The sequence below is a fragment of the Metopolophium dirhodum genome, chromosome 4 (genome assembly GCF_019925205.1).
Source record: "Metopolophium dirhodum isolate CAU chromosome 4, ASM1992520v1, whole genome shotgun sequence".
Classification (NCBI taxonomy): Eukaryota; Metazoa; Arthropoda; class Insecta; order Hemiptera; family Aphididae; genus Metopolophium; species Metopolophium dirhodum.
Window position 1 is genome coordinate 1711903 of NC_083563.1, and position 144179 is coordinate 1856081.

Consider the following 144179-nt stretch of genomic DNA (forward strand, 5'->3'; position numbering starts at 1 on the left):
AGTATATTAAAAGGACATTTTATTTTTATGTGACAAATTATATTACGTAGGTAATGATAGATATGTATTTTATTCGATCTACATAATAGCAATTTATCTAGTTGGTAACTATCAGATTTTTTTCTCTTTATACATTCCTTATAACAATTAATAACTATACCTATTAATTATTATAAGTCAGATCTCTACAGTTTGTATATTATAGTATTTTACTATTGTAGTAGGTATTGTATACGTATTAAAATATTATGTTAAAGTTCTGAATAATCAAATCTAAACATTTTACTGTGCTTAATTTATTAAATTGTTGAACATTCGCATTCTTAAAAAAAAGAAAAAACTATTTCGAAAATTGTATGCTTACATGAATAGGTAAACCGACGTTTAAGAACATTACGCAATAAAAAAAAAACCAAAATAAATATAAATAAAAATGTTTGTCTCTTGAGTATCATTGCTAAGTTACAAAGCAATCGATTTTGTTAAAAACGAATGTGCAGTAAATTTAACATTTTTAGTTTTGTAGTTTTTCAACTGGGTTTTAAAACTACTGGTAAAATAAAAAAAAACCTGTTTTACGTACAATCTGTTTTCTATTTCCAATGTATGCGTATATGTATATATATATACATAATATGGCCACTATATTGGACAGGAAAAACATGAAACTTTCAGAGCATTTTTACTGCCCTATAAAGGATTTTCCCTCCAAAAAAAATAAAAATAAACCACATCATTATTTTACTACCAAGACCATCAATACATCGGAATAGCTCAGACCCTCTTGATCCGCCCGGAATCTAAAATGTCGGTATTACCTAAATATTTATCAATTATATACTTATACATCAAACAGTATTTATATATGTATATGTAAATATGTTTCTAAAATATTGTCATGGTGAATTCACAAACGCCTGCAGCTAAGAAAAATGTTGATTTACAATTCGGGTGTGGATCCTAAAACAACTATATTATGTACAGTACACACGCATAGAAACAGAAGACCACCCTGTACAACCAACGTCATAATATCGTATAAACAGCAATTATGAATTCACCAAAACACCGCTTTATGAAATTGTAATTCCAGGAACATTTGAATAGTCAAATGAATGGCTTACACTAACGCTAGTGTGTTACCTATATAGGTAGGTTGAGTGAATAAAATATTGCCTCGAATGAATCATACATTTATACTCTATTTAACTAATTTACAAATTACCTCCACCAAGACAATTTGACAACAATTTCATATCGGATATATTATTTACCAGGTGATTCTTCTATCATTGGAGGACACTCATAATTGCAAAAAGTATAAATCAGGGGTGCCATTAGGGGTATCGCAGGATATACATTGGCGGCCCTATTTTTCACCGTATCATATTGGCCTGCTTTAATTTAATGCTGGCGCCGATGCCCGATGTATCAGTTGAATTTAATTAATTGAAATAATTGATATAAGATAAAAATATTTTATAAATAAAGGGATATACATAGATATACTTCGATATTAAAGACATAGAAAGAAAATGTATATTAATGAATAATGATATTATACTTTTATTAGTGTTATCCCTTAAGATATTAATTATTTTTCGTCCCTAGTAGTAATAGGTTAGAAATAACTCCAACATGGCTACATTTCAATTTTCATTGTTATAACTGTGGCCCGGTAAAAATTTTGGCAGCCCTATTTAAAACTGAAATGGCGCCCCTGGTATAAATGTTTTGAAAAAATATCATATAACAATTATATATATTTTAATATTTTGTATCCATAATTTTATTTAAGTTTTTATTTTTTTTTAATTTCATGTTTCAAATCAGAATTTTTTTTAAATATTTCTGTACATACAAACTAAATTTGTGACGAGTAGCTTATGACTTTATGAGTTATAAATATTTAAAGTTTTGAATTTTGATGAGCGGAGTGGGGTGGTATGCCATTCCCCTTTCGAAATGTCGGTCCACTACAGACTTCACTCAACTAAACTTTAAATACTTATAACTCATAAACTACTCATCCTGAATTCGATTTTTATGTATCAAAATACGCTGTTTTCAAAGATGAAATTAAAACTATGTTGTACCTATGTTGTAATTCAAAAAAGTAAAACTTAAAAAATTATTAGAATAAAAAAAAAATAAAAATATAATTTATTTAATAAAAACGTTGTTTTGTAACGACTTAAAACCATGTAAAAAAAATATTTTCAAAAACATTAATACTTTTTGAATAATGAGTGCCCTTAATTGAATCACTCGGTGAATATAAATAATAATATATACATACGTCATATCAAGATGAAATTACAACTAATTCGATGTAGGTGTAAAATAAAAATATTACCTACAACACAAGCAATCGATCATTAATTAATGGTAGATTAAATTCGTAAGTTGTTATGATGATTGACATAATATAAACTTAGATTTTTTCATCTAAATGCGATGAAATTGTGAAAACTAAAAAGACGATTTTAAGAGGCTAAACGTAAAACCATAATAAAATATTTACCCCTGCGTTTGAAACGATTTCGTACTGGTTTAAGTCCACCGTATAGTTTATCCTTTAAAACTATCAACGAATAAATAAGTACAAAAAAATACACGTTTTACGCGTGACTTGTTTTTCATTCGTGCGTATAAGAAGTATTTAGAAGCTTAGAACATCAACAATTCTTCAATATAAATAAAAGACAATCTTCAAAATATAAATGTAAGTTTGTTGGTATAGGGACTGTGTACATGGTATATCTTATAAAGTATTATAACAATATAATTGTGATTAGATGAAATATATATAATAATAATAATAATAATAATACACAATGAAAATTCACCCAATAGGTATAAATAATTATATTATATAGGTACATATAGATTATTAATTATGTTTGAATTTCTGAATTTTGGTTCGGATTACAATCTTTAACCCGTTTTTGTTTTGAATACACAACCCTTTTACCTTTGTAGAATTGCCATTTTCCTTAGTAGATATATCTACGATATCTACCTACCTAAGATTAATTAGGTACCTATTTCAATAACAACAACTATACATCCAACTGCAGTATTATCTTAAATGAATATACATTAAAAGCTTCATTATTACTATTGTTGATGAGTTTTTCAAACTTACAATAAACAAAAGCCGACCCAAGTGCAAAATGTAAATCAATAGGTAACGTATATACTACATTCACAATAAACTATATATGAAACCTGCTCTATCGAGAAATCGCTATTGAGTAAATATTCCAATGGTAAATATTCTAAATATTACATACGTGCACCAATCTGCATGTTAACTGAAACAATTTGTTGAATATTGTCCTACTTATTTTTTCTCAAATAGTTACAAACTAATTTTATACAAATAACTTTATTCATTCATTTCGAGTTCGAGGTTTGTTAAAAAACAGTACCTACCTTTGTCCACTAACAACTTATAATATTATGTCCTGTCAACCATAGGGTTCTATAGAGTACTGATACAATAAAGTAACGAATAGGTAGTCGACTAGTAGTTATACTTAACGAATACGACTAACGAATACTACTTGTGGTTACCTTTTTGTCTTTGGCGTCGGGAAAAAGAAAAAACCTCGAGAAGCTCTTATTATATAGGTAGCTACTTGTTTTCAATATGTGATTAATATAATGTATTAAATAACGTAATATCAAATATATCCGGGCTTAGTTTTTTTGTATATAATCAAATTAATTATGAAAAAAATCTATTGTAATGGTTGGTATTTGATAGAGGGGAATTGTAAAGGAACGGTTTGAAAAAATAATTTATACATTTCATAGTATACCCTTTTTCTTTTTATTTCAGTGGTATTGTCAGCCATGTCAGGGCTCAGAAACATCTGAAAATAATTCGCCTCGACCCTAAAATCTTTTATTTAACAACAAATCAATACATACATCAGAATAAAAAATGTTTAATGACAAAAAGAGGTGGCCCCTACTCGACCATTTGGTGCTTGGCCCGTAGAAGTGTATTTCAACTATCACGATCTTAGTTTTTTAGCTTCGTTGTGCTTCTCATTCACAATCCGCTTCCTCCTTAATGATATAACCGTGAACACATTATAGTTTCAGACAGCTCTCCATTGCAGAGGCACTTGTAATTCATACTTGTACTTTACAGCATCATCGTCACCTGGACACTCAGGGTAGGCTCCAGGCCGCAGCCCCACAAGCTGTATTTTTAAACAATTGTATATTGTTAAAAACAAAATTATAAACAATAATCATATTATAATATCGAAATTTTCTGAAAATTATGACTGCCTCCCCCAACCATGTCTCTGGAGCCACCCCTGAGGACACCCGGTTTCTGCTGGTTGGTGTTGAGCCTTACCGCCTGAATATTTTTTTGACTTTCTCCAGCCTACGCCCCGCAATGAAACTGAGTGTGTTCTGCATCATCGATTTAAATTACGCCATGATGGCCTGCCCCAGTTCTCCTTTCCCTATTTGATGCAGATACGTCTTGCCAAAATATCAACTATGACCCGTCATAAGTCGGATGAGATATAATCAGATATAATCATGTGCTCGGCCAGCGTCTTAGGCTGAAAATCTAGAAACATTTCGCCCTCTGCTGACCACAAGTATCGATAATTGAATACATTATACAATAAATAGATACTTTCATTTGGACACCTGCGCGTAGGTACTATATTAATTGTATATAATAAATAATAATAATAATATTATGAACATCGATGGTTTCAAGTCTGACCGTACAAAATGCTTCATGTATTATATTGTAACAAACAATATGGAAATCTGAAAAAATCGTAACCACTGAAATGACGTTGATCCACTGACAAAAATAATCTTTTATAGACCAGCTAAGGTTAGGCAGACGCCTATGCCCTAATCCCTGTAGTGTTCGATTCGATTGTGCCACTTGTGCATAGGAGTTATCCTGGCCTCTACCAGGTCTTCATCAACTTGGTACAGTGGTAGGTACAGAAATTCGTGTAATTGTGTGTCAGTAAAAGATAAATGCCTCGGTCCGATTTTAGTCTTCCATGTCTTCCCGATCGTATAAGTCATTCGGGATCAAACATCTTAGCATAATCCGACGAAGTGTTTTTATAAATTGTAGATACAGAAGGAAATATACTTGTCAGCCTAGTGCCTACCAAGACATGTGAAGAAATCAATGAGTATATTGTCAAGGAACAGGAAAAAATTGAGTCTTTAAAACACTACCTACCGATATGGCTATATATAATTATATATAATAATAAATTTATATATTAGATTTAAAATGTACAAAAGTTAAGAAGTGTTTTAATAAGCTTAAATTGTTTTTCTTCTTAAAAGTACGTGCACTATTTTTTTTAAATAACCAAAGTTTTTTTGCGTATAAAATATAATAAACTTAAGTTTATTACATGCGTTAGGTTAAATCACTTTCATGTTTAAAAACAAAGGATGTTATTAAAACTCAGCCGGGAGATCTGTACAAAAAATAATAATGGTCCCAGTGACAGTTTTTCAAAGTTGCCACCTCAATTATAATACTTTTCCACTAATCTACTACCCGGTGCCTATTTAGGGAAGGTTGATATAAAGTGTATTATATCGAAAAAAATAACTTTACGGGAATCACTCTCAAGCTTTGTAGAATTATCGGATTTTGATGACTATCTTTTTATCTGAAAGAAGAAGACTTCCTACAGCCCGCATCGATCTCTGATTTTGTATTTTATTTCAAATAATTGTATTAAAAAATGTGTAAAAAAATGCTTTTTATCTTGTACTTTTTAGACATATCATAAAGTTTGAGAATAAAATATTGAAAAACAAAGATCGATGCGGACTGTAGAATATTTCCCTTTAGCAATTAAAAAAAAATTATGAAATTTGGTTGATTCCACAAGGCGGTTTCGTTGTTCCCGCAGAGTGTATTTTTGAGGACAAAATGGTATCGGCACCGGGCGCCTTAACAGATCTTACTCCACTTAATTTATCATTTCACTAGGTATCTATCAAATTATTCAATAATAATAACATAATATAGTAAGTTGATGAGTGGTATTTTGAAAGACAGTTCTTGCTTCGTTTAGAATCGAAACTGTGTCCATAAATATCCCTATACTGAAATCTTGAAGGGACATGCAAAGTTTTCTTCAAGTTATCAATATAGCTGCTCAATATACCAATTGCATTACGGCAATTTTGTGTGAAGGAACTGAAGGAAGTACGCCTATTATAATTCCGACAGTTAAAAACTTTCCGTTACATATATCATTAAAACGAAGTTGGAGCATAGCATTGCTATATAATTTATAGCCATGTGAAATGCACAGTCTACGTAATATAATATTGATTATTGTTTCATATTTAGGACGGATGAGAAATAACGTATTGTGCCCCTCGTCATAATCAAATGAAAAATACAAAGTCGAATTGAATTTATTTAGGTAACTATTAATATTTTATGGATGTAGTGTTTACCTTCTACACCTAGCTATGACCTACCTATACGTCAAACAAAATATTAAGTAGGTACCTACCTAATAACTGACAAATGGGAAATCTTCATGGAATTTCATAGGTTTGATTTCCCTCGTGAATACATTTTAGGGTTCAAACGAAGACTCCAATATTTCGTGTAAAGATATAAGCACAACCGCATAAGTATGTAGACATGTATAGTAATAAGATGTTATACTCCTTTTTTTTTTTAGGTAGGTACCATTTTTTTTTATGTATTATCACCATCACTGAGGCGGGAACCACGATATACAGGTAGTAATAATTATTATTCCGCCTCAGTTGCATTGTTTATTATACGATATTTTTTAAATATAAATAAACACTGTTATTGAGTGTAGGTATATAGGTAAAATTCATTATTCGTATACAGATTACTGATGCTATAAGAAATCAATAACGACCAGTGACGATTGACGGGTAAAGCAACTATAACTTTTAGATTCTGAGCGGCGCAGAACTAAGAATGTAGGTAAAGGTCTTACGATAATGTGTGTTATTTTATTTGTGTGTGTCTCTCGTCACATTTTGGAACGGAACATAATATTGTAATTCAAATTTCAGTAGTCCAATCTTCAATTTCAAAGATGATGTACGGTTTGATTTTTGTTTCTATTAACTTAAAACTGAAACTACAGTCACAATTTGCTTTTTCAAGTGTTTGAACTTAGAAGTTTGTAATTATTGCACTAACCTAAATGACTTGGTGGTCGTTTTGTGTCATAGGCGCAATTTGGGCTGAATTTATGGGGGTGCTAGATTTATGTGGACCAAAGAAACCCGTGTGGGGCTTCGCCCCCCACACCCCCCTCATAACACCATTCATGCATTCATAATAATACCTGATTAATCAATAATTATTAATATTTGAAAAATAAATATATAATACAGGTAAATACGTTTTTTATTTTCATTAAATATTATACTAAAGATATACGCCTTTGAGACATAGCAAAATTATTTATTATTTTATCTTTATCAATTTTATTGCTTAGATCTCTCTCAATATTAATAACTGACAAATCTGTAAATTTTGACTGTTCCATGCTTGTCCTAAGCCAATTCTTTATTCGGCGCATAGATGAAAAAGACCTTTCACAAGTAGCTGAGCTTATAGGAATAGCTAATCCTACTTGAATAAGTTTAAACAAGTTTGGAAAAACATCTTCAGTCACCACTTTCTTTATTCCAAGTATATCAAAATCCAAATTTCTATTATGTAAACAATTTTTTGTCAGCAACATTTCTGCTTTCAATGATGTTAAATCAATATCCACAACATCCTGAAATTATATTATCCTCACATGATTATTTTATTTACAAAATTAACCTACATTACATTAATCACAACAATATATTATATACATGGTTGTTAGGTACCTATTTATAATTATTATGAATTCAATTAATGAGTTATTATTATTTAGTTTATATATAATTTACTAGTTACGAACCTTGTAATGATTGATGAAATATGAACCTTTTTCAAAATCCATTTTCATAAACTGGTCTAATGAGTTAGCTAAAACTAAACTTTCATCCGAAAAACGGTATTTTAAATTTACAATAACAGCATCAATTATTTGAAAATAAATGATTTTCCAATGCTCTTCAACAGTTCTACATTCTGTCTCACTTTGTGTTCCAGTTAATGTCTCGAGATTATAACTCTGCAAGTGACGTGGCTCTTGGCGTTTGCGTTTAGATTTTGCTCCTAGGTAGATAAAAGTAAAACCATTAGTACTTAGGTATTAAAAATAAATATTAAATATACATTATTTCTTGACACATTTTTAAATTATTAATTCTTACTAGAGTTTGATAATTCCAATGTTATTTGGTTTAATTGTGCAAATTCCTTAATCTGTTCCCAGAGCTTAAAAAAACCATCTTCATTCCTCTGATTTTCAAAAGTAGAAATCACACTTTGTATCACACTACTCGATTTGCCCAAGGTGGCAGATTTAGATTGAAGTTGATTGCTTAAAACATTTATAATGCTTAACACTTCATTCAATATGTGAAGAACTATTATAAATTCTAATTTATTAATAGAACTTAAAATACCTACAATTTACAAATCAAAAAATTGAACATTAATATTATTATTTTATTTAGTTTTATAAATGAACCTATATAATATGTAAATAACTATTTTAAATGAAAGTCCTATAATAATACCTAATGCACGTGCTACATCTTTATCAATTTGTTCCTCAATTTCATCGTTAAGAATATTAAGAATGCTGGAATAATTTTTCAACATTGCAACACAATTTTTATATCTGCACACCCATCTTGTGTCACATATTCTTAATAAATTTCCTTTATTTAATCCTAGATTGCTTTGCATTTCACATAACTTTTTATTTTTTGATGGTTGTGAAAAATGTACATATATTGCTTCAAGCACATTAAAAACATGTTTTGCACTCTGAAAAATATAATAACACATATGAAATGAATATCTACAAATCTATAAATTTGATCTGTTTTTATATTACCTTTATTGTCTTACATGTATCTACAACTACTAAATTAAGGCGGTGTGCCATACAGTGAGTGTATACAGCGTATGGATAGTGTTCTTTAATTCTTGATTGAACACTGCGTAAGTGTCCGGACATAACACTAGCACCATCATATGATTGTGCGATTATTTTGATTTTGGACATAGTCAGTTTTTGTTTTTCAAAACATTCAAACAGTGCAGTAACGATATTGTTGGAAGTTTGTCCTTTTGAAACATCAACAAAGCATAAGAATCTTTCATATACATCCAAGTCAATGGTATATCTTACACAAATTGACAATTGCTCTTCTCTATAACATCTACAATAATACAATTGTATAAACGTTTATAAATTAGAATGCATTAAAAAATAGGAGTTTTATAAAAAAAAATGCATAAAACAAACCTAGCTTCGTCACACATTAAAGCAAAAAAACCAATCTTATCAATTTCTTTGACAATAGTTTCTCTTATATCTTCTGCACACAATTTAATTAATTGATCTTGAATAGACCAGCTCGTATAATTTGTTGCTTCATCAAATTTGTTTTTGAAATCTGGCTGATAATTTGATAAAAGTCCACATAATTCCTTAAAATTGCCTGAAAATTGTTATGTATATAGAAATACTCTTGAAAAAATTAACTTAATTAAATATGAATGCAGTATAAAATAAGTTTAATAAGTAACCTTGATTTAGAGAATCTGCATCTTCTCTGTGGCCTCGGTAAGCAATACCTTGTTTTCCCAAAAATAATATTATGTCAATAAGCGTACCAATGTAGGCACGGTTTTTGGCCACTTGTTCCTTATAGCCGCTACACTGCTTCACCATAACAGAACCAGATTTCTTACAAGCTAAGTAGCCATTCATCTTAGATAGACAAACTAAATGTCGCTTTGTTTTGGTATGTTTTTTCAGTTTTTCATTAAGCTAAATAAAAAAAAATTAAATGCATGTCTTATGAAATATAAAGTTTTAATAAATACCTATCCTTTAAAGTTTGATATATTTTCTTAGTAATATTGTCAAAAATAGTTAAAAATATACACTTACTTTTTGCCAGTTCGAAAATCCTTTATTTGTCCAAACTTCGTCAATAAGTTCATCAGCAAACATTCTACATACATAGCAAAATGCTGCATTGCTTTTTATACTATACTCCAACCAAGTATATTGTTTATACCATTCGCTACTAAACGATCTGTTTTGCGAACCAAATCTAGTTTGTTTATACACCTACATGATAATATGATTATTATACTACAATATACACAAATATAAGTACCTAAATTAAATAGGTAGGTATTAAAATTACCTTACCAGCAACTATAAATACCTAATAAATATAATATCAATAACTGAAAATTACCTAATATTTTTATTAAATGAGGTATATTTATTATTAGTACCTATACTAGGTTTTACCTAGTGTTAAGTTAACTTACATTTAAAACAGGACGGTAAGGTCCAGTTGCAAGATTTCCTCAATCAGAATGTTGGAGTTCATTTTTGTTGTGTTGAAATGGAAATGTTTCGACAAGATTAGCATCAGTTTGATTCACTATAACATTTTTTTCTATAATTTCAATATCAGGGTCATCAACGACCTCAGAATTCAACTAAATAAATTTAAAAATATAAAAAGAATCAAAATCAAAATTAACATTATGATGATTATAAAGATGGTTTTTCTTCATTTAATAAATATCAAAACTTACTTCTTGGTGTTTATCATTATCATTTTTTGACTTTTTTTCAAAATTGAAAATACTAAAAATCTTTTTAGTATTTTCCATAATAAAATTTAAAAACAATAACAACTTGAGTAGGTAATTAAAATAAAATTAAATATAATTTAAATTAAATTAAATATAGGAAGTTAATGAGGATAAACAATAAAACACGTTACACGTACGTCGCACACTCGCACAGACTTAACGATTCGAAAAATACGAGTATATGATTATGGTCTGATGGTGCGGCCTGTGTGTTTTCACAGAAAAAATACAATCAGAATGGTCACATCGAATCGACAATAATTGATTATGAGCGTTCTATTTTTAGACGGTTATTTCTATTTACCAGATTAGCGAAAGACATTGATAAGCTGTTACTGGCTACGACCACACTACGACCTACGGATACGGGCTAGTATAGAGATATCTATCTTTATTATCTATGTGTGTATCAGGATCATATTTGATATTTTATTTTATACAATATATTATACCTAGGTATTATTACTATAATTATATAATATATACTACCTATATAGGTAAGTAGGTAACATAATTTATATTATTATTTATTATTATTATTATTATTATATAAGTCAAATCTTAGACATTAATTTATCCTGTTGTCTATGACATAATACGTGTATAACCAATAACAATTAAATGATGCTGTTGAAAATAATTTGGGGGTGCTAATATGAATTTTGGGGGTGCTAAGCACCCCCAAGCACCCCCCAAATTGCGCCTATGTTTTGTGTGTACCTGTTATAATTATAATACTATAGATCCTATAATAACCGATTACACCGTTAAGGTTGTATAATTAATAATTATTTTCTAAATTTAATATTGTACCTACGATTAAGTGTAAACTCGTAAAACGCATAATGATAAATTATGGTGGATGAGTGCCGGCTGGTAAATGTCTAGGTTTGCCCCCTGTAAAAATAAAATGATTTGCGCCACTAGTGGTCGCTGTGCAGACCACGACGATCGTTACGACAATAATTTTGTTTAAACGACGTAGCATGTTCGGTACAACGTTGGGACGTATTGAGAAAGATAGGTAGCAAATAAGTCGATCACTTTACGCTTTTAACAAAATAAGAATATAATATTTTCACTGTCGCATATTTTTTAACTTCAAAATTATTAAATGCACAATCATAAGTTCAGTATTAGGCCTTCGACTAGTGCTGACAATTATCTAAATAATGCTTATTGGTACTCTACTCGTATTAACGGGACAGGTCCTAGCTGGCATGACGGACTATAATTCTATATTACTTCCAGACAGTTCCAGTCATAGGCGGAAATGGGACTTGGGCTTGAGAGGACTAAGCCCCCCCAGAAGTTCAAAGTACAGGTCTTAGCTCCCCTGGCCCACAAAATTTTAAAATGACTAAAATATATACAGTAATTGTTATAATTGTAAAATTCATATTTAATAACTGAATTAAAAAATATTCTGTGATAAAAATTAATTTTAATTCCTAAGATTTTACTAACTTATTATCATAACTTGGAACGATCGTAATTATGTACCTAGTATTAATATTTAATAATAAGTAATAATACCCGCCATAGGTAGGTTGTTTATCAGCAATCGTCCCCGTCGCGTAGCGCGTCGTCCCAGTTTCGATGGAATTACGTATTAACCATACACTGCATGATTTTTTTGAAAATAATATATTTCTTTATTAGAAATTGGAAAAAATGACTAAAAAATCTATTTTAATTGTGTTATACCTTTTACCCCTATTAAGGGTTTGTAGCCAATTGATCGGCATAATCGACATAGTTTAAGCATTTTTGTTTTTCACCGTATATCGCATTGTATTTGAGTGCTTTACAATTTATTTTACAAGCGATACACTATATTTTTTTAATAAATTAATTATTATGCCTAAGAAATTATTTGATATTTTTAATGTTATAGCATTATAATGAATAACTTTATAGCTTCACGTTTTTTTTTTATATTTTAAAATGGTTTTTTGTCAAACTAAATTTTAATTATTATCTACATTTTACACAGACACACAGTAGATACCTACACAGTAAACTTATTCTAATTAGATATTTAGATGATTTGTTACTATAAAATTAATATTCGTTGGTCATCATTTCTCTCAGGCGAAGCGAGTGGTTTAGTAAAATGGGGGTAAATAATATGTTGCTTAGGTACCTATACATTTTGTACGATGCACCTCTTATGGATTTGCCGACGTTTTTTTAACTCTTAAATCTGCCATTGGTTATAATTCTAAATTAAAAATGAATGACTTAATAATTTCTGTTTAGAATACTTCTAAAATGTTAAAGATGAGGCACATCATTTTTTTTAAACTTAATTATGGTCAAATAATTGTTTAGTATGTCGAACTTTGTACATTGTCTTGTTGAAATAAATATTTGCGTGCGGCTTTAGTACAGTGGTACTTATATAGGTGTAATGAGCATACAATGCTCAGCCCCCGCCCCCAGTAATTTAACCAAATTTCCGCTTATGGTTCCAGTTCTTGCCGATTCGCATTATTATACGAATCGGTAAAAATAACATGTTTTTTCGTCCTTAAGCTTCCTGATAGTTCGATTATTTCCTACTCGCACAGTTGCACGTATACCATGTACCTATAAATTACAATATGTATAATTTGTTTGCCATACTATTTTAAAATCATGAAATAACTACCCTAGGTCTTGGATTTACTGCAAAGTGAGGAATACAGAAAAATTCATTAATATCACGAGAAATATTTTGTATTTTAAAAATTCATATAATTTGTAATTTTTTTTTATTAACTCGTGGTAATTTAGGCCGCATCGGGTGGTTTTTAACTGTGGGGTAGGGTACAGAAGGTTTTTGTAAACACGTGTTTTACTGTTTTAGTTTGGCAAAATTTCAAATTGGGTACCCGTAGGTTTCTGCCATGTGCGGTCAGGGGAAGGCGGCCTCTTTCTCAATACAGATGTCTGAGAAGTAACCGACGACTTAGTCCGCTCGGCCACTTCATCCCCCAATTTGTAATTGTAATACTAATATAGTAATACTAAATCCTGAACATTTTAACGATTCGACAAATTTCATCAAAATTTGAACTTATAATACAAAATTGTGATTCTGTCTTCAATATTTTTGAATTGTTATGAGAACAACTTATCAAGAACCGAGCAGCATTGCAAATTACAATAAGTGGGTTAATTCAATTTATAATCGAAATTTTAATAAATTATGAGCTGTAAGTACAATAATTTGCAAATTTTCGAGATTTCAAAAAAAATTTTGAAACATTTAAACTAATTTTAGGCTATTTAAAGGAATTTTAAATTTTTAGTTTATTTTTAGTGGTACATTATGCTCCATCAAAAAGCTTGGAATTGAATACAATCCCTCGTCAGTTAATCGTATAGCAGTTCAAGACATTTTTGGTTGCTAGTTGAAAATTCCAAAAAATTTTCAATTTTAACAACTAGCAATTAATAATTTAATGGAAAGTTTCTCCCACATAAGTTATTCTAACAAAAACATAATAATAATATTAAAAATACATTATTGTTTTTATAGACATTTGAACATATAAAATTCAAACAAAACAGGATAGGTATTTCAACAAAAAATAATGATTTTAGTTTGTTTAGTAATAAAAATATATTATTTGAAGGGATTTAAACTTTTCACCACTATGTATATTATTATTTATAAAGTAAACACAAACTCAATGAAATTTGAAAGTTTTATATGATTTTAAGGTATTTATATTTTATACCACAAACATAAGTAATATTATAATTAAATTTTCAATTTCAATTTTGTTGAAAATTAGTTAAAACTTCCATATTATTTATAGAAAAGTAAATTACTTATATCAATATAAATATATAATAACATATAAGCTGGTACGGAATCATTTTTCTTCTTGCAAAGATTTTTATGTGCTTAATCTATGTATATTTATTCAATGATGGTAATAAGGTTTTATTTTTCTTTGTGACATCGCTAGAAAGGGGCCGAATTACTTTATAGACTATAGTATAGAGATTAGAGGTACCTAATAGCAATGCACCTTAAGGGGATTGAAGGCGGTGATTTAATAAGGGGTCGCGTAAAGGCAATTTGATGTCTTATACGTAAAAACAAATAAGTGACATGCGATCCCCTTAACAATTGCATATGAGAGTGGTAATAAAATAATATAGTCAATATTTTAATTTTAATTTATTATTCAGACAATTTTTAATTTTTTAATCAAAGTGGGAATTACATATCATAGAATCTTGATTTATACCAATGTAATTAATAACTAATTTCTTTTGTGATCATGAAAATTTAGTAGTTAATTTTCTTTTAAATTATCCTGACTATAATTTTTATTTATAACTTAGTTTTGTGTAAATATTAGTGTACATTCTACAGATCAGTTCAATTGTACAATTTATTGTTCAATAAAGAAAATGATAAATTAATCAACATAATATATTACGTACAAGAATAATAATTATTATCATATCAATATAAGCTAATCACATAGGCTCAGGCATTTCTATATCTCTACATGTGGAGCTTTCTAATTCACGGCGAATGTCTGGTGTAATAGTATGATGTGATTTTGTTCTGAGTAACTTTAACAATGCTTTTTTCTGTTCAGAACTTATATCTGTCTTATAACGTTGAGCAAATGTTAAAAACGATTGATGCCACAAAACTGGTAATTCTCTGTCATCATGTTCAAATCTAATGCATAAAATAGTTATTGTATTAATTATAAAAAATTAAAAAACTTTTCACATTATCATACCCAAGAAAATGGAAAACAACTGCATCTACAACCCTATATGGAAGAGCATATTTTTTATCAAAAAGTATTCTGAGAAATATTGATGTAGCTCCATTATATTCCATCTCAGCTAATTTCAATATAGCTGCTGCTGAATGTAACATTGGGATAGAATTTTTGCCTATAACTGATCCAATAATAATCGCCTCTCGTAAAGTACAAGTACCGCTCTAAAAGAAAATAATATATATTTATTAATAAAAGGACAAGTTTGAAGTGTTACCATAAAATACCTACTTCACACAAGGGAATAAGTATTCCTTTCATGAAAGCTCCAGGTTTGAACAAAGCTTTTTTCAATGCTTGATAAAGATGAAAATTTAATTTTTTATACTCATCTATATCATCTCTAACTCTAGGTAGCAAAACAAGATTGTAGAATCTTTGAGCCATATTTTCTTTTAAATTAGATGCGAATATACGAATACCTTGATACATTGCTGCAGCACTCCATGTAGAAGGCTCTAAATAAAAAAAAAGAAAAATTAATAAATGTCTAAATGTTAAACAACTCAAGCGTAACTAACCAGTTATGTACAAAATTTGCTCCCAATTTCGCAGTTTTGGAATCAATTTGAATGCTTTAGGCAATTTTCCACTTCGATATGTGGTTAGCACTTGTTTAACACCTTTATACATCTGTATTACACGTGGATCTACATCTTGTAATTGGACACCTACAAATTATATTCAATAATACAAAATATTAATTATTATACCTATTTTTAATCAGAAACTAATATCATAGGTACCAGCTGCTATTTAGTAGTATTTTATTTATTTATTTTTTAATCATCAAGGGCATTTTAAAAAAGTTTGAAAACCTACTTTCAGCATCTGTAAATTGAGTTTGTATTTCAGTTTGTTTTTCAGTAATTTTTTCCATGATCATATCAGCTAAAGTTAATCGAGCTTCAGGTTTTTTAGACATAAACTTTTCTAGAGCTTTTTCATCATCTGCATTGATTTCCTGTAAAAAAAAAAGACAATAGACATACAATATATGAGAATTTTACTTTTATTTTCATTATATTTACCAGTTGTTCATAATAATCTTCATCTTCTCCTTCGCCAAACATTGGTTTTTCTTCTTCATCTTCCTCTGAATCAGATCCTGAGCCTAGTGATGTGAGTAGATTTTTGTTTGTTCCCTCTAAAATAATAGAACAACACATATATAATTAATGTTAACATTAAACCCATATAGTTAATTCAAATATTGTCATTCAACTTACCGCTTTCAGTTATTTCTTGCTTTTGTTCTCTTACTTGATCCAATATACGTCTGGACAGTTGTGAACCAATAACCTAAGTTATAAAATTATCCATTAATAAATTAAAACTTATACATTTATACAGCTATACTGTATACATTTCTCGAGTCAATACCTCTTCGCTTTCATCCTGGCGTAACCGTATCTTTGGTTCTTTCTTTTTTGACGCTACCCGATCACTAACAATCTGATCGGCCAAATTAGGATAAGGCTTGTCTACTCCACTCCTCATATTCTTTTTTTTTGTCTTCCCCATTTTGTTTAAATTTTAATATAACTAAGAAAAATACAATTCTAAAAAAGTCACGTGTGAAAAATTAATAAAATACTAAACTTGACACTTGTATCTTTTATCAATTATAATTTATAAATGATAATAATAACAATAAAAATTGAAAATAATAACATAACGTTATCACATTATGATTGGATGTTATCGTCACACTTTTCGAAGATTATCTTTTAAGGCTGAGGTTATCATTATAATTAACTCAAAACGGGATGATTAATCGACGCTTGGGATGAAAACTGTTCAAATTTAATCACCAATATACTCGTTAAAGTGTTAAGCAAACGTTTTCTATTAAACTTAAAATTTATTTTTTATTGTGTAAGGTTTTAAAAAATGTGCTTTTACATTGTTGAACGATAAAAATCAAATAAAGTTCAATAATTTATCAAATTGTTTACAATATATGTTATTTGGTCACACTGTTTCTGTGTGCAATAATACTTTTTTTTTTTATAGGGGTCGTCCATATTGTTTTTGTTGTGAAAAAATCACTAAAAATTCTTGTTATTAATGCTATTATCGCAAAATTCGCATATTTGTTTGTAATTAATGTGCGTTTTCTTTCGACTTAACATTTTAACGTGCGTTAATACGTCTCATGTAGCGTATGATGCAGACTCAGCTGAGCGTTTGTATTCGACGACGTGCAACAAGATCGTCAATACTCCATCGTATGTAATCTCGGTGAGTAACAATATAATATCCCAACACCAAAGCTCCATCTGAGCAAAACGATACTAAATTTACTAAAATTATATGCTAGTCAATCATGCACAAGACATTTCCGAAGACTACTATTAAGTTCTCGCAACGATGAATCGTAGTGCTGCACTATTGTTTTGTAGATCCGTTGTTTGAGTTCGTTCGTTTGAAGTTAACAATCAAATATTGCATGCACATTATGATATCATCGAAATACATTCTTCCTATAAATCTGTGTATTTTCCATTAATGTCTATCGACAGAATAACAATGATATTGTATGATTTAAAGTTCATACTTCATGTAGGTATAAAACTTACATATTAGGATTAGGTAGGTACTATAGTTTATCTTATCAATGCTTTAAACAGAACTTAAATTTTAATTGTGTATCAGAAGTCTTTTATAAATCAAATATGAATTAACGTGCAATTAATTTGATCAATTTTAATTTTATACGCAACTTGTAACCAAATTCTTTGAATTACAATCATACATCCAGTACTCCCCAAAATATCAAATTCAATAATTAAATATTTTGCTTATAGTTGTTGATTTAACCTAAAAATATTGTTTAGTTAATTACAGTCAATCAATAACTATTTCATAAGACTGTTAATTTATTAAGTTTATAACAGAAAGTGACAACCGTTATACTGTTTTATGTACACAAATTGATATATTGTACAGTTGCAAAGTACATTAATTATTGCGACTTATTGTTAATTGTTTTCAACAATAGGTACATCAAAAACAATTTAAATAGCAATTAAGTACTTATCTTCAGTCTTAGTACTTTAAGCTTTATTAAACTAGGTTATCTTTATTTTTATAAATATATTTGTAAAGTAATAATTCCTCGAATAATTCATATCAGAAATGTATTCTTGTTCTAAAACGACAAAAACAAAATATGACTAAGGTCTATTTAAATACAAAAGAGCATGCAAAAAAATAAAAATAATAATAACCATTATGAATTAAGTAAAACTGGATTACCGTGGTTTATAAATGATTCAGTTAATTTCATATCACCTAATCTTTACCTATAAGTCATTACTTTATTAGACTAATGAAGAATGGTAGGTAACTGATAAAGAATTTTACATTTTAAAATAACAAATTGAGTAATTGGAATGATTACGTTTTAAGCAACAGGGGATAAGCTGATATATGTTTGTCAGCTTGGCCTTACAAAAGGTCATATTAAAAAGTAATATAATTTTATAAAAACAAAATTTAAAAATACCTATTTACAATATGATAATAATGGTTAGATATATATAATCATATTTAATATATTTACCTTCGTGTTGATTCAAAAACGTCAAAGGTATAAGTTCAGAATCTGATTTTACACAAGTCTGTACTAATCAGTATTATTGCCAGTTTTTATTTATAATATTATTACTTATATACCTATATTGCTATATTATTCTTTAATTATATTTTGAATAGAAGTGTTTAAGAAACAACAATTTTAGCCAAATAATTTTCTAGTAAAGACTTTCCTTCCATCATTCAGGTAGTATTAAAAGAAAATTCCGGTTATTGAATTCAAGTGATTCGGCTTAATTAACTTTGCTGATTACGGTTAAATGTAAATTTATTCTGGTTGTTTTGGGTGTTAAAAAAAATCCATGAGATTGTCAATGCAAACGCCAAACTGATAAATCAGATTTTATTTTTACAGTAAACAATGAAAAATAAAATCATGTTAAATTAATACTTACCATTAATCAGTTCTTTTTCTACTGAAGAAAGATCTTGTTCATTACTTATTTTGACAAAACATATTTTTATTGTGGTTATTTTCGATTAAGAAGGTACAATTATTCTGATACATATTACATTGGAAAATATATCTACTTTTGTATACTTGCCTAAGATAAATCTAAAATCGTGGATACATAGATTATTTTAAATCTATTTTAATTTCTAGATTTTTATATTGAAACATTATATATAAATAAAATTAATTAATTCACAATAAAAATAATACAACAATAAAATAAATCATCTAATATTCATGTAATAATAATAAATAAAAATCAGTTAAAAATTTGAAAAGTCAGACCAGGCTTTAAACAGATCTAGGATCTACCTAGCCAGGTTCTATCTCATGATATTAGGAAAAAAAATCCCCTCGTAAATTAATTTAAAAAATAAAAAAAAATATCTTATAATAATAGTATTAAAAAAATATATAAAAATGAATTTATTCAGATAATATGTTGTTTACCCATCGTAAAATAATTCAATAATAAAAAAAATATCTTATAAAAATATTAGTGTTTAAAAAAATCACATTTATTATTTTTTTTTTTTTTATAAATACGCCTCAACTACCGGGGTTATTGGCTATTTATTATTTTATTTAGATATAAAAGATCTCTTTCTTATATTTTGACCTATTTGCTTTAAAAAATAGGAATATCTGCAGATTCATCTTCATCAAAACGTTGACATAAAATGTTTAATCAAATTTCAATTTTTTTTTTTTACTAGCTTTTGTCTTTTTTTTTATTAATTTCTCCTATTTCAGCCAATGCCATTCTTGCCTTGTCCGTTCCTTGACACATTATTGTTATCAGTTTCCAAATACTTGGGTGTTTAATGCCAACGAGATGTGAAAACCTATTGTTCCAGCCTTCACAAGCATTATTTGTTCTGTGTGGATTTGTTGATAGAGTTGTTGAATTAACATTCCATGATTCTGGTACAATGGTAGTATTCTTCTTAAAATTATATTGTTGGTTTTTCTGACTTTCCTGAACGTACCTCCAACATAATTTTCATCGAAATACTGTAGTAGGTCTTCTGCTCCAGTTGGACAATTTTGTTTTAAATAATTCATCCCCTCACATACTTTATCAACAGGGAGAAAAGCCAATCCATCCATCATCGCACAATATAAATTGAAGTTTTGGTCTTCCTTATATTGTTTACTCAATACCAGATTTTGTATTTTTCTGTAAGTGCTTTGGGATAAATGATAAAAGCACCCTCAAATTAAAATGTGTTTACCAAAAACTATGTTGGCAGCTTTGTGAACTGTGATTTCAAAATCAACATTAAAGTATAATGGATCTGGGTATAGTTCGCGATTGTTACACTCATTCAAAATTATTTTGAACATTTCTTCATAGGTGTTTTGGGTTTTACTTAAACTGGAAAATACATCATAAAATCATAGCAAAAAAAAGAAAAGGGGAGGGATTGATCTACCAAATTCCCTTCCCCCCTGTAAATACACCGCTGCTGCAACGGGAGACTTTTTTGCCGTGTGACTTTGTTACTGGGGACTTTTTTCCCGTTTACCCTATCTCATCATAAAACATCAAGTATTATTTAGAAATTTAAAAATGTATATTTTTCTATCTGTACCTACCTATACATTTAGCTTATTAAACAATTTATCAGTCAAAGAGACAAGTTCTAGAATTAAACTTTTCAACAAATGATCACCCTAGGGTTTCACAAAATAACATAACAATTATTATTATTGAACATTCTAAAATAAAATAAAACAATGATCTTTAGCTTCATTAATTTGTAATTATAAAATATACATAACTATAACCAGTGTAGCAAAGTTGACATTACTTATTACAAGTACTTAACACTTAAGCTATTAACTTCAGTGCCGCAATAACCGGGTGTGTCAAACATACAGGCCCAGGGCCCCAGCTTATAATAGGGCCTAACGATAAAAATTTAAAAATATCTGGAATGAAATAAATCAAAATCTTTTTTTATAATAATGAATAATGGAGATTGAACAATTGATCGATTTTGTTTTGTACACATTACTGTACATAAACGTTTCTTTTGTGGCCTGTATAACTGAAATTAAAAATAGTTAGGTTGCAATTGATTAACCGGCCTGTGTAATGCTTCTCAATTCTTGGTGTCTATTTTTGTCTGATTTAGCTGATACTATTGTCAAGTAAGAGTTGACTTCTATATTTCCTGATGTATTTATCGGTATTATAATTTATAATTATATACTAGTAACATCTGCTTCAGCTGAGTGATCATTTTCAAATGTTAAACTTTTAATATTTTTGTAACTCAAACAGACAAGATAGACTTTCAAGTATAGCTTTTCTTAATATTGAAATTTAAAAGACAATAAACTAATGCTATTGACATGGAAAATATAATAGTCAATTTTGCACACAAAAAGACGAGATAAATGAATTTCTTGAAACGAGTACATATTAGCTTATTACTGATCTATTTTTTTTTCCAAGTTCCTATAGTTCACTATTAATGTATTATAGTGTGTACATTTTTATTTGATAATAAAATTTTTTTTTAAAAAGTACAAATTATTACATTTATTATTTGGTAAATACATAGGTATGTGTCTTAATTATGCTAACATTATTTTGTATGAGTAAAAACTTGAAATTATAATGTATGTTTCAAAATTTAAAAAAACTTAATTTTTAACATTTTTTTAGAAAACTTTTAGTTACAGTTCATTAAATAAAAATAATTTAGTAATATAAGTAAATAGGTAGGTTTGATTTGAACAGATAATACTAAAATTTTTCTATTTTCTAGATGGGTTCCACATTAATTTAACTACACGCAGGGTTCACTTTTTTTTCATAATTTTGCCAAGTGTTGCCAATGTAATTATATTCATTCTAAGTACTTTGTAATTTTGATTCAACCCATGTAGCTTAATTACAATATAAGTAACATAATTTTGAATGAATACCTATATTTTTTTATATTGAAACAATCTCTAGGATTATTTTTAATACATTAAATTCTAAGCTTTGATAATTATATATCCACATTAATGCATTGTTCAATGTTCAATTTTCATATGAGAATTGAGAATACAAATTTGATATATTATATAATATATATATATATATATATATATATATATAAATATAGTTTATTATTTCACAGCTTTAATAGTTTTATTAATTCGGATTTGAAGGGAACGAATCCCATCAATATGATAAATCAGTTTTAAAATATAAGTTTTGGATAAGTAAAACCCCGGGTAAAACTATTTTACCATAAAAAATAACTTAGCTATAAATATCTATCTACTTAGTTTGTTTACAAATTTTTTAAAGATTTTTTTTTAAGTATGTCGTCTCGGATGACCTGATAAGCGAGACTACTACATATATTATATATAAAGTCTATGTAGCAAGTTAAATATTATTACTGTTCAAATTTATGTTGATTTTAAATTAAAAATTAGATTTTCAGTGTATTTAATTTTTTAATTATATGTTTTCAGACTATGGAGATAACAGTTTTTAAATAAAAATAAACTGTAAAACAGTAAAAAAAATAAAGTGGAGAAAAAAAATGGAACAACAATTATGGATATGGATGTGGTGTAGTATTGTATTACTTCTAACAACTTGCAGTTGTGCTAGCCACAAAAAATACGAAGAAACCAAATGCCACTATTACAACCAAACTTCTTGTGACAAACATAAAAATGAAAAAGATTGTACTAGTGCTATTCAAAACTGTAAATCTGGAGAAAATGATAAACCATCATATTGTTATGTTGTTTGGACGAACAATACTAAGACAAATAAACTAGAAATTAATCTTAAGGTAATCTAACATAATTTTTATAGAATTGTGTTTAATTTGATCATGTTTTTATTTTAATTACTATTTATAGGGTTGTTTTTTGAACAATGTTGAATGCCAAGGCCAAAAACAATGCAAAGACAAAAAAGAAGAAATGAAACCTAATGGCTTAATGTTTTGTTGTTGCGAAGGTGATTTTTGTAATTCGGAATTTATGTGGGATCCTATACCTACAACTCCTCGAATAGAGACTACATGTAAATAATATACATATAATATAATTTATACAATCAATTTAACAATAAATACATTTTTCTATCTTAGCTGCAAAACCATTACGTGATGAGAATGAATTAATACATACTATAGTGTTTTCTACCATACCTCTGGTAGCTGTTGCAAGTATGTTTCTATTTGTCTATTGGGTATACAAACGAAGAAAAATACCTCAATTTTCTCATGTAAGTACATTAAATATTCTGTTTCTTTGGTAGTAATTACTTTTTGTTAGATAAAATATTTTTTGTCGTGCCTGCACCAAAAGTTTAGTTTTTGGTTGAAGCGCTGGAAAGCGACCTTTTTCCATCCAGCTGGTGGTAAAGTGGGAATTCCCAAAAGTGCCAGATTTTAAATTGGAAATCCCCAAAAGTGTTATTTGTATCCCCTGCACAACCAGCCACTGATCGATTAACGCAGACACGTGATAAAAAAATTGTATGTATGGCTCGTGCAGGATGGAAATTTCAGTCTTGGGTGAAATGCAACCCTCGCACTGACATAGCTCACTTTCCGCCCCCACCACACAATATACTATTTTAATTATTTAATAATTATTTAAATAATTAAATAATTATTTCTTAATAAATATGTTTAATACAACTGCTCTAATAATTGTAATTTTAATTATTATCACGTTCACTGTGTATCGAAATGTTGTATACCCCTGTGCTAGTCAATATGACGTGTTATTGTAGGCCTAAACATAAGCGTGCGCACGGGGCAGTCATGGTAGGCACTTGACTACTCTGCGAACTCCCCCTCCCCCCCCCCCCCCCCATCAATATACAATATTATTATTATGATAATTGATAGTCAATCATAAAATACTTTTTTACTATGGTAAATGTAGTTAAAAGAGGTTACCCCAGTCAAATTAGTTTTATAACTTAGGTATGAATATGAATATATACATAATATTGTGTGTGTGTAAATGTGTTATGTACTTATGTATGACTACTCTACCAGAAATTCTGCACACGCTTATGGGCTTAAAAATAATAAATTTGAGATACTCATTTCACATGCATATTCAGTAATAAACACTGAACAAAGCTGTTGACTAAAAAGAGATTAAAACCTAACTGTGGCCAAAATAAAACTTATAAAAAAAAATTTAAAAATTATGCCTTAAAACTATTATCATTTTGTGGTATTAATATATAAGATATTAATATTTGTATTGTATTTTAGATTAAAAAACAAATACAAATTGTAAATTAACCCACACATTTTTTAAGAATTATAGTAAGGTCTGTAATGTGTATGAATAACAATTTGCACACAACTTTCTATTTTAAGCATATTCTGTATTTAAATAATTTCAAAATCCAGAAAACTTTGTTTACCAATTTTTTTCTTGGATTTCAGTATCTTCTTAATTTAAATTATTCCATACTCTATGATTCAATTCAATTAAAATTATTATTATTTTTATAAATCTATGATCTACTAAAAATAATTTAGCTTAATATTAAAAACTCGAAAAAAAAATTCTTTAGTATCATCATTGTACTAATTATTCAATAATCAATTCATTACCTTTTGTATAGTCATTCCTAATCTACAATTCATGCATAATTAAAAAAAATGTATTGTAATTTACAATTGGTTTTTTTTTTTTTAACATTACTTACTTTGGAATTTAAATCTTTAGTGGGTAAGTTAAGTTAATGATGTACATCACACAAACTGTTTGCTTTAATTTTGTTTAATTTTGATACCAAATTATTTTCTGTGTATTTAGGTTCCGTCGTCTGATAGCTCCCACTTAGGAAATTGTTCTCCAATACTTAGCAATCGTCCAATACAACTCGTAGAAGTGAAGGCAAGGGGTCGCTATGGTGCTGTTTGGAAAGCTCTTCACAAGAAAGATACAGTAGCTGTTAAAATATTCCCTCCTCAGGTAACAATTTTAATATTATTATAATTATTTTTTTTTACTAGTGTATATTATTATTTTGATTTAAGGATAAAAACTCATGGTTAGTTGAACAAGACATTTATCAACTACCACACATGCAACACGATAATATGCTATCCTTCATTGGAGCTGAAAAACATGCTAGTGTTATTGAAGGTGCCAAAAATGAATATTGGTTGATTACCGCTTATCATGACTATGGATCATTATGCGACTACTTGAAATCTAATATATTAACTTGGGATCAGCTTTGTCATATTGCCCAGTCTATGGCTAGGTAAAATATTATATACAGTTTGTTTAACATGGTTTTTAATCACTATTTTGTTCAGGGGTTTGATGCATTTGCATGAAGAGATTCCATCGGAACGTGCAGATCACTATAAGCCAGCCATTGCTCATAGAGATTTTAAGAGCAACAATGTTTTATTAAAACATGATTTAACTGCCTGTATTGCTGATTTTGGTCTCGCTTTGGTTTTTCAGCCTGGCAAGTCGTGTGGTGATACACATGGGCAGGTAATTACCCATTATTACCTTCAACAATAAAGGATAAAATTAATTTTTATTAATTATCTAGGTTGGTACGAGAAGATACATGGCACCAGAAGTACTAGAAGGAGCGATAAATTTTTCCAGGGATGCATTTTTAAGAATAGACATGTATGCATGTGGATTAGTACTATGGGAATTAGCAACCAGATGTACAGCACAACAAGGTGCTATACCAGATTATAGGTTACCTTTTGAAGAAGAAGTTGGGCAACATCCATCATTGGAAGACATGCAAGAATGTGTAGTACATAAAAAACTAAGACCTGCTTTTAAAGATAGCTGGAAATCACATCCAGTAAGAAATTATTAAAAAATTATCTTAAAATATTGCATCTATTAATATATGACACTGTTAAAATTATTTTTAGGGTTTAATAGCTCTGTGTGATACAATGGAAGAGTGTTGGGATCATGATGCCGAAGCTAGGCTGTCGGCATCATGTGTAATGGAACGCATTACATGGCAATGCCGTCAATATAATGGAACAGCTGTAACATCGTTAGCACCTTAAAATATTTTACTTGTATAATAGCATAATATACATGCAACCTAGCTTCTGCAGAAGAAGACATTGGTGTTTCCTTATATGTAAGTTAACTATCTAAGTAACTTTGTAAACTCCTTAATAAGTAATTTGATTGTTGATGTACAAAAGTAGTAAGTGAATACCTCCAGACCACCCACCGCTTCCCTCATCAAATGTTTTCTTTTTAACTTAATCAATATTATAGATTATGTTTTCCATGTTCGGTGACAATGTCTTGCGTATTATTATTCATGTAACCCTTCCATAAACAATATTTTCTATAATTATAGAAAAAACCCTCGTTTAAGTTATGGTAATGTATAATCATATACAAAACAAAATAGGGAGAGATTCTCCAAAAGAACAATCACTTACTACTTAAATATATTTAGGTATATATCAGTTTTTTTCATTAATTGTCTTAAACAATCCAGAGATCATACTAAAGGAGGATCTGAAATAATTGTATTCTGAATATTGGAAAAAAATCAATTTTGTTGGGATTTAGTTTAAATGATTTAAACAATATTATTAAATACATTTTGACTAATACAATTTAATTACCAGTAATTTGATATATTTGTCATACTGTTGTTAATTCAGTCTAAAGACAACATATAAAATAACTTTACTTTTTTAGTTGTCAATATTTTTCTCATGAATTTTCTTATTTGTGTCACACATGATGTATGTATAACGTATACAAAATATTTTACTAAAATTGATTTTCTCTATTTGTATGTGTATCTTAAATTAATACCATTATAGTTAATAATTATTATATTCTTCTACCTCAAGTTATCCACCCTTATATATATTAAAAAAAAAAAAATGTGCCAATAATTTTAAGGTGGTATTTACTGAGTGTAATATGTATATTGTATATAATATTAGTCAAAAATAAGTTTTTAATTGTATTTATTAAACGAGTTTATAGGAATATTTGTTAATTGTAACAAATCTAAATGTTTAAGCTAAAAATAATTACTTAACAACAATACTTTCACGTCCTAATTTACTTTATTATTCATAGTTTTTGCAAGTTTAATTTTTAGTTACTACGAGTAACTATGTTAGCATAACGCTTAGTTTTATTGTTATAACAATTATTGTTAATGTATAAAGGGTGCCTCGAGTAACTAACAGAAATAATAAAATGTAAATTACCTGTAATTTCTTATGTATAGTTAAAATAAACCTAATAATATATTGTTACCTATGCCAATATTAGTTTCATAAACAAATTGTACAATATTTTTCATTTGAACTACCTAAATTAATTGCAATTTATATGACATGTTAAAGTAATAAAATATATTAATTAACAGAATAAAGAAAATCTATTTTATCGAGCACCCCTTATTTTTGTGTGACGGGGGGAGGGGGTAATTATTTTTAGCATAAACTCAATGTGGTTTTCTATAACAAATTACTGGATATTTTAAATATTTTTAAATTTGATAACTTAAATAATTCTCAAATTGTATTTTTTATTTTAAAAATACCAACAGGCTAGTGAACACACGACAAAACAAATTTTAAATTACAATGAAAATGTAATAATAAGAATACCTACTGTTTCCTCATGTTCTGAATTATACATTATTTAAACTTGTAAATTGTAGCTAAGTAACTATTTCACATCATTTTCATTTTCCCTCCCTTGGACTCGTTTCATTATTGTTGCCATGTTATATTTAATCTTAATTTAATTTAATCTGTAAATGTGCTGTATTTTATTTAAAAGAATATATTAATATAATAATTATGTTTAAGGTTCTAAAATGTCTATATAAGCCTAAAACGAAGTTAATGACACAGGTATTGAAATATTATAGCTATAGGTATTATAGCTAAGATATTATTGTATAATGTGTAGATATTATATAAACAGGGCCGGCCAGCAGAAGCTATGGGTGATGCGAGGAATTGCCCAGGGGGTCACCCACAAAAAGGCTCAGAATTCAAAAAAAAATAATATTTTTATTTTATTTTAAGATTTATTAAAATACAATTTTACATTTTAATTCATTTTTTTAATTACCTTTTGTAATTATGAGTTATTTACTGAAATATTGTAAATGATAAGTGTAATATGCATAATCTAAGTTATAACACTAATAATAATATTTTACAGATATCATATATCAAGCTATTATTTATGATAGTTGATAGATACTTTGAACTTATTGATCTTGATGGTAACATTATAATATAGGTACCTATCAATTACCTTAAACTATTTCTAATAAAATTAATGTTAATTATTTTTGGAACAAATAAAGTTTAGTTTCAAGTGGCTTACATTTTGTATTTGTTTGTAGCCTGATTCCTAATGTGTATTTAGCCCCAAAAATGATGAAACATCCAAACAGCCCAACAGTCTAAATAAATTAAATATAAATAATACTGGACTAAATTGAATTGTTCTTGTTAGTGGATACTTACACGAATAAAAACGTATCATGTTAGAAAATTGGAGCGGCCCTGTATATGAAATATTATAAATTCATATTTAATTAGCTTGTTTATATTTGAGATTACATTATGAAAATTACTTAAAATGAAATTAGTGTAACAATTTTAGATTTTTATCTGTCATTGTTGTTAATTTTTGTTGTTTGTATTTGGCTATGTATAATTGTTTAATCAACTACATCTAGGTACTAATATTGTATAAAATAGTTCCTTTATTATAAATAAATCTCTCTCCTTTTTTATTTGTATTTTATAATTTAAATTATTATAATTTTTTTTTTGTTCCTTACAAAATATTTTATATAAGTTAGTACAATTACAAGCAAACTCCAAGACTGCTGCTTCATACACAATAGTTGTTTACATTCAAAAATAAATCTGCACATATTTTTTTTTACATGATTAACTACATAAATAATGTACATAGAAAAACAGAAAAAATTGTAAAGTATTTACATTTATATTTTAAACATTGTTAAAGAGTGTTTAATTTTTTTATTTTTCAAATAATGCAGACTTTATTTTATTACAACTATTACATTTATATGACGTGTAATACCGATATGTTTATATATGTGTGTACCAGTGAGTGTGTGTACGTGCATTTATGTTTATGTGTTTAATATAATGTAAAGCTTATAATAATTTTTGTTCTCCTTTTTTCACGGTACAGGGTGTGGATATTTTGAAGGTTTTGTTTTAATGGATGATTTGTTGCCAATTAAATTAAAAAACTAAATACAAATTTGTGAAAGAGGGCAAAAATATTATTTTAATCAAATAATTTTTATTTTTTAAATTTTTTGTGAGTTACCTTTTTAATGACTCACTAACGTCCTTGTAGCATTTAAAAAGACATGCAAATTTGGATAATTATATTCCTTGATTGGTCCAAAACAATATTTGTATACAAATGTAATGTCATATTTTCATTAAAAAACTAAAGTAATTAGTATATTTATTTCATAAATTAGTTATTAAGTTTTTAAATAGTTGAAATGGAAAAATATTTACCGATTTATTTGTTTAATCGAATTGTAAATAAATTAATTGTGTGTGTAATATAATTAGATTTAAATACCTAATTTGTTATTTTTTCAAATCAGATCATTGTCACTTTCCGACAAACTAGACTTACTGCTGCTGGAATCTGTACTATCTGATTCCTCATCCACTAAAAATGACAATCAAATATTCAAATGTGTTATCTTAGAGTGGTTACAACTTACAACAGTAAATTGCATTGTCTATAATTTAATTGCCTGAGCACATATGCATATATAGTATGGTAAAAAAAAACCTAGACTTATAAACTAATGGACAGCGCATTCCACCTCAATGCTATGTGATCATATAACCATATAACTTGGAGAGTAAGAATATAAAGTAGTTAAGAAGAAGCCTACATAAGAAACTGTATACTTTTTACTACTTTGTTTCTTTTCTCGCTCACTCTATATCGTACCCCTGACTTCTCTCTCCATGCGCTGTCCATTAGTTTATATGTAAAAAACCCAATTGAATTTTGATTATATGGTTAAAACCTTAGTATCAACATTTATTTTTGTTCTTGTAAAAATGACTGAAAAGAACAAATGAGTGTTTACACACAAACTTTGTTTTGATGAACAGACTTTTAAGAAAGTTAGTTATTAACTGTTAAAAACTTTCTTAAAAATTAAAAATAGCTTTGTGTCAGCAAGCATAAATAATAAATATTATTTTTATAATAAATTATGATTGCACTTTGCACATTTGTCCCTCAATTCCAACTGTGTATTTTATAATTTATATCTATTCATTGTTTTGGGGCGATTGGATTTAATTGTATGTGTGTTGGATGGCAATTTACTGTTGCATGATATCAATATTTATCAATATTTTTAACAGATATAATGCAGTGTACTCACTCGTGTCAATTTTTTTTGTAAGTAGTTCGCGAAATGTCATCATTGTCTCATTTGTCTGTTCAAAGCTCAAAACTATAAATTATAATAATGTATAACGACATCCAAATATGTACATTTATGCAGTTTAGTATTTTACTTGTGTTGCAGAAATCCAACGCAGTACTATAATTTTTAGCCACCAATGCACTATGCATCTATAATATTATTAAAATATAATGTTCTACTAGTATTTTGTTTTAATTTGATAGTGTCTTAATTAAGATTAGTATTACTTTTATGAAGAAATCCACCGGTGCTCTTTTGGGTTCAGACATTTTGTTTACAGTACATTTTTAGTTTGTGTATTGTTTATGCGTACATAGTTATGTGGTTTCTATAGAAACAAATTACCTCATAAAGTCATGAAGTTAGTTACGCTCTTTTATCTCCCTAATTATGGTTATGTACAAGTGTAATATTATAATTATTATTACTATAATACTTATAATTATTATTTATGTATGTACATTGTGCATTTTTTAGTTTTTACTGACATACATTTTAGGGTATCTACCTTAACCTTTAGAATATCTCGGGATATCATGAGAAAAATGTCCATCTGCCTGTTGGTTTACCTGTTCCCCTGTGCTAATATACTGCCAATAATATTATCATCATTGGTTTTATGAAAAACATTACTTCACAATATTTTTGTCCTACCAGCGGTAGATCCAGGGCTTAATTTGGAGGGGGGGAGTACAAAAATTGACTAAACATAGTGTAAAACTAAGGGAAACCACGGCGATTCGGGGAGAGGGTGTATTGTTTGTATTTGAATGTTCCAATTTTCTGACGACGCTATTTAACATTTTTCCAATTTTTTTTTCACAAGGTTATACCGAATACACCTACGAGTGATCTATTATTCACAATTTAATTTTATTCGTCATTACAGACCAGTTATAATCGTTTACGCACTCCGTCGTAAATAAACACTTGCCGAAATTACAAACTACAAATTAATATAATAGTTTTAATATTATAAGAGTTGTATGGAAAACACCGATCAACTTATCTTTATATAAATTGCGTTATCGAAAAATGACTCAAACTTGTTACGATCCGCCCGACGCCGAACGGGTTTTAATGGTTTTCCGCACACAGTATTTTATCTATTTTTATGTTCTGTATTTGGAGATTACAAATATAAAATATATTATTATTTACAATATAAAAATATATCTATCGTTAATACTGCTAGGAACATTTCAATACGTTTTCATTAACCATTTTTTATATTTACTTGCCGATCGCATTAAACGGTACAATTTGAATAACATATCATCGTCCGAAGGCGAAATAAACAACTAATCACGGGCGAAGCTGTGACAGGACGGCTCGCGGCTAGTTAAAATATAAAATAATATATAATTTTTATAAAATGATTGCAAATATAATTTTGAAAACTATTAAAAGTACCTACCTATAACTGCTATAAGTTAGAATTTGTCAATAAATTATGTAAATTGTAATAATTATTATATTTTACAAATTGTATGCAACTTATACTTTAAATAATTTTCAAAATTATGTTTGCAATCATTTTAAAAATATTATTTTATTATTTAAATTTTTTTTTATTGATCTTAAAAACAACTCGGCAGCAAAGGCCATTAGTTCACAATTCTTAATAATAATTTAGATAATATACATAGGGTTCATAGATACAATTATATTTTGTTAATTAAATTAGTTAGTTTAAGAAATTTAAGCGTTTTTTTTGTTCTGATCAGGTTGTGGTCCGAGAGTTGAGTCGAGGGTTTCGGTCAAGTTGAGGTCCATTCGCTCCTGGTCGTAAACATGACATTCAGTCAAGATGTGTTTGACGGTGAGATGTTGGCCGCAGGCTTCACAGAAGGGGGGTTCGTCATTGGACATGAGATATCCGTGGGTAAGTCTAGTATGTCCTATAATAATATTATTTAAATTATTATTATTTATTTGTATAATTTTTTTATACATATATTTAATAATTGTCTATAAGTATAACATACAGACTTAAAGTATATAATATTAATAATTATTAAATTTTATGTTTTGTTCGAAAAGGGCAGGGTACGCGTACGTTTTTAGGCAAATCCTTACTTTGGAGGTATAGTAGGTATTTGATCGTATTTGATAAAAAAGAAATCTTTATTTGACGAATACCAGCTTGTTCTCTTCAGCGCCTATCATAGGCGGATATTTGGTCACATCCGTGGGGGGCTCAACATTTTTGTCTTATCTATTAGCGTAAACATACATTTTAAACGCTTTAACCTACTAACTAGTGGCTACTCAGTACTCCTACTTTATTCTAGCAAAGGCACCAAGTATATACAGGTATATTAAAATACACAATTTATTTTGACATCTAGTGTGGTTTTGTTACATTCAGGGGGGCTTAAGCCCCCCCCAAGTCCCTCCCAATATCCGCCTATCGAACATATTTTTTTTCGCCTTCAGGATTTATAAATAGGTAATCCCACCAGGACCAAATTGTCGCATTTTATTTTCGATGAATTATTATTTTTAAAAGGAAACAAATAACAAGCCATATTCAAAATAAAGTAAATGAATAATCCTTATTATTATTATTATTATTATACATTAGCATTGAACATTTAAACATACCAAAATAACCATAAATCGATACTTAGTACTTTAGTAGTTACCTACTATAATTATAGTAATAAGCTATTGACTGTTGTTTATGCTGACTATTTAAAATAATATATACATAATTATTAATTATTAATTGCCTTGTAGAATATTATTATTTCTAATGAGTTCATACAAAATATATAATGTGAATAAATGTAAGTTAAAAAAAAAAAACGTGACTATTTTTTTAAAATTATATGTATCAAAAATCTAAATACTAAAAATATAAGTTTCATGATAGGTACTCCAATTTCCAAAGACAAATAGTATCAAGTATCTTGTATCTGGTATCTTGATACTGATTTTTAATTGTTCATTATCTATAGATAAGTAACTATAGTGTGGCAATTATTCCCATTTCTTGATAACAATATTGTACCCGTTCACAATATAAATTCTCGACTATTTTGTGGGTTGACCTATTTTTTTCGCGTCTTCAATGATTTATCATTGCTAGTTACATTTAAAGACACCCCTCCGGCCCTCCGCCCTCCCAACAGCTTAGCGCTGATCCATAACAATATACCTCTATACCTACCGCTGAAACGGTATAGACTATCGAAAATTCGTTTTTTTCCATCCAACTAACCCAAAGGCCAAAAACCATAGATTACCAATAATAACATTGGTATAGGTAAGTATACATATATATACCTACTTTTCTGTTATAGTTTAATACTTAGTTTATTATTAGAGCCTTATATTATACAATATATAGCTACGTTAATAAGGTATAAAATCAACGCAAAATATTATATTCGGTTGTCTATTATTTTGCTTTCAGAATTTTGTACCTCCTAATATTTACTATTTAGGTATATAGAATAAAGGGTATTAAATAAAACACCACTGCAGTCTACGATAGCCACCTCCTTCCCACCAGGACTTGGGACTTTTTCATACTTACGATTTATTTGTATTCAGTTAGATATTTGGTCCAAAGGAATCTGTACCATTACCAGTTATGTAGCCATGTTAGTATAGGTGTATACAGGGTGTTAACAGAAAGACCAGACAAAAAAAAATTGTGTTACTTGAATGTATGACAAAAATTATGAAAATTATATGGTTAGTAAATAATTTAAGAAATATACTCAGGAAATTGCCAAAAATAATATTTTGAAAAAAGTTATTTTACGTTCTAAATTAATTTAGGAGGCACCTATACTCAAAAAAATATCGATAGGTATTTAAAAAAATTCTAAAAAATAAACTACTTGACTTGGATATATGTTTTTACCATAACATTTTTTCTTGTTATCAGATTTACAAATTGTCTATTTTGATATTTACCAAAAAATTTAAATCAAATTTTTATTTTCAGTGTTCAAAAATGTAAATAATTTTTTTTATGTCATACGTGTAGCGCAAGTGACTATAAATTATACATACAACATTTTTTTTAAATATTGATTAGATCAAAAGTTATTTAATCTATCAGGTCCTTTTGTTACACCCTGTATAGTAGGAATTTTAATACCTACCTACACATTATACCTATACGTGGTAAATGATGATTCAGACGTAAATAATTTTTAGGCCAAGTACACTTTCTAAACGACTTTTATTACCCCGACCTAAAATTTTGCTTACATGCAGTTACCTATAATGAAAACAATATTCACTTATTCGTGTTTATAATACACCTATATAATATACCTATATATTTACCAAAAAAAAAATAGAAAGTGATTTTGTTTCAAAGAATTCATTTAGCTCCTATAGTCTAGTCGCTGTCTGGTAGAAACTGTCGTTTAAATATTAAAACATGAATTATTGACTGAAGTCATTCCTATCTTTATCTTTTTAGAATTTTATTAAACAAACCTCTTACCAAAGATCTATAAGTATAAGACCGTTGATAAAATATACACTATACGTACAGTACCTACATGGCTATACATAACAGGTTTGCAAACGCACATAAAACTTATAATTTATACGTCTTGACCTGTTATTATTAGATAGGTACTGTGTCTTAACGAAATTATATTATAATTTATTATAATACTTTAATTACTGAATGCCATTTTGTTCTTTATAAATTTATAATGGTTATTAAATATTTATATAATCATAAAAGCGCGTCACACTCGAATGTTTTGTCTCTGTCTCAGAGACGTATGTACAACAAATTCGGGTTCAGCAACACCGATTCTGTGTTGTTAGATTAAATATTATTGACTAAATTAACCTTTAAATATTGCGAACTTTATGGTAAGGACGTTATCTGTGTTTGTGTTTTTTTTTATGATATTCCAATTTTTAAACGAGTTGTGAGTGAAACATCATTGTTAACCAGAGTGCGTTAAATAATCCTTAACGTGAGTTGTACGTAGGTACAAATGTAGAATATTGCAATTTAACTGGACATAACTCGCTTAGTAATTAAAATATTTTTAAAATATAACGTACAAACGCAGATAACATTCTAATCTTTAAGTTTGATGATTTAAATCAGCTCGCTTTTATATTAAATTTGATCACACAAAATTGGTTCCGCCGAACGGAAATTTGCGATGTTGCAGGTACTGTTGAAAGTGAACAGGAGACGACACGCCATGCTGATTTGAGTCCTAACCTCATCGATATATGCCTAAATTGTATAACATTATATAATTGTATTATTTAGCCCATATAATTTACTGTATTATATTATTATTATTTGTCACTCGAGTTTGTCCCCGTGTATATTATTTTCTATTTCATTTTTTTGTAATTTTCAAACATTTTTGGAAATTATTTACTCATAATTGTTTAAGTTTATTTTTTATGGTACCTATAGTACTTACTAGAAGTAGTATGGGCAAATATGTATCTTAATAATTATTAAAATAAACACATTGTGTTCGAATGATTTTTTAGCACATTTAACATGCTACCCGTGTCACACAAAAGGATAATTATTCATGCCCCATGTTCACACAAACCAATCATGCACATCCCTTTATTTCTTCAATATTGCATTCTAAGTCTAATTTTTGGAATTTTGAAATATACCTATATAATAAGGATTAAGGATTATAAGGACTATGTTTTAAAATTCTTGAGATTTTTTAAATTACTTTACTTGGGACTTGTTGTGACCTGTAGACACAAACTTTTGTTTTTAAAACCACTTTTCTATTGTTAATTATTTTGCGGATCATTTTTCTGAAAAATTTGAAGTAGGTACCTACCTAGGTATCAAAATTAAAATTCGAACGAGTAGTTTTTTATTTACTCAACTTTGTGTACTAAAGGTCTAGGGATATAAAAGTTCCATGGTGATGGGTTTCAGAGATATGGGGGCTATGGTAATCTGAACATTTTAATAATTAATATTAATCTATTAACATTTATAATTTGTAAAAATGGTCAAGTATAATAAATACTTGATCCAATATTGGATTTAATTTATATTTTTGTAAACTTATTATCCTTAATACAAACATTTTAATAACTCAAAAACAGACTCAAAAACTACTAGTTTCGTATTAATTGCATCAAAATGTTCAACAAAAAAAATGATCAACTAAATAATTTAAAGTAAAAAGGGGATCCATTTGAAAAACAGAAGTTTTTATCGCTACAAGATACCCTTAAGTAGAAGAAAAAATCTTAATACTTTGATAATAATATGGTCTTCACTCTTTAAGTATATTTAAAAATTACAAAAATTAGAATTTGAATACATTTATTACTAAAGGGGGGTGAGCATGCTTGATGAACCGTCTGTACCTATATGGAAATAAAATTGTTCGTTAAAAATGTGTATAAGTTAGGTCGGTGACAAGGCCAGGATTTTTATTTGGGGAGGGGGGGGCTGATAATCTGCTTACACAGGTTGACTTCACTAGGATCTCCCATAAGTTTAACGTACTGATGCTGATGTTTTGTTTTAGGTTTTGGTTCCTGTACGGCTTTTTTAATTTTGAGCGAGGGGCGTTTTGAGATACCGTTTTCTTCGTTCGTGGAGTTGGCCTATACCCACATTAACTTATTCGACTTAAAATATTTATTGCCTCCACCAATAATTTGCAAGTCTGTAATAAAATGTTTAATGTATAGGTACCCTGCACAACACCATTTCCAAAAACTGTACTAAGAATTAAATGTTGGTGAATGTTTTCGTGAAATTAATCCCAACTACTTGTTCAACTGTTTGCAACATGTATTTTGTAAAATATTTGCACGGGTTCGTAGTGGATGGGACAATAGAGGACGAAAAAAACAACTTTCGAAAACACCACTTAAAAAGCGGCTGAGTGGGTATCGCTCTGCTGTACAGTAGGTTACAAGTAGGTTACTGTAATGGATGATGTTAAATTTGAATTCAATGAAATAATATCATTGTATAAGAAAAACGATTCTGAGTGGAAACGGTTTGTCAGCCTATGATATTTTATATTATATTAATTATATTGTTATTATATTAATACTGGTTCCGATAAGTTGAATTAATATTATTTGCATATTATCATAAATAAATATTTGAATAAATTAATAATATACTCGAGCAATTTCATCTACCCACGAATAATATTTTTAAATTACAAAAAAATAACTAATATCGTTATTATTTGTTATTTAATATATAATTCCGTGGTCCAAATTTAAACTATTAAATTTAAACTATAAAATAACTATAAAAAAAAACGATATTTATATATTTTTTTAGATTTTTTGGTTACACAATTAACCACCTACGTTGACCCTTGTTTTAAATTTTTTATCTTTAGCTATAAAAGTTAAACATTTTATACCTTTTTAACTATGATAAAATATAATTTGTAAATTCTCAATTTGATAAATTTCGTCAACATTTTAACTTTAAATATGCTTATAAAAAAAACGTGCATAATATGTGTTTTTAATACTTTTAAACTTCTGTTGTAATAATATATCAGGAGCCTTGTATTTAATTTTCAAGCTTTTTGACCCAACGAATAAAATTTTATTGATATACATAAAAAAAAAATCACTAAAAAAATTAAAAATTTAAAATGTCCGTAAACCGTGAACTTATTTTTTCATGAGTTAAGGAATGAGTGGTAGATATTGCAAGTCAATGCGAAAAGAATTAACTTGAGTAAGTTAAGCTAAGACAACGACCTAACGTCAAGATTTTAAGAATGTCAAGTTATATAAGTTAATAGTTAAAAAAAACAATCTATACCAGCTATTTCTAAATGTTTAAAGTTAATATGGAGTAAATGTAAATTATTTACTTAACTCTGTTGAAATTAAGTTGATTATTTTTTTTAAACTATTATCTGGATCATTGCACATATTATATTGTGATTGTACAACTTCAAATTTTTTTGAAATAATAACCAAACAATAAACACCTTATTAAAATTATATTCTATATACTATCTGTTCCTTCTTATTTACACTATAGCTGAAGTGGCTATAATTATACTTTTGTGTCAACTGAATTAAATCGTCGCGAGAAATATCTACATATTTGTTAATCGCTTAATATTAAAATCATATTGTAACAAATACCTTCAGCGTGAAAACAAATTAAAATTAATTGATTTGTCTTAAATCTTAATAGTTACGGGTATAGACACGATTTTAAATAATGAGAGGTAAACATTGGGTGTCGGGTGAATTAGACCAGACCTCAACCTTTTCATATCCACGAACCACCTATTCGGTTTGAACATTTTCATGTACCACTTGACCAAATAACGTTTACTTTTTTGCTTATAAAAAATGAATACGTTGTTTTACATGCATGGAAATTTATTTTATTAGCAACTACAAAATTATGATCATTTAAGCATTTAATGCATAAAAAGAAAATGAAATGTGTACAGTTGTTATTTATATCACAATTAATATCAAATAAACCAAATAATATTTATTGTGATAGTAATGATCCATTCCATTTTTTTTTTATAAAGGGATATTTTCTCAGCGTACCACCTACGGGCTTGCTGCGTACCTCAGGTTGAGAAACGACGAATTAGACGATTGTGACGAACTTGGACGCATCACCTAATCAATAGCCAGTGAAGTCGTTTGTCGATGCATAACTTTTTTCAAAGTTTTAAACCTGGATGATGTTTTGGCGGATCGATAAATCCTTTCTGAAATATAAACTATAAGCAGTCTTGTTAAGAATACTATTCAAATGTATTCAGAATATATCATATACACAGTGGCGTACGCAGGGGCAAGGTTCTAGGGTTCTGACCCCCCTGAAATTTCTTTTTTCTACAAAAAAATCTTATTTACCACCAATTTGATACACACAGATCAATTGTTGGTCATTTTTTATAGATATAAAAAAAAATTGTTGAATATAAAGTTTTTTTTTAGCTGATTTAGAACATTGCTAAACGTCTGCCATAATTGATGGTGTATTATCGTTCATCGGTTATTATCACGTTTATTATGGCCCGAGGTGGCTCTATAGATGACCAAATTTGAGACTAACTATAATTTGTTATATAAAAACAGTTTAGAAAAAAATAATGTTTATTATTTACTCAGGTAAGACCCTAACCGAACTAAAATCCTGCGTACGCTACTGATCATATACCGGTGAATACACTTGGTGTCATTTGTATTTGAAATACTATTCGAATACTGTCTTTCAAAAGTATTAGAATATGAATACGAATACATTTTAAAATTATTAAAAAACTTTACTTTTTTTTTGTGTACAAAAATATTAGTCGACACGTTCATCACAAATATATACTAAAAATTATTAATAAATATTTTAATAAAATAATCTAATTGGTTTGAGAATTGTTTCAGATGTCAAATACCTATTCTATTGTCAAGCAAGATAGATATGAATTTTAGGTAGGTACCTCTTTTACGTACCTATTGTGTCATCTGCGTGACTGCGTATTTAATGAAATCTTAAAAATTCTTAGAAGCATTATAAAATAATATTTCAACATTAGGCAGTTTTTAAAATTAACTGTAATATACGAAACAAAAATATTGTCTATTAAAATACGATGGCAAAAAGGAAAAAAGTATTTAGTATTTTGGAACAAAATACAAAGAAAAAGTATTTTAAAAGTATTTAAAATAGGTACACTTCTCAAAAAATATTTGATAAGTATTTGAATAGTAAATACGAGTATTCGAATACTTAACAAAACTGGCTGTAAAGCCGTAAATGTAACCGATGTAATTATACGTTTATAAACATTTGTTTATTATATAAAAGAAAAATTCTTAAATTTAAATATTGTAAATATAGAAATCATTGTGAAATCAATAACTATACATAAATGTAGTTACAATATTTACAACGATACAAATATACAACTAATATTTATGCGTGCAGTAATTAATTAAAGTACACACCTACTAAGTCGGGGGCGTATCCAAGGGGGGGGTCGAGTCTGCACCCCCCACCATTTATTGACATAATTTAAAATTCTTAAAGTGCAAAAACCACTGATTGTATACTTTTTACATGTTAAAAAAATTTGGACCCCCTTTGAAAAATTCCTGGGTACGCCCCTGTACTAAGTTGATCAATTACCCTCTCGGTTTTACTTACAACTGAACTCTATAGTCTATCATTTATTATACTTCATAGGTACGGCTCTTTTTGCTGCTGCAGGGGTGATATTTTTTGAAAAATGAAATCAGACAGAAAAATTTGTATCTTTAACAATGTGTAAAAAATCACACCGTGGACCGATGTCACCACATTGGTCATAAAATATAATTACCATAGCTGATTGGTCACTGCTTGGACTGAGTGTGCCTTTGTGAAGCGCTAATGCGGCTAGTTGTGACGGATTTCACTAGGATCGCTAGGAATTGTCTGCAGTGGATCAGTTTGAACTATAGTTCACGTCGGAAAATTTCAACTGATCTCTCTGATGCTTTTAGTTTAAAAACCTGTAATATAAAACGAATCTATTAAAAAATTCTGTCTTATTCGTTTGATATTAAATCAGACGTTCGTATTGTTAGTGAACTCCTATGGCGATCACGAGACGAGGAAAAAGTATGATGGTGATTTTCCAAATGATAATAAGACTTGCGGAATTTCGTAGGAAACATCTTTGGTGTCAGAACCGACCCCTTCTTGCTGGATAATGTGTAAAGTGAGATGCATTATTTTGAGTAGAACCACCCAATGGCGTTGTAAAAGATCAGATAACCAATTGTGGGAGAATTGCCACTGCTGTAACGGTGAGTTTCAAAAACTACACATACCTTTAACGATAACTGGTATAAGACAAAATTAAATGAATATATTTTTATTTTCATTCACAATAGATGATATACGTCATATTTTTTTCAAGGCGGAGACATACAATTTTAAATATACATTCAGGATACATAATATATTTTATTCATATTATCATATTCATATGTTGTATTGTGTACAAAATTTGGTCTCCGAGGGGGGATATGACCATGTCTACATAACTACACCAACTAAAATACTAAACAATATAATTTTAAACATTTGTCGATCTCATTTTTATACTTAAATATATTTAAGTTTATATTTTATTTTATATTAACCCAAATACTGTTATTGCCGATTGTCGTTTATTCTAATAAATAAAATAAAAAATTACTATTGTATTTCGTGTAACAAATTGTGTACGGAATTAAAAACATATTATCTAACTATATTATTACTTATTATTTTAATACAGACAACCCATACTCGTATGGTCAATGGTCATATTAATTGTTAATAATAACAGTGTAGTATTTACTTAATAGCCTATATAGCATACCATTCTTATCATTGTTATGAGTAACATTCAGTTTTAATCATGTACCAATATGTCAACCAATTTGTTTGTTTTATTACAAAATACTGCAGCTCGTCCATTGTATAGTTGAATTGTAAAGTTTTAATAAAAAAAAAAATGTTTCGACGATAATACGTTATGTTCGTTACAAATATAAACAGGAAAATTCGTTCTACTATTATATAATATATTATAGTATTATCATTTATCATCATCACACATCACTGTAGTCTGCAGTATCACAGAAAAGTAAAATTACATTTCATCTATCTGCCCATTCTATGGTAGTATACATTAGGTGTCGAGTGTGTTCCTTGTCAGTGAATAAGTCACTGCAACGAATAATGTGTTAAATTTGAAGTCAAAGATCGATCATTATTGTATACGAAAAAACGATTCTGGGAGGTATGTCAGTCTCTGTATATTTCTAACTGGATATTTTATTTATATTGCTATTAGTAATTTATTATTATATTAGTAACATGATAGATCGAACTAATTATTGCTCAAAACTAATTACATTTATCATAGTATTACGATATAATTATTTTCATATTATTTCCATATAATTAAACTATCATAATATTATATAGATTACAGCTGCCGTTAACTTATATCATCTTTATAAGTCCGCAGTGTACCTACAGTAAAATGGTGTAAATATGTTTATAAATTATAGGTGGCTTAAAATTCATCTAAATTTTTTAAAAATATAATTGGTATAACAATAATATACCATATATATACGTAATGATGAAAGTTTCAAGACCCTACAAACAGTACAAACATCGTTTAATATCAAAATTTGTCAAAATTTGAACATGAAATGTGCACAAAAAAGATGTTGCAAATGTATTTTTAGCGGTTCCTGCAGCCTGCAAGAACTTATTTATTTTATGTTTATAAACTTACACCAATAATTGGCTTTTACAAAGATAGAAACATGTAATAAAATTATAAAACAAAATAGTACCAAAGATAAGTATTAAAATAAAAATAATATAAGAACGATATAACAGTGAATAGTGATAACTGTTAGATAAATATAGCTAGGTATACATATAGGTACGAATATGTCAAAAACTTATAAAGTATACAGATCGTCTATAGGGGGAGGGGTGCGTTAGCGGCAAAGTTAGATGAACTTGTTGATATGTAAAAAGTGCCCGGAAATCGAGCGTTGCTGAAACCGCGAATGCCGCCGAGTCTCTATAATAAACGAGGTGCGTCTAATTGTCCATTTAATAATGAACAATAACTATAAGGGTCTGACGTCTATAGATGATAGTGATTCAAGGCAGAGAACTCAATTTATAGGAATTATTTACCTATATTTTTTTTCAATGTTTTAATTTTGAAGCGAGTTATATTATATAAGTGTGTAAAATATTACAGTTTAAAAATACCTACTCGTTATTTATGCCCACTGCAGACTATATTTTCGATATTTTTAAATCGATACAATAAATTACGTCTCATACTGATATCTTATTATTAATATTAGTTTAATAACTTAATATGAGGAATTGTATAGGTAGGTATATTAAATTGTCGAGGTTTTTTTAGCTTTACAATTTTATTATGCCTACATAAATCGAAAATTGTAAATGTCTATAAATACTAAATGTCATCTAAAACGCCGAAATATTTTGAAAATTATATCATATCTAGAAAATGTTAATCGTTAATTATTTAAATATTTGGTGAAACGCGCTTAAGTCTACAGTTAATCATTTTTTAACCTAATCGATTTTGACGAAATTCAGTTATGCGTAAGGAACAAACTTGATATAATTTTCTACCAGAAACCTGTACCGTCAAGGTTTTTAAGGCAGACACAAAAAAAAATACGATTGCATTAACCAACATTCTTGCTCCAGACATAATCCAAAAAACAGATAGGTATCGAATTCCCGAGCACTCACTCGTCTTAATTCACCGTATCCACATATTATTATATTTATATAATTAAATACAAATTTAAAACCATATTATGTATACTGCATATAGCCTATAACTATATAATATGCCTATATATAGGCCTGGTAATATTGGTAATAAATAATATTATATCAACTATAATAATATAACCCTAATTACTATAGTTGGTAGTTTGGTCTTTGGTAATTGCTAATTAGTATATAAATAAGTAGAGGTCGTGTAGGCACAGAATACCTATGTAAAATATAACCCGTAGGGCGTAGGCTGTAGTGTAAGCAAGGCCGTAATAATAGGGACATATTATAACAGGTAAGTACCAAATACCTAATCATATATTAACATATTATAGTACGGTAACTATGCACGCTTAATGTTAATTTATAAAATTTATTAATTGATAAAAAAAAAATAGATAATATTTTTAAATCTTCAATCATTATATTTACCGATTTGTGTCGCATTAAACATAATCTTGTTTGTTCATCTTGTTGTAGATATTTTTAAAATAAACAATTCTTTAGACAGTTATTCATTCCTATTTTTGCATCAGTCACATTTTTAGTCATATATAGTGTACTTAAATATTTTTAATTAGTTAATTAAGCGAAAACATTCCACAGATGACCGGTTGGTCTGCCAAAAATACATGCACATTTTACATATTATAATAACAACATAAATACAATCTAAAAATCGTAGGTATTCTTAGATCTTTACTTTGGAGTAGGTTCATAAAATTTTAGATTATAATACAATATAATATCGTACATTTTTTGAAGACGGTGAAACAATTAATAATATACACTACCAAATACCAATATACTAATCATTATTATAACGAATTGTTGCATTATCATATTTTGTCATAAAAAAAAAATAATTTTTAACTATTATAAATTATTATAAGATGTCCATGTGGAAATCAACACAAATAATGTTCGACAATTTTAAGTGAAATAATATGTTTTCTACTATATTAATTTTAAAATAATAACGAGAAAATGTGTTAGATAATAATGTGATACATTTATCTGCATTCTGCAGACATACACAGCTATCAGGTATGATTATTAAATAGTTTTAACTTTTAAATAGTTTTACATTTTGAGTAGAGTATGTACGATATACCTAATACCTTATACCTACGACTATACCTAATGGTTTTACAATGTTTTTTGTTTATACACGATGATTCACCAAGCATCATGATCACCCTTATTTTCTCCTAAATGAAATTTATTCAAATTATTATTTTTGGAATTTTTAAATATACTCATAGATTCGTAAACCATATTTTCAAATTATTGAATTTGTTTGTAGGTACTACTTAAGTTGTGTCCTGTGGTGATACAAACTTCTGTTTTTTTTTTCAAATGAGAAGCCCCCTTTTTGTTGTAAATTATTTAGTGGAACATTTTTTTGAAAATTTTGATGTACCTAATTAAAAATTCGAATGAGTACTTTCTTAGTTATTACAATGTTTGTATTGAGGATAATAGTCCTTAAAAATGGTTCTTAAACACAGTACACAAGTATAAAATAGACGTACAACTGGGTCTAGTATTTACTATACCTACTTGAGCTATTTTTACAAATTATGAATATTGATAAATTAATATTAACGACTACAATTTTCAAATCACCATAGCTATAATATCTTATAAACCGATTAACATAATAACATGGACCTTTTATCCTTGGAACATAAAGTTGAATAACTCAAAAACTACCCGCACGAGTTTTGATACGTCTGATACGTCAACAATTTCAGAAAAATCATCCTACGGATAATTTACAGTTGAAAAAGGGTGTTCTCAATTGAAAAACAGAAGTTTGTATCTCCGCACGACACTTATCCTTAAGTAGTACACAAAAATCTTGTCTTATAGATATTTAAAAATTCCGAAAATCAGATTTTGAAAAACTGCATTACTGAAGAAAAAAAGGGGGTGATTTTACTTGGTGAATCACTCTGTATAACGAAATTTTTTGAAACAGTAAAAATAATTAAGTTTTTAACTTTTAGGATAGTTTCAGGTAGAATATCATTTAAACTAGTATAGGTACCTACTTCAAGCATAAGTTAGAAAGTACTAAAACTTTTTTTAATAATGAGGAAAACTAATTAAAAAGCAGCAGAAGACATTAACATTTAACTAACACCAGCAGTTTTATTTTTTTATTTCGTAATCCATAATAGGAATAAGTAATAAGTAAAATAACCGTTTGGCCGAGTAGCCATATTTAATTCAACCCATAATGTGTTTACTCATATTGTAAATTGTTGCTCACTTAAATTGTTTTAAATCATTTCTCAGAGTTACAGTAATAATAATCAGCTATTTTTATTAATTGCGTGTGTTCGTTTATATAAAATAATAATATAATTTAATGGTTTCATAACAACATAAAAACTATAATAGTTTAAAATGTGATTTAGTAGGTACCTATATACGCATATTATTTATTAATATTTACTAGGCATAATATCATGCTTATATATATAATGTTTTGTGCGCAGGAATGTTTAATCTATTTAATTTCAAGATAAACCTTATCTTTATATCTAATATCTAATATTTTTTATATAGACCTATTATGTTAACGTTATGTTTTTACCGTTTTACATCATTTTTCATATTTATCTCGTGATTTCTGATTGTACAAATATGGTATACAATATACATATAATTGAAATAAATAAAAAATGCCATCCGAGAAATGTACAAAATGTATCAAATGGTTTTATTTACACAAATTAAAACGCGATTAGATTATGTTAATATGTTATATTATATTATGTATACCTATCTTATTTTCTGTGTAATACTGCAGAATATTACTGTTATACTAATTATTTGTCTGACTGAAAAAGTGAACAATGTTAACAAAATATATACGTATAAATATCTATATTATTATGTTTAAATTTATTATGCTGCTTGAAACTTGTCACCGTTTCGGTATAACTTACAGTGGCTTAGCCATGGGGGGAGGGGGGTTAGTGGGCCATGTCCCCTCCATTGGTCGTATCAAAACATTGAAAAAACATAAAAATAAATTATTATTGTTGATTGTTGAGTATTTTTTTTAAATATAGAGTTTTGGCTATGGCCCCCTCCCCCATTTTAAAACGGTACGATTGAGAACGTTATTTTGGTAACACCATTGAGAACGCTCGATATTTAATTTATTTTCCAACGTTGCCAAATTTAATCGAACAATAGTTTGAGCACCATATTTAATGATTATTATCCTTGGTATGAGCATTTTATGAACTCAGAAACTACTTGTTAGAATTTCGATATAGATACATCCCCTAAATAAGAGGATTTTCATTTGAAAAATTAAAGTTTGTATCACCACAAGACACTCCTCGAGCGTAGTACAAAATGATCAGGAATTTTAAAATATGGTCTTCAGGTATACTTATAAATTATAAAAATCAAAATAAATGGAGGTGAGCATGTTTAAAAAATCATTCTGTATATTATTATATATTTTTTTATAAGTTCTATATATTATATTACGTGTTTTTTTCATATTATATATTACATATTATTAAATGATTTATATGTTTATAAGGTTATAACTATTAATTTATGACTTTTTTTCAAGAATATTTATTTTAGGTATAGTTTATATTACTGAATCTTTCAATAGCCAAATAAAATATAAGGCAACGTTGAACGAATAAATTCGTTCTCAATCGTATTCTTTTTTGGGTTTTTGTTAATATTTTAAGTGTTCTCAATCGTTTGGCCAAAAAGGTATAACGTTCTTAATCGTTCTATAGCCTTTTAAAATCCTGGCTACACCACTGATTACGTGGGTATATTATTATCTTTTATACACAATTAAATTTAAAACAATTAATTAGGTAACAATAACATATGCCTATACGTATGATACTACTGCAATGAGTTTCGCTAATTTGATCAAACTGGTGCAGGTAATTTTGATTCTATGAACTTTTTTATTCCACAAAACTTTTTTTTTTATGGTTCTATACCTACTTATATATTTTTATGTAAACTTCTAATAAAAAAAAAAACCATAAAAATAGGTACATTTAAAATAAGGCAAAGAAACCATCAGTTTTATTTTAGATTTGACTTGAGTGACTTGTAATTTGATTTTCATAATAACCTGAAATTAAAACATATATTATTACATAATTTTCGGTTTCTGTTTTTAGGAAAGAGGCAAATTGTTTTCTCTATTTACATCAATTTGCTTATGAATTTTATTTTATTTTTATCAGCTTGAAAATCGATCAATTTTTTTATAAAAGTGATTCAATTATCTAGTAGCGGAGACTAGGACAAAGCGCATAGGTTAACTTTATGTGTCAAAAAATGGTGTCCAAACTAATATTTTAAGAACTGTTTTTTAATATAATCATAAATTGACTTCAAAAATTCATTATTTATTCCTTCAAAAAAATTATTAAGCACTAAATTAATAAAAAAATGAAAAAATGTTAAAAGTGGAATTTTATTCACTATGCCCGGATAGTAGGGGCACTAGGGCAAAGTGAAAACATATGGTGGGCAAAGTGGTAAACAATGAGATAAATAAATAATTTATGTTAATCCATTTAATAATTGAATAATATGAATGCAAACACATATTAATAAATTAACTCACAATAAAAAAACAACATTTTTAAATATTATATTTAATTCTTCATAATCATAAAAAAAAAACATGAAATTATCTTTTCATATTATAATATAAACGAAATATGACATTTTCAGATATTTGTCATCAAATAAAAATAAAATATTTTCTAAAAAGGTGATATTTCCACTTTGCTCGGATTGATTTTTTCTTAAATAAACTTTTTTTTTTAAGTATAGGTACGTGATTTAGGAACTTGTGTTCAATAATCATATAAACTTAGTATAAAAAAGTTACCTTAAATTCTTTTCATGTATTTTTTTTAAGAAATTTAACTATTTTCGTATAAACGTTTTTATGGCGAATGTAAACTAGTGAATTATAATAAATCATTATGACAATACACATTGCTGCCAACTTTATATGCTCATTATTATTTAATCACCAATATTGAAAAAGTTATTAACATTATTCATTTTGCTCAGCCATCCGCTGTACCCTGGTCTCCCATATTATATAGGTATTGATTCTAATTAAAGGTCAATTTAATGTTCGTAGCATACGATTTGGTTTGAGTTTATCTTTTTTGATTCCAATTAACGTTGATTCTATATAAAGCAGTGATCTCATTAAACGGAACTCACTGTATAATATTTAATAACGTATAGTAATATATTATGCGATGTAGGTAATTTTTAGCAAAAATTAGTTCGACACTCTTAATCTTACCTACCTATGCATATTATATTTATTATCATTTAAGTTGTAATCCATCCATTCAGCTTAAGCACAATTTAAGTTATTCAATGGGTATAGGGCTGAAATACATTTAATCTCAAGTATAAAAAAAAATTATGGTAACCAAAATTTAAGAATGGCAGGGGCCCAGGGACGAGTTGATGTGTGATAACACTCGGCAGCAATGATATAGACTTACAGTCAGCATCACTCAATAAATTTGTTTTACATTTCAAAATTTGGGATTTCAAAATCTTGTTGGTAATTAAACTAATTAAAGAGACTAGACATTTTTAAAATCTTCCCTGATGTGGGACTCATTACATTCGAGATACGATTTTAACGAGAATAGTTAACAGCTACCTACAAGGCTATACAACATAACAATGGCGAAACCTAACAAATAACAATGACTATAAATCATCAAGAATAGAAAATTATAATATGGTAAAATTTTGGATAAATAATTTGGTAAAAAAATTAAGTGTACAGTTATTCATTTTTGAACTGCAGCAAAAAAATAAAAATAAATTTGATTCAAAACTGATTTTGCGAAAAAATTCCTATTTTAACTCTAATAGGTACTTACCTAATTTGTTTTTTTCGTGATTTTGGTAGAAAACCATAAAACTTTATCTTTTTAAATCTAAAATTTGAAAATCTAATTTATTCAGGAATCCTCATAAGTTTGTCTACATTTATCAAAAAAAAAAAATGTCCACGGAAAGTCAAATTAAATTTTTATGAGCGTTTGTTAATTCAAGTGTTTACAACATTGGATATTAATTGGATTTCTCATGTAATAATTTTCTTATTTTGTTGTAAATCAAAAACGTATAACTGTAGATGATTGAAATTTACACCATATGTTTATTTTATCAATTCCTGTACTTTATAAAATGTTCAACATATTTTGACTCATTTTGAGCTATAACGGAAAATTTTAAATTAAAATTTTTCAGTTTATTTGAATTGCGTTAAAGTGTAATACAAAGCACCTGATATACTGTTACAATAGCAGTTGGAAAATATTAAAAAAATCAGCGGCATGTTTTTCAAATAATTATTTAAAGTTTAATTTTTGACAACATTTATCAAATTGAAAATTTAAAAAATTATAAAATGTTCAACTTTTATAGCTAAGGATTCAAAACTGAAAATTTAAAACAAGGTTCCATGTAAGTATGTTATTCTATAACCAAAAGATCTAAAAGATATAAAAACACAGATTTATTTTTATAGTTATTTTATGTTCAAGGATAACGATTTTAGTTATTTTGTTGTAATTTAAAAATATTATTCGTGGGAACTTGACATTCTATAACTAATGTACTTGTATTATTATATACAAATATATTCATACGATAATATTCAAATAATATTAATTCAACTTATCGTTATAGTAATAGCAATATAAATATTATTTAAATATCCTAGGCTGACAAACCGTTTCCAGTTTCCACTCAGAATCGTTTTTAGTATAGGCACAATGATATTGTTATGATATCATTGAATTCAAATATGACCACATCCATTACAGTGGCCCACTTATAACCTACTGTACAGCAGAGCGACACACACATACCCGCTTTCATTACTTTCAAAGTTAGTAAGTCTATTCACATTTAGATGAACCTTAGCAGCCAACTTATATCCGTAAGACCGTAACAGTGTAACACTGATGTTTTAGGTATACCTATATCTACATGCAGGATCATAACGGGATGTCTTAGGCTAACAACTACATACAGTGACGCGTATCATACAAAAAATTGGTATTGCTTCAGCTCAAATAATTTTAGGTGACCTATACCCCTCATAATATTGCTATACCTACAAAATGCCCTGTTTTTCTTCTATCGATACCCGCCCACCCATATTGAAGGTGTTGCCTGAACAACAATTGGACCCTATGTATCACAAGCCACCGTGACTACATACAAGTAGTTTACCTTCTAGCAAGCACTGCTTCACCCAAAATTAGAAGACGTGTAAGTCGTGTTCATGCAACAACGAACATTGAAAAAACCAAACAAGAAAATGTTAAAATGTATGTTGTTGAGAAACGTAGCTGCGATAACAATAAATGGTAATATATATAGGCTATAGAGAATAAATTATTTTAATAAAACTGAATTACTTTCATTAAAATTCTGTATTAGCTATAATTACCTACGTGTTCTATTTTTTGTAAGTATCTTTTTTTTCTGTGACATGCCTACGGTGATAACAGTCAGCTATATTATATGAAATAATATAATAATATTTAGGTAGCAGGTAGCCGGTAGATAGGTCGTAGAGGAGGTACCTATGTGATTTGATTTTGGCAACATATGATTATTATTTATTATAATTTATAATGTATCAAGTTATATTAGATATAATAGGTTAAATATAGAGTTAAACTAATTGATTTACCATTGATTTTACTTATACCTAATTTATTTTCAACAGAAAATAAAATACCTATAGTCTTAATTTCTTTGTATTGTATATCTACATAAATGCGTTACATTAATACAATTTTGTAGATTATTTTATAGGGTTTGATGTATTGGACATTATACCTTGTCCCTCAGGATTTAGTATACACCGACATTCCAATAGTATGATTCCGTATGGCGTATAGTGGGGATGCGAGTGCAAACTTTGGCCGCGCGGCGGCGTCATTTACTCGAGAGTCGATACTTCGAGTCTAGGCCACGGCTATATATAATAGATAATAGTCGACTATATAGCCGTGTTCTATACTCGAGAGCTGGTCTGTTAAAAGTAATAACTATAATATAACTATACATACATCGATACACGTGATTTATTGATGTGATATATATATTTGGAAACGAGAAATAAAGTCACAACAAAAACCCTAACGTTGTTCGGTGTATAACAAAAAACTTTTAGCACTTTAAAGTTGTGATAATATAATAAAACCAAAAGTATTAGTATTAAGTTGTAAGTACCTGCTATCTATAGCTTCTCATATTTTTAAACTAATAATTAAATATTTAATAATAATATTATGTTAGGTATGTTAACCTCACAACTATTTAACTACTCTTGCCAAGTAAATAGTATATTAAAGTATTTATTATTGAGTAGGTACCTTATATTTCCATACTCAGTTTACTTAGCATAATATAATATGTTATCACAACTTTACAGCGCTAAGTTTTATTTCTACGCGGAACAGCGTGAAAGGTTTATATTAAAGGATAGAAGGAGTGTGAGCATGCTTGATGAATCACCCTGTATACACTGGCACAATAGCCTTGAACATTTTATGACCTCACTGGTCACGACTAACAACTACTTAAATTACATTTTTTTCACGACCAAAACAATTTTTGCATTATTAATTATTATACTTACATACAAATATAAATATGTTTATTACCTGCATGTTTTAAATCATCCCAATACCCGAAACCTAAGTCGTATTTAAAATATAGCTAGTATATCGTAAATAGGTACCTATTATAGTAATATAACTGTAGTCTGTAATTATAAAATATGTTTCACTACAAAATGACTGTGAACCTGTTAAGTAAATAGGTACCCACATTCCCCAAAAAATATTGCTTGTGGGTTGTAATCTCGAGAATTTATTGTTTAATTGTAAGACCTCGATATAACCAATATTACATCTATACCTAAAGCCTTAAGATAAAGTGCCTCAGAAATAAAAATTTCACAGGCTTGTCATAATTATATGTTGAATATTACACAGGGTGATTCACAGAGTATGCATGCTTATCGCCTTAATTATTTTCTCTTTAATATTGAATTTATTAATAATCAGAATTCTTATATTTTTACATATTATATTTAATCTTATAAACCATATTATTTTCAAATTCTAGACATTATTTTTTTCTAGACGCATAAATCTTGAGGAAATTCTGTGAAGATACAAACTTCCGTTTTTTCCTAACGAAAGTCCCCTTTTCTATTGTAAATTATTTATCAGATAATTTTTCTGGGTAAAAGTATTTAAAATTTAAACGAGAAGTTTTTGAGTAAATCTGAGTTTGTACTTTGTATAATACGTCCATGATAATGGTTTGTAAGATACAAGGGCTTTAAATGATTTGAAAATAAATTGTAATAATTAATATTAATTTATCAACACTATTTTATAATTTGTAAAAATAACTAATACAGAAATACTAGATCCAATATTACATAATATATTTTATATTTTTATAAAACCGATTTTAAGGACCATCATCCTTAGTTTTAAGTTTTAAAAACTGAGTAATATCTTGTCTGAATTTTAAATTAGGTAAATACAAATTTTCAAAATAATGTTCCAATAATTACTTTTAGAAAAATAGTGGGTTCTCATTTTAAGAAACATTAATCATTACAAAGTTTGTATCGCCAAAAACACTTTTTAAGTAGGTGCCTACTACAAATCTAAAGAATTTAAAAATATGGTCTTAGTGTATATCAAAAATTCCAAAAATCAGAATTTTAATAAATTCATTATTAAAGAAAAGAATGGGAGTTAGAATGCTTTGAACCCTATATATGTATATAGTACCTATATGAATTCGAGCGCACCTGATTGTGTATGTGTTGGTTAAACATAATTTCAAAGTATTTTAATTTTTAGTACCTATTTCATATTATGTTCTATACAAATATATATATAATATATATAATATATAGGTAAAATATATAATTTAAATTCGTAAAATACGTTTGCCAAATTGGCTAAATATGCCAAAATATGCTAAATTTAATGTAGGTATATGATTCTATGTCATACGAAACGAATTTATAACTATTGCTCGTATTGGTCTGCAATGTACACGAATAATAAAATAAAAAATACGAAAAATTCTATATTATATATAGATATACCTAACAGTGCTCTGTGCTAATGCCTATAATTTATGTAGGTATTTGTAGATACCTATAATATAGCTGTACGCTTATACCTATACACTATAATATACAGTTATACACATAAATTAAACATAGTTTTTGAAATACCTATACCTACGTAAATTGGTTATAGGTATATAATAACATATAGTGAAAGACATTACCAAATGGACAATTTTTGACAAATACATATAAGTAGATAGACAATTAGTTTATATTAAAGAATTATCAAATATTTAAAAACTGTTGAGTGTTGAGGTCCACACTACACCAGTACATGAATATATAATTATAATATTATAGTAAGATGATTATTAAGATAAAAACTTGAGCATTGATAATTTTCTACCTATTTCCATGTCAGTTTCTTCAACAATTTGATGTAGATATTTATACAAAAAGAACATATTAGTATGTAAATTCAATGATTAATATTAATACACCTAAGGCTATATTTAAATATTTTATAGCTTGATTTTTGAAAATAATTTAATTTTACTATTTTTAAGTACCTAAGTGTTTTTAGATTTTATTATTTTTATTTAAATGACTTCCTTTGTCAATTTATTAAAAGATTAAAAATTATAAAAAAATACAAAATAATAATACTATACAAAAAAATTGTAAACCATCATTCTTGTTTGCAAAAATATAATTTTATACTTTATACGTAGATAATATCGTACTTAATGGTGGCTACTATATTATCATATGTATACATATGATGAGAGTATTTTAAGAGTCATTGTGTCAATATAATATAATAGTCCACACTCATAATTATTCTTAAAACTATCTTTAAGTTATAATTATGTAGCTATTATTTTTATCATCAACATTCAGTGCCTGTGTGGCTAAGTAAAATAATTCCAAGACATATCAAAATTACAAATGTTAATATTCACTTAGAGATAAAAAACGGGTATAGGTAAGAATACCTACGTCATACATATAAATATGAATAATATAAAACATTAAATCACGATTATAAATATTTAATAATTTTATTCGGTATAATATTATATACTTACCTAACATATTATATACCTATATGTTGGATTAATTTATTGAGACTAGGTACAGTCAAAAACTAAATACTGCATTGGTACGCCGCAACACATATAATTGTGTAAACGTATATAATATAATTCAATAATTGATACCTATACTAAATTATAATATGATATACCTACGCCTACCTATATATTCTATACATACTATATATATAGCCATAAGGGTTAAGTTGTGTAGGTAGATATAAAAAGGTAGATATCGCATAATTGCAGATATCTACATATAGGTATTTGAATTTTGATTTATATAGTTACCAATTATTTTTAAGCTTTAAATTTTAATACAACGTTTTTTATCACGAGCTATAATGGCCAATGGGTTATCATTTTTTAAACTAGGTTATTATACACTCAGAAATCCAAATACTTTTTTTACGTTAAATTACATACAATAACTATATACCTATATAGGTACGTGATGAGAGATATTGAAATCTGCTGACTCAAAGAATCTGATGTTTGTTTTACTTTTATAATACTACATTTTTGTTATTAGTTATATTAATTTAAGACATTGTCATTTTTCAATTAATTATTAATTGTAGGTACTTTGAATTTAATTTGTTGTAGTTAGATTAGTTAATTTTGGTTCAAGGCTAAATCATAAACCTTTGAACGTCTCCATATTTGCATTATGAGCTGGAATAACAAATATACTATGTGTTCCAGGGCGAAGTGATCGGCCGACGTCATATGAAAATATACAAAAATGATGAAAAATACTCTTCAAAGAGTGGGTCTAACGTTTTTATTTTTTAAGTTATGGGCAATTAACTTTTTTTTTATCAAAACCAAACCTATCACGCATTTGTTTATGTATTTTAAAAACTTTTCAACCTTTTTACGTATTTTTTTTTTTATTTTAAAGTTATTTAATTGTCTCATTAACCAACATTTAAACCAAAAATATGCAAACTATTTTTAATAAATTAAAAAAAGTAAACATTTAAAAATTACACAGTAGTAAATATTAAATTATTTTTAGTAATACTTTTAAAAACACAAATTTTTATAAAAAATGTTTCTCTTATCAATTTATTAAAAATAATTTGCACATTTCTGGTTTAATACTTTAATTCCGTATGTTATGGTTGATAATTCCCCAACAAAAGTCCGACGAAAAAAAGGCCGGTAAAAAAATTAAAATTTAATTTAATTTCCACGAATACTCGAATTTAACCCTTGTATAAAATTATAGTTTCTAGGTGATTTTATTTAGTAAATACTTATATATCAAATATATATGGGTAGCTTTATCAGTGTTAAAAATTGAATCGTAAATATGTTATACGGTTCGGAAAATCATATATTCGAGTCAGTCGTGAATTCGCGATAACCGATAGGTATTACGAAAAGTCTTGAGGTTGAATAGCATTAAGTAGCATAAACCAATGAATAAAGCAAAAAAAGTCAAAACAACATCAGGCTCCAAACATTATGTTAATTAATTAATAATAACTTTGAATTAAGTGTCGAAGAGTTTTAACTCAAGTAGGGCATAAGTTAGTTAAGTCGGGATAATATTATATTTAATATTTTATTTATCTTAGGTAAATTAACCTTATATAAATCGTATAGTATGTTGACATCCCCCTCAACCACTGTACAAATGTATTATATTTATTTTATATTGTATAATTTAAGTATAACTAGAGAGCGGATATTTGGGTTTTTATTTATATTTATTGACTTTATTCAGCTCAATAGCAGTAAAAGATCTGGACGACTTATCCAGTACAGAATTCGTAGAAAAAAATTAATTTTACATAATATTAATGCATATTTTGGAGATTAAAGAATATTGAGCCTATATTTAATATTTAAGAATATACATATTGTATTATTTGTTCATAAAAAGTCCTATTTGTCCATTTATCGAATTGAAAATATTTTTAAAAATGATAGAAGTTGTTTAATAATTTTAATAATTGTTTAATTTGTTTAATTGTTTTAAGTGTGACTGAATTCAAATAATTCACCAAAGAAAAGGTAGATTAATATACAAAAATTACTTTCAAGTTTAAGCATATTATAACATGACATTGTGCAATTAACGGGTGGTAAATATAAATATTATAAATTTATAAGGTTTAATGTTAACATGATATATACTATAAATGTCCCATAGTATGTTTCTATTGTAACTGATATACAGATTTTTAAATTATTTGAAGTAAAAATAAACATATTTTCAGCATATTTTACCAGTTTAAGTATTATTAAGAGAATATTTTAAGGTTTTTTAGAACACATTAGAATCATATTTTAAACTTTTAAGAACCTAATTGTTAACTATTTAGTTATAACCACAAGCGCGTACACAAGGGGGGTTTTAGAAATATTGGATTTTTGCCGAACTTTTATTCTTAGACTTTTAGGTAGAAATGTAGAATATCAGTTTGAACCTAACCAGTAAAACAACTAAATAGGTGTATAGCCGTATAAGTATGAACTATATAGGAATATGGGAACTGCAGGGTGGAAAATAATATAGTTAGATACTTAGGTACTTACCTAGTACCTACTACCAAAGATCATAATATACAATATTGTATATTAGGGCAAATGTAAAATTGGCCCACGGTTACCTTCTTTGTTGTAAACTCAGCCCGGAAATTTTAGGTACTTAAGGGTCCCGGTGCTAATTTTTCAAATTTTCCACAATTCTATAAAATTTGAAAATTAAATTTTATATTTTAGTTGCCACCTCAATTATAAGACTTTTCCACTAATCTACTACCCGATATCTATTTAGGGGGGGAGGGGGGTTGATGGGTTGTATTATATCGAAAAAAATGACTTTACGAGAATAACTTTCAAGCTTTGTAGAATTGTCGGATTTTTATGACTATTTTTTTATCTGAAAGAAGAAGACTTCCTACAGCCTGAATCGATCTATGATTTTGTATTTTATTTCAAATAATTGTATTAAAAAATTTATAAAAAAATTCTTTTTATCTTGTATTTTTTTAGACACATTATAAAGTTTGAGGGTAAAATATTGAAAAACAGAGATCGATGCGGGCTGTGGAATATTTCCCTCTAGCAATTAAAAAAAAAATTATGAAATTTGCTTGATTCTACAAGGCGTTTTCGTTGTTCCCACAGAGTGAGGACAAAATGGCATCGGCACCGGGGCGATAAAAAAAGCTCGATTGTAAACTCGGCTTGTTATAAATATCACAAGTTTCTTGTCCAAATAATAAATTAAATTATAAAAATTAAAATTACATAAAAAGTACAAACTTTAAACATGTTTTATAACATGTTCAATATTTACTATATTAAACAGAGATTTGTTTGACTAACTTGAACCTAGTCATAGGTGCCCGCGAATATGTTTTTAATGTAGATATTCTTAATTACTTATATCTCTTAAATTATTTATATTATATAATAATAATAACAACGTGGGATATAAATAATATTAGGTGTTCTCAAAAAATATCCTAAATAATTTATTAATTTTTTGGTTGAAATCGGAGTATAACCTTTGGCGGAAAACGGTCATGGTGATAATGGGCGAAGGTCATTTTGGCCGATTTTAACCATGTCAATTTCAAAATTCAAAAAAAAACTTAACAAGTATAAAATCAAAGCAATATCGGTGAGTTAACACGTCATATACATTGATTTTAACTTAAAATAAATAGATTTTACTTACATTATTATTTATTTCACTACAATTGTACTAAGGTATATTTTTACACTTACAATTTTACATTAATACACACAAATTCACTTACACTGAAATATTTTACTCACGTTTTTGACACTATTATACGTTTATATAACCAATTTCATACTAAGAATACAAAATAATAATATAAAAACGAAAATAAAACAATAAAATAATGTTTGGAGCATAGTGAGAATTGCCTCCTCGTCGTTTCTTTAGGGGCTGGGATAATGCTAAATGGTTGTCAAAAATATTATAAGAAAATTATTAGTTAGCTATAAGGAGTATTCGGGATGATAATTTTATTAGGGCCGAGGTTACACGTCAAAGATTTTTACCTAAAAAATATCCGGCTGAGTTTACGATCGTCCCTATATCATGGTCTAAGACTCACAGATTCGAAATATTTTTCGCCGCAGTGCGAAATACGCATACTATTGGTTGGTTTGTCTTTTTAATATACCAGATACCTGTATATAACCTGTAATCGGCTAGTAGCGTTATAAATTAAAGTAGTCCTTAAAGTCCTTTATGCGCAAATAATATGATATCTGCAATTGCCAATAGGCGCGGCGGTCGCTAGTCGCGTTATAAGTGGTGAACCGCGGTGGGTAGGTACCTAAAACTATATAATAATTATTATAATGCCCGACTACAGCAGTGTCCTTGAGAATCCTTGATTGGAATTTTCATTCACGTGCGAACGAGGTTCCGTCTAAAGGTCACATACTGCTTATTAGCTGTTATAGTCAGCACGATGTACGTATTACGCTTATTATGCCGACCTCGCGAGGGGGAGCTGATGTGAAACGTCTAAAAAACCGACTTTTCCGTTTCTCGAAAACACAACGTGACGTATACAAAGCCCTATAGGTATATTGTATCCACGCCAAACTCCAAGCTATTCCTAATCAACTAATCAATGAATTAGGTTCACTAACACTTCCAGGTAATCCAACCAGACGTCTGAAAAGGAAATGGTGCCGTGACATGATAACTTAAGTTTAAAACTTATATATATTAGAGGTGTTACAAATGTGTGACTCCCTCCTCATGTAATTATTCTTGTTATTTGTCTGTTAATTGTTATTACTTTTACTTATTGTACCTTGTATAGATTGTAATTCTTCTAATAAAAGCCAAATTTTTAAAAAAAAAAAAAGGTATATTGTATTGTTTGAATAATAGTTGCTATTACATTGTGGGTAATAATATTTGTCGTAAAAACGACGTGCGAGTTAACCTGACAGTGAGCGAGTCTATAGGCACCTACGTAACCGTCGGCGGAGGGCGCCTCGCCGGCGGCAGGCGTTGACGAACACGCACGGCGGTTCGAGTTTTCGGTCCAGTCTTGGGGCCGCGGGTGGGTGGCGGCGGTGCGCAATTATTATTACGTGTTGCCCGAACGGCCACCGGAGATTGTCGCCGGTGGGGCGACGTGACAGACGGCCGTGTCGGCGTCCGCGGTTGGCCGCCAATGACGTCACCGAGGACCGTCGACCAATGGCGGGCCGCGACTTTGGACGGGCGCCGCGTTCCCGCGAAATTCCTCCGCGCCGTCGTCGTTAAGCCAGAACCCGAACCCGCGCCCGCTCTCTCGCCGCTACTTCCATATCTGTGCTGCACAGTACTCTGCCGAACGACCGCTCGTCACCTTATTCCGCGCCATCGACGTCGACGCCGCTCCGCCAACTTTCCACACCGACTTTGAACGAGAGAAATCGCCCGTCAACGCAAACGCGGTCTTCGAGAACATATTTTACGGTTCCGGTGGTGTACCACGACGACGTACGTTTTCGTCTTCAGTGGATAATTACATATTCACCGCAAATCACCTACGCGTCGAACGTTCACCGATTTGCGTCGCAATTTGCATGCACATCTGGTAAGTTTACATTACTTTACTGTAATTATGTAAGCATATAGTATTTCCCCTTTTTCTTTTGCCGACGAACAAATTGTGTCGATTTTTCTAGCCTGTTGGATAGGGACATTTTAATATTAATATTATTACGACTTGGACAGAGGTGTTCAGATTATTGTCGTTACATTATCATGTTTGTAGATTTGACATTTTATAACCCATACGAGGACTATAATATTGTAATGAGTTAATGTCACTACTTCCAGCTTGCCTTAATCAACGTTTTCGGACTGTTATCTTCGATCTTAATTCGTTACCAGAGCTATAGCCTTAATCGACATGTGAAAACATGTTTTTAACAAACCTGTTGAGACTATGAACCCATAGATAATAAAGATCATAATTATCTATGTATGAACCTGACCAGTAACCATAAAACAATCAAATATGAATTAAATGTTGATTTAATTTTTTAAGTAGATTTTGGTGCAATGGATGTTTAGTTAGGTAAACTCTGAGAACACCTCGGCACCATACTATAAGTGACATTAAATAACCTTGAAATTATTTTCAAGGCCAAAATAGAATTCTAAAAATTATATACCTACAGTACCGTATTAATATGAATTATAATTATTCGTAGTAGGTAGATGAGGTTATGTAATATTAGATTTATGAATATTTAGTATTTACTAATTGGTATATTTTAGTTTTTAGAATTATAAAATATAAAAACTAGGTACCTATCGCATAATTCTGTTGATTTTTGTTGATACTATAAACTTCTAAAAATCATTTGCTTTAACTTATAGATATTATAACTTAAATTCACCAGAGTATATAAGACTCTATTCGGCAATCATTAAGCTTGCAATTGTATATTATTGTTGATTTACTAAATCCATTTGGTTTTTTTATCCAGATTTATTTTAAATGAATAGAACGCTTCGCATCGATTCATCAGCTGACCAATGGAAATTATAGTCGTGCATGTTATAAAATGTCATAAACTACCTATCTGACCTCCCCTATAGAAAACATTTTTAGGGGTGATGGTACAGCAAAATATCTATTGGCCACTAAATATAATAATTAATTATGGCATTTTAACAGAATCTAAATACTAAAGAAGACTTACTTATAAATGTATTATCTCCATGGTGTACGCCTACATATAAAATGTGTATTTTGTAGAACCAATATGCTCAAGGTCAATATTAAAGTTCATTAACCCATTCTAAAATCTATCAATGAGAATTGTACAACTTATTTGTGGTTTTTAGATTATTCAATTTTATAATGAAAACTGAACCCTACTACAACATAAGTAATCATCAAATTTTATGGTTATTATTAATTACCTAAAATAGTAGAACCTATGGCATATTAGTTTTTTTAAAAATATGTTTTGTGAAGTGCCTACGATATATATAATATAGGTACATTTTGCTGTACAATGCTTAAGGGTTCATAAAATAATATGGCTTCCTCTTAAGAAAATAGTTAGTTATTAATTTAAAAATTATATTATTTAATATTACTAATCAAATTGTAATGTTTTTTTTTGTAGGTGAGCCCTGAATTACTGTCTCCTGTAAAAGGGAGGTATTACTGTTGTGAATCAAAAGCACCATTACTTTTGTAAGCACCAAAGCGAACTCAAAAGTAAGTACTATTTTTTGAAACACAGATTTTACCTATATTTGATGTAACACTAAATGATATTGTTTTATCTAGACCAAGCCACCATGTTCTACTGCATCCAAAACTGTGTTATCTTCATGTCTTGCCGAGAAAACCGGCACCCCAAACGTGAACGTTCAATTGCTCCAGCCATCAACACATCAAACGGTCTTGGAGACCAGTTCAAGTTCACTAACGTACGATGCACCCACCAAAATGGAGGGCTTAGTGGATGAATTTTTAAATATGTGTGCAAACGGTAATAGTTGATTATTATTCATTAAAGTGTAATCTGAGTTGTTAAACTTAATTTGCATGTTCTATTATAGGAAAAAATAAATGTGATAGACAAGCACCCGGGATTATAAACTCAAGTAACAGCACTAATGACATAACTATGTACAGAGAAGACGAGCCGTATTTAGACATGTTTCAAATGAACGCGCCTGCTTTGTTGGCGCCATTCTCAACACCTCAAAATGTTTTCACAATCGATGACGAATTTCAAAAGATTACCAAACCAGAGATAGAACTAATTATACCTTTAGAGAATTCAGCTTTTAAACAACCCATATCTATGAGAAAAAACTCAACCCTCAGATTAGATGTTGGGTTACAACAAGTTCAGTCAACTAGTTATGGTGACATTTTAAACACACCAGAAGTTGTAAAAACGCTGACTGAACAAGAATCTGCTTTCAATCTATTAGCTTATGTCTTTGATGTAAGTTTAAATGTTCATAACTAAATAATTTTATTCAGTTTTAGTTTATAATTGTTATTTTTTATAGGAAAAAAAAACAGACAATTTGGCTGAAGTACCTACACCCAAAGATGTAACTGTATCACCAACCTTACAGTGGTCTCGAAAACGACGTAGTAGTAATTCGTCAGCTTCAATACAAACGGACGATGATGACTATCCTAAGCACAGAAAGCCTAATGAAGATTATCATTCATCCGACGATAAGTATAGACAACTGAGGGACCGTAATAACGAAGCATCTCGAAAGTCTAGGGCCACTCGAAAAGCCAGAGAAAATGAGCTAAACGGCAGCGCTAGTCAATTGGAAGCCACCAACAGAAGGTTAACTATCAAAGCTGAAGAATTGGAGAAAATGGTCAACGATATGAGACAAGCTTTATTGAAAATGATGACAAAGAAAAAATAAATAATTTAAAAAAAATCCATCAACTAACCTCTTTTAATTATGCTGAAAAAATTAATGTCAGGCTCATAAGAGATGTTCATTTTACATATTATAATCTGTGTGCTTATTTAATATTTTGTAATATTTCATTGCAAAAAATTATATTAAATAATCCCATGAAAGTATATAAGATAACAATTAAGTTTTGAATTACAGTAGTATTAATAATTATAATAATTTATATTTTACTTTTTGAATCTAAATATTTATTTTTTTTTTCAATATTTTAGAAGTAATAAAATATAATTTTAATTTTGGATCATGGTACATTATGCATTTATTATTGATTGTTTTGTTATTATTATAATCTTTCACTCATATAGGACTGGTATCAAAAATTGTAGTTAAATTCTTTATCGAAAGTGCAAGTTTGTACAACTTATGGACAGTGGCACAGCGCTTTAAGAGAGAAACCAGCAGATGAAGACGTAGCTGAGAGAGGAAAACTATGTGCTTGAGTGTTTTTTCACTCACCGTGTATCATCCCCATGAACTGTAAGCAAGGTGGTATGGTGCTGTCCATTAGTTTCCAGTACTTTTATGACACTTGTATTCAATACTCCAAATAATAATTGGAAAAATCGCACAACGAAACCATGTCGCATTCGCGCATGACATGCAGTCTCTTTGGCTGCAGTTGGTGCGCTGCCAAATACTGGCTAATTACAGCTTTCCTCCGTTCCAAGGCTGCGCAGTTTTTCCATTCTTATTTGGAATAGACTATAATATTCAATCAAATATTCTTTAACCATAATCATTGATTATAAAATTATTTAATAATTAATTCTGCTATATTAGTGGTTTTCAACCTGGGGTACGCCAAAAATAATTAACTAAATTTTTTAGATTCTGAGCGAAGCAATGAATGTATTGATTTTACAATGATGTGTTTTTTTTTTATTTTTTTTTTTTTTGTGTCTGTCATCACCTTTTAGGACAGAAAAAGTGCTTGAATTTTCTTCAACAGTAACTTTTCTGATAGGAAAGTGAATCTATTTGGTACTTTGGGGGGGGGGGGGGGGGGTCAAAAGTAAAAATTTCCCAGTAGTTTTCAAAAGCGACATGAAAAACAAAAGAAAAATTAAGGAAAAACGGGAATTTTTACGCAAAATCTGTTTTTGAGAAAATCGATTTTGGTTTTTGGTGTAACTCTAAAACAAATTACCGTAGGGACATGACATTTTGACTGAATGTTTATATTAGCATTTTCTATACACCATAAAATTTTGAAAATATTTTCACTCTTTTTGAGCGGTTTACGGACATTGTGAGTTTTAATTTTTTTAGTTTTTTTTTCTATAAATATCAATAAAAAATTTTTTGTTGGGTAAAAAAGCGTGAAAATTGAATATAAGGCTCCTGATATATCGTTCTAATAGCAGTTGAAAAATATTAAAAATACAGGCACAATTTTTTTTTTATAAGCATTTAAAGTTCAAATTTTGACATTTATCAAATTTATAATTTATTAATTATTTTGTAGTTAAAAATGTATAAAATGTTTAACTTTTATGGCTAAGGATTGAAAATGTAAAACAAGGCTCCACGTAAAAGGTTATATATAAATTACTTTATTAATAATAATAACATCAAATATACTTGGTAATATCATAGGCTGACTGACCGTTTTCGCTCAGAATCGTTTTTCTTATACAATGATATTATATCATTGAATTCAAATTTAACACTATCCATTACAGTGACCCACTTGTAACCTACTGTACAGCAGAGCGACATCCACTTATCCACCTTTTTTCATATAAAAAGTATTGTTTTAAAAAAATAATATAAATATAATTATTTGTTTAGTATGATAACATGTTGGTTATTTATCTAAGTATACACTATAAAAAAATATTTATGTTCTATTATAAATTCTTAGAAGGGGTGCAAAAAATAAATAAAAATAGGCGGTTGCGATTCGAAAAATGTTGAATACCACTACTATATCATTATAATGAAAACCGTTGTCCTTATCATGGGTAGTGGGCACTACTAAAGTTATTGTAGAATTTCATTGATTCAAATTTCAAAGGTTATGAATTTATGACATGTTTTGGATTGACTTCTAACATGTTAAAATAAAATAATGAGTTCAGTAAAAATCTGGTAGATAAAAAACTTGTTCTACTGTATGATTTATTATGATTTTTACCACTAATTGATGTTTATAGTTTGACATTGATAATAATTTTAATTATTAGTTCAATTACAGCGGGACAGCGCTAAGATTAGCAGTATTTGAGAGGAAAATATAAGGCCTTGATATAAAATCTTTGATGTTCAAGCCGATACGGCAATACACGGAGATAATATTACAGAACGACAAACTTAAAATTCAGTCCCAAAGGCCCGATATACCTAGTTAAAAAGATTGGTAAAATGCCGATACGCGTGCCACCAATATCAAAATAATAAATAAATACCTGTATAGTAGCAGGACAGGTTCTGTAATGATTTTACTCGTATATCATCAGTACCAATATAAGTATAATATTATGATAAAACATCATTCTAGAGATACTTTCAACTCGGATATAATGTGACATTGAGAGAAATCTGTCGATTAGCCATCAAGCCGAAACACGTGAAACGATAATGAGTAATTAAGAGGACGTTTCGCCCGCATTTGTTGTCTCCGTCTTACACACGTAAGTCATGGCAAAAACTGTTTTGCGCGGGAAAGAATAACGAGAAGGCTACCGTCATAACAACTAAGAAACGACGTTTTCACCACCTAAAAAGGAGAACTTTGGCTGTGCAATATCCAGGGGCGGTTCTAGGACTACATTTTCGTATGGGCAACAGTAGATTTATAATTAGATTTTAACAGCGAATAATATTCCTCATTTTCTCCCCCTTCCCCAATAAGGGGCACCAGAAATTTTGCTATGGGCAGCTGCCCACCCTGTCCATACGCTAGAACCGCCACTGGCAATATCGCTTTTATTTTGTTCGTTATCGGGACTTCAAAAAAAGTTATTAAAGTTTAAGAAACACAAATAATAATGGGTTTTGGAAAAAAATTAAAACGATATTGCACAGCCAAAGTTCTTCTCGCTATACGTGCTGAAAATTTCGTTTCTAAGTTATGACCAGTGAACTAAATTTAGTTCAGTGGTTATGACTGTAACCTTCTCTGTTCTTTCCCGCGCAAAAGAGTTTTTGCCATGCCGTACGTGTGTAAGACGGAGACAACAAATGCGGCTGAAACGTCCGCTTAGTAGACTGTTGTTATTATAATTCAAATTCTGCACGAATAAAATTTTGTATACTAACCTATGTGACATCAAACTTGAGCAGAAAACTCAATATTTAGCTAAGATTGGTTTAATTTTAAAGTGAAAATTAAAAAAAAACGCTTGCCAAGTCAGGGATCGGCATGTAAACTTTCTTGATTTTTATATTTAGAAATTTATTAACTAATATCACACCCAAGCGGTATAACAATTTGAATCCAGAAAAATGACGGTGTGAACAAGCCCCACAAAAAATCATTTTCATTTATTGAGATAGATCTCCGAAACTGGAGAACGGATTTCGTTGTTTGGGGTCTTGTTAGATTCACATTGGTTAAGAGAAGTGCAGTGAAGATTTTCAGAACTTTATCTTTAATAGTTAATTCACTACAGAACATTAAAAACAAATTTTATTGGGTGTTTTTTGATGTTTTTCAGCTTTACAGCTTTGTAGTGAATTAACGATTGGAGATAAAGTTCTGAAAATCTTCACTGCACTTCTCCTAGCCAATGTGAATCTAACAAGACCCCAAACAACAAAATCCTTTCTCCAGTTTCGGAAATCTACCTCGCTAAATGAAAATCTATTGAAAAATAACTCTTTTCTTTATCTGTAAAAAATTAAATAATTTTTTAAAAAATTTTTTATTCCACATTTAGTATCTACTTGATAATCCTTTTTTAACGAGTTATCAACCAACTTTCTAGCTATCATAGTTTAGGAAAAAAGTTAAAAAATTGAACTTTTGGGACTGTTCACGCCCACGTTTTTATGGATTCAAGTGGTTATACCGCCTGGGTGTGATATCAAATCTCTCTGATTAATATTTTATATTAAAGCTAGCTAAATTACCCACCTACTCATCATTACTGAGTTACATCTTTATTATGTTTCTATTTAATACAAATTCTTGAAGTTTTCAAAATTCAGACTTTTTTCATTTCAATTACCATACTTACTTGATTAAAAATCAAGAAAGTAAAATAAGTTTTTATAGTGTATTTTTATAATAATTATTTGTTATCTAGGTACCTACTTTAAATGTTTTTCTATCATATAGTGGAGCTTTAAAACATGTACCTTTTCTATTTTTAGAGTTGCCACTAATATTTACTGGAATTTTAAAACGATTGATCGTGAATAGAATAATCTATAGTATACTATAAAAATGCCAAATACCACTCACTCACTGATCGCTACATCTTTAAAACTACGAATTTTAAGTATGGACATAGATTATGAATATTATATGTTTATATCGTTATATTATAATATTTGCAATCAATGGCATGAACTTGAAATTTAGAACAGTGGTTCCATAAGGAAAGATTTTCCGAAATTCGTAGGTATTTTAAAGAGGTGCACAAAAAGAATTTTGAGATTCACGATGGAAATTGAAAATTTTTTTTTGTGGCTTCGAAAAAAAAATTAATAATATCTTAAAACAATTAATATTATGAGTCTATTTATTTTATAAAATAATTCTTCTATACCTATGATTGTTGCTTACACACTCAAAACCACTCAGACTTCGATGCGAATTTCAGAGATTGTCTTAGAGTTATCAGGAAAGTTTAGATAGGTAGTATTATAGTTTGCACTACGTTCGGAAATATATTACCAAGAGCTATAAAATCTGAACCGAGGACTGAAGTGCACCAAAACCGAGATACACCAATATAACGCCGTAATTTGTACCTATTAATATTTAATTGGTCATCTTGTCCCGGGCGAAATCTGGTTATACAGCTATATCAAAAACCACCGTAGAAGCGATATAGGTTGAATTAAGTAAAAACTACAAGTACGACCTTGGTGTAACTTTGAAACTTAAATAGTTGGAAATTATACACTCTGCACGTACGCACATCGCGAGGTTCGCAATGAGAAAAATTTTTCCAAAATTCGCATTTTAAACTTTCAAGTGGCGTTTGCACTAGTATTTTGAGATTCAAGATGGTCGATGGAAATCAAACATTTTTTTTTTGTGTTAAATTAATTGTTATCATTGGTTATTATAGATTATAATAGAAATAGAAGACAATTTTTAAGTTTTGAACACCATTAGGTACTTACACAGTTACACCGAATATTAAAATAATAACGAATTGAACAAAGTTTGAATCATATTATGGAGTAGGCATAATAATGGGCAATGAAGTGCACAGGATCAGCTAGTTATGTAATGCAATTATTGGCGTATAATATTGAATACTTGCCTTATTATTACAGGCTACAGTACAATAATATGTTAGACTTAGATTATAATCATTTTATTATCTTAATTGGTAAAAATAATTTAGTCCCGTTTTTGTGGCTTTCATATCTATAATATTTCTGTTTGAATAATTAAAAGTAAAAACATATTTTATTTCATGATATTATGATACTATTACTCTATCTAAAAAATGTAATTATTATAACATTAGTATGAGTAGTTTGAACACTTTGTACTCAAACTGTTAAATATAATATTACAATTACAATATTTATTATGTTTCAACGATAGAAAAATATGATTTTTATTTACATAGTAGGTAAGGGAATTTATTTTATCATATGATGTGATGAAATAATTAGTATATTTCAGTTCTTAAAATATTATTTAAATTTGTAGCTCACAAGGTTAATTCTTGGACTAATTATTAAAACTATGCAATTGTAGCAAATGTAATAAGGTTTATTACGAAAATATGTTAAATCTGTATAATTTATTTGATTGATTAAAAGGTACATTTGAATATAAAATTAATTATTGCAAACAACAATCAACTTACAGATAGAAAATCTTTCAAGTATTATACAAATTGGCATCGAGCCATGCAATGCCAAGTCAGAAGATATTAAATATTTAGTCATGGAACTTTTCAACGTTAATATTAAAATATTGATGTGCACACACACAACTTATAGGAGACATATAAGGAAATCACTTAAATAAATTACCTGCAATTTTTGAATTTGAAAATTAAACAATCTTTTAATAAGAACACAAATTTCAAATAACAGTTTATTAATTTTTTATTTATTTTAAATATATAACTTTATTGTTAACAATATTTGACTCTTTTAACAGAAATCAAGTCTTTAAGGTAACATACACTATACACAGCTCGACATAAAATATAAAATACGAATGCACAAGCTTTAAAAATGCTTTAGTCCTAGACATCCAACTACACAAGACAGTACTAAACATATTTCCTGAATATTACACACTCAAACATTCGTTTTTATTTATTTATTTATTAACAAACAATGTTTGTGTAAGTATAATAAACTAAAATAATTACTTCAAATTAAAAAAAAAAAATCAAGCGACAAGACATTAAATATGACGACTGACTTTTGGAACTCCTGGTAATTTTTACTATATAGGAATACGGTTTTCATAAACTTCCCCTGCATTATTATTATGATTCAACAATGGGAGGTTCAATGTTGGACGGAGGAGGTTTGGTGATGACTAATGTTTTAGGTGGCAGGTTTGCATCTGCAGTGGTGCGTGGCACGTGTTTTAACGTGACTGCACGCATGGGCACAGTATCAGGTGAAAGTGGAGTGGCAGGCACCTGAATAGTTTCACCGTTGTGCATTGTTAGCCATGTCATCTTGGTGCCAGCATGCATACCATTTGCATGCGATTTGAGTCCTTGAATAGACACATAACTTTTGCCGCAGTGACATTTGTACTTCTTATGAACTCTAAAACAATTTATATTTTGTATAAGAGTTTTTTTTTCTAAACTAAAAAAGAATTTGTTAATTATTTATACAACTTACTTGCCGTTCGTATGTCCATTTTTAACATGATACTTTATTCCATTAACATTTTTATACCTTTTAGTACAACCCGGAATTGGGCAAGCAAATGGTCTTATTGGCTGCTCAATCTTAACTTTCTGTTGTGAACTAAAAACAAACCATTTTATTATTAACAGATTAATTACTATAATGTTAGTTATTTAGTTTATTATTTACTTAGAACCATTTTTATGAGCGTCATCGATTGCATCTGATGTAGTAGACCATGAGTCACTGCTGTCACCAATATGATCAAGATTTTCAGCTTCTCCTTTATCAGATTCATAACCTAAGAAATAGTGCAAAGTTAAATAATAAAATGCATACACATAAGATATTGTTGTTTTTTTAAATTACCAGTTCTTAATGGTCGATGGAATATGTTGGGTGCTGGTGGTAAAATACTGGTTTTGGGCTGAATGACCGGTTCTGCTGGTTCGATGTCGGTTTTGTTTACATTCTCGCTGAAAAACCGCATAACACAACTGAGCGGCAAGCATTGTTGTTCAGTGCGATCAATCAGCTCAATCGGTTTAGGATCAGTATCTATTATGTGTTAAATCCAAATGAATATTATACAAATCTAAACATCCGAAATATTAATAATACATTAGTTGATGGTTGTCTTGTTATAAACTTGAAATACTATATTTATTTAACTCCCAATTAACTCTATCACAAAAATTTAATAAGTATATTATATTATAATTGTACATATTTAACTGATGAATGAACTCTCCCCTATTATGATTAATTTTTATTTTAGCTTTTGATTAAATTACATTTTTAGACTGGAGATGTGTCATCATTTTGTACATACATAATATATAAAATGTAAGCTTTAATGTTATATTTATCTAAAACAAATAGTTTCAATAATAAATATTACTTATGATGATAATTTAGGAAATGATAACATTTTCCAAGAAATTACCCAAATGCTTTGAATGAAATGAATCTTATTTTACAACATTGCCGTAATTAATTAGGAATTTTTATAATTATAAATATTCTCTAAGCTATTGTAGATAATGTTATAAAGTAAATTTTATGAATGTTTCTATCCAACTTTTATACTCTTTGATGAGTTAGTCTATACTCTGTTCAGCAAGAGAACGCTCCAATTTTGTGCATCCCCCTTGTCACCATGCTATCGAAACCAGTACTCCATTCATTGGATTGCCTTATGCTCACAACTATGATACTCCATATTATAAAGTACATTAGATACAAAAATAAGAACTCTTCAGGAAGCAGCATGTTTAGCCTGGACCACAAGGATTTCAAAAATGTAACTGTAAAGTGAAATGTAAGACTAGTTACTAATAGCCAATAGGTAACGTGTGCCTGTTGTACTAGTATTAAAGTATATAACTAAAAATTCTATAGTAGGTTTACTAATTTTTCATGTGAAAATAAATTTGAATAAAATAAAAAAATTGTTTCCCCTTTATTATTAAATTGCCTAAAAAGCATCAGCCACTATCGTAGTCATGCGTAGTCAATATTCATATTTTTAGAAATTTTAATATAAATTCCTATATTTAACAATAACAATAATTATTTATTGTCTGTAACCAATAAAATATACTAAGTAATAGCCTTTACTGCCAAGTTGTATTAAGATCAATAAACAAAATTGAATAAATAAATAAAATAAAATATATACAAAAGTAAACAAATTAAGGGCCTTTCTTACAATGTACGGTTAAAGTTAGCCGACACTTAAACAGCCAAATTCTGCCGGTAATAAAATCTGTTATCAGTCAGTTAGCGTTAACCGATGCTTTACCGGACATTGTAAAAACAGCCCTAAATACTTAAATTGTTACGTATTGCTATTGCTTGTAATTGGAAATGTAGTTTGATTTAAAAAAAAATATATAATACAGTTACATTTAAAGATGCATAATATATAAATAACATCATTATTGATTAGGTATAAGTTAGTAGGTATAAGTAAGTTTACAAGTAATTTTGTTTATAATTAAGAATTTATAATATTTTAAGATAGGATTTCGATTCGGTGCCTAAGTTATTATTTAGGTGCATTCATCAAATGACTATCTATTAACATAGTCACTAAATTATGGTTTATTAAAAATATACTTGATTGTCAATAGACATTGGACAGTTGTTTCTAGTATGTTAATATCACTAATATAAGTGAAATGCCAGAATTCAATTTCAAATACAAAAATACTAAAATAGATTGTATACCTTAATGATACGTAAAAAATATAGTATGTGTAAAGTATGTTTAAGATTACATATTAAATATAACTACCTCTGTACATACATATCAAACATATCAAACATATCATTGAAAATATAAAAGAATTTTCTTATTATTCTTGACAAATAGTTAATATGAATTAAGTAGTTAATATGAATTCAATAAGTTTATCATCATATTACAATTCAAGATATTTAATATTATCTTCCTTTTCTTATAAATTTAACTTGAGCTACAGTAAAGGTATTACAAAGTTAACAATTAAAATGACTAGGAAATAATATCAACTCCTACATAAAATGGGCAATTTCATTATTGCCTTAACAGTACCCAATGATCATTGTTGCTATATATATATAGATAGGACAATATAATTTAAATATAAAGGAAGTAACTAACATTTGATCATAGGTTAATGATCATATACAAGTTATTGTGTTTTAAAAAAATTTAGCTATTCATTTATCTTGATATTATATAAATACTTCTTTAATATAGGTACATTTAATGGCTTAAAATAAGCAATTTAAAAATAACAGATCTTAAGCAATATAAAACCTAAAGTAATTTATTGTGATAACTGATTAATTTACTAGGGTTTGCATTTAGACTAATTAAATGATGGTGCAAATTATTTTGGAAATACCGGTAGTCGTATAACATATTACAATGTCTGCAAGATTATGAAATACAAATGTGATCAGCTATCAATAAACATTATAACATTATAGATTAAATTAACAAGAACTATAAATTTAATTGCATTTGATAAATTTAACTAATAAATGGCCTTCAGAAATTAATTATCTCCAATAACTTGTATGTAAATAAATGCCTGAAAATATCTTTTAAAAGGTACTTTATTTTTCATTAGTGAAAATAAAATGCATTCGTAGCTAATATTAATCAACAGACAAAAATGCAACCGGGTGAGGGTTTGATCTAATGATTTGGTGAAATTCATCACAGAAGACGGTGGACGGAAACTCATATTTTGGGCTAAAGAGCATAAGAAACAAAAAAACAGGGGGCCTCGGCCAAGTCGAAAAAAAAAATATAGTAGTACACAACACACCGGGGTGGAGTGGGGACCTAGAATTTTTTTATTTTCTCAAAGGGTGGGGGGGAAGGATCTAAATTTAAATCTATGCACAATTGGGTCACACGAGTCTACCGACGGGGCATCGGAGGCGCGGTCCTCGGCACGGAAAGGTCACCGCGGCGGTCGGACTGGTCGGGAGGGAAAGGAAAACGGGCGTAGAGGCGAGAAATATAATAAAAAAGGTCGCCGGCCTAGGAACACGTTCGCGCCGCGCCGACGGCGGAAAGCGGTGAAAATGGTTTTGTTTTTTTTTACCTATGTGATTGTCTTCGATGTGCTGGATGAGATCGTAAAGGTTTTTGAAGCACAAACCGCAGTTGTTGAATTTACATTCGTTTAACAGGAATACGGCCATTTATATCCAGCAGCTGAACGAAAGTCACAAGGGTCTCTGGGTGTTAACAGAGCTGCGTGATTATCAGCTGATCGCGACTGCCGACTAGCTGACTGCGCGCGCGGTCCACTACTCCCCCTGCCCACCATAGAATCACGGGCGGCGGCGGCAGCTGTTTTCCAATGTGGCCCTGCCGCGCGAACGCCCGAGCAACCCGCGCAGCGCCGCAGCGGTCGTCGATCGTCGTCCGCGCCAATGTTCCGCCGAGATCTATATTTGTACGGCGACGTTGTCGTTGGTAGTTAGAAAATCGTTTCCGTTCGCGCTGATGGGTCGATGATCGTCCGCACGTCCATGGTCGTGGTCGGCCAGCGGCAGAACTCGGCACCTCTCTCGACGAAAACCCAATACTGTGTAAACCGAATATTATGTCCTTTTCGGGTCTGCGAAAGCCGTTGGCGGTAGAGACGTTGAACTACCGTAACCGCGGTGACGTTTCGCAGTTTGGGCTCACTGGTGGTCGCGGTGACCTCAACCGATACACTGCTGAAACGTGTACCGCAACCGCTGTACCGCGCCGTCGGTGGGGACTATGGGTGGGCGGCGGTCAAATCGAATGCCTATACTATAATTATTTTTATTATTGCTATTTGCCAACGCCGTTCTCGTGATTACATTATTTTACTATTTTTTTAGGACTCAAGTACTACTTAACGTATATTATAATATACAACTGTACTATAGGTATCTATCCGAACGATTCGCGACCGCGAGTTTACGAAACTTCTTTAATCGCATAGCATAGGCATACTAAATATAATATTTATAGGTACGTAGATCAGTCGATCCCGTGACCTCGGTAGCTGAACTACTCGACTCTGTATAATCGTATATTTCTATCATCAGTGACTAATGATTATAGATAAAGCTGTTTAACGTATTATGTACGATATATTATCATCAATGATGGTTTGTACAAATAATTTAGGCCAATTTATTCATTTAGATTAAGACTTACGAAAATATAAAATATACGACCGTGCGTTTATGTCTCAATGACGTACTAGACGTTACTAGCAAACACTGTGACCCTTTTTATCGATTGATTAAAATATCGCAGACATATTCTTGCAAGTTGAAATATTATACAGTATACGACTACAGTAGGTAGGTACGACTTGTACAACTTTATTGCAGTACCGCTGATAGGTATCACCTTTATAATATATGTTGCAAATCAAAAGTTAAAACGAATACAGACTGTCCCAATAATGTGCACATATTTTGAAATCATATAGTATTTAAAATGCATAAGTAGGTATTATTTGAAGAATATTAAACCAGTACCTATATATATCTACCGCATAAACACAAACAGAAGTTGTATAATTGTCCATTAGGTACACGCAATATTATACAGTATATGATTATATATTAGTCATTACTTCATTAGATATTTATTATACCTAACTTCGCGCACGCGTAGACGCGTAGTGTATATATATCATAATAAAACTCATAAAGTTAACGCCTTAACCTACCAACAACATACTATGGACTATGGTAATATGGTTACAGAATAAGTCAGGAGAACTTTTTTGTTAATTGTAAATTATTATAGCCTTTTTACCGGTTTCGTTGATATTGTTTTATTTTTTAAATAATAGTACCCAAATAGATAAAATTACTACAATTTTTATTGCATTTTTGAAATTTTAAAATGCAAAATAACTAACGAACATGGCTACCGTGGATTCATCATGTAGCATTTTATTAAATTACAAACATTTTACAAATATTATGTATATTATATACGTATTAAAATTAGTAATTACTAATGCATTTTAAAATAAAAATGAATTAAATGAGTTTTTCTAACTTACAAGTCATTACAATACAAACAAAATATATCTACAGCCTATCTGCGTACCTACCTACCTATAATTACCTATATTTAATGTTAAATTTTCATTTTTATAATAAATTATGTACCTATTAATAAAAAATACGAACAAATAAATATCGAAAAATCTATGAGTGTTTGCTATTACATTTTACATGTTTTTGAATTGTTTACATAAAATGTTTGCGTTTGCCCCTGGTAGGATTATCCAAAATTAGATTTATAAAAAAGAAACTATTACATTTGCAATAAAATTGTTTTTAAAGGCGCTCATCTTTGGGAATAAGGAATTTACAGCTAGCTTATAGTTATGTACGTATCACGTATGTACTCAGGCACGCAGTTATATAAGGAACGGCCAGGCAAACCAAAATATTAACTAACCAGTGTCCATTCCAATATATTGTTGAAATCAGAAATACCTAAGGCTAAAATAATTATTGAGTTTAAGTATAAAAATTAAACATTATATTTAAAAACGTCTACTGTGATATTTGTTATTATCCCAAAATTACCTGTTTTAATTAACTAATTAACATATAATATTGACAAATGACAATAATGTATCTATTTTATTATTTTCTTTAGTACCTACTCAGTTGACTGTTATGGTTGTCACTTGTCGTCACATCTTAATACCTTTTGTACTTTCATAATTACTATTTACTATAATATACTGAAAAGACTTATGTAGACTTCTTAAAAACCTTGCGTTATTACTTATTAGTTACTACCTACCATTCTCACATTTCATACACATAAAGGCAAATAGGGGGAGGGGCTTTAGGGACTAAGCCCCCCACAAAAAAATGCCCATAGCCCCCCAAAAATGTCCTACATTTTGTTTTAAGCTTATTCGATATTATCAAAGTAAGGCTTTAGTCCCTCCCCCAAATCCCAAACGCTATTTGCGCCTATGTAGTATCATACTATAACAATCTAAAAATGTAATAAAAATAAATATTTTAATGCTCAAGCTCAATTTAGAATTTAAAATTATATTGTATATATACTTATTGTTTAATTATTTTTATGGGGAGGGGTAAGTAAATATTGTCCAATCAAGAAAAATATTGGCCATAATTATAGGGTGCCCTAATTCTGTAATCTTAGTGACTTATAGTTATGTGCCTGACACCTGTTATTTGTACCTATTAGTTATAAGTCATAAGTTATTATAACAATTTCCAGATATAGAATAGGTACTTATTTCATATTTGGCAGTTAAATTCAAATATAATATAATCTTAAATATTTATCCAATTAACAATAAATTGTTATTAATACGGTATTTGAAGATAATAATTTGACTGATATTTAATTTATTAACTTTTCGACACTTCAATATCAATACGTATCAATCCAAAAAAAATAAAACACAAATTATAAAATATCATTATATACAATATGTTGTATACTGTATATGTCTATATATAATGTAAAATAAATCAGAATTTAGAAAACATTGACGAATGGTCAATACTTTATGGATAAATTGATATTAGGTACTTTTCAAATTTATTGATATTATATTTGCATTGGATTAAATTATAATAGTTAAAACTTAAAAGTATACTGTATGTGGATTTAAAAACGGTATTTTCGTGGACCTAAATATTTAGAAGTATAATATCACAACTTACAAGTGATGAAACCAGTAAGGTGAAAACGATTAAACAGTATAACCACGATGACAGATTGATAGGTGATATAAAGTGTAAAATACAACATGATTTCTTAAAATAATTTTTATTTTAAAATAAAATTCAACATAATATTGTAATTGTTTTGTTTATTGTCAATTGTCATTTCAATAATATAGTAACTTTAAAAGCGATGACTTTATAAATAATATTATAAACTATATAAGCAATGTGTATGCAGGTTATTTGTTTTAGTTTAAAAATGTGTATCAATTATTAAATTTAGACTACGTCTTTAAGTAACGAAAATAGTACATCACACAATAATTGGACGATTTGGTCGTACAAAACCAAACTAAAAATGCTTGCCAAGTCAGGGATCGGCATGTAAACTTTCTTGATATTTAATTTTTAGAAATTTATTAACTGATATCACACCCAAGTGGTATAATAATTTGAATCCAGAAAAATGTCGGTGTAAACAGTCCCACAAAAAATCATCATCATTTTCATTTAGTAAGATAGATCTCCAAAACCGGAGAGTGGATTTCGTTGTTTGAGGTCTTGTTAGATTCACATTGGTTAAGAGAAGTGCAGTGAAGATTTTCAGAACTTTATCCTTAACAGTTAATTCACTACAAAACATTAAAAACAAATTTTATTGGGTGTTTTTTTGATGTTTTTCAGCTTTAAAGCTTTATAGTGAATTAACGATTGGAGATAAAGTTCTGAAAATCTTCACTGCACTTCTCCTAGCCAATGTGAATCTAACAAGACCCCAAACAACAAAATCCGTTCTTCAATTTCAGAAATCAACCTCGCTAAATGATAATCTAGCGAAAAATAACTATTTTTTTTATCCGTGAAAAATTAAATAATTTTTTAAAAAAAATTCTAATTCCACATTTAGTATCTACTTTATATTTGATAATCCCTTTTTAATGAGTTATCAAACAACTTTCTAGCTATCATAGTTTAGGAGAAAAGTTAAAAAATAGAAATTTTGGGACTGTTCACGCCGACGTTTTTATGGATACAACTATACAAGTGGTTATACCGCTTGGGTGTGATATCAAATCTATCTGATTAATATTTAATATTTTATATTAAAGCTAGCTAAATTACCCACCTACTCATCATTACTGAGTCACATCTTTATTATGTTCCTGTTTAATAGAAATTCAGACTTTTTTCATTTCAACTACCATACTTACTTGATTAAAAATCAAGAAAGTAAAAATTATCAACTTTTATAGTCTGAGGAGTCGTTTTTTGAAAAATGGCGGGACGGGTTTCATGGCGCGCGGATTCAAAAGTTCGCCCGCCGGCCGGCCTGTCGTCACCAGTTTTGGTAACCACTGTACTCAGCTGTTCGATCGGCCGTCGGGGCTTCGTCCGTCGCATCTCCAATGTTGCCGTACTCACCGGCGCCCTCGCTTCCCATTGGTCGACCGCGGAGCTGTACTCCGGGCCGCCGCAATGTCGCACGACCCGGTCGCATACTCGCATAGTATCCGTGACGTCGTGTCTATCCGTCCCGTTTGTCTGTCATTCTTTCTCACCGCCGCTTGTCTCGCATCATCCATCCCGGTCTGTACGGCTCCGCGATCGGTAAGTAAAACATCAAATTCATCTTTGCTTATATTTTATCTTTCGAAAACGCATCGCAGGCCTCAACTGATTTACACCGCGTCGTGGCTATCGCGTCTACCGTTGCCCAACGCCAACGGGTGAGGCAGCGACCGATCCGCGCCGTCCGCCATCTTTACCAGTCGGGTCACGCCTCGTCGGCAAAAACCGGACTTTACCATTTTTTCGATTTCCGTTCCGTCGTAACGAAATTTTGCTCGCACCCTCCTAGGACCTGGATTGTAGGATTTCTCGCAGCGCATTTCCACCCACCCTGTCGTTTTACCTTAACCGCCGCCCCCTCCAAATTTGCCCTTGCCAAAGGTTAAATCGGCCGTAGCACGAGGTTAATTGGACATTTTCATTAATTGTGTGCCCGTGTGTTTTTATGATTTCAGTTCTAACACTCCATTAGCCCGCAACAAATCTACAAACATACAAACATGTATTCCTTCGCCAAAGCCGTCGCACCCGCTGTCCGCTCCGCCGTAAGTATATAAGGGGTATAAGGGGTTACACTAATTTAAGATCGATTGATTTAGAGTAAGGTACTACCGTGTGTCAGAGGAATTGTGTGTTTCATCTTGTCTCAAAAATAGGGTTGGTTTGAGGTTAAAGAGCAGTAATTGGGTGAAGGTGATTGCAAGGACGATACCTAGTCTTTTAAACAAAATTTTTAACTTAAGTATCCATCACCTATTGTCTCTAAACACTTTAATTTAGGATCTATTTGTATTATTTGTTGTGATACCTAACTTAAATGAACTTAAATATAATTACATAAATATTTTTCTTTCAAACATTCAATTTAAAAAAAAAAAAAACAATTGTTGTAATAGCTACCTTATAATTTCCTTTTTTTTTATCAAGTAAACACATTGTAAATTTAAGGTCTCAACATTCCTTACAATTTTGGTTAGTTATTTTTATGTTTGATGCTTGGTGTATTATATGAATACATAAATGAAAAAGTATAGATAAAGACACTTACTATTTTTCCCAATTTAATTAATAAGTTAGTTGCCATTACACATACATATCATGTTCATTTAATTAAGGTGAAATATTATGGCAGACCCACTTAAAGATTAAGTTTATTACAATGACACAAATGTAAATAGTAAAATAAAAAAAGTAGTACATTTATAATTGTTACACAGTACTTTAAATTATTAAAAATATTGATGAATATTAAATTTGAATTAGGTACCGAATTAAAAATATATTTCTGAAGATTTAATTTCTTAATTAGGTTTAATAGAATATTACATATTATACAAGTGATCTAAAGTAGCATATTAATGCTGGGTTGCATAACCAATTTATTAAATTTAATGGACCAATCACGGGCCACTAAATCTTGTTTAAGGGACCATTAGCTCACTATTGATACATTAAATGTTTTGAGCAATCCGGCATAAGTGTATTAGATATTGATCATCACCCTAAAAAATAAATTAAAATTATTCATTCTTAGATCCTCTCCAACTCCAGGGCATCCATTGTCAGGCCAATTAGCAGCATTGTTTCAAATGGACCCAGCACACAAAACCAACAAACTCCCAGTGCCATTATTTCCAACGGAAGCTTGGTAAAATAACTTTTTATAAGTCGTTAAAATTAAATTTTGATCATAATTCATAACAAGTAATATCTCTATTTAATAAATCAGGTAAATGCTGTCAGAGGATTCCAGACATCAGCTGTGTCAAGAGATATTGACTCTGCTGCGAAGTTTATTGGTGCTGGTGCAGCCACAGTAGGAATTGCTGGATCAGGTATTTAAATTAACAATTATAAACTATTTTTATAATTTTTTAACATGTACATAAACTGCTTGAAAATGGTGTTTGCGCTTGTGTGAGTTTTTACCAAACCTATATTTTTTTATCATAATTTTATTATGTATGTACCTTATTAAAAATTATGGGATGCTTAATAAAATTTTATATTTATTATTAATTCAAAATTCTTTAAAATAAGAATAAAAATTGTATGTTTACTTTAACATAATATGCTATGCATTTTATTATGCATTGCTCAACATATTAATTTCTACTTTTTATTGGTCCAATTATATAATTTAGTGCAACCATCTTTTCCATTTATTTTCTCCCCTAACATTTGACACTTTTTCATCCTCACAGGTATGGGAATCGGAGTGGTATTTGGTTGCTTAATGTTAGCCTACGCACGTAACCCGACATTAAAACAGCAGCTTTTTTCATATGCAATTTTAGGATTTGCTCTGGCTGAAGCAATGGGCCTCATGTGTATCATGGTTACTTTTTTATTGTTATTTGGTGTTTAATGGAAATGTGGTTTAATATTTCAAGAGGTATTTTACTCATCAATTATCCATAGATTTTCCATTGAAAATTTATGTCAAGATAAATTAAATATTAACTTTTAAATAGTTTTAAGATGGAACCCGTTTTTTTATTTGTTAGTTAAAAGAATAAGTCTACATACTACAAATTAATTTGAATACTATATTTCCATTGTAAATGCCATAATTAAGTTTTATTGGTGATATTGTATTTTATATGCTATTTTGTCATTATAATAAAATAGTTTTCATCTTATTTATAATTCTATCAGAGAATTTTTGTATGAGTATAATTTATATATTGTAAGATAAACCTTCAATTTTATTTTATATTATTTCATTCTTTACTATTTTTGTCATTATTATTAAGAAGTTCTATTACTTAAAAGTAATGACTAAGCTTTTGCTATTTTCAAAAAAATTGCTATTTTATTTTTAAGCTTTTGCATGATATTTTAGTTTTGGAATTGTGATTGTTTTATTGGTACAAGGGATTGAAGCATGGTGCAGGAAATGTAAGTTATACAATTTTGTTTTATTAGATACTGTTACTTTTTTTAAAAACTTCAACTTAACTAAAACTTATCAGTATTAGCTTGAAAGCTAGTTTAGCTATTTAAGCTATTCAATGATCCTGAACAGCCATTTTACATCTTATTATTCATAATTTTAAATTAAATTTTTCTTTCTCTTTTTGATTTGTTTAAATTATTTGAGTACTAAATCAAATATGATCTTAGCAAGCATTAAAAGCTTTGACTCACATTTTTACCTTAATACTATTCAGAATTTTGACCCACAAAATTTGATATAAAACATCTAAAATTAAGGCTAGCATTTTTTTTTAATTGCTTTTTATTTGTTTATATTTCGTAGACGAATGTTTTAAAAGGTTTGTTCAATGCACTGGTTTTTTTTTTTTTTATTAACTATTTTTAATGAAACTATTTACTTATACTCTGTCTCGCAGACTGAATTATCGGTGGTTCTGCGACGACACTTGCTGGACAGATTATATTTATTTTATTTTTATATGATAGAGTGTGATAAAGTGTTTAATTTTGTTTATTTTTATGTTTTTAGGAGCTGGAATTGGAACAGTATTCGGTTCCCTAATCATTGGTTACGCACGTAACCCATCACTCAAACAACAACTTTTCTCTTATGCAATTTTGGGATTTGCTTTGTCTGAAGCCATGGGTCTCTTCTGTCTCATGATGGCTTTCTTATTGTTGTTCGCTTTCTAAGTCGTCTCACGATGTCTTTCGTCATTCATTAAGCAAAAAATAAAAAACATCCCATAACATAAAACCAACAAAGAATTTTTTTAATTCTGTTCAAAATTGGCACGACCGGAAGAATTGCGAAAGACTGTTGTCTGTGAAATACACTTTGATAGGGAATTTACCTGTAATGAAATAGATAATAACTTTAAGACAGCACTTAGGTGTTTATGGAACTGCCTCATATTGTAGACGTATTAAATGCCTAGGTTGGAATACTGTTATTTTTTTTTTGGTTTTTCCTATTTTGTTTATTTCACAGATATATAAATAGAATAAATACTTATTGTAGAATCCATTTATTTATTCCTTTTTTTTTTACTGACATTTTTTATTAGAATCTGTTGGTGATTTTATCTCAATTTAAAATAAAAAAATTTTTGCTGTTATCAGTTTTGGCTTTAGGTACCAACAATGTTACATGTTTTATATAAAACGTAATATACAAAGATTTAAAAAAAATATACATGTTTCTTTAATTACGTTGATACTTCTAATTTTAAAGTTTCTATCTTAACAAGTTAAACGCCAATGTCAACCCGTAGTTAACATAAGTAGGTGGGCGCCCATGGCCGGTGTCAACCTGTAGTTGACATAGAGTAACCTATTTTGTATTAAGTAATTTTTGGTGGCTATAGCTGAACATATTTAAAATTTCTATAGGACATTCATAACCGTATTGACAATACCGTAAAATCTACTAATTTTACAATTAGTGACTCGTGTGATGTCAAATGATGTTGGCCACTGGCATGCGCAATGCGCATGCAAAATCAACTTTGGTGTTCAACGTGTTAAGGGATATGAATACTGACCATTTCTAATGATTTCGGTATAGGCAATTTTCTATTATTTTGCATGTGGATTTTGTAAATGTTTGCAAAGTAACTAATCATTAGTGTGAGTGACTGTAGTGTGTATAAAATGAATAGCAGAGCAGAACGTGCAAGCACATGTCAGTAACCGCAGCACTTTACACTAATTACAAATTTGAATTTTAGTCAAATACTGGAACTTGTTTCGTATTTCCATTAATATAGCTTACTGGGTGACATTAAAGTATGAACACCTATTATACAAATTGAGGAGAAGAAGGTTATCTAGGCTTGTATGAGATTTTTATGTATTGATATTTTACTTTTTGAATTTGAATAATTGAATAATAATTAAAATAATGAAAATTTACTTTTATACAGACATAGATTAACTTCTCTTCTACAATAAATACTTTTCATACTAGTATTTATAGAATTTCAATTTTTAAATGAAATAATTAACAAATTTTAGCAGTCAATGATGATTTTTTTGTTCATCTATTTCCTTTTTAATATTCATGGTTTTGTCAATATCATTTTTGTTGTTAAGACTGCTCGAGTATAACAAAATATATATTTATATATCATAATTATATATCTTAATATCTTATATAAAACAGTAAATCGCAAAAAAAAAAATACAATTATAGAAAGCTGATTGATTATATTATTAACTTGAAGGAATTTACATTTATAAATGTATTTTTATATAACAGACCAAGCTTAAATAAAAATACCTACTCTGAACTGCATGCATATATTATATTACTCAATGCTTGCATAATATGTATGTTCTCACATATATATGATTGATAAGCAATTAAAAAGATATTAATTACAAGATTAAAATACTTGTAGGCAAGTGTTTATTATGTCTTAGTAACTACTCCTTAATTATGGTTTCAAAAGGTTTGCACAAATCCAATGATTGAATAAGTTTTGATGCTTGATTAATTTGTTCCTGTAGATTTGTAATACGTGCTCTACAAATATTCAATGTAACATAACCGTTTGTTGCTGCTGGCTTTCATTTGTGTCAAATTATAATATTGAGTAGTACTTTCTAGAAGAAAATGTTTAATTTGATTTGAACACAAAAGTAGGCTTGCCTTTAATAGTAGGCTGGCCAAATCGCAATGTACTGTTCTACTACATCATAGTACTAGTGCCCGTAATAAGTTAATCCCGAAGAAAAAAAACTTCCATAAATCCTCTTAGTTCTTACTACAATAACAAAATATGATCACAAATAAATTTTGATTATATACAATTTCAATTTTTAATTCCCAAAAGTATTTAATCGATACAATGTACTACCAGAAAAAGTTCAAAGACTCACATTATACATCTGCACAAGAAAAGAAAAAATAATTTATATTCTATTCACAGTGGCAGCGTGAACTTCTTTTATAAATGGGACAGCATTGTGTTTGTTTTATACCCACCCACACATTTGAAGTTTTGGCCCAAAGGCCGAAACACCTCTAGCCAGTATATCACACCTCACCCACCAGTTTATAGATGGGAACACTAACCCAAAAATTCTATATCGCGCCGCCACTGTTCTATTCATACTTCCCTAAGGAGTTGTAATTCAAAAATTTTATTTGTTAGTCTCACCTCATAATATTGTTTTTGGTGTAGAAAGATTCATAATGTATCATTGAATTTAAATTTAACGCATCCGTGAATCAGGCGGAAATCTATTAGAATTTCAGGGGGCCCTGACATTTTTAACATACAATCAATGAGATGGGGGGGGGGGTAATTCCACACAACTAAACACTGTACATAATATGTATATATTATTGGGGGGCTAAGCCCCCTTACCCCTCTACTATCTGCGTCCGCCGCCATTGTCCATTATAGAACAGTGATCTCAGACAACCTACTGTCCTATTTCGGTTAAACGGAGAATTTTAAGTCCATATTTGACATCATAAAATAATATTGATAACAGTGCAAACTAGATAGCTTATTATTGTATTTGTATACTAATAAATTATGCATTTTTATTAAATGTATTAATAGCACGATTTAAGATAGTATACTATCTTAAATCGTGATTAATAGTATTGTAGGGCTCTTTATATAGAGTCTCATTATTAGAGCCTTAGTATTAGGTATCATAAATCATTTATCACTTTGCTTTCTTTTTCTGTATACCCGTATGATTTACCACTTATAATTAGGAGTTAGGACCTAAATAATTTATTATACATTGCGATTAAACATATAAACGAGTACAAATAGTTTGAACGATTAGAAACTATTCGTTTTAAAAGATCGTTTACCTGAGCAAGAATTGTGTTCTGATGCAGCCCAAGAGTACATTGTATAAATGGGTAATTTGTAATTAAAAAATTATACGATATTCTACTCGATAAAAATAGGATTTTTTTCTACCTACGCAAGATTTATAAACAATACTAATTTGCATTATTTTAAGATTAAACATGAGATATCTGTTTTGGAATCGAAAATAATTTTGGAAAAAGGTGAAGAAGAACAACATTATGTTTCACGATTCGTAAAATGTCAACGATCCCTTTTGATTTTTTATTATAACCGTTTAAGAAATGTATACCTTCAACCTTGTTGGGCTCGACGTACTTGTTTTTATTTATGGTTTATAATAAAATATTAAATACTAAATACAGTGAACAGTAAATTCGTAAAGACCATATTAATACGAACTAGTTTTATACCTATATATATGATACTAAAGACATCCGTGAGCTTTCTTAATGTTTAAAAATCGTACCTACTAGACTTATTGTCTAAATAGTATTTCTGAAACTTGTAATCCTAACTCTCGAATCTGACTATGCTTGAAATTGTTCAAGATTGTACAGCTGTGGGTTTTAAGTGTCGTTTTGATCGGACTGCGGTCACAATGAAATGACACAATTTTTGAAATTTCCCGCTCTTACTTCTACCGCAGTGGTTTTCGACGTTTGTTTTTTTTATTATTTTTCGTCGGATTACGAGCCCCCACTGTCTAATTCTTATCACAAGTGGTGTTCGCCGTTTGGGCCAATCGATGAAAAAAAAAATTATTCACCTACCGAAGAGTGAAGGGCAAGGAATCCTGTCAATTTTTTACTTCTCCTGTCACTTCTGCCGTTCACTCCGAACCAAAAGCTACCATGACTAACTTAGTCACTAAAAGTTCGTATATGCTGGAAAAGTTGGGCAAGAAAAGCCCCAAGGTAAGTTCATCAACGATAGTTACAGTATTGGTCCTCTTGAAGGGTTTTCAATGGGCAACTAAAGTCAAATATCCCTGAAGTTTGGTCTAGATGTAAATATACGAGATGCTCTGGACTAGCCAGAGCAACAATGAATTGGCATCCTGCTTCAATATGATATCAATGTCTGTCTAACGTTTAATATTTTTAAATAGCTTTTTGCAGCGTCATTGCCTGCATGCCCTCTATGGAATAACAGTCAGCAGCGTCGCAACCTCAATGTTCATGAACACGTCAGCTATTCATTGCTGAAAGGTGCTGGCATACCTGTCCCTAAGTTTGGGGTGGCCAAGACTGGTAAGGAGGCAGCCGAACTTGTGCGAAGCCTGGGACTCACAGACATTGCAGTCAAGGCTCAGGTGTTGGCCGGTGGTCGAGGATTAGGTCATTTCAAAAAAGGATTCAAAGGCGGTGTTAAAATGGTCGACACGTTAGTTACAATTATACCCAATGATAATAATATTGATGTGTATGAATACAATACAATTTTTATGAATTCAGGGCAGAAGAAGCAGAAAATGTATCAGATCAGATGTTAGGAGATTTTTTGATCACAAAACAAACAGGAGAGAAAGGCCGAATTTGTAATGCAGTTATGGTAGCTGAACGCGTGTATGCTAGAAAAGAATTTTATTTTGCTGTTATGATGGAAAGAGCATTTGGTGTAAGTGAATAAATCAATTAAAATAATTAAGTCAAGTTATAAGAAATATTAATTGTGTATATATATTCATGAAATGTTCCTATTTTAAATAGGGCCCAGTTTTGATAGCGTCTTCTCAGGGTGGTGTAAACATAGAAAAAGTTGCTGAAGACAATCCTGAAGCAATTTTATACATGCCTATTGATATTACAAAAGGTAATCATTTGTTATTACATTTAAATTAAAGTTGATATCGTGTTTTTTTTTTTAACATTAATTTGTTTTTCAATTGTGAAATGAGTCATTAAATATTATCTATTTAAAAATAGAAAAATAATAATAATAAACATTTTAATAAATCTAAAATAATATCATATATTTAATTTAAAAACAACATTGTTATTGAAGTTATTTATTTTAAAATGATTGTTAAGACAGTTTAAACATTTAAATTTAACCCATAAGGTCAATTAGTTATGTAGTATACAGATAATAATCTTGATTATGAATCAATGTATTTGTAACATAAACTTTGTATTTAGGTTCAAAGTGGATTGGATTATATTTTTATTCAAAATTTATACATATTTATTATTTATACTAGAATGCAATTGAATATGATTCAAATTTAAAAATATAATTTACTTATATTGTAGGGGTACTTTATAAGTAGGGTATGGGTTTTTTAAGTGAATTTATAGTTTTAATGATTGAAGATATCTTAGTTCTAAGTAAAATGGACAAGAACCTTAATTTCATAGTCATATTATAATGTTAATATTCAGTAATACTAACAAAGTATATAAATAGTTTTAGCTTTTTAAATCTCTAATAAAGGCTTAAGTTAATGGTTAGCTTCTTTGATAAATAATATGTTTATGTTTATTTTTTTTAGGCATATCTAGAGAACTGGCCTTAGATGTGATTACCAAAGTTGGATTGACTAAAAAGAAAGATGAAACTGCAGATGTTATTTTGAAGTTATATGACTTATTTCTTACCAAAGATGCTTTATTAATTGAAGTTAATCCTTATGCTGAAAGTATTTCAACTGGTGGATGTAAGTAAAATATTTTTTTAAGCAATTTTTTTTTTTTATTTAAACATGTTAATTTGTTTTTAAAGATTATTGTTTGGATGCCAAATTCCGATTTGATGACAATGCAGAGTATAGGCAAAAAGAATTGTTTGATTTGCGTGATTGGACTCAAGAAGATGAAAAAGAAGTAGAAGCTTCCAAATTTAATCTTAACTATATTGCACTAGATGGTAAGTAATTAAAGTCTATAAAATATTATATATCAACATTTGTTATTCAATTTTCGACTATAATTCTGTTAGGTACCATTGGTTGTTTGGTAAATGGTGCTGGTTTGGCAATGGCTACTATGGATATAATTAACTTGCACGGTGGATTCCCAGCTAATTTCTTGGACGTCGGAGGTGGTGCTACTGCTTCTCAAGTGAAAGAAGCTTTTAAAATCATCACATCAGACCCTAAAGTATGAATTATGTTTAATTACTAATTATAAATAAGGCTTTCTCTAATAAAATTAAACAATTATAAAAATTAATAGCCAAATGTATGTATTATTGTATTTATTTAGTAATAATATTAACTTAAAAAATTGAAATCAGATTTATTATTAATTTAGGTGTGTGCTATTATGGTGAATATTTTTGGTGGAATAATGAGATGTGATATCATTGCTGATGGAATAATTGCGGCAGCTCAAGAGTTGAATCTTAATGTACCGATCATTTGCCGTCTACAGGTATCAGTTGTATTATCATAAATCATAATTAATAGTTACTGTTACACTTAGATGTAATAGATATTAACCTTTTTATTCTTAACTTATAGGGTACAAATGTAGATGAAGCAAAACTTCGCATTGCTAACTCTGGTATGAAAATTTTACCAGTAGACAATCTAGACGAAGCTGCTCGTTTGGCAGTTAAATTGTCTGAAATTGTGAATCTAGCTCGTGAACAACACTTAGGTGTCAACTTTGAAATGCCTATCTAAAACATAAATTAAATAATCTACCAGTAATTATTAATATGTTAACTAATACTTGTTCTCAAAGTCTATTGCACATTTGTCTTCTAATTACTACACAAAACTGATCAGTATAATACATTTTATATTCTTACTCAAAGCTTTAATAAATTATTTAAAGGAGACATAAATATGCCTTAACATTTCTCTTTTATTACTTTATTAATTGTTGGACACCCTTAAATTAAATGGTTTTTGGTTTCTTATACTCTTAAAAATTCATGATAAGAATTGCTATTGTTTTGACAATATTTTTCTTTTGTTGTTTTTTGTCAGACTAATTGTTTTATATAGTATTATAAATAATTTATACTTCTAAAAAGTTATACTAATAATGTTCTTTTGTATGATAGTTACCTTTATGATTAAGTGTTACTATTGATTTAATTTTGTGACATAATTTAATTAATGATTTTAAACCAATTCATTGTGGTTTTTATTTTAAAATGAAAAAAAAGAAAGTATTATTGCTGTTGAAAGTCTCCTTAAATTATACAATTTGTAAAGGTTTATTCATACTAACAGCTTTAAAAGTGACAATGCACATAAAAAAATTAATGTTCATGCTATAGAGTTAATCTTATAGTCAGTTGTGAATTGCATGCTATGTTATTTTTGTGTGTATTTCATAAATTGTTCCTTTAAGAAAAAAATGAAAGTTTACTTATATTTAGCTAAGCTAGTTTAGGTATCTTTTTAATTAAGTATAATTAAACATAAATGATAATGGCTGTAGATACTTAGACTACCATTACCTTATTATTATTACTATTGTTGTTGTTAATTCTACATGAAATTATTGTAAATTGTCGTGAATATAATAAATATTAAATAATAATAAATAATTGTTATGATTAATGGGTCATAATGTTTTGAATGTTTGTTTCTTTAGGAATATTAGTAGGTCTAAAAGAAGTTATACACTGGCAATATTGAAGAAAAATCATATATAGGTACTACCAAATTGAAAACTAAGACTCTGATGTAAAGGCTTTTCTTATAGTCACTACCGGTGTCGTTGCTTATTTTTCAAATAAAAAAATCTTGTTTTAGATCCCAAGTGATGAATGTATTGGCATTAAAATTGTTTTAAAAAAAAAAAAATGTTATGTACACATGAATAGTGGTCGAAATTATGTTTTCTTCAACACTTTGGGGTTGGTTTCTGGTATAAAATTGAAAATAGCTTGTAGCTTTGAGATGTAAAAATAGAAAATTCTCAGTTTCCAAAAGCGTCTGAAAAAATCAAGAAACCGTAATTTTTACACAAAACCAGTTTTTGACAAAATTGATTTTGTTTTTTGTAGTAACTCAAAAGCAAATAATTTTAGATACCGACTTATCGTTTTCACCAAATTTTTATATGGCCATTTTCCTTACAATATAACATTTATTTTTCAAAAATATTTTGACTTTCAAGCTATTTATAGACATTTAAAATTTTTTTTACGTAAATATCAATAAAAAATGTTTGCTAGGTCAAAAAATTTCAATTTCAATAAAATGTTCTTAAGTTTTATAAAAGGAGTTCAAAAATAATAAAGATCTGTTTTCTCTCAGACCCATGGAACATAGATGAAACGAATTTACATATAATATAATTGCTGAGTAAAGACACCTATTACAAAAATTATAGAGAAAAATATTTTGAACTTTTGAGAGGGTTTGATCTATTGATTTCATATTTTATTATTATTTGAACTTCTATCCGATTTAAAAAAAAAAAGGTTAATTAATTTAGATGGATATTAAATTATTTTGGGATTAAGACAATATTTAGACAAATCATTATTGTTATACCCTCTAAAAGTATTATTCTATATTATATTATTATTTTTTTATTTATTTTTAGGACAGTAAAAATGCTTAGATTTTCTTCAACAGCAGTGAATCTAGTTGGTACTTTAAAGTTTAGGGGGTTAAAATTAAAGAAAACGGGAATTTTTAAGTAAAAATAAAACAATTTTTTGGTATAACTCTAAAACAAACGATCATAGATACACGAAATGTTCACTGAATGTTTATATTAAGCATTTCCTTTACACCACAAAATATTTGACTTGATTTGAACTATTTACAGACATTTCAAGTTCCCAATTTTTTTTGTTTTTAAATATATCAATAAAATGTCATTCGTTGCCCGTTGGGTCAAAAAGCTTGAAAAGTTAATATAAGGCTCCTAATATATTGTTACAATGGCAATTGAAAAATATTAAAAATATAAAAAACTCAATTTTTTTCATAAGCTTATTTCGTTCTAATTCAAAAACGAATTAGGTACTGTAAATACTTGAATTGTTACTACAATAGTAGTTGAAAAATATTAAAAATATATAGGCATAATTTTTTTTTATAAGCATTTAAAGTTTGAGTTTTGACAAAATTTATCAAATTTAAAAATGATTTTGTATTAACACTGTTCGACATTTATAGCTAAGAATCGAAAATTTAAAACAAGGTTTCACGTAAATTGGTAAATAAATTACTTTATAGTTTATTCACAATATTAACATCAAATATACCTACTAAGAAATATCATAGGCTGTCTTCGCTCAGAAACGTTTCTCGTATATACAATACGCAATTACATCATTGAATTAAATTTTGACATCATCCATTACCTATACAGTGACCCACTATTGTAACCTGCCTACTGTATGACGACAACCACTTGCCCACCTTTTTGACGAGCGATTTTAATATTTTACTCGATATTATAGGTAGGTACTCAAAAACATAAGAATACAATAAATTCGTGTGAATGCGCCGGCCAACAAACGGACAGACAATAACATCCTTTTGAAATTCGCGCGTATATAATTATGTTGATCTGGTAATAATTAAACGATATATCATATTACCTATTATAAATGTGAACGTGTGGTTTAAAATTTTCGTTAAAACTATATACGGCCCGCGGCAGACTGTAATGACTATAATAATGACCATATATAGTGAGGAGGACATGAGGTTCTTATACCCGAATCCGACGACCATGATAGCCCCGAAGGCCTATTTATACCTACCTAACGAGTCACGTGATTTACAGTATCCCGCACAATATCATATATTTTGCAGGTTCCACGTGGCAACTCGTTTTCGGTTCAGGTCTCTGGACCAATGCTCTCAAAACACGCGGTTGTAAATGGTTTTAACTACGACCTCACGAGGCCACAACTCCCGAAATGCCTGCCTATAATATTAATAATATTATAATATACCTTGTGGTGTCTTGCACCATACATCTACAAGGCTACAATGATGTAGTATCGTATAATAGGTACGAACCAACATTTAGACCCATAATAATTAATATTATAATATAAGTATTATTGCACATCCTATGACCCACCAATTTGAACGAAAAATCAACAGATGTCCTGAAGTATTTTACACATAGTCGTAGGACAATAACGATAGGCAGGTGTGTACCTATTAAGTATTATAATGATAAAAGTATATCGAAGTTTTTCGCAGAGCAGAACGGTAAAATTCAAACTTTGTCCAAACAAATTGCGAAACGCTTTTTATTCTCCGGGCATTTACGATTTACACACACTGTACACGCCGCACGGAGGTAGGTAAACCAGGAATTTTCAACGGAGGGTCGTGGGGCTAAACAGGGCAAATCAGAATTTGATACCCGTTACCAGTTACCTATTCCATATGGGTCGTTGTTACTGGATCCCGAAACCGTAATAACCTCTACAAATCGTACGTACAGAATGTTTCTTCAAAACCGTTGTTAAGATATATCGTGGTTTGAACTTGGTCTTTTTATATTTATGTTATACCACAATGCGGCCAGTGTGTGGGAGGGGGTGGTGTATAAAGACCCCCCCACCCTTCCGGGTACGCCGCTGCGGGTACCTTTATAGTTTATTGTAGCTATTATATTATATAATATCATTATTTTATTAATTGATTCATAGGCCACATAGTTACGCCTCTGACCTATCTAAAATAGAGTAGGTAATAAATAATAATTTATAATACCTATACGCGTATGTACATTGAATTATGCCGTTGGATTGTGGACACATAAAGAGTAAACTAACGCAATTTCAACCGATTACGACAGCAGTCGTGGTCAAGAGACACAACATTATAGCAAGGCTGGGCAAGTTAACGATTTTTTTTTAACTCGTTAAGTTAAGTTATTTTATAATAATAAAGTTAAGTTGATTTAAAAGTTACTCGTATTTTTTTTGTTAACTTGTTAAGTTAAATGTTAACTTTGAAAAAAAAGTAACTTAACTTGGTGTAAAGTTAAAATTTGCTAATTTGCAAAAATAAAAAATTCCAGACACATAATATGGTTTATTAGATAGTTTTTCTTTACGCTCAAGAAAATTACTGGGGAAATTTAAATTAATACATCAAAGTTAAAACCCATTAAAAAATTTGCATTATTCTTCGGACAAAAATTAACTTAATTTAGATACTTTTGAAATAAAATTAACTTGAAGTTAACTCGTTAATCTTGAAAAAAAGTAACTTATTAAGTTAAAAGTTAATTTGAAAAAAAAGTAACGAGTTAATCAACTTAATTAAAATTAACTTAACATTTTAACTTAATTTTAATTTTTAACTCGTTAATGCCCAGCCTTGCATTATAGATCGTCAAGACATCATGATAAATTTTTTTTAATATCATTGTTGAGCTCTAAACTCCGGACGTTCAATGAAATCTCTTACATTCTGTGGTTCAATCGTTTTCCGATTTTTTTTTTTTTTTGTTTTGTGAAACCGCGGCCGGAATAGCGCGAGACGCAGTACTGTTGTAAGTCGTAAGTAATGATGCTTTTTTTCATGGACGGATTTTCGTATCCATGCTCGTCGTTATCATGGCCGTTATCAGGCCCATTGTTTTGGTATTCACTATTTACATGACCGCAGCCTGCCGCCAGCCGTGATCCGAACAAAATAATATTATTGTGTATCGCAATATCATTAATTTTTAACTGTTTAGACTAGACCCTATAAGTTTGTCTGTTTGTGTTTTTTTTTTTTTGAAATTTTTTTTTTTGAATCCAAATCTGTGCGTGAAGAGCGAAGACCGATCGGAGGCGACCACGTAAACGTGAGTACACTTTCTCAGAGTGGCTTCCACACTATTGTCCCGGTGACGGCGCTATACTGAAAAACCGCAACATATGTCTTCGGCATGTGAACGTTTCGCGACTTAAAATCGGTTGGAAACCTTTTGAGTGCAAATTGTTTACGGTAAAATAAACCAAAAAACCTACGGACATAAACGGTATGACGGTTTTTTGTGCTGTTCGACCATGTTGACAAGCGCATCGTCGTGCGTGGAAAAATCAAATAACCTTTTGTTTTGTAAATCAGAGTTCACAGCGACGGCTATGTTTTTACACTTGTGTTATTGCTGTGTACAATCGACAATCGTTAACTTATTCAATAATGACCAATGCGGTCGGTTTGTTGATGGACATAATTTTTTTTTGTTTTCTCTTTGTGTGTAAAATTTACTCGGTTAATTTGTCCGGCTCATCGGTTTCAGTTAACAAATTCTGTTTTATCTCTAGGTATCACGCCTATATTACTGATTTCGCTTAAGCGTTCATCAAGTTGCATCATTCCTGTTACCACGACTCGCGCTATTCTTGCACGGCAATTTATTTATTATGCACTCATGTATAATGTATTGATGCAACTTACATTGACGTACAATTATTTCAAGTGTTAACACTAATTTTTATTCAACCCATTTCTTATATGTCATAGTTTTTCATTACAGTGACATTTTCAGCGTTCAAAGCATAGCAACAAGTGCCCAGTTGATAATTGGTCATTGACTGTTGTTTAATGTAACTTTGTGCCATTGTTTGTCAAATAGTTATAAATTATTCAACTATTTAGCACTTTTTGCCATGCTCCTCAGTTGTTTTGCTCTGTAAATCAAAACATTTCTCTCGTATTCTGAAAATCTACTGCTTGAAGGTCAGTAGTAGAAAAAAATATAGGAACGTAATTTAGTCTAATTAATAGAAATGATGCACAAAGGTAGTTAAATAGAACCAAAATTCATTAAAGTTTCAATTATTTAGCGATGGTGTTTATTTTTCTATAGATCACAAATTTATAATTAAAATTATTTGACTAATAATTTTAATCTTATTTCTTTAGCAATACCATTGACATGATGTATTTTGTTACTTGTATAATATTATATTATAACAGTATATTATTTTGTAGGCGATTACTGTAAAAATGTATTTTTACATAATTAATTACATGTTTTCTTAAATGCTTAGAAACATTGGTACATTTTTAATTTTTTTTTTTTAGATCCAGGTTATTCAATTTTTGACAATGGGTGATGAATAATAATTGCTGCAGGTAGTCAAAAAACTTTTGGTCAAAGAACAAATTCTTTCAAAGCTATGTTTTCCTCAGGTAAACTAATTGTTTTAATAACTTAATGTGTTGTATCTGTCTTTTTGGCTTATAATAAAATTATAATGCCCATAACTTGCTTTAAAATTAAAATAAAAAAAGCGAACACAGGGTCCTGGATAATATTTCTACCTTTAAAATTGATAAATGGTCAATCCGCTCTAATATTAAAATTAATTTTGTAAAAACTAAAAAGGCTTATTCTGATATTAAAATTTGAAATTATGTGAATTTGTCAAATGAAGACAAAACTTGCGTGTATTACGTCCTCTTTAAATGTAATTTATGTTAAAAAATACTTTTTATTTTTACTGTATAACAATTTAGATAATTTTATAACAGCTATTACATATAATTTTTCAAGGTTTTTTGCCTCAAAATAATACATTTAAAACATAAGTTTAATAAACTTGAATTTAAAAACTCAAAAATCACTTTACCATACTTAGAATTTGATTTTAAAAAAAATAATATACCTTAATAAATATTTACAAATTATATGATAATATTTTGTATAAAACTAGATATTTCATCTGTGAAATTAAATCAAGTTCTGAAAAATGTGCGTGGTTTAATGCATATTGATTTTATGACTTATGCTAATACCTATTACATAAATTTAAGATTTAAAAACAAATGACAATATTTTTTAAGTTATTTGGAAATAAAATTTCAGTTAAAACTTTCAAATTGATCAATTAAATAAAATTATAATATAAATATATTTATCTTATATTTTCTGTTTTGTGGCCCGAATTGTGGGGATGTATATTTATTAAATGAATATTTAGTAACAATAAAATGTAAATCAATATAAATAACAATCAATAATATATATTATAAAAAAAAAATGTAATCAATAATAAATATTGAATGTAATTAATTTAAAGTCTAATGATAAATAGGTATTCACTATTTATTTATTACTTCAAAAAGATAAGGTCCCCTGAACCATTTATATATTTAATATCTCATCATTAAAACTACGTTTAAATTATTTGCATTAATTTTATAATAAAAAATTATTGACTTTTAAAATGGTCTATTATAAAATAATAATATCATGCTTCACCTAAAGTTTTATGAAGTTAATTTATTTATCATTTTAATAATATAATGTCAATACTGAATATCTATTATTTTTATCTTTCAGTTCAAGGTAGTGAAATTGCCTGTGATCATTAAACTTTGAGCTTATTCGCTGAACAATATCCAAGCATTCCCAATGAAAAGTGTAGCTGTTGATGGTACATCAGATAATTTACGTCAGTTAAATACCACTTGGGGGAAAAGTAGAGGTGAACAACAAACAGAGTTGAGTGCAGACGCACGGAACACAGTACGAAGAACATTGTTTGTTGAGCCGTCCGCTAAATTAGAAAGCGATGATAACATTTTAACGGATGCGAACGAAAAAAATCCTAAGTGGCTATCGTACGTATTACAGAGGTTAAGTGAAGATACAAAAACTATGCCTGGTAATAGTCAAACACCACCTGCCAAAGAGGTAAAAGAGAGAGAGCCGGAAGTACAAACTGGAGTTGGACCTGATTGTGGTATAAAGGACGTTTGGGCTCATAATTTAGAAGAAGAGTTTACGTCAATACGAAAACTTTTACCAAAATATTGTTATGTGGCTATGGATACAGAATTCCCAGGTGTTGTAGCCCGACCTATTGGCGATTTTAAAACAACTGCTGATTATCTGTACCAGTTGTTGCGGTGTAATGTTGATCTGTTAAGGATCATTCAATTGGGGCTTTCATTTTTTGACGAAGATGGTAAAACTCCCACTGGTCCATATACTACTTGGCAATTCAATTTTAAATTCAATTTGTCAGAAGATATGTATGCCCAAGACAGTATTGAGTTATTGACTAATTCCAGGTAATAGTATATTTCTATAATTGTTGTGATTAGCATAACACAGTCAAATTTTCTTTATTTTTCAGAATACAATTTAAGAAGCATGAAGAGAACGGAATCGAACCTTTAGTTTTCGCTGAATGCATAATCACATCTGGTTTGGTATTGATGGATAATATAAAATGGATGACATTCCACAGCAGTTTTGATTTTGGCTACTTAGTCAAGGTGTTGACCGATGAAAAATTGCCACAAGAGGAGTCAGATTTTTTTGATATGTTCTCTCTATACTTTCCTTGTGTGTATGACATCAAGTATCTGATGAAGAGCTGTAAAAATTTGAAGGGGGGTCTGCAAGAAGTTGCAGATCAATTGGAACTGAAGCGGATTGGACCACAACACCAGGCTGGTAGTGATTCTCTACTAACAGGCATGGCTTTTTTTAAAATCAGGGACATGTATTTTGAAGGAATGATTGACAGCAAGAAATATTGTGGTCATTTGTATGGCTTGGGCATTACCACATTGAACAATGGCCAAATTCGGTATGATAATAATGAAGGGCCGCCCAATTAAATATACCAGAAATACATTATTAATATAATAATAAATATATTATTTCCAATGATCGTACAGTTGTTTACCACTGATGAATGGTACCAACTATACATTTTGACTTAAAGAAACAAATTTAAAAAAAATTATATGCCGCGGGTATAATTTTTCTCTTCTCAATTTATTTATTCTGTGTAAAATTTTGTTTGCCAACTGTGAATGAAATTAGAAAATGATAGAATTAAATGTAGTTTAGAATTATTATGTTAAGAAAAAAAAATTAAAGAAAAAATATGGTCTGTATAATAATAATTGTTGTGTAATTTTTATATTATTTTTTTCTTTTAAGACAACTGATCCATATGCTTTTCGATTTAAGATATTATTGTTATATATTTAACACAATTGAAAAGCATGCACATTACAGTTTTATTTGTTTTGTGAAGTGTGGAATTTGGTCCAATGGAATTCAGGACCTTTAAATAAACTAGCTATATTTCATTTTCTGGTACCTGTAAATAGATTAATAAACCATTTTATTAAAAGAGTAATATTATGTTTATAAATGTTACGTTAGTATCTGAACATGAAATAGTAAATTATGGAAATATGGCATGTGTACCACAAGTCCACTACCTCCACATTATTGCAAACATAATAGATTTTCAATCTTTTGCGGTAAAATATTTGATTGTTAACAACTAGTGAGAATCAATTAGTAATCACTTGATAATGATAGGCATGAATATGGAACAAGTGTAGGAAGTGATTACTTCTAATAATTTACATTTGTGTTTCTATCAATAGATTTAACTTTTTAATAATATTTTAGAATAATTTTTAGTGTTCTATTATTTGAAAATGTTAAGTACAGTTTTTAAAGAAGTACAAAATCGAAAGGTTATATTTATTTTAACAAAAAATATTAAATTAATTAATACAATAATTATAAATGATCAACAATCAACATGAAAACAATCTGTACTACAATCTAGTTCATGTAGTATTTATAACCAAAGCTACTAATTAAATTATTTTTCAATCGAAGAATTTTGGTTGGATTTAAAATATATGAGATACAAAATTGATTCAAGATATTATCATTCTAAAATCTTAATATGAAATGTAATTTTGTATACTTCTATGTCAGACTATAATGCAAATAATGGGATTTAAAAAAAAAATTGTTGTTTTATACATCTGTACCAATATATAATATTTTATAATATAAAGATTATTTTTCATAAATCCTTTCAAACATTTTTTTTTATTTATGAAGCTATTTATATACATGTTTAATATTTTCCTCATATTATTTTTGAAGTCTTAAACATAATAATTATGAATTTATTTGATTTAGTTATCGGTTCTTTGCGACTCTGTTATATTTCTTTACTTATGAGTTCCAAAGTGTATGCATAATTCAAATTTTTTTAGTGCTTTAAATTACAGCCCTGCTAAAAATGTCTATATTATTTTTAAGTCAGCATTTTAGGATGTTATTAATATATTAGTATAATAGTATTGTTGGCAATGCAGCTTAGTTAATTATTATTTATGATAAAATATTAAAATATCCGGGAAAGTTATAAACAAACTATATAGACTAATAGTAATAACTAGTAACTAATATTGTTGTTCATCCTAATAGGTACCAATTTAGTATTCATATTTGTATACAGATGAGTTTGTTAGAAATAGCTGGTATTTAAGTCATTAAAATTAATATAACTCGTATTATTATCCTCCTACTATATAATACATTATATTATTACATTATACATTATACCTAATGTAGAAGATATTTTTTCTTTCGTCAGTTATGAATTTTTATTACTATAATACTAACTATTATTATTTATTAGGTATTAAATAATAAATATTAATTATTAGGTATTAAATAATAAATATTAATTATTAAGTATATACATTAAATTTGTAAAAAGATTATATCTAGATTTTTATACATTGAGTCATTGAGTGAGTGAGTCATTTGAACGGTACAAAAAATTAGGTACGATAAATTCATCTTAAGTGATCTATTATTATTTATTTATAATATTCAAAACTTAATTTTAGCAGGACCTATACAACATTTACGATAATTTAAATATTTAAGGTTATTGATAAAGCCAGTTTATTTCATACTTACATAATATAAACCTAAGTCGTGGTGGTAAAAAAAAAGCACTAAATAATACCTTATATGTAGCGTGGAAACTTGATTATTTTTAAGCTTTCCGTGTATTTCTGTTATGTAAAATAAGTATGATAATTTTATTATTGTGTAAAAACGTTATGACTTGGTGTGAATTTCTCACTGGTTCCTGACGTAGATAATTGTATTACAATATTTTGTTTATCAAGTTTATCATTTTGTAAACAAAAATCATATTGTACATTTTATGTTTACGAAATAAAAATACAAAACGTGTTCTTATATAATGGATAACAATTGACATTGCTACATTTGTGAAAACAAATTGTTACCCATGTCCTAATGAATATTCTGATATAGGAGAAACATTTATTCAAACATCGGCGGAAATCTTTAGAAATCTAATTTAGTCTTTAAAGATGTAAGCTTTTCTCTCTGGGTAAAAAAAAAAACCGATTATTATTATTTATTTTTATATAATAATATTATTTCGTTTGTAAATTATAGGTATAATATATTTTAAAATTTTAAATGATTCGTTTCGTAATGACGAAATAGTTTTATACTATAGCCCAAAGGGGGGTTTTTCCATTTTTAATTCATTGAAATTCGTTTATTGATGATCGACGTCCGACGAATATTAAATATTTAAATCATATTGAAAAGTCATATAGCTGCATTTTTAATTTACTCGTTTCTATAATATGTTATTATTCTCGTACAAAATTATTTGGTCGAGTCGAGTCGTCGAGATGCCTACAACATTATATAATATGATGTGTTCTGATTTGTTATTATTACTGAATAGTGTATTATAGTGTACATTTATCACCCATGATAAAATGTAATTGATTGACAACATAATGTTATTATTCCGATTGCGCCGGTCGATCGGAATTTTCATTAAATGTAGACATTAATATAATATTAAAATTTATACAGGGTGACTCTTCGAGCATGGGTACACGCATTTTGTATTCCAACGAGTAGTTAAGTAGTTTCTCAGTTATAAAAATGTTTATAGGTACTAAGGTTTAATAGGCCTTAAAATGGTTTTACATAAATTATAAATATAAAGTAGATGCACCTAATACTGGATCTAGTATTTATTATACCTATATAGGTACTTGGACCATTTTTACAAATTATTAATATTGATCAATGACCTAATAAGTACCTATATCTAATAATCATTACAATTTTCAAATCACCATTGCCATGGACCTATTATCCTAGTAACTACACAATGTTAAATAACTCAAAATCTACTCGTTTGAAAATCGATTCTGAAACGTCAACGTTTTCAAAAAAATTGTCCACTAAATAATTTACAATAGAAAAGAGAGGTTCCCATTTGAGAAACAGAAGTTTGACACTGCTTATAGTGCTTAGGTATATGTACCTGGTACAAAAAATCTCAAGAATTTCAAAATACGGTCTTTATGAGTATTCTTAAAAATTCCAAAAATCAGATTTTGGGTAACTGCATTATTGAAGAAGAAATGGGATGAGAATGCTGGTGATAGTGGTGAATCATCCTGTATAATACCTATAATTGTAAAACTATATGTTTAGGTATTTAAGTCTCTTCGATATAACAGTTTGGACAATGTTATTTATAATAGGTCTGGTTTTAGATATAGGTTGATCATACAGTGTATTGTAAGTAACCCATAATGTTCAATACCTATTGTGATTTATGAAAACTGTACAACACGCCGACAAATATGTTTTTGAATTTTAATATTTTATACTTTGTTATAATTATATATAAATATATAATGTCACGTCATACATTCTTACGGTTTATATTATAATTATTATATGTATTATGGTATACCTATATCGTTTACCGTTGTGTATTATTTCTATATATTTAGGCCGCTATTGTGTTGGACGTCGGTCGTTGGTTATAATATAGGTTTGAGTTTTAATAACAGTAATCTTAACTCTTAAATTTTCAGTATTATTATATATTTTCATTATTATGATTTATGGTATTTGTATACCTTTATATGTACCAATTGTACAGTCTTACAATAGTAACACCTCTATAGTGACTAGTTCAAATTTCAACTCTCTCGAGGCGGGGGTTAAAGTTGACATTTTTGAACAAGTAATTTAATAAAATATACATCTTAGGGACGTTTGAAGATTATAATATATTAAAAATGTACCTACACCTTTATTATAATATTACAATATATATATATATGTAAGAACCGCTAGATAACGTTTGTAGATGACCTTCAGATTGCCCGAGCAATAATTATGTAGTATTTATTTTTGTCAATATTTGTTTTTTTTAAAAAAAAAATAATCAGTATTGTAAATTTGTAATAATTAGCATAATTTTAGGTTTATATTTTATACCTATACAGTGATGTCCAAACGAGTATTGCTATACTAGTATTATATACATTTATAAATAATATATATTATTTTGCGTCATTTTATTTAAAATAGGTACGCTTCCTACGCGACCGGACGAATTCGTTTTATAATGAGAAAAAAATGGCAATGAATCTATGAGGTAGGTAGGTAGGTAGGTAGGTAGGTAGGTGCGTATACTTGTAGTATCGCGGTAAATACAATTTTCACAAAATGTTTAATTTTGGCATATTATTTTACCTCGAACACACGTGTGTGCCCCCAAACCGCACGGCGTGCTTGTCGTATACTCGCACAGATAATAATATTATTATACCTATGTAGTACTATCATTATTATTTGTTCATTCGGAACACAGTTGTTGCTGGCGGTAGGTAGCACGACTGCAGCAGCAGAGTCACACCGCACATAATATTATAATTTATAGGTAAGCGCGCGCATATAATATTATGGGAGGGCCGTGTTTGCGCCTAAATACCGTATATGCGCCTGTAGTATGCAAAAACCTCGATTGCGCTTAATAAAATTAAAATACGTTAAATACTTATTTGCGCCTAGTTAGGTTACAAATAAATAAATTTGGCAACATTGCAGTAGGTAAAACTTAAATTTCTCGTCCCACTTTTTTCAGACTTCGAACTGACAGAATAAAATTTATTGAATTATTCTGGTGTGATTAAAAATTTGTCTTTACTGTTAAGATTAGATAAGATTAAAGATAAGTATCCTATGAAGGTATATCGAGTAACGACTGATATAGAAATTAAATTTCCCAATATTTCACAGTGGTTCAAAAATGAAAACAGTTGGGAAAACGTTGTTGCCAAGTTTATTTATTTGTAACGTAATGGGCGCAAACAAGTATTTTAACGTATTTTAAGCGCAATTGAGGTTTTTGCGTATAGGCGCAAATACGGCATTTAGGCGCAAACACAGTCCACCCAATATTATGTAGGTACGTAGGCACAGCACCTAGCATGTTTCATATGTACAGAGCGTTTACCTATAATATAATCGAAGTCATTTTTGACAGTAAACTTTTTCCAGCTTTTCGCTACCTATTTTATACATCCATATTGTTTTTCCGCGAGTCTTAATACTTTTCTGATTGACCTATATTTTTGATTTCCTAAGCTACACCTATATGCGAATCGAATTTCGAACGAGTGGTTTTTGGGTAGGCAATATTATAGCTTTACCTGTTTCCTAACCTGTCAAAGGTCCAGAGTTTTTATAGTTTAGCGTCTTAGATTTTGACAAACTCAGTGCAGAGTTGTACCGCAAAACGTTTGCGCATGTACGTCGACAGGCGCAGTCATGATGTGTCGAGAATTTTCGTCGCTGATCGAATAATATATTATCTAAGCTGTATATTAATTTATTTTCGAACCGAAAAATACGAACGCTCGACATTGTCATAATATTATAAATACTACGAAAATCTCTCTGGAATGCGTCAGACTGCATGCGACGACGACGTCACGAAGTCTCTCCACTACAAACGCGTGTCGTATTAATTTATTATAATAATATATATATATTATACGTATTCATCACGATGTATTTATGTTTTTTTTTTTCGAGGGAGCGTGCGCGATAGAACGATGACATCACCGCCGTGTCGGTATATGACGGAAAACGCGATGGGCGAGTTCCTAAAAACAGTCATCGTCGCCGGATCGAGATCGGACTAAACGTTTCGGCATCTGTTGCAGACGACCCGCGCGTATGCGTGTACCAGACAACTAAAACTAGAGAGCAAAATACAAAAAATAAAAAAATAACTGAAACCCTCGAAGGACGGAGAAAAGCTCCCTGTATGCAACACGCACACGATTAACGTAACTCTCTGTGGACAAGGTTAGCTATATATATGATAAAAAATACGGCGAGGTCGTCGTTCGCATCTTTGTCATTTTTTTATCCCAATCGAGTATAGGTACACGCACAACCGCCGCAACAATTAAACAAAAAATAGCTCCAACAAGAGCAGGTTAGCGTTGGTCGGGGGTGGACCGGGAAAATTCTTGTTGTGCCGCTGCTGAAAAAGTGTTCATTCGATATTATATTACCTATAAATAATAAAAAAATAGGTAAATAATATGTATAGGTAAGTCCGATACTCAAATGTTGTAGGTATATAATATATATATTTTGTAACTGCATATTATTATATAATACAAGCGTGCGAGTGCTGAAAGTTAAAATCGTGTCTGCATACAAATTATGGACTTGAATAATGTCGAAAAAATTGAAAATAAGTCAATTCGTGAAGTTTTTGAACTTTGCATCTATACGCCTTATCGATTAGCAATCGTTTACTTTTCTCCACGACAATATTTGTTCACGATAAAAGTAAAGACAACGGTTATCTACTCCGGTAGATTACTGTGTAACTATTATTAGCAGTGTCGTAAAAATGACAAACTTCAAATATGTATAGTTATATTGATTATTAAACATGGTTTATAATATTATAATAAATGGTAGTATAACGTCGAAACTAAGACTGAAAAATGCTTGGTTACTAAGCTGAACTACGCATGAGCAAAAAATACAAATTGCAAATAAAAAGATGATTGGAAAAGTAGGTAACAATATGATATCTACTTAAATAATTACTAAATTAGGTGATATAAAATTTGTGCTAGGTATCTATCACAATTCACAATATTTATTGTATACCAAAATAGTTAATACTAATACCTTGGACTATGGCTGCGGGCCGATTGTAGCCCCTAAAGCTTTTCAAACCGGCTCGCCAAGCTATAGGTAACTAATGTTTCTACACTAAAAATTAAATAATAATATATAATAATATATATATAGGTACATAATAAAATAAAAGGTGTTTATTTAGCTGTTGTTTGTTTTCGACAACTAATAAATGCGAAAAACCTGACGATCGCGTTCGATAAGTTATCCTACGTAAACATTGAATCAGATTTTGAGATTTACAATATTATTACAATAATTCAGTATTATTAATTAGTATGAAACTATGAAACTATGAAATGTTATGTACCTATATAATATTATATTACATACGATGTGGATGTAAGTACATATTATTGTAATTATTCAATGGTTTCACCTAGCCACCTAGGTCCTAAATAGATTATATTATTATTATAATCATACATAATAATAATAATATTATATTATATTATATAGGCCTTGTCAGTTGCCAGTTGCGCGGACCCGACTGAGGCTAACTATAGTTTACCCTATTAGAGTATCATACTATATCTGTGTCGTACAGGTACCTACATATTGTACATGATGTAGGTTCAACAAAATGAAAAAATAACAAATTTTAGTATTTATAAATGTTTGATTATTTATAGGAATATTGAAAACGAATCAGAATGATATAAGACAATATTTGTATAACCGTTTCAAGGCGTTTAGGCACGTATAATTAAAATAAGTATGTGTACTTTGAAATCGATAAGTCTTTTTATGAGATATTTTTGTATTAAATCGGCATTACCTATAACAATGTGATATGTTTCAACTGGGGCATTCAAGTGTAGTCCTGACTCCTGAGCACTCCCTCCGGAACACAATATGAGGTCGGGGACCCAAGTTATGTCCCGGCAATTCACGTAATTACTGCATGCGTGACATCCTTGTAAAAAGTAAAAACTGCTGCAGGCACCTAAACCTTTAATAAATTGAAACGCCTAATTATTATCGTTGACAATTTGCAGCGCTTATATAAGAATAAATGTATAAATCAGTTTTGGTCGTTTTGGAATTTTGGTTAGTATGTATTTTTACGATGAACTCCAAACACCTATATTTACGGTACTCGCGGTTTTGGATTACTCCCACCAAGGACGCCGTCTTCAAACGCGGTCGTCCCATGATAGAGCAGTGGCAAACCGCCGCGCGCGCACACACTCATCGATGACAACAACAACAACAACAACAACAGCAGTCAACAATAACGCAACCACACTATACCGCAGTAACATATAAGCTCCGCTGATCGTCGCCAGTCCGACACTTTGCCACAGACCTTCTCGCCGTCAACGCTGTATCGGTAAGAAGTCAATTTTTTTTTTCACGATAATCAAAATACATTATTAATACCTATTAATGTTTATAATATTTTATTGTTATAATCTATTGTCGCATCGCACAAGTGCACAACTCGATTTGTACGGTGTTCGTTTTTGTAAATTAAATCGCATAAGATTACTTCGATTCGCTTTGTTTTATTTTCCAAAATTTTGGTTGAAATCGTAAAATAAATTGCTTCGATTATTGTACTGTAATATTTATCTGACCATGATTGAAATCGAAGTATAATATAATGTTTCGAATTCGTCCGCTAGCGTTCTAAATATAATATTATCGTCGCATTTTATAATATGTGATACCACGACAGCGTCCTATAAATTGTAGACTTTTTAGTGTTAGCCCTTTGGGGGTGAGTAGGTCTTAGGGGTATGCATTTAACTTTTCACGGCTACCTGGTACATCATCATATTATATACATATAGTATATATTTGATTGTATTTTTAGAACCCCCTCTGCATTAGCTGATAAGTAATAATATTTGAGCATTTTGAGGTATATTTAAATTTTTTTATTTACTATAAGGATACTTATTTACACTTATATTTACTTATATTTACTTATATACTGCATTTTGAACAGTGTGCCAGAGCTTCTTTTTTTTAAATTAGCGTGATTCTATAGAAATATTTTTATTACTATTATTTCTGTCAGTAAAATATATAAATACCCTGCGTAATTTAGAATCTGTAGCTTTTTTTTATGGTCGTTCGTTTCGGGACTTCAAGCACTTAAAAATGTAATAATATGTTTTATAACATTTTAAACAGTATTCTAAGTTATATAATTTGTATTCCTATTTTTGTCTATTCGTGTTCGGGTGCTACTATAATTTTCTATTCTGGATACTATTACCTTAAAATAATTATATGCTTACCTACTTACATAAATTAAAGAAATTATAGACCTAATAGAAAACAATCTACATTTTATTATCTCCGTTATCTTTAATATAGCTAATATATAAAGATCTATTTTTATGTTCGTGTAATTTAGAATAAGTCACTGATTAATTTTTAATATTCTCATACTAATAATTATTATCAATATATTATTATTACATATTTCAGTATCCAACTCAACATTCGTTTGCTTATACGTTTTATTAATGTCTGAGAGCCTGTGTAAAACCTCACTATTAGATGGTTTATTATGTAGGTACTAAATACTGATTATTTCAATATTACGATCATTAAAATGTAGCACGGGACGCGAGTGTAGGTTAACCTTATCGAGTTATGTTCTTAGTTATAAATTGATTCCTGCTAACATACCTATAATATGTAGGTATACAAAATTAATTAAGCGTACCTATTCTTATCTAGTATACCCCTATTATTAAATACCTCCATATCAATCTGTTATGGAATAATAATAATGTAATATTATGTTTACTGATTTCGTGTACGATAAAATACTAAATTGTAGTAATTCATTTAGTTTTTGGTCTTCTTACACAATTTATTTTCAATGTACCTAGAATAATTTAATAATTTTCACATTATTTCATTCGAAACGTTGATTGCAATTTGCAACCAGGACTATAATATTATAATAATGTTTGATTAAATGTAACATATGTGTATATACGTCTATTATACACACATGTACGATGTACTCGTGCCTTGTACACGACTGCACCTACGCAATTTCCGAATATTATTTTACTCTATAACAACAGAAGTCGTTTTTAAACAGTGTCATTTTCAATCTTTAGTTATTTAAAATTAAGCAATATTTCGTTGAAAATATAATTGGTACATTTGTGTCATTAATCCATTAAAATCCAAATGTATACAAATATGTATTAATTTCCTTTAAATATAAAATATTTTTACTGCTGTTTTTAGTTATATGTTGTTACATATTGTTATACGGCTAGCATTTCGCCGATGGCCGTTTTAAAAAAATGTATAGATTGTGAGTAGATAACTTTATAAAGTTTGCATACATCAAAATATGGTGAAGTAAATAATAATATATATCTACCTAATCGTAGTCAAACGAATCCAAACCTACTATTGGAATGGGATTATATTGTGAATTAAACGATGCGAACCCATGACCCTTTAGAAACCGGTTTATTTGTTTACAAAATAAAAATATGATATAAAAATCAGATATTAGTTAACGACTTCAGTAAATTTTTTCATGGTTATTGCAACAGCCAACAGGCCAAAGGATATTTTATATAATAATATAATAAAATAATAATATTTTAATAAGGTACTAGGTGTCTACGTAACCGATTTATTTATTGATTTTCCATCTTATTTTTTTTTCAACTTTCAAGTGAATATTAGTTGTAACACTTCGTAGGAATTGTTAACATTGTTTATTTATAATATGGTTTGTATTTTTATCCGTCTAATAATAAGTATATACACTATACGCATTATAAACTGCATTAATGTATGTATACATTTACAAGTGCAAAGTTAAATAGAATTAGGTACTTATAAAGTTCTACATTTCTGAAAACATTAATCATTCCTAAGGTTTATACTTCACTTCGATATTTATTTTTATCATCCTAAATGTTGAAGTGTTTTTAAAAATATTATTTTAATGTTCATCTATTAAGCTAAAACCATTATATTATTACTAACATATTTATTCCTTGGGCTGAATTATTAGAATTAGCAAGTTTATCTACTGCATAAACAAAATAGTAATGATATTAAATATTAATGAGTCATAAAACAATTTGAATTATATATGCACTTTTTAGACAATGACTATTAATTCTATAATTTCCTTTTATATTTTTCATGTATCTTGTATTCTTGTTATTATAAAATTAGTATTATACTTAGTAATAACTTTAGCATGTTATAATATGCGCATTTTTGCCGGTATATATTTTGTTTATTCTATTGTTCTTATTTCCCTTTCAAAATAAAATGTTTTACCAACGGTATTATTATTTATTAGGTGTCTAAATACTAAAAAAAGGATGTTGTGCACTTATAGAAGATTACAAGCCTACGCAAAATTGCGTTGGAGCTAAGAGCAGCCATTTCAGTTGACCGACATATTATTCAGTATAGATAATACCTACTAACTAAATTCGTAAATGTTGTTGTATATAAATTATAAATAAATATATTACGCGGTCTTATTATTTAACGATTTCTGTACGATAATAAACTAATTATATACGTCATACTCGTCGTAGTTTGTTAGCTTGTCATTAAAATAAAAATCAACTTTGATCATTCAAATATGTGTATATTATCATATTAAGTAAATACGAAGAATAATTTAATGTTCATAAATATTGTTATATTTTTTTATCTAACATCGTTCAGGAAATTATTTACTTCCATAAAAAATTGCATTTTCTCAGTAATTTATTTTTAATATTATCGACCAAATTGTTAAATAATATTATTCAAGTCTTCTTTCCTATTATATGTACCTACTTACTAGTTATATACGAAATGTTTATCGTAGTTGACTATAAAATATAGCCTCTAAAACGATGACATAATGTTCTTTGGTTGTAAAAATAAAAAATAATAACAAATCGGTCGGTACCTACATGGTAAATATTATGATTTATCACAGTATAGCCTCAGGATAGAAGCAACCACACCTGGTTGTCCTTCACACAGGATGACCCAAATGCCGAACCAAAGTATTATTAATTTCCTTTATTTGATACCTAGCAGGTTCACGATATATTAATTACGAATCATCAAAACAAAAGTTTCCTCCGGTTGAACAAAATATAATATTCGGGGCATCGGATATTTTAAAAATTAATTTACGATTTTCTACGTTATTATTGTTGTTATTATTATTATTAATAATTTTATCAGCAATGATCTAATCTGTGCTGCACGAAGGTCACGGCTACCACTCCCATATTTGAGGCACATCACAATCAAAGCCGCCTACACGGACGTGGCCTTATTACTCCGAAACTTACTAAAATGTGTTATTATATTTTTAATTTAATTATCTAATAATATGATATTAATTATTTGTCAACCTTTTTTTTTTTTTGCAGTTGCCTAGAAAAAAATAATAATAAAAACAAAGACTCCAAACCATCAAAATGGCAATCACGAAAATTACTATGATTAAATTTTTGGAACTCGTGAGTATATAACATACATATGTTCGTAAATTATATTATGACGAATTTTACTGTGTACCTACTACTTATGGACTATAGTGTTGTAATATAATAAGCAGCAGCAGCGTTTTTAAACATATATCGTAAATATGATTTAGTATTATTTTTTTTTTTAAATAATTGATTTTTATTATAGGCCCCGCTGCATTTTTAACGCCGTGTGAATAGCATGCACGTGTTCCATTAATATTGTCTATTTGGTGCTGTTATTACACTTTTTTTATGGCCACAAAGGTATTATTTAGTACCGGTGGCACGGCGATAATATATAATATTATAATACTATATACTGACTGTACCAGTAGGTGTGATCAATGGTCGAATATTGTATTATTTGTTCGAAGAAAGTAGGTACTTTTTTAAACCTGTCAACTTGCAAGTATCTATGCATATTGTATACCTACCTATATATGTTTATATATATATAGGTAATTGAAACGCGTTCGGGTCGTTGGTAATTTTTTTATATAGCAAAATTATGGTTTCTTTTATGATGTTTTGTAAACACGTAGCTACGATGCCTAGTACATACCTATTCGGAAACGTTTTAACCTGTTCAAATCCATCGAGCCCGCGCGTTGGTACTTTCTAAATTCTAAATTCTAAATGGCGAGTCGGCCGTCCTTGTACAGAGTCCTTTTAGAGATATCATAAACCGTCACCTACGAATATTGTGCTCTTGTAAACATTGTATTTGTATACACGGAATTAACAAGATGGTAAAAACTATCGTAGACAGCCTTAAATAGTATTGTATTAAGTAACAACTATGCATAATACAAGTGACGTTAATTGGTAGATAATATGTATTATTGAAATTACATCGCCGGACGTAGAAGACATGCGTGTTTTAATAGTAGGGCAGTAGGTAGTTAAATGAAAATTGCGTCGTGTATTATAATTAAGAATTTATTGTACATTTTTAGACGTATGCATATTAAAGTGTGTTAGTATTTAATAATTCTACGTAGAGACTAATAATACATTACATATACCTATACATATATATTGTGCTCTGAAACGTGTATATTATAATCTTTCAATTACTTATTTTATACTTAGGTTACACATTATTATTATTATCTTGTCGCAATGTCACCTCAATAAGCCTAATATTCGTGTATGCGGCGTCATAATATGACTACCACTGTAATTGATTGTTATTTGTAGGTGTAAATGCGTAATACGTGGATAAAATATGTGACATTATAGTAGACCATTATATAAAAAGTTAAATTTATTGATCGATAGACTTCATATAGTAGACTAAGAATATTAGTAATACAGCAATATTGTTTGTTTAAGTTCTAAGACATTCAAGTCTGCACTAAATGTCTACAATGACTGTCCAATCATGACCAAATGATTAATCAAAACCAACTTTTCCCATAATAAATTACTATTTATATCAAACATAAAACTTTTCAATTTTTAAAAAGTTGAAGCCAAGTATTTAAAATGATATTACAGTTAATAGGTACTACGCTTGGGGTTTTACAAATTAAATATTTTAGGCAGTTTTAAAATTAAGAATGTTGGAACCTGGATGTTAGGTGAAATAGATTATGGTCCTGCTGTCATCATCTTTGGAACAATATTTAAACGATGTTTCATTAGAATTTTATTGTTATGTACTAAACTACTTTTACTTTCCACTTAGATAAGTAACTTTCCTCACTTATTCGAAATATTTCCCGAATTGAACTTTTTTCCAAAACATTTCATCACATATCATCACAACTGTTATAACCGAATTATAGATACTTCATAATATACATATTTTATTGCCTTACACTGAGAACTGAGGTTCATTTTTACAAAATTTCGCTGTACCTATACATAACATATTGTCATATGTTGACGAATTGACCCCATAATTGTCTGATATTTTTAGCCTATAAAGTTTACATATTTTTTTTTATGCTTTTAGAATTTTCCTAGTGTAGTAGGTAGGTACTTATTAAAGTCTGTGTCAGTTTAGTGTCCTCGTCTAAACGAAATTATTGCAGAATATAATTATAAAACTCAGATTTGTTCACTGTCACTCGTTTAGGATTTCATTTTTAAACTTGTCAATTTCAATATATTTATATCTTGTTCAAATATGTGTTAATTTTGAAAACGCATTACGAACAGACCAGACGAATAATATATTCGACACGAACCTTACGCTTATTCATTTTTGCAAAATTAACTGTATGATTTATTTATTTATAATAATATCTTAGGACAAAGACTTTAAAACGTCACAGCGATAACACTGGTCCAAGCCGGGCGTTATATAGCAATCCCCCGCCACAGTCCGAGATCCATTCTGAACGGAATATGTGGATTTTATATTTTTGTTTTAACACGGAGAGGCGCGGGTAATATTAAATGTGAATGAAAAAAATAAAAAAATAGACTTCACACATAATATGTACTTTGTTGTGGTGGTGGAGGAAAGTATGAACGCATCGAAGCATAACAGAATGGAAATTAATAATAATCATAATAAATTGAGTGACATGACTAATAATAACTATAGTTAGAAGAACTTTGCGTTTGGCTTATACACGCTGAGGTTACATAACATATTTAAATATAATTTATTATAATATATACTGACATAGTCGACATACTTAACTGTTGTAACAGGAATAAAAGGAAAGGTTTATACTATGAGGTGGATTTATAGGATAACGTATATTATGCTCATTCTGGACCGGGTGGACATAATAATAATAAAATAACAATTAATACGTTAGTGTCAGGGATATAGCTTTAGTGGGCTGTATAATATAGTGACTATAGTGAATCGTTAGCCAGTTTCGCGAGAATGCGACAATGGCATCATATCACATTACTTACGCCCCTTTAAGCCAATGCATCTCTATTACAAGATCTTCTCTAGTACACCTATTTTACTTAGCTTGGAAAGTGATCTGATCTTCAAAGCCTGATAAGTTGAAAATTTTTGATTGAATTTGGCGAACCCGGTGAATGAAGGCGTGTCCTTTTTTTATCTGAGCAGTCCGAAAATTGTGGAACTGCAGTTTATATTATTGGGATGAATACATTTTTTGACCCATGTGTTTGGCTTTAAATCGTCATTAACACGAAGAACGTTATCAGTATATATTATTCAGTCGTTAACCAAGAAATATTGATCCAAATTTCGAATTCAGGGTGTGAATAAATTACGTGCACTTGGAATCGCCGAGAGTCAATAGTGTTGAACCATTATATATAATGTTAGTAATTTAGTATTATATAATATGGTGTTTAGAAATAATATACCGGTTATTTAAATATTTGCAAAACTATTTTTCATTTGTATGTAGCAACAAAATATTAAGTTGTTATGAATTTATGATGTGTTCTCGATGGGCAATTCAAAATATATTCAGAGTGATTAATCAAAAAATGCTCACCTCTAAGGCACAACTTTGTCCTTTAATGTCATGCATTTATTATTTAAAGAATGGCGGTCGGTACAAACGGTTCTTTTTTTTCAAATGAAAACCGCCCTATTTCACTAAAAATTGTTAAGCAGATATTTTTTTTTGTTGGCAAATTTAAATCAAAATTAGGACGAGTAGTTGTTTTCCAGAGTTTAAACTTAATCTACTTACGGTTATTATCAATCCTTAATGATTAGTTATTTTATTCTGTTTATTGGTTCATAGTATTAGTAAATACAAATAATAGGTACATTGGTACCTACTCACAAAATTCATATACAAATTATATAATAAGTTAATAGATTAATATTAATTACCTACTATAATTTTCAGATAATCATGGCTCCCATATCTTCCAAACATATTTTATTATTGACTATTATCCATTTCGCATTATTGTAGGTATACATTAATTCAATAGTTTAAACTTTTAAAGCGTTGGTACCAAACCTATACCAACCTATAGTTTAATACCAATAATATTATGTATTTTATCAACAAATTTAACCGAGTAATTGTTTTTGTACATATATGCAGCTAGGCTTGATGATGCGACCCAGCAATACTTATAATACAACGTGACCTCCCCACATTACAGTTTAGAGTATATAGACCGTGGGAGGTTTTTTATTTTACATTTTGATATATTCCAAGTTAGTCGAAAAACGCCAACGGAAAGTCCTTGTCGACCATTGATAGCCTCAATGATAGTAGGAATTTAAAAAAAAAAAAAAAACGTCGAAAGAATTCCGTGTGTTGAATTGCAGGGTCTAAATAAAATTGAAATTCGGACCACGTTTTAATTCTACTGTACAGTTGCAATGTATACACTATCATTACGCCTAAAGACAACTTAAAACGTGGGTATGCATTATAATACTGTATGTATATATTATGTATTTTCACCGAGGAACCGTTTCATTACACATTCAAGGGCACTTTACAATGATTCATCCGAAGAATGTAAATATGAGTGGCCTACCTACTATACAGTAATGCCCAATGCATATATTATAGTAAATAGCAATGACTAATGCTTGTAAATTATCGTGTAGTTGAATGTGCGCCCCATCCGATATGATATATTGTGATTATGTGAACCAGCGTAATAATAATCGTTACGATTACGACACTAAATTAAATGCAAAATAGTTTACACGAATCAATTTTCAAACACTCATAGCAATGACCCTGGATCGTTTCGGCACATTGTTTTTTTTATAATATTATGTCATGTACTTGTGTACCGCTGGAAGTATAATTATCATTATTATTATTATTATTATATTATCGCCGCTGCCGACACAATATTATTGTACGTGTATTTTTATTTATTTATTTTTTTGTGAAAGCTGCGTGGTATGAATTGAATTGCGGATGGATCCTTGACACTATTCTATTTATTTTCTCGGTTTATTCTACTCGCATTTAAGACATTTTATCGTTGACACGAATGCTTATTTTGTCATGCCACCGGATCACTGTCGAAAAGCCTATGTATGGAAATAGAAACACACCGACACAGCTTCAGTTGTTACGTTAACGCACTGAATTACGGTTATTACTTGTTATGTTACGTACTTTCGACGACTATTTTGGAATCGTTTCCTAATAAATATAATTTACGTAGACATTTCACTTTGGCATGGAGACGCCGTCAGGGGGAGACTCAGATCAAGTTGTATTAACATTAATAATTGTTTTATTACAAGACGTCATCTCCCACTCCGGCGTAGTTGTACAAAAATTAAACAATAACAATTTACATTTTTTTTTTGTTCATTAACCGTTGTGTTTTGCAAAAATTATAAATCATTATAGTAATATTTCTATTTTATATACATAAAATAAATTTAATACAGTAATTACTATTTATCGATAGTATAATATAATAATATTATGAGACACCCATTCTGCAGCAATGTTTTAAATCATATTTGTGAGTGAAATCACGGATAAATGAATGTTGGAAATAAATCGTTTCTCTTCATGTTCGGTTAAAACTAATTTTTAAAATGTGTTTAAATAAAAAAAAATGTGTGTTCAATTTAAACAAACAATAACGACTACCTACCTGTATATCTAAGTTTTTTTCGTATATAGTAGGTGACTGCATAATATATAGGTATATATATGTTCATCAGATTGTATAATTGCATTATTTTTGTGTTTTTCCATCATAATAATTTATTTATGACTTATAAAACACGCAAAATGTATACCTATATTATTTCAGTGTTTGAATATTGTAAATGCGCAATTCTATGTAGATTTATGTACCAATATATCGTTTATTATACAGGGTGAATCTTTTTTTGTTTATTTAAATGCTTAACATTGGTTACAGATTAGGAACAATACTAATTTAATTAAAATAAAAATATAAAATTGCATTAAGTTATTTTTACAAATAATGTATTTAAAAAGAAAATCTTAAAACCAAATATATTTGAATACAGCCACAATGAAAACTTTTTTTAGTTTGCTTTCTTAATTCTGAACATGTTTTTGAAGTAAACACGAATAAATATAGACTAATAACAATGTTAACATAATTGGATTTTAAATATTTAGTTGAATCTGTCTCCAGCTTTTTTTGTTTACGTAAAAATATTTCCAAAATTAAGAAGTAGAAATAATAAAATTATTTGAAAAGAATCGAACATTTTACATCAATTACATGTCTATAAATAACTCAAAGAAATTCAAAATATTTTAAAAATGATACCATCTTTAGAATATAAACATATGATTAAGTTTTTCCCAATTATTAAGAAAAGTACTTGGATTTTTTTCTTTTAACCCTTCAAAGAATCTAAACTATTTTACTGATTCAAAAGGCGATGGCAGAAAAATAAGAATAATAAAAACACGTTGTATAGTCAATACATTCATCGCTCTAAAATAAATCATTCATGATCTAAAATGTTTATACGCTTCAAGATAATGAGTGGTTGCTGTTAAAGTGTTAAAAGAATCACTCTCTGCATACATTAATTATTAATCAAGTTTTCATTACTTGAGTGTTTTTGGTCACGACCGACATTTCCATCATAATTATTTTATGTCCATGGCCTTTAATTTATAATTTATAGCTTAGAAGTTAGAAAAATTAATGCGAACATTGCATGACGAATAATAATAATAATAATCGTATGGTTTTTATATTTTCACAGGCTCTAACCATCATCATTTTCGTCTTGCATTACAACAGTTTCCCGGGTGGCGATACCACATCGATCATGATCACTACCGGAACTTACGTCGGTTTATGTGATTATTTTGGCTGGAATTTTCATTGGACTTTTCACGGGAACGCCGATAAGCTCACGACTGGTAAGTCTAATCAAATAAATTTTCGAGAGAAAAAACCACAGTTGTTAGACACTATTATAGTGGTAGAATTAGTCGTTACTTGTATGCTAGCTATAGTATGAAAGGATATAGTTGTATAAAGAATTAAATTACCTACATAAAAAAAATAATCAATTAGATATAATATAACCTGTTATAATTTGTTTTGTTTTTATTTTGGTCAGTTATTTAATACATTATATAATCAGCTGTTTGTTTTATTTGCTCCATACAACAGTTGTACATAATATTTATTTTTACATAAATCAAGTCACCTGAGTTGTTTCACTGGTACCTACATTACACTTCGAAAATATCGACTCAATTCACAATCGTTTTTTGGTTCCTACATTTTAAATAATTTCTCAAAGAAAAACATAAGCTATAGTAAAGTTTATAAGTACACGACCATTGATTTTATAATGTACTTTAATACCATATTATTATATAAATCAATGATACGACCGACTTAACTCCCGTCTCTTGTAAAATAATGAACGGTGAAATAGTAATTGACCGTGTCTCCAACTGACTTGTTTTTAGTATTTATCATGACTTGAAAATACATCAATTTATTTATTCCGAGGAAAGCCGGGTCAGACGAAGCTTGTCCTACCACCTATATGGCTACATGTAATAACCATTATTATTAACGATTTTAATGTTATTTTAGGACATGTTCTTTGTGTTGATTGGCGCTGCTCTCTTTATTGCATCGGGAGTTATGTCTTACAACTATTACAATGGTTTTTCATTGAAATCGTCATATGTCAATACTGGTTTAACCAAGGCTTGGTTTGTCCATCCTCAACGGAGTTGTGTTCGTCGTCGATGCTGCGTTCACATACCGCGGCGAATAAGTTATATTTTTAAGTAAATATAATTTTATGATTAAGCTAAATGTTAAAGAAATAATATTTATTTTGTTCGACGAATGTTATAGGTGGTAAATCAACTGTTTCTTTTTATACCTATAGAAATATAAATGTAATAATGTTGCTTCTTATTGCGTTTAAACTTTTAACTAAAAATGTATAATTTATTTTTCTATGTACTACAGTAAATAATTTATTTTTTATCTATATAATAATTAAGAGAGCACTCCATAATATTTAATTCAACTCATAATTTGTTTACTTGTTGTGACTCATTTAAATTTGTTTCAATCATTTCTTATAGTAATAATAATGATATAGGTACAGATATCAGTTACTTTTTTTATATTAATTGAGTGTGTTAGCTTATACTTTAAAATAATATAATTCAATGGTTTCATAACAGCATAAAAAACTGTAAATAATTAAAATGCGATTTAGTAGTCACTTATTATTATTTTATTATGTCTGTATAATGTATTTCGGCAGGAATGTTTAATCTTTGTATTTTTAAGATAAAGTAAAATATTTACTATTAAGTTATTCATCACATTTTAATTACTGTAGTTTTCTGAAGTTAATATTTTTTTATAATTTTTTTTATTTTTATCATTCAATTTCTATTGATACGTAGATTTAAATACATTTTAAAATAATTTTAACATTTTAATCCGTAAAATGTACAAAATATGGAATTAAAATATATTTTGATCTGTAAAATGTTTTGATTTTGGTTGCAATTTCAATAACCTTTTCATACATAATTAATAATTATACTTTATTTTATACTATATCGCCACTGACATTTTTAATATAATTAATGTATTATGTTAAAAGTAATATCTGTGCATTAATTGCGTGTTTGTAATTACTATATTACATATCTTAACGTCAAAGTTACTCACTCAATAGGTACTAAGTTAAATCATACTATAATCAAAAATAATAACAATAATAATTGAACTACAAATTTTAATAGTTTAGCAGTTTTATTACATCGAATAATAACAATTAATAACATCATTCTCACATTCACATAATTGTTTGTTTTCTTCTTTAGCTAGGTACCTATTGATATTGATAAAAGTACATTCATTCTACATTCATATATGGATTGATTTATATTGATTTTGATGAAATGTTTTATGATACTATGACATAATGACTACTGAATATTGATGTTTTTTTTATTGTACATGTGCACCAGGCTGGCACAAGGCCATCAACATCATTTTTACTCTCTCTCTCTCTCTCTCTCTCCCCCCCCCCCCCCCCCCATTCAGTCAAACTATAAATATTTAAAAATAATTAACCGTTTGTAAGTTTGTTAGACATATGTACAGAAAAATATCAAATATACATACAATTTCTATTTAAAAATAAAAATGTTTAAGAAAACTTAATGCAGATCGAAAACACATTTCATTTTTTTTTATCATATAAGTAAGGTATACACAATATTACCTTTAGCACAATAAGTATAATACAATGGCATTTACATACATATCTTGAGGAAGAAGCCACACACTAGTGACACTTGACTGGGAGTTTAACATTTCATTTAATACATTTCAAAATATGTTATGTGTGTGTCTTTGATGTCTATTTAATAAAAAAATTATTTCTTCTTGCAAAGTATGTAGAATTTAACTAATGCCAAAATACTTCGTGACATGTGTTTTTCATATGTTTTAAAACAATTGTCAGCTGTGACATAATCATTTAACTTATGGCTCAATTATTAATAATTGTCTTTTTTTACTTTTACTCTAGCACATTTGTTCCTTATGCAATTCATTCAGTAGATTTATTTTTTGGTAGATTATCTTTATTAGATAACGATTTGGTATAGACTACAAACCTAAAATCTTAATTTTTATTTAATAAAAGTAAATAATGAATTTAATAATGTGTTAAGTATTTACAATGACTTGAAAAAGATTGAGATGAATCCATTGAAACGGATTATGAATTAGATTCTATTGTAAGATTTAATTAAATTTTTTTAGTTATTAGTTTAACGTTAAATTGTTTGTGTGATATAGGTATAAACTACAGGATTTATAACTTGGTTATTTCGTATAACACATGAAAATACTTATAAATCAACGAAAATATTATCTGTGTTTCATGAAGGAGTCAACATTTCAACACTTCGTTATAATATGTTGAGTACTCATCACTTGTATTTGATTTCAGTGAACAATCAGACAAAACAAACAATTTGTATAAACAATCTGCTTTGGAAGAAGTGGTTATGTTTATCTAGACACATCTCAATTATTTATAATTTAGCGTTGATTATTATATAATTTTCTATAATATATTACATTATATCTTATATTAATATACCTAGGTATATTTGATCTCATTATATTGTATAGATCCGAAATCGTCAAACTCGTAATTTAAATTATAAAGCCAAGCGCCAACTGTATACAATACTTAAGCATGTTTAATCAACCAATTAATAACAATTTTCAAGATTATACAATATACAATTTCTCACCGATAAATACTTAATACAGAAATAGCATGAGGGGAACTCGTTTTTTAAAACCAAAAAAATATTAAACTTAAGTACAAATATTTGGTATTCAGTGTATACCTAAAAAAATACATGTTATTCATAATTATTTATTTATTTATTAATTAATTATTTATTCATGTTATTTATAAAATTACGTCGATTAAAATTGATAGACCAATTTTTTCATCCGTTTTGCACATCTCATATAAAATATAATATTATAACGTACCCATAGTTGAAGTCATTAATACTAAATACAACTGTTTTAAATAATACCTACCTGATTGGATCATCACGAAAAGTAAAATAAAACTACTCACATAACCACTGAGTAGGGCCTTTGCCGTGTTATTATAAGAAGTAAGAACCACAGTGGATGTGATGAAGTTTACAGTATAAAGTGAACACTGTTGTTGGCCAACAAAAAAATGTAAGTCGGAAAGAATAATCTGAGCACGGATTGGCTGCTGTCTACCACTGAATATCAAAAGGAAACTAAAAATATTTTTTAATACATTTCATTTATCCAGTGGAATAGTAATGCGAATAAAACATTGTATGAAATTGTATGTTATATTGTTATAATTCACAATAAATGTCAAATATATTGTATATTATATGTAACTGCACTACCGCAGTGTTTTAGTTTTATATTTTCTTTGCTTTTGGCTTATATGGCTGAAAAATAACCACCGTATGTATTTTTTCCTCTATGATGGTAAATGAGATTTACCCTCACTTTGGTTGCAGAAAATTGTCCGTTGTCATACATAACTTTGACATTTTTACTATGCATTTCAATGTACCCCTAAATTAATGATCACACGGCGTCCTGGATAGGCTATTTAGCTACACCGTGGGTTTAATTTTTAAGATAATAATATTAATAATAGGTATGTCCTTTATTTATGATTATTAATTAGCATCACGATAAATTTATTAAAGCACGACGTATGTTTTTAAATGTTTAAAATACCAATAAAAACATAGGTATTGAATTTAAAAAAAAAAATACTAATTTTGATTTTATCAGATTTATTTTAAATTGCAGCTTGATATATGTATATATTGTACGTATAGTTATATTATATATTAATTTATTTTTTTGAATCTTTAAAGATCAAAAAATACCTTAAATTGAAAAATAACTATCAATACGATAATCACTTTTAAGTTTAAACTAAAACCTATTCATATCAATAGTATGACAAGTTATTATTAAGTACCTACCTACCTACCTATGTTATATTGTATAACAGTAAAATATTTCCATTATTTGCAAGTTTGCAACTTATAATACAGGTATCAGTTTAGTAACGGAAGGTGCGCGTCGGCTCTTTATTTTTAAAACTATTTACACTATTACACTTTGTCCGACAAGAGAACACGCAAAATGTCCAATTTTGTATTAAGAAAATCAAAAAAAACCTTCTTTTTTTTGTATATTATGTAAGTTTCAAAAAATAAACACAAGATTCCTCATAAGTTTTTCTACCTATAACAAAAAATAAGTTCAGAGGAAATTGACATTCAAATTTTCACGACTTGATATTCACTCGTTAATATTAACCCTTATTTTCTTATATGGAACGATTTTCTTATTTTGTTGCATAATTCTAAAACAATGAACCGTAGATATTTGAAATTTTTTACTAAATATTTCTATCGGCTTTCTATACACGTTATAGTTTAAAAATATGTTTACTTTTTTTCAGTAGCTTATAGACATTAAAATTTTTTTTTTAGTTATAATTCTAAAAAAGGCAATAAAAAAAAGTTCACTGTATTAAAGTGTTAATGTAATAGGGTAAAATGTTTTTAATAACTATTCCATACTGTAACAAAAATCTAAAACATCCAATATACACACAGTTTTTTTAATAGACATTTCAAATACAAATTTGGACAAAATCAAATATTTAAACAAAAAATTATGATTTTAGTTATTTTTGTTATAATTTAAAAAATATCATTTGTGAGTACTTGAAACTTTTAAAATACCTATGTTTATTTTTATTTTATTAAAATGTCGTTTGTTTATGAAAATTTACAATCTATACAAAAATGGTACAATAAGTAAATGTGAATAATGATTAAAAGTGGCAATGAGGGGAGTACAATGAGTAGAAGTTTCACATTAGAAATTCCTACGTGGAAGCTAATTTAGGGAGAAATAGTAAATATACAAGATTAAGTTTAATGTGCGTTGAGAAGATCTCTGGGCCATTCACGTTTGAGTCGTCTGGCTGGGTTGTCTGGAAGAGCATTGGTATGAAGTTGAGCGATGAGGGGGTTTGAGTGATGTTCCATATTGGAGTGCAGGCGAAGATAATATTTGATAGCTGTTTGTTTAATGGTGGGGATTTGGAGGTCATTATGAAGAGCAACATTTTGTGACGTAGCAAGGGGCTTTAGCAATCATGCGGAGGCAAATGGCTTGGAATGCGTGTATGGTTCTAGTGTTCGATGGTTTAGCGGGTACCCCAGAGAGCGATTCCCGTATGACCAGATAGGTTGCAGAAGGGATTTGTAGAGTAGTAGATGGTTGGAGATGTACATATTAGAGGCCTAAGGATGTGTAGGCGGCTATTTAGTTGTTTACGTTTGGTTTTGAGGGGGGGGGGGCCCAGGTGAGCCTTCTGTCAAACAGTAAGCCGAGATATTTGACTTCATTTGTGTGAGGAATGATTGCATTCTCAAATGTTATAAGAGGACAGTCACCGGGGTGGAGGGAGAAAGTGACATGAGAAGATTTGGAGTCGTTGATCTTGATTTTCCATGATTTGAACCAGTGAGATAAGCTGTTCAGATGATTTTGAAGTAGGCTGCTTGCTTCGTGGGGGGTCTTGACTAGATGAAAGGATTGCGGTGTCGTCGGCATATGTCCCTATTGGGTGTTATCCGTTGTAGGAATGTCGGCTGTGAACAATGTGTGTAGGAAAGGAGCGATGTCGCTTCCCTGAGGGACAACCGGCTAGAATGTTTTGTGTGCTGGAAAATGTGGTTTTTAATTTGACTCTGAATGTTCTGTTATTTAGGTATTACTTTAGAAGTAAGTAATAGGGTGCCGGGGAAGATTTTTTTTAAGTTTGAATAATAATCCGTCGTGCCAAACGGTGTCAAAGGCTTGAGCTACGTCGAAAAAAAGTCCTGAGCAATATTTTTTTGTTTCTAGAGATGTAGCAATGTGGTCGATCCACTACGCGGCGGATCTGGTGAAAAGTTGCATGTTTGGCACGGAAACCGAATTGAAAGCTGGGAAGGGCATTTTGTTTGAGTGCGATAGTCACAAGTCTCTTGAGTAGAGAATACCTATGTTATTATATTTTATACACATATTGACATTTTCAAACGCAATTTTTAAACGAAAATTAATTTAACTTACTGTATTTACTACTGTAATTAGGATTTACTAATAGTAAAATAAATTACTTTAATACCTAGCAATAATATCATACCTATTTCATAATATACCTATTACCTATACAGTGTGCTTAGTAATATAGGCCGACCGTCATCGCTCAGAAACGTTTTTCGTATACAACGATTTATCATTGAATTCAAATTTAGTACATCCATTGACCCTCTCGACACACCTACTGTATATGCAGCAGAGTGGAATTTGCCCACCTTTCCCCCCCTCTTTATTTCTAGTTTTTATTTTTGAAAATAATTGTAAAATTTAGATGGCATGTAGGTACCTATATTAATCGAGTGGGCGAGTGTATTAATTTCACTGCACAGTTTGAGCTTCTTAATAAATAAATTACATAGGCACACTGTACACATGATCAATCAATTTAAGGAAGTAGGTACTGCAAATATATTGATAAATACAATTTTACCTAATTTGCCATAATCAACAAGAATTAAATTGACATATCTCTATTATCATCAAATACTGTTTTCACGATTTCGATTTTTTTTTTTTGTTTTTTGACCTTGCGATAAACGCAGTGTAAGAAAAAACATTTATAATAAGAATAAATGACGAAACATAAAATACCTATTTTAGTCGACACTCCGTATGCCCAGTAAAGTTGCGTATTTTGTATTATGTTTGTTTTTTCTTACAATTACTTCATAATAATATAATATCATGTCATTAAGACATTAACGATCGGTGAACTGTGAACATTATTCTCAACCATAATAATGTATATAGCTACACCCAGGACCTCGTGGGAATTGAATGTACGGCACTGATTACTGTAGTGCGATGATATTTATTGAATTACACCGGCGTGTAATAATATGTACGATATGTATATAATAGACTTATTTCGGATTTTTGTAGCCAATAAAATTATTTCGTGAGGTATAAAAAAAAGTGTACACATTTATCATTACTTTTTCAGTCGGCCTTTTATGAAAAACTGTAGATTACATATTATTATATTATATAGGAAATGGCCAATTTATTTGAAGACAATTATTGTGATATAGTGATGTTGATTAAAAGTTGAGGGTGAGGGGGATAATAAATTCCAATTTTAGTAGGTACTAGCCAACAAAATGTAGTTGTCTCGATAGCTCCTATTGAAATTAATTTATTAAGTATAATTGTTCCCTACTGGCTAGCGGACAGAAAAATAAAATTGAGAAAAAACAGTGATTTTTACGTGAAACGAGTATTTGACAAAATCGATTTCTCTTTTCGTAGTAACTCAAAATTGAGTTACCGTAAATACTTTTACCTAATGTTTATGATTGTTTTCCATACAATATACAATTTGTTTTGACTCTTTTTGAACTATTATTTATGGACACATGACATGATCAATTTTTTTTTTGTTTTTTTCTATAGATGTGTAAATAATTATTTGCCAGGTCAAGAAATTTCAAAATTGAATACAAAGTTTCCGATAAATTATTCATATACCAATTAAAAGATATCGGGAATAAATTGGTTTATTTTATAGGCCCAAATTTTTATCAAATTCGTTAAAATCACGAAAATATGCGAATAATTATTTTGTAGTTCAAAAATTATAAAATGCTTAAATTTTATAGCTAAGTATTGAAAATTTTAAACAATATTTCTCATAAGAAATTCATACTTTCAACAAAAAATATAAAAATATAAATGCACATTTTTACTTTCTTGATTTTTAATCAAGTAAGTATGGTAATTGAAATGAAAAAAGTCCGAATTTTGAGAACTTCGAGAATTTGTGTTAAATAGGAAAATAATATAAATGTAACACAGTAATAATGAGTAGGTGGGTAATTAAGTTAGCTAGCTTTAATATAAAATATTAATGAGAGAATTGAAAATCGTTAAAAAAATATATGTGGGACAACTTCCATACCCAATACGGAAATACCTACCTATTATATTATTGTATAGTTATAGAATTTTATATATTTTTAAATTTACTGAACACTTATTACAGGCAACGTAAAACGTTGAAACGTGGTGGAATCACTAGAATGGCCAATCTATATATATGTGGTTAAAAAGGCTTAGCATAGATTTTTATTTACATAAAACGCGCTTGCGTATAACTTATTATACTATCATTATTATGCGTTATTTACAAAAAATAATATACATTGATTTTGTTTAAATGATTATAAGTCTGTAAAGTACGTAGCTACCTAACCCGTAACTATAGACTCGAGACTTTTCGCAAAAAAATTACAAAACATAATATTATATAAGATACTAAGGTAGATACTCACAAATGTGTTCAAACAGCTATTTTCGTTTGTTACTTCGCCAGATATGTTTGTTCGAGTCGTTGGTTTGAAATGAGATAATCTTATCTTTTCACTGGATTTAAGACGAAGCGGACTATGTGATTAGTATAACAGCCACAGGCCAGGCGACTTTGGCTACCACCGCGGCGGGAACTGTTTTTCCGACGTCCAAGCATCAACACGTGTCAGTAGAGTCTATTGACTCGCGTACGACGACGTTTCAGACGGATTGTCCACCGAATTATCACCAGGCGGCGACGGTACCGAGCGACTCGCACAGGGGTGGTATAATCGTATTACCCTGGTGTACCTATTGGTAGTGCACCACGCAACGCATAACCTGGTTCGCCATAGTCATGTACCCCCCGGTATAAAAATGGTGTACACGGTTGCCTCGCACTTGTAGTGGAAAGCGATCAGATACCGGTCGGTGACAAGACGGACTGCCAAGCGAATTATCACCAGGCGGCGACGGTACCGAGCGACTAGCACAGGGGTGGTATAATCGTGCTACCAAGGACCAAGGTATATACGTACCACAACGGTGCACCGTGTAGCGTATTACCCTGGTGTACCCCTGTTTAACGCGGTGTACCTATTGGTAGTGCACCACGCAACGCATAACCTGGTTCGCCATAGTCATGTACCCCGGTATACAAATGGTGTACACGGTTGCCTCGCACTTATAGTGGATAGCGATCAGATACCGGTCGGTAACCGAATTATCACCTTGCGGCGACGGTACTGATCGAATCGCACGTTGTGGCGGCAAAACCGTGCTACCGGGGTATATACACCAAGACGGTGCACCGCGAAGCGTATCCCGGTTACCTCTGTTCGACACGGTGCACCTATTGGCGCCCGCATTGTTAACCTGGTGGTATAATCGTGCTACCAAGGACCAAGGTATATACGTACCACAACGGTGCACCGTGTAGCGTATTACCCTGGTGTACCCCTGTTTAACGCGGTGTACCTATTGGTAGTGCACCACGCAACGCATAACCTGGTTCGCCATAGTCATGTACCCCGGTATACAAATGGTGTACACGGTTGCCTCGCACTTATAGTGGATAGCGATCAGATACCGGTCGGTAACCGAATTATCACCTTGCGGCGACGGTACTGATCGAATCGCACGTTGTGGCGGCAAAACCGTGCTACCGGGGTATATACACCAAGACGGTGCACCGCGAAGCGTATCCCGGTTACCTCTGTTCGACACGGTGCACCTATTGGCGCCCGCATTGTTAACCTGGTGGTGCACCACGCAGCGTATACATGACCTGGTTCGCCGCATAGTCTTGTACCCGGCTTCCAATGGTGTACACGGCTGCCTCGCACCCAGCGGACAGCGGTCGGATACCGGTCGGCGGAAAACCCTGTCTGATCCGTCGTCGGACGGGTCATGGACTCTGAGCTACGGTTGATGGTTGAAGCGGTCAGAATTCCGGGTTCCGCTTTGCCCGCGATGGTGCAGGCCAAAGTGGCCGAACTGATGTCTGGTTGTAATGATATCCAGCTTCGTCTTACCTGTTACAGCACGTACAGCGATCTCCGCACACTGTACAGTTCAATGCCCGACTATAGGTTTGACTGGAGGACACCTGTGTCACGACGGAGCTTTGGACTTCTGCTCGCCTTTGATATATTTGAATATCTGTTTGATATTAGATATTATGTATGTTATGTACGTGACCTACCTGATGTTCCATAAAATTAAGAACAAAATGTAAGAAAAATGTTTTCAAATTTACATAAGTGGTGGTGATGAATGGACGTTGAAATGTAAGAATGTATGTTATTTTTATTATAATATTATATTTAATGTGGATTTTTTCTTTTGTTGGAAATAAACATCTATTATTTTAAACACGAAAAAACTATAAGTAGATATCTGGGATATAGTAGGGGTCTGGTACCTATGATCTATTATGGACGACACTGCAGTGCTGGTTTGAGTATTTTTTATTTTATCATAAGATTTTTTTCAAAATATTTAGTTGTTTATGACCAGGGCTAGGAACTTTATGCGCTAAAAAACAATGAAATATGTGCATACGTATGCACTAAAAAAAACCAAAATATGCGGTATAATATGCATTTATTATTTTTAAAAAAATGTATTTAAAAGCATAATTATAGAGAAAAAAAATTATTTTTGAATCTTAAATATTTTATTTATATTTTCTTTTGATATAATACTGAATCTGTAAACCTGGCCGGTCATTAAAGGCCAATTCTTAATTCTTAGTAAAAACACTACTATAAACCATACGGGCGAGCGTCGCCGACGGCAATAGTGACAGCTATTGGTAAAAATAAATATTTTATTCTTGAAAACATTTTAATTAAATAAGACGATTATAATTTATAATACTTATAAACATGTACACAATATTTCAACTATTACTTGGTAGAGTATAATTCAAAATATAGACTAGGAAACCGTGTGCGGCGGCTATTTATTTTTAAATTATTTAATTTACAATATTCAACTATCAAAAACTTGTTTGTTGTAGATTTTTTATAAATTTTTACCATAAAATGCATTTATATACTCAAAATCTTTAAATATGCATAATCATATAAATTTAGTAAAATATGCAAAAATATGCAACATAAATTGTTGTATTTCAACTGTATGGTTCATGAAACGAATTTGTATCGAATCACATTTGAAATATGCAGCTTTCTGAGAAAGATGCAAATGCATAAAGTTCCGAGCCCTGTTTATGACCATTATAATCATCTACAATGGAGCCAACGTATTATTTTTACACACACCATGCGAGACCAATAATAATTAAACGATTTTTTTTTTATGTTGATTAGAAAAATACATTAGAAATGATCAATAACTTTTTTAAAACCTATTTAATGCTATTTCGAATAAAATTAAAACGTCTTACTATTATTTGTGTAGCGTGTACTGCAAATTTAATTCAATTATATTTTATAGTGTTATTACAGTTTAAGACGAGGGCGTCTTCAATACAATTCCAGGGGGGGGGGGGGGTATTAAATTAATTCGATACCATATAATCATACCGAAAGTCAAATTTATTTTTAGAAATTAGGAATTAATAATAATTATAGACAATAGATATTTTATAATATAAATATGGAACATCATATTGCGCACGTTTCGGAAGAGGGTGATTGGTCTCTATCAGGGACGAGCTTAGTTTGGAGGCAAAAAATATAAAAAAACTACTTGTCCCATAAGTTTATAAGTAAGGTAGGCAGGTATAGTTAGGTCCGTATATTTATTAATTTTATGGCATCAGATATATTTTTTCATCGGGGGGGGGGGGGGGGGGGGCTACGATACCCTAGTCGCTCCTGCATCTGCTACCTACATTCTACATAATAAAGTCGAGTTTCGACTTCATCGATAACTTGAACCTCGATAACTCAAAATTTATTTCTTGTCTCTTTATGTGATTTGACTGTATTATTTCGAGTAGGTACCTAAGTACCTCATAACTAGCGGTACCTACTAAAAGATACAACGATTATAGAAAAATCACAACATTAAAAATACAACATATAGGTAACTAGGACGTTACCATAATGTGATTTTTATTAGATTTACCAAATTCATCCCGGAGGAGAAGTAATGTTCTCCGGAGGAGAAGTAATGTATCCGGAGGAGAAGTAATGCCTCCGGAGGAGAAGTAATGCCTCCGGAGGAGAAGTAATGCCTCCGGAGGAGAAGTAATGCTAACGCGGTTCCTCCTCCGGTCCTCGATTCAAACAGAAAAAAAAAAAAAAAAAAGATTTACCAAATTCGTTTTACCTAATTATTCATTTATTTTTTTACATTATTATGTAAACTCCGTTCCGCCACCAGATTCGTTTTATGTAACATTTCGTTTGGTGATTTAAAGATAAAGAAAAAAAATTTTTTTTGTTATATATTTGAAAAGGAAAATATTTATTTCATTTCACAACAGTAATAAATTCATTTCAATTACCTACTAAAATGAAGTGTTATTTAATTGTTTCATTGTAGTGCTCTTTGGTAAACCACATTTTTTGTTTTTTGGTCTGACGTTAACACAAACAAAGCGGATGGTTTCCCAACTCGTGAACACGCAACGTATAACTGTCCATGTGAAAAACAATGATTTTCCAAATTTATCCCGCAAACACTAAGCGATTGGCCTTGCGACTTATTAATTGTCATTGCGAACGCAAGGCGAACTGGGAATTGCAATCGTTTGAAGTCAAACGGAAGATCAGTCGGAATCATTGGTATTCGAGGAATACATACATTTTCACCTGCGTACTTTCCGTTAATAATGGTTGCCTCAATTAAATTCGGCATAAGTCTCTTTACCGAAAGTCGAGTACCGTTGCAAAGTCGCGGTGGATTCAAATTACGCAGTATCAAAATAACTGTACCAACTTTCAGTTGCAAGTTATGTGGTGGAAATCCTGGTATCTCCAGAGAGTTCAAAAACTCCGTTGGATAATTTACTACATCATCGGGATTTGTTATTGAATCAACGGATTTGTATGTCACCAAATCGCCAGCAATTTTTGATTGAATGGTGAAATTCAGTGCGTGGACATCATTATTCTTTGCTGCAAGAATTGCTCGTTGACTTAACCAAGCATAATTCTTATAATTCTCACTAATGTTTGGGAAAACATTTTCAATAAGAACTAATTGAGTGTCTACAAATCGGCAAAAGTCGTTGGTAAGAGTAATTAATCCAGATGTCGCATCAACTGGGACTTTTCCATTTCCAAGATCTAACAATTGTTTGGAAAATTGTGCAGCACTTTGATCATTTTGAAGTTGAACTCTCATATTAGTGGTTAGCGATAATGTTTTTACGTTATTCCATAAAGGTGATGCCTTTAGGCAAGCATTCAATTCATCTGCAGGCGTTCCACGGGGAACTACTGGCAACGTCTGCCTGAAATCGCCTGCCAACAATATCATCAAGCCGCCAAAGATGTTGTTATTTCTCCGAAGATCCTTCAGTGTGAAGTTAAGTGCTTCAAGTGATTTCTTATGTGCCATTGTGCACTCATCCCAAACAATGAGCTTGCATTGCATTAACAATTTTCCCATTGCACTGGATTGGGAAATATTGCACGTTGGAGTATCAATTGTGTTTAAATTGAGTGGCAACTTAAGCGCAGAATGTGCAGTACGACCGCCATCTAGAAGAGTCGCCGCAATTCCAGATGATGCTAACGCCAAAGCTATGTCACATCTTGATCGAATAGTGGCCAAAATCAATGAAATGACAAATGTTTTCCCTGTTCCTCCAGGTGCATCCAGGAAGAATAGACCACCAGTATTATTGTCCACCGCTTGCATTAATGTTTTGTATACTTGTTTTTGCTGTTCATTCAGCAACGGAACATTATTTCTAACGAATTCCTGCAATGTATCAACATTGTATTGCAGCTCTCGATTTAATTCTTGGTTGAATGCATCGTGCATCGATCGATTTGGCGCAATCATTCCTACTTCAATCAGTAGCTTGTTTGCAATAGTCAAGCATTGATCCTCAATCAGAATCAATCCTTCATTGTAGATTTCATCGGTTATTTGGATGTCAGGATTATTCGTTTGAATACGCAAGCGATGCAAGATATCTTCACATATGGCGTCTTTGTATTTGTTCCATAACTGAATTGGTTGTGAAGGAAAACATGTGGTGATGATAATTGCGAACAGCGTTCGTATTTGGTACGCATTTGATGAAACAACTGAATCTGCAAGTGTTAAATCCCAATGAGAATCGTTCTCCAGCAAACCCAATAGTTGACATGCTTCTCGATATGTTTGGCATTGGTGGCCATTCACAGTTTTCAAATGCGCAAATGATTTCGGTCCACGTACATTTACTAACAGCAGTCGCAAATAAAAACATTCATCGTTTCTAGGATGAACAGTGTACATACGACCTAGTGCATCAGTTGAAAACACCTGTGGCCAGTCTGGAACTGGGGTTCCTTGTTTGCGACGTTGGAATTTCTTTGTTAATTGATTCCAAGTGTAATACTTGGGCATTTCAACGTACATCAGCGTCGCTGCGAATGGATCTGCTTCACACATTGCAAAGAAGCTAGTCAATGTTGTCGATGGTGGTCTCTCAGCTCGTTGTGCCGCATTAGCCTCAGTGAAGTAAACTCTTTGGCCATTTTCCAAATGCACTGCTAAATGTACAACTGTGGGATATCTTTCATGAATTTGAAATGACAATAATCGCCACAGTGCTTCATTAGTACTGACGTATCTGCCCATTTGGAAGTTGCTGATTTCGTCATTCACATTTTCCGACGCAATACCAAACACAGCCATGTCGCTGCCTTTTGTGACGTACTTGCACAAATATTTGATTGATTTGGCCGAATGACAACTCTCAACGTTTGCATGTGTTTCGAAAATTCGTGATAGCAGCGGGCAATATGGTACAATGAATTCATTTCCGATCTCAATCTCTTGATTTTGAACTTTAACTTTGATAGTTCGACCGTTATCTTCTTTTGAACGCCGACGATAAACTGGATATCCATCGTTCCCTGTGACTGTTTCAGCAACTAACGGTCGCGGATATCGTTTTGTGCACTTTCCATCAGCCATGCAAGGCGATAATGGATTTAATGCACCGCACGGTCCATGCACCATCTGTGTCGTCACAATGTCGTGTAGACGGGGATCAGTGACTGGATCAGGAATTTCAGCTGATATGATGTCATCCACTTCATTTGAATGTAATTTGTTCAGCAACCAAATTAGGATATGAGCATGCGGTAGTCCACGCTTCTGCCATTCCACCGAGTACATATAACAACGTGTGTCACCAAAAACTCGATACTTAGTAAGCACATCCATCATAACCTTGAGTTTTTGCTGAAATACTCTGGCGATTATGTCATGGCGATCTTGCGGTTTTTGACCCGGTTCCAACTCGCGTTCAATTTCCGTCCACTTCGGATTGCATGTGACCGTAATAAATAAATCCGGAGTTCCATAATTTCGCACGTACGTCATAGCGTCTTGAGCGTATTCGTGCATGTGGCGTGGGCTTCCGATATAAGTTGATGGGAGAACCGTCAGTCGTCCAATATTCTGAACATCACCATCTGAATGAATAGCATCACGCAAGTGTATATAGTCCTCAGATCGTAGCTTTGGCTGATTGAATCTGATGAACGCTAAACGTTCGGTCTCGACTTTGACATACATGTCGACAGCGAATTGCTGGAATAGCCGACCGCACTTCAGAATGACATTCTCCTCATGTGTACGAATCATCATACGATACGCATAGTAATTCATTGCGCTTAGATTTTTATTATTCGTTGATACTCCTGAAAATGCAAAATTAAATGAATTGTTAATGGAAACCAATAAAAGTAATAATGGAAATAATTAGTGTGTGAATATTGTACCTGTAATTGGATCGACCATCTTCAACGTGATGTCGTATCCGTCTTGCCCTTGCCAATAAATGATTGGATATTGTAACGCATCGTACAAACGATGTGTCTCGTTTACACGATGCATGATATTGCTTCTTCGCTGAACGACAATGTCTCGTGATTTAGTTGGATCGCCAACAATAATTGCAGCAACATCATTAACGGTGGGTGCATTGAATCTTCGCACATGTTCACCTGTTGGAGTACAATCCGCTCTTATGACAAATTTGTGCGTATCCGATGGCATTCGTTCCAATGCTGTTTTGAACATATTAACCACAGCATTATTAGCGTGAAAAAATGCTTGCAACTGTTCAATAATTCGTCTCTTTAACTGTTGTGCTCCCTGTATATTGCACCGCACGTTCAGCTGATCCACCATCGACGAAATGAAATATATTTGCAGAAATTGATGCGGTTCATCTGGTGTGGTTGGCACCATTGAACCATGCAAATGATATATTTGACCTTGTATCTGTAATTGCAAATAATCATTAAAATTTGTTCATGAATACATTGTAAATCGTGTGATGGTGTAGTGTGTGGTGTATATGAAGTTGTTATGTGTTGCAATTATGTGTTGGTTATGTGTGTTGTATCTTTTACCTTGCAAGTCGGCATGAAGCCGCCTTCTCGAATGATATTAGCTCCAAAGGAAGTCATGCGAAAGCAGTTATTGTATTCAAGGATGTGTTGAAGAAAATGGCTGGAATCGGGATCACTTCCATCGAACAATGTTTTCAGTGGCTGTGGTGGTGTAAGTAATGGATCCAGTTTGACCTTTCCACTTGCGCAGCACAATCCAACCGTTTCTCTTTTGAACTTTAACGCATTGCAATATCGGCATATAGTCGTCATTCGTCCAATATCCAAATTTTCATCATCACTGTAGTTCGCAGTGGGATCATATTGGAATGCCAAGCGATTGTATGATGCCAATGATCTTCGTGTGCTCACACGATGTCTCAATCCGTCATTTTCTCTTATTATATTTTGTCTTTCTTCTCTTAAGTTCCTTGAATAGACTTGTTGCTGGCTTGCATGTCTTGTGCGGCGGCCGATGTTCGCACGTCGTTCTCTAGGCATTTTGGACTATGGACAGAGTGTTGAATTTAACTTCAAATGCACGATCCACATAATTTACACTGAGCTTAAATGAAATTAACTGAGCAGAGAATAATGACTATCTGTCAAACACTTTATCACGCACCGTTGCTATTGGTTTGAAGTACATGCTATGTATAATAGATGGCGCTGTATGTGAAAAACGATTTCCCCACTTTTCTGTTGAATTTTTCCTGAATTTTCCATAATTTTCTTTGCTATAAACCTCACGGAGCCCAAGACCTTTCCAACGAATGCAAAACCGTGGAAATCGGTTCGTGCGTTCTGGAGTTATAGCGTCAGGGAGGAAAACCGGACTTATTTTTATATAATAGATTATGTATATTATTATGAATTTTTTTCCTTTTTTTTTTTTTATTATATTTGTGTTTTTATATATTACGTATTCAGCAGTATTATTATTGGTATTTTAAAACCGAACTCCACAAGAAGAAGAATAGCAAAATGCACTGTTTATCGATTAGAAGTAATGGCTATGAGTTCTAATATTTACTACGGTAACCAATAGGTGGTCTTAGGATTTAGATTTTGAAAGGAATTTAATCTGGTACAACTTTTAAACATAATGAACGAGCACGCGGTGCTTCCGTCGGTAAATTATTTCACTTAAAGCCGGTTTTTAATAATAAATCTGAATTATCGAATCAATCCTAAGTGCACCTATTGTCCTATAACTAATTTTGACTAAGTTAAGTAATATTATAACGCAAGTAAAACAGAATTCAACTACAACCATACCTTTGGCATGACTTCGACAAGCTGCAGTCACATCTTAATATTGCAGGTTGACTTCACGCGTGAAACTTAGGGCGCTAAGTACTGTGTCGGCAGCTATTTTAAGTCGTGGAAAAAATTCAAATTATTTCAAAACATCACTTTACTTTTCTTTAATTTAATTTAAACACTATAATATAAAAACCAACGTTAGAAAACTTAAAAACTTATTCGATACAATTATTAAAAAAATTCACTATCGAAATATTACAATATAAATAAACTAATTTTATTCGATTAAACATTTACAAAGTGTTTATCGTCGTCAAAAATAAACAATATATTCACCAGCTTCATATTATAATAATAACAATGTTTTTAGCCAGCACAGTCTTAATAATATAATAATAATATGTTTATTTAGATATTAGCCAACACAGTATAATATCAATTGTATATACGACATAGAGCTTATTATACATCATAATATAATAATAATAATAATAATTAATAGTTACAAACTATTGTTTATACTGATTAACAAATAAAAAAAAAATAGGATACTAAAATACATTTTTATATGAACAATGAACATAACATTATAACAAAAGTGAATGTTATTTAAAAACCAACATTGTTTAGATTTAAAGTAAGTAAAGTACCTAATCAATTAACACGGATTTTGTTTTACATTTAGTGATAACAATATTAAATTTCTCATACACAAGTCTATTCCTAAATTAACAGGATTATATTTTTCAAAATTTTTGTTTACATTTATACATTATACGGTTTAAATTACTTAAAGTTTTTAATAAAGTATTGTAAGAATCAAAAATGTAAACACCGTTACATCAGTTTTAAACAAATGTATAGTACCCGACATTCAGTAGACATAGGGTATAAATCCACCAATCTATCTTCTTTTCTATGTACTGGTCCAATTATTTATAATAATCTAGTAACTTACCTTATGAAATATGTGATTATACAATTTATATGTTATATTTAAACTAAATTTAACAAATTGGCCATCTCGAAAATTTTTAAATACGTTTGTGTTATCCCGAAAACAATCGCATCAGATGACGCGAAATGTATTACAGATTTAAAATTTCAATCGTTCCTATTGTAAAACTCTAAACATTAGACATGTGACAGGGGGGCATCATTTTACCACAATCGAACGGTGGTGTTGAATCAACAGTTAAAATGATACACAAATGACATGGTCCGATCAGTGGCGTATCTACGGGGGTGACATGTGGGTCGTATCCCCCAGGAGACCAAATTTTGTACACAATACATGTCTACAGTATGTTAATGTCATTGTATGTATAAAATATAATAATATACTCTAAAAATTTCATATATCCACGAATAATATTTTTAAATTATAACAAAAGAACTAAAACCGTTATCCCAGGTTTTAATATGTAATTTCGTCCAAATTTGAATTTAAAATGTCTGTACAAAATAACTGTGTTTATAATTTTTTTAGATTTTTAGTTACAGTGTGAACATTTATGAGAATCTTTGTTTTAAATTTTCAAACCTCAGCTATAAAAGTTAAACATTTTATAAATTTTTAACTACAAAATCATTTTTAAATTTTAAATTTGATAAATGTAGTTAAAAATGGATCTTTAAATGATTGTAAAAAAATTGTGACTATGTATTTTTAATATTTTTCAAACGGCATTGTAATATATTAGCATCCTTATATTACATTTTTAAGCTTTTTTACCCAACGAATACAATTTTATGACATTTATAGAAAAAAAAATTTAAAAGTTCAAGTCCGTAAATAACTCAAAACAAGTCAAAATATTTTGAAAATTGTATGGTGTATAGAAAAATGCTAATATAAACATTCAGTGAAAATTTCATGTATCTACACCAAAAATCTTATACCAAGAACCAAAACCTATTTTGGGTAAAAATTCCCGTTTTTCCTAAATTTTTTTTTTTGTTTTTTCCGGCGCTTTTGAAAACTACTAGGAATTTAGAGTCACTTTTAAAAAAACACACATCATTGCAAAATCAATTCATTCATCGCTTCACTCAGAATCTAAAATTATAAATGTGACCGCAAGAAACGAAATAATTGCCTAAACACAACTCGAAAACAAAGACACGTTTAAAGGCTTCGCCTTATGTATATTTATAAATTAAAAAAAATCATAATTTGAATAAATGCATTACCTATTAAATACAAAATGGTGATGAGCATGATTGGTGAATCACCCTGTATATTACTACCATATTATATATTTGTCAAAATCTTTTTTTTTTGTTATGTATAGTATTCTTAGAATAGTTGCGGGCAGGGTGCCCGGCGTACAGTCACTACCTATATAGTGGGCCAATCCAATAATCATACAAAATCAAAGCTGGGTAAGTTAACCAATTTTTTAACTAGTTAAAGTTAAGTTATCCTAAAATAAAAAATAACTAAGCTAAGTTAAAGTTAGTTTTAAGAAGTTACTGAATTTGAGTAACCAAGTTAAGTTACAAATTTTCATGAAAATAATAATTAAGTTAAGTTAAAAGTTAAGTTATTTTTTTTTTTTTTAAATACTTATTAATAATGACTTTGTCCCTGAAAAATTAAAACTATATATCCATTTGTTATTTATTGTTATGAATTATTTTAAATCAGTAGATAATACTATAATAGTCATGACTCATGACTCATGGCCAAATTAATTTTTAAAAAAAAACAGTGAGATTTGATTTCATATTACATTGTAAAATTTAAGTAGCAAATAAAAGCAAAACAAAACTTTGTTTAATGTAGGTCAAGTTTAATTAATATAAATATTATTTATAATCATTAAAGCTATTGTGGAAACAATAATGAAACACATTAGTACATTACGCGACTATTTGAAGTTTTATTTCTAGTACCAAAGTCATTGTTATTATTACCCATATTGGCCATATTGTGTCCGTATTGTTTCAATTTTTTCACAATAATTTGGGAGCTGTAAAATTATTGTGAACACATAATGGAGCCGCGGAATGAAAAAGTTTGAATGTCTTTGGGATCTGTTATAAACAGTATCGAGACTTATCTCTAATATTAATTTTTCATTTTATCTTATCTAGATAGGTAAAGAAAATTCATCTAAATATTTATAAACTTATATATATATAAGATAAAAATCACCCTTACCTATATACATTTATCCAGATTGTTAAATGTATTTAATTATTGTTATTATTATTATTATTTTGCTATTTAATACAATAAGGGCTCAGATTTAATAGTACATCATGCTTCGTTGGTATACTATTTAAATGTTATGACTTTTATTAATAAATTAATTGTGAAACATGAACCATTCATTTTAATAAAATAATCACAATTATTAGGTTTATTAATTTTTACAAGTATTTTATGTTTTATAGGTATTTCAAATATAATTTAGCAACATATTAACATATTGAAATAATCCATCCATAAAATAGATGCAATTTATATCTTTTTTTATTTTATCCTATTTAGTTAAAAAAAATTTTTTTCATATATCTCTTGATAGAATGTTAATTATCTGGGCTGAACACTGGTCCTAAAGGCTAAATCCTTTACGTACCTATTACAAATTATAATATGTATACCAGTAGGTATAGTGTATGACGTGTCGGCGTCGAAAAGAAACGTCTGTTTAAAACTCTTATATGCACATTGACAAATTGACGACCGCAAAGGGAAACAAGTTCAGAAATTAATCTAAAGCAACGTCAAAAAAAAAAAAAATCAAAATCCATAAATTGATTTTCTATATTATAATAATAATAATAATAAATAATAGACAATCTGCACGTAAATCCGCGCGCTCGTGTATGGTCCCCGCAACGTGGGAACCGAATTTCGAGCGGACCCGTTTCGTCACGACTTAACAACCGTAGGCGTTTCGATGCGTACGAAAACGATTAGTGTTTTTTTTTAATAAAATATCAAAAACTATTATGTCGGGTTCGGCGCTGGGGTCAGTTCTCCGTGCACAAACGACTACTGCGCGCAAAGGCAACCGTGTGGGTGGTGGGGTGGGCAGCGTCCGCGTGTTATTATACTCGAGTGACGATATAATAACATTATAACGGCGAAACAATACTTATACAATGACCGTGATATGAAATAAGGGAGGACGTCGTCGTCGATCTATATACATATACATACAATATACTCATGTAATTATTACATATATATATATATATATATATATCATAGGTACCTACATACATATTATACACATTGATATTGTATTATACGCGTCGCGTAATATATAAATAATACGGTCTATTATAGTAAAACGTTTTATTATTATTTTATCGAATGCAAGCGTATGACATTAAAATATACAAATTGTATTTTTATCGCTGCAGCGGCGGGTCGCGTGCACGACAAATAATATTATTGTTTCCGACGATAATAAATAATAATATTCCTGCGCATCTAATGAATATATGTACACAGTTTATTTAGGTGCACCTCGTACATATTATACGACGCGTGCATGATATTATAATATCGTATTATATCCGTGTAATATTATTAAACGCGTCCGCGGACCGCAGTCGGACGGCAATAATAATTAGTCGTGGGGGAACATTATTATATTGTACAATATCATACCGTCGGCTGTTGTTGTTTTGTCGGCCGATCGCAAATAGAGGCGGTCGCACACGCATACGCGCGTTCTGAGTCGGAACGGTGCCAAATGACCCTTGACGAATTAAAACGAATGCCGCCGCCGCCGCCCGAAATATAATCGATAATTCGCTTCGATTTGACGGTCCGGGACGTATCGCATCCGCGACAGCATATTATGGGCACATGATATTATTACTGTTATATACGAAACATCACGAGATGAATAAATGAACCAATAATCAATGATGTCATGTCAAGTGCGGATGTATAATATGTGTACCTCCGTATAGGTACAACGTCGTGATCTGCAGCGTTATTGCGTGCAACGGTACAATACAGATAAAATAAAATAATATATATTATTATGTGTACGTCCGAGCTGGCAAGATATCATGCACTTGGTTGAGAATATAATATATGAAAAAATAATACATTTTATTTTTATGTTCAAAAATAAAATGAAAACATTCTTCAATAGACCGCCTTTATGACTTTATGTCCAGGTTATATAATATTATAATTTACATATTTTTTTTTTTTTTTTTTTTATTGGGTAACCCGCGGCAACATAGGCCGTGGGGGAGGGCACTGTAGGTTTTTAAATTGGGCAGTAGGTTGGTACACGTGTGTGTTGTGTTTTGGCAGAATTTCTAATGGGGCACCCGTAGGTTTCTGCCGTGCCCCGGGTGGGGGGATGGCGGCACTTGTTCTCCGGACACCATGACTTGCCCGAAGAAAAATGCCGCCCGCGGCCAAGGTATCGAACTCGGGTCGCAGCCGACGCCTTAGTCCGCTCGGCAACTCCGTCCCCCAATTTACATATTATAAGTACATCTATACGATTCAATAATCTAAAGTATTGTTCTACACATCTACTTGTTTATGTTATGGATAACTGTACTACCCATGTAATATTTTTATCGGTGGATGGTTGGTAATCCCCGAAAAAGTTCGTAAATTGTTGCCTTTATTTAAACAATTTTTAATTAGATGCCCAAAAGTTTAACTTAGCTTAACTAAGTTTCACTTGTTTAGCCATAAGACACGGTCCTGCTTCTACAGAACCACACTATACGCACTATATCAACGAACACTATGTATGCATGTATAATAATATATATTTTATGAATTTTTTTCAATACCTAATTACGATTAGCACGAATTCGTATAAAGTTAACAATAAAAATGTGGGTAAGTGGATGTCGCTCTGCTGTACAGTAGGTTACAAGTGGGTCACTGTAATGGATGGTGTTCAATTTGAATTCAATGATATAATATCATTGTATAAGAAAAACGATTCTGAGCAAAATCGCTCAGTCAGCCTATAATAATACCAAGTATATTTAATGATATTATTGTGAATAAAGTAATTTATATATAACCTATTTACGTGGAGCCTTGTTTTCAATTTTCAATCGTTAGCTATAAAAGTTGAACATTTTATACATTTTTAACTACAAAATAATTATTAAATTATAAATTTGATAAATTTTGTCAAAATTTGAACTTTAAATGCTTATAAATAAAAATTGAGCCTATGTATTTTTATTATTTTTTAACTGCTATTAGAACGATATATCAGCAGCCTTATATTAAATTTTCACGCTTTTTTACCCAACAAATAAAATTTTATTGATATTTATAGACAAAAAAAACTAAAAAAATTGAAAACTGACTATGTCCGTAAACAACTCAAAAAGAGTCAAATTATTTTCAAAATTTTATCGTGTATAGAAAATGCTAATATATATAAACATTCAGTGAAATTTTCAAGTATCTACAGTCATACGTTTGTTAATTACAATAGAATAAGAAAATCGTTACATGAGAAATCGAGTGAATATCAAATGTTGTAAAAATATGAATTTCATACGTTCATAAAAATTTAATTTGACTTTCTTGTAGACATTTTTTTTTTTGATAAAGGTAGATAAACTTATGGATAATCTTGTATTACATTTTCGAATCTTAGATTGAAAAAGAAAAATTTTTATGAATTCTCAACTAATTTGATAATTTTCGTGATTTTTCCGTATTTTGTCAAGATTTGAACTTTAAATACTTATAAATAAAAACCGTGACTAAGGATTTTTAATTTTTTTCATCTGCCTTTGAAACAATAACCTAAGTGCCTTCTATTAAATTTTCAAGCTAA

General features: G+C 29.7%; 11 protein-coding genes across 12 annotated transcripts; 6 read left to right on the forward strand and 5 right to left on the reverse strand.

Annotated features, from left to right (window-relative positions):
- Positions 1-7417: 7417 nt before the first annotated feature.
- LOC132943133 (zinc finger MYM-type protein 1-like) lies at positions 7418-11459 on the reverse strand. The gene is made up of 10 exons (XM_061011968.1): positions 10766-11459; positions 10493-10666; positions 10101-10283; positions 9734-9977; positions 9450-9645; positions 9036-9363; positions 8713-8965; positions 8344-8598; positions 7986-8245; positions 7418-7814 (listed from the first exon to the last, which is right to left on the reverse strand). The coding sequence occupies exons 3-10, from the start codon at positions 10161-10163 to the stop codon at positions 7452-7454; spliced, it is 1962 nt and encodes a 653-aa protein (XP_060867951.1). The 5' UTR covers positions 10164-10283; positions 10493-10666; positions 10766-11459; the 3' UTR covers positions 7418-7451.
- A 3742-nt stretch (positions 11460-15201) lies between these two features.
- On the reverse strand, positions 15202-17272 carry LOC132942432 (bystin). Its single transcript, XM_061010789.1, has 8 exons — positions 17011-17272; positions 16857-16929; positions 16659-16774; positions 16450-16591; positions 16149-16298; positions 15859-16085; positions 15583-15791; positions 15202-15518 (listed from the first exon to the last, which is right to left on the reverse strand). Exons 1-8 carry the CDS (start codon positions 17149-17151, stop codon positions 15308-15310), a joined length of 1269 nt encoding a protein of 422 aa, XP_060866772.1. The 5' UTR covers positions 17152-17272; the 3' UTR covers positions 15202-15307.
- A 362-nt stretch (positions 17273-17634) lies between these two features.
- LOC132942431 (activin receptor type-2B-like) lies at positions 17635-30317 on the forward strand. Its single transcript, XM_061010788.1, has 9 exons — positions 17635-17871; positions 23165-23493; positions 23564-23729; positions 23797-23933; positions 25496-25654; positions 25720-25949; positions 26005-26191; positions 26253-26522; positions 26596-30317. The coding sequence occupies exons 2-9, from the start codon at positions 23236-23238 to the stop codon at positions 26737-26739; spliced, it is 1551 nt and encodes a 516-aa protein (XP_060866771.1). The 5' UTR covers positions 17635-17871; positions 23165-23235; the 3' UTR covers positions 26740-30317.
- Positions 30271-31507, reverse strand: LOC132942433 (uncharacterized). Its single transcript, XM_061010790.1, has 4 exons — positions 31415-31507; positions 31279-31336; positions 31143-31214; positions 30271-30406 (listed from the first exon to the last, which is right to left on the reverse strand). The coding sequence occupies exons 1-4, from the start codon at positions 31454-31456 to the stop codon at positions 30330-30332; spliced, it is 249 nt and encodes an 82-aa protein (XP_060866773.1). The 5' UTR covers positions 31457-31507; the 3' UTR covers positions 30271-30329.
- A 27876-nt stretch (positions 31508-59383) lies between these two features.
- On the forward strand, positions 59384-64537 carry LOC132942723 (uncharacterized). Its single transcript, XM_061011349.1, has 4 exons — positions 59384-59440; positions 63114-63318; positions 63389-63783; positions 63851-64537. The coding sequence occupies exons 1-4, from the start codon at positions 59384-59386 to the stop codon at positions 64229-64231; spliced, it is 1038 nt and encodes a 345-aa protein (XP_060867332.1). The 3' UTR covers positions 64232-64537.
- Positions 64538-70513: 5976 nt separating this feature from the next.
- Positions 70514-75776, reverse strand: LOC132943262 (juxtaposed with another zinc finger protein 1). The gene is made up of 5 exons (XM_061012170.1): positions 74908-75776; positions 71672-71860; positions 71492-71603; positions 71294-71422; positions 70514-71215 (listed from the first exon to the last, which is right to left on the reverse strand). Exons 1-5 carry the CDS (start codon positions 75005-75007, stop codon positions 70924-70926), a joined length of 822 nt encoding a protein of 273 aa, XP_060868153.1. The 5' UTR covers positions 75008-75776; the 3' UTR covers positions 70514-70923.
- A 4210-nt stretch (positions 75777-79986) lies between these two features.
- Positions 79987-84071, forward strand: LOC132942871 (ATP synthase lipid-binding protein, mitochondrial). The gene is made up of 5 exons (XM_061011548.1): positions 79987-80143; positions 80560-80649; positions 81639-81752; positions 81834-81939; positions 83574-84071. Exons 2-5 carry the CDS (start codon positions 80605-80607, stop codon positions 83735-83737), a joined length of 429 nt encoding a protein of 142 aa, XP_060867531.1. The 5' UTR covers positions 79987-80143; positions 80560-80604; the 3' UTR covers positions 83738-84071.
- A 3569-nt stretch (positions 84072-87640) lies between these two features.
- Positions 87641-91402, forward strand: LOC132943448 (succinate--CoA ligase [ADP-forming] subunit beta, mitochondrial). The gene is made up of 9 exons (XM_061012453.1): positions 87641-87800; positions 87995-88269; positions 88341-88503; positions 88596-88698; positions 89378-89542; positions 89608-89751; positions 89824-89984; positions 90138-90257; positions 90347-91402. The coding sequence occupies exons 1-9, from the start codon at positions 87738-87740 to the stop codon at positions 90509-90511; spliced, it is 1359 nt and encodes a 452-aa protein (XP_060868436.1). The 5' UTR covers positions 87641-87737; the 3' UTR covers positions 90512-91402.
- A 4026-nt stretch (positions 91403-95428) lies between these two features.
- On the forward strand, positions 95429-99936 carry LOC132943241 (CCR4-NOT transcription complex subunit 7-like). 2 transcript variants are annotated; one of them, XM_061012132.1, is made up of 4 exons: positions 95429-95627; positions 96857-96964; positions 98118-98851; positions 98917-99936. In XM_061012132.1, the coding sequence occupies exons 3-4, from the start codon at positions 98190-98192 to the stop codon at positions 99404-99406; spliced, it is 1152 nt and encodes a 383-aa protein (XP_060868115.1). In that variant the 5' UTR covers positions 95429-95627; positions 96857-96964; positions 98118-98189; the 3' UTR covers positions 99407-99936. The 2 variants fall into 2 exon arrangements, with proteins under 2 accessions (XP_060868115.1, XP_060868116.1); XM_061012133.1 differs by lacking the exon at positions 95429-95627 and adding an exon at positions 95733-95770.
- Positions 99937-107821: 7885 nt separating this feature from the next.
- On the forward strand, positions 107822-122979 carry LOC132942850 (uncharacterized). The gene is given in 6 exon segments (XM_061011510.1): positions 107822-107982; positions 112037-112126; positions 118785-118877; positions 118879-118944; positions 119636-119758; positions 119760-122979. Coding segments are annotated over 5 exon segments (387 nt in total). The 5' UTR covers positions 107822-107982; positions 112037-112084; the 3' UTR covers positions 119823-122979.
- Positions 122980-132079: 9100 nt separating this feature from the next.
- Positions 132080-136611, reverse strand: LOC132942724 (uncharacterized). The gene is made up of 3 exons (XM_061011350.1): positions 136132-136611; positions 135496-136000; positions 132080-135414 (listed from the first exon to the last, which is right to left on the reverse strand). The coding sequence occupies exons 1-3, from the start codon at positions 136609-136611 to the stop codon at positions 132080-132082; spliced, it is 4320 nt and encodes a 1439-aa protein (XP_060867333.1).
- Between the last annotated feature and the right edge of the window lie 7568 nt (positions 136612-144179).

What these genes read in the sequence shown, in the direction of transcription:
- LOC132942432 (XM_061010789.1), bottom strand. Translation starts at nt 17,151, where the DNA reads ATGGGGAAGACAAAAAAAAAGAATATGAGGAGTGGAGTAGACAAGCCT. An exon ending in GCAAATTTTGTACATAACTG is followed by an intron (nt 16,086 to 16,148) that starts GTTAGTTACGCT and finishes TTTTTTATTTAG; the next exon opens with AGCCTTCTACATGGAGTGCT. An exon ending in GTTGTTTTCCATTTTCTTGG is followed by an intron (nt 15,519 to 15,582) that starts GTATGATAATGT and finishes TTTATGCATTAG; the next exon opens with ATTTGAACATGATGACAGAG.
- LOC132942871 (XM_061011548.1), top strand. Translation starts at nt 80,605, where the DNA reads ATGTATTCCTTCGCCAAAGCCGTCGCACCCGCTGTCCGCTCCGCC. An exon ending in CACCCGCTGTCCGCTCCGCC is followed by an intron (nt 80,650 to 81,638) that starts GTAAGTATATAA and finishes ATTCATTCTTAG; the next exon opens with ATCCTCTCCAACTCCAGGGC. An exon ending in TTATTTCCAACGGAAGCTTG is followed by an intron (nt 81,753 to 81,833) that starts GTAAAATAACTT and finishes TTAATAAATCAG; the next exon opens with GTAAATGCTGTCAGAGGATT.
- LOC132943133 (XM_061011968.1), bottom strand. Translation starts at nt 10,163, where the DNA reads ATGTTTGCTGATGAACTTATTGACGAAGTTTGGACAAATAAAGGATTT. An exon ending in AGATGTAGCACGTGCATTAG is followed by an intron (nt 8,599 to 8,712) that starts GTATTATTATAG and finishes TGTAAATTGTAG; the next exon opens with GTATTTTAAGTTCTATTAAT. An exon ending in ATTTCATCAATCATTACAAG is followed by an intron (nt 7,815 to 7,985) that starts GTTCGTAACTAG and finishes ATATAATTTCAG; the next exon opens with GATGTTGTGGATATTGATTT.
- LOC132942724 (XM_061011350.1), bottom strand. Translation starts at nt 136,611, where the DNA reads ATGCCTAGAGAACGACGTGCGAACATCGGCCGCCGCACAAGACATGCA. An exon ending in GCTTCATGCCGACTTGCAAG is followed by an intron (nt 136,001 to 136,131) that starts GTAAAAGATACA and finishes TTGCAATTACAG; the next exon opens with ATACAAGGTCAAATATATCA. An exon ending in GATGGTCGATCCAATTACAG is followed by an intron (nt 135,415 to 135,495) that starts GTACAATATTCA and finishes TTGCATTTTCAG; the next exon opens with GAGTATCAACGAATAATAAA.
- LOC132943241 (XM_061012132.1), top strand. Translation starts at nt 98,190, where the DNA reads ATGAAAAGTGTAGCTGTTGATGGTACATCAGATAATTTACGTCAGTTA. An exon ending in GAGTTATTGACTAATTCCAG is followed by an intron (nt 98,852 to 98,916) that starts GTAATAGTATAT and finishes TTTATTTTTCAG; the next exon opens with AATACAATTTAAGAAGCATG.
- LOC132943448 (XM_061012453.1), top strand. Translation starts at nt 87,738, where the DNA reads ATGACTAACTTAGTCACTAAAAGTTCGTATATGCTGGAAAAGTTGGGC. An exon ending in TGGGCAAGAAAAGCCCCAAG is followed by an intron (nt 87,801 to 87,994) that starts GTAAGTTCATCA and finishes ATTTTTAAATAG; the next exon opens with CTTTTTGCAGCGTCATTGCC. An exon ending in TCATCACATCAGACCCTAAA is followed by an intron (nt 89,985 to 90,137) that starts GTATGAATTATG and finishes TTATTAATTTAG; the next exon opens with GTGTGTGCTATTATGGTGAA.
- LOC132942723 (XM_061011349.1), top strand. Translation starts at nt 59,384, where the DNA reads ATGTCAATTTCAAAATTCAAAAAAAAACTTAACAAGTATAAAATCAAA. An exon ending in TTTAAATATGTGTGCAAACG is followed by an intron (nt 63,319 to 63,388) that starts GTAATAGTTGAT and finishes GTTCTATTATAG; the next exon opens with GAAAAAATAAATGTGATAGA. An exon ending in TATTAGCTTATGTCTTTGAT is followed by an intron (nt 63,784 to 63,850) that starts GTAAGTTTAAAT and finishes TATTTTTTATAG; the next exon opens with GAAAAAAAAACAGACAATTT.
- LOC132943262 (XM_061012170.1), bottom strand. Translation starts at nt 75,007, where the DNA reads ATGGCCGTATTCCTGTTAAACGAATGTAAATTCAACAACTGCGGTTTG. An exon ending in CCATCGACCATTAAGAACTG is followed by an intron (nt 71,604 to 71,671) that starts GTAATTTAAAAA and finishes ACTATTTCTTAG; the next exon opens with GTTATGAATCTGATAAAGGA. An exon ending in AATGGACATACGAACGGCAA is followed by an intron (nt 71,216 to 71,293) that starts GTAAGTTGTATA and finishes AAATTGTTTTAG; the next exon opens with AGTTCATAAGAAGTACAAAT.
- LOC132942433 (XM_061010790.1), bottom strand. Translation starts at nt 31,456, where the DNA reads ATGTCTGAACCCAAAAGAGCACCGGTGGATTTCTTCATAAAA. An exon ending in GTTGGATTTCTGCAACACAA is followed by an intron (nt 31,215 to 31,278) that starts GTAAAATACTAA and finishes TATAATTTATAG; the next exon opens with TTTTGAGCTTTGAACAGACA. An exon ending in TACAAAAAAAATTGACACGA is followed by an intron (nt 30,407 to 31,142) that starts GTGAGTACACTG and finishes TGTCATTTTTAG; the next exon opens with TGGATGAGGAATCAGATAGT.
- LOC132942431 (XM_061010788.1), top strand. Translation starts at nt 23,236, where the DNA reads ATGGAACAACAATTATGGATATGGATGTGGTGTAGTATTGTATTACTT. An exon ending in AACTAGAAATTAATCTTAAG is followed by an intron (nt 23,494 to 23,563) that starts GTAATCTAACAT and finishes TACTATTTATAG; the next exon opens with GGTTGTTTTTTGAACAATGT. An exon ending in ATTGCCCAGTCTATGGCTAG is followed by an intron (nt 25,950 to 26,004) that starts GTAAAATATTAT and finishes TATTTTGTTCAG; the next exon opens with GGGTTTGATGCATTTGCATG.